The sequence below is a fragment of the Chlorocebus sabaeus genome, chromosome 8, assembly GCF_047675955.1.
Source record: "Chlorocebus sabaeus isolate Y175 chromosome 8, mChlSab1.0.hap1, whole genome shotgun sequence".
Taxonomy (NCBI): Eukaryota; Metazoa; Chordata; class Mammalia; order Primates; family Cercopithecidae; genus Chlorocebus; species Chlorocebus sabaeus.
The window spans coordinates 1-143,640 of NC_132911.1; the positions used below are offsets into that span (position 1 = coordinate 1).

The 143,640-nt window shown below is 45.2% G+C and overlaps 3 protein-coding genes, 2 long non-coding RNA genes and 1 pseudogene across 17 annotated transcripts in view; 3 read left to right on the forward strand and 3 right to left on the reverse strand.

Moving 5' to 3' along the window:
- The first annotated feature begins 106 nt into the window (after positions 1 to 106).
- LOC140712155 (uncharacterized) lies at positions 107 to 61,263 on the forward strand. Of its 4 annotated transcripts, none has more exons than XR_012093583.1 (7): positions 107 to 2,832; positions 3,078 to 3,209; positions 16,890 to 16,988; positions 17,143 to 17,208; positions 22,963 to 23,195; positions 24,855 to 24,960; positions 59,994 to 61,263. It is a non-coding gene; the product is annotated as an uncharacterized lncRNA (long non-coding RNA). The 4 variants fall into 4 exon arrangements; XR_012093584.1 differs by having other exon boundaries at positions 107 to 1,547; XR_012093582.1 differs by having other exon boundaries at positions 107 to 3,209.
- LOC140712154 (ubiquitin carboxyl-terminal hydrolase 17-like) lies at positions 19,729 to 23,070 on the reverse strand. Its single transcript, XM_073017865.1, has one exon. It carries the CDS (start codon positions 21,424 to 21,426, stop codon positions 19,741 to 19,743), a length of 1,686 nt encoding a protein of 561 aa, XP_072873966.1. The 5' UTR covers positions 21,427 to 23,070; the 3' UTR covers positions 19,729 to 19,740.
- Positions 61,264 to 73,815: 12,552 nt separating the features above from the next.
- On the reverse strand, positions 73,816 to 78,597 carry LOC140712156 (uncharacterized; annotated as a pseudogene).
- A 6,103-nt stretch (positions 78,598 to 84,700) lies between these two features.
- LOC119623523 (SH3 domain and tetratricopeptide repeat-containing protein 1-like) lies at positions 84,701 to 116,462 on the forward strand. Of its 7 annotated transcripts, none has more exons than XR_012093589.1 (5): positions 84,701 to 90,925; positions 92,475 to 92,639; positions 95,774 to 102,604; positions 113,390 to 113,570; positions 115,132 to 115,208. XR_012093589.1 is itself a non-coding variant. In XM_073017885.1 (4 exons), exons 2-4 carry the CDS (start codon positions 92,600 to 92,602, stop codon positions 115,653 to 115,655), a joined length of 606 nt encoding a protein of 201 aa, XP_072873986.1. In that variant the 5' UTR covers positions 89,227 to 90,925; positions 92,475 to 92,599; the 3' UTR covers positions 115,656 to 116,462. The 7 variants fall into 7 exon arrangements, 1 of the variants encoding a protein (XP_072873986.1); XR_012093590.1 differs by having other exon boundaries at positions 95,774 to 102,465; XR_012093593.1 differs by having other exon boundaries at positions 95,774 to 95,987.
- Positions 115,850 to 127,787, forward strand: LOC140712158 (SH3 domain and tetratricopeptide repeat-containing protein 1-like). 4 transcript variants are annotated; one of them, XR_012093588.1, is made up of 6 exons: positions 116,127 to 116,385; positions 119,666 to 119,846; positions 121,017 to 121,173; positions 122,717 to 122,822; positions 124,538 to 124,713; positions 127,390 to 127,498. XR_012093588.1 is itself a non-coding variant. In XM_073017881.1 (5 exons), the coding sequence occupies exons 1-5, from the start codon at positions 115,850 to 115,852 to the stop codon at positions 127,741 to 127,743; spliced, it is 978 nt and encodes a 325-aa protein (XP_072873982.1). In that variant the 3' UTR covers positions 127,744 to 127,787. The 4 variants fall into 4 exon arrangements, 3 of the variants coding, with proteins under 3 accessions (XP_072873982.1, XP_072873979.1, XP_072873981.1); XM_073017881.1 differs by lacking the exons at positions 116,127 to 116,385; positions 124,538 to 124,713 and adding an exon at positions 115,850 to 116,012 and having other exon boundaries at positions 122,717 to 122,839; positions 127,390 to 127,787; XM_073017878.1 differs by lacking the exon at positions 124,538 to 124,713 and having other exon boundaries at positions 122,717 to 122,839; positions 127,390 to 127,787.
- A 14,327-nt stretch (positions 127,788 to 142,114) lies between these two features.
- Positions 142,115 to 143,640, reverse strand: part of LOC140712167 (uncharacterized) — a 3,438-nt gene continuing 1,912 nt past the window's right edge. The window contains exon 2 of the long non-coding RNA XR_012093630.1: positions 142,115 to 143,640. This exon is cut by the window's right edge and continues 1,613 nt beyond it. This is a non-coding gene — a long non-coding RNA (uncharacterized lncRNA).

A 143,640-nucleotide genomic window follows, 5' to 3' on the forward strand; every position in this document is an offset into this window, starting at 1 on the left:
CTAGTTGGTGAAAGAAAGTGCATTCTAGGGCTCACAGGCCTACACATAGAGTTGCTAGCACATAAAGCATATGTATGAATTCTTTCTGAACCCATGGCAAGACCAGGGTGCACTTCATCCATCTCCTATGCTGATATGAATAGGTACTTGCCCAAAAAATAAAAGAATAACTCACGAAGCCCATTCTACAGGACACCAGGTGATACAGTAGGAGTCTTTGGGTTGCTGTGGTATGTATGTTTTAAGGTTGTCTTTTAATCATCTTCAGCAAATTCAACAGTCTTCAGAACATAAAAAAAAAATTATTCAACATTGCATAATAACTACCACAAATATATCCATGATAAAGAACTGTACCCACATAATAATAACATTAATAGCAATCATAATGGTGTGATATAAATGTCATTTTAATGAAGAGAATAATTAAAAAGCTGGTATTTAAGAGCATATTCCTGTAAGCCTGTGACATCGTTCCCATATGAGCCCTCATGCTGTTGATTACAGAGAGAGGCTTGGAGCTGCATCTTGGAATATCTTCTGTGATGGCAAAGAAGAGTGGCAGTAGGGAGAATAATTCTGAGCCACATGAGGACTTGGACAAAAGTGGAGATGCCTGTGCCGCGTGGAAATACATTACCAATGGACTATGGAAAAGGGTCTGGCCAGAGTCCGGCCTGACACAGGTCATACAAAAACTTTCAGTAGTTCACCCCAAGAAATGACTGGTCCAGGCTGTAGATGAGAAGCACTGGGCAGACAGATCCACACTCGCTTCCTGAGTCTCAGAAGTCTGGTGTGCATCGAACATTAAGCCCCCAAGCCTACTGAGACTTCACCTCCTGTCTGGTCTTCTACTATCTGATTCTTGAGCCCCATCACGTAAGTGCCATCTCCATACTGGAATTGCTGACAATGTCTGATGGAGGGTTTCACCCTGGGTAGTCAGTACCAGCAATGGATGAAATACCAGAAGGGAGGCTCCAGAGCTTCCATAGAAGACACATTCTAAAGTTGCTCGGGTGATGAAATGGTCATCTCATAGATTTTCAGCAGAACTGCAGCATTTTGTGAATACCTGAGTGAATGCAGAAAGTATCCAGACGCATGGGCATTCTAGGAAGCTCCCTGTGTAAATCAAATACAAGGAATATCTACTTCTGGGCTCAAAAGCTAACTTAGAAAATAAAAAAAGTGAGATGCTGGTAGAAGGCAAATAACTCCACTTCAGTTCCTGAGAGAAAAATGGTTCTGTAACCTCTGAGTTTATTTAGAAAAATTTGGAGCCTCAGAAAGACCAAGTATATCATTCCTGATGTTTCCAGGACAGATTGGACTGCTTAGGCCTCTGGGACTATTCTAAGTCCTCTCAGGTTTCCATGGGAAACCGTAACTCTACTCCTAGAGCTCACACCACCCCTGAGCAAACTCATTGTTTTCTAAATATTCCAAGAAAGTCCATCCAGGGTATGCCTGTATTGGTGAATTTCACCTTGGACTGGCAGGAGAACTCTGAGAATGATACATCCTGACTTCACTTGATAAAGGTAGGGGAGCCAAGAAGTCCAGATCTGGAGAGCACCTGAAACACCAGATGACAGAGGGACAGTAAGGAGGTGAAGTCAGCTATGGAGGTGGAGCTTCATGTTTAATGCATGTAGGATTCTGAGTTCCAGGACTGATGGGCTGGTGGGGATGAGATACATGTCTTCTTTGCAGGGAGCCAGGCCAAACCAGCCATCTGGTTGCACTACTGAAAGCTTTTGTGTGCCCAGTGGTAGGCAAGACACAAGCCAAACTCTCTTCACCTCTGGCTGGTAGTCCTTGACTAGAGAGGTTTGCACACAAGTGGTCCTATTAGCCCATGCTCTCCTGTGGCTTGCTTTCCTTTCACCTGTTTCTCATGTTTGCCATCATGGAACACATTTCATAGTGAAATTCTTTGACTCTGACTCCAAATTACACAAGGAGGACCCAATTTGTGAACTTTTCATATATTTAGGAGAATCTCCACATTGATTTTTGTATCCTTATGTTCATATTGTCACCAGTATTCAAATTCTTACTATTTAGGTCATTGCGTTCACTATCATAATTGTTAAATATTTTTCATTTATCATTTATTTTTATTGGTTAATTTTTGTGGCAGCTGTTATATAACAATCACTAGAGTTTCTCTATTCATGAAAGATGTCCATGTTAATGGAGGTAACTAGGAGTGTTACTTTACAGGTATGTAAACACAGATAATCTTGGCTGAACTGTGGCTATATTGTCTGGTGTCCCTTTGAAGGTGAAGCCTCTTGTGTTATTCTAAGTGACCTCTGGAGACAGAAACTGTCTCATAATTGCAGGGACGACTTGAGAAGGCATCCTGAGCCTATGCAGAAATGCAGAAGCACTTCCATGATCTAAGCAACCTATGTGAAGGCCTGAAAGCCAAAGCAAAGCTGTCCAACAAAACGTTTTCCTAGTAACACTGGAGGCCCATCAGTCACTCCTCCTGGTCTGGAAATGCCAGAAATGTCATCCGTGGTTCTTGTGAGGGTCCAGATCTTTTCAAAATCACCTCAGGAGCCACAGAACCACTCCATCCTACCTGAAATTGCAGAATGACTCTTCTTTTGACCAGAGTCTCAAAAATATATTCATTGATAGTTTTGGTTCCTGGGAGCCGCCATTGCTTGCAAAAGATGTGCCAGAGACTAGACATTTTCTGTTTCCTCACTTGTCCGGGGAAGACTGAAGTTTTTCTGGAACACAGAAATGGGAATCTGACCCTCTGAGCAGCCTCAGAATTTTCTAAGTCTTCCAAGCAGAGTGGAAGTTCTGGTGAGGACCCATTGTACCCCCGATGGTCTGGAATCACATAGGATGATGCGTTTAAACAACTCTAGGTGGAGATATATTTTCTGAGATATTCCAAGGAGGAGGGATACAACTGGACCAGATGTTAAAAGGGCAGCTGAGCATTAAGTGCCTATGTAGTGTTTGCAGCTTAATGTCCCATGCAGAAGGGGACTCTGGGCTCTTGTGTTAGAATTCAGTGTAATTCTGGGGTCCTGCTTTTCTTCCAGGAAATCCCACTTCCATCTGGATGTCTGGATGAACTACTGAAAGCCACTGAGTGTCCTGCAGCAGGTGAACTGTGGCCAGAACCCAAGGATGAAGGGGGCTCCTTCTGTCTGTGACTGAAGAGAAAGCCTGAGGTATAGCAGACCCAGGCCCCAGAAGGATGGAAAAAATGAGGTGGGGAGTGAGGGGACCTCAGAGGAAGACTGAGGTCTGCAGAATCCCAGGGTCAAGGAGACAGTGCGGTGTCCTGGTGGTGTCCTTGATGTTCCAAGAGGGGAGATAATCCATCTCCTGAGTAAAAACTCCATATGGGGTGAGGAGGGGAGAAGTAAACAGAGGGGAAGCAGGGAAGGCCAAGACAGTGACCAGCCTTAGAGCAATTTTAACCAGAAATGGACACAGACCCTGGACCCCATCGCGGGGTTGCAGGCCAAGGACCGTCTCTAGGAGATGCATGGCTCCCTTGTGGGGTTAGTGGGAGTAGGCATTGTGACGTCTGCAGGGGTGTGGAAGGCTGGGCGACGGGAGCAGCTTACTGGGCTGGACCAGAAATACTGAACTTCTTTTCCATCAGTGAAATCCACTTCCGGGTCAGAAAAAACTGCAAGTTCTGGAGGGGCAGGGCCTAGGAGGAGGTCAGGGCCTGAGCCTTCCTGGTTTGACCCCCCTACCCCCCATGTTTCTGGGTCTGTCCTCACTTCCACCCAGCGGATGTTGAGTATCCTCCTTTGAGTCCCCACGAGTGTGTTGTGTGCAGTGGGGCCAGGCTGCTTCATCCACTGCACGTTAAATGTTTCCAATACTTTCTGGCCAAAGTTTAGAGTTGCCAGACCACTGACTTTGAATGTTGACCTGGTTCCTTTTGAACAGAGTAAAATCTATTGAAGTTTAAGGTCACCTCTTTTCATGGATGGTGAAGAGGCAGGCTGTTCAGGCGCAACTGCCTCAGGTCTGGAGGGCGGCGGAGGTCACTGTGGGTGGTGGGTGAATCCGGAACCTCTGTGGTTCTAGACTTTCAAATATTTCAGTTTTTCTTTTGTAGTTTTTGTTTGTTGCTTGCTTTTTTCACAATGGGAACTGGAATGTAAGATGCAAAACTAGCCTGTGGGGGACATGTATTTTCACAACAGTAACCACAGAGTGTAGTTTCCATTTCTATTCCCTGTTCATGTGGGAGGCAGAGAAGGAAATCAAGTGCTCAGTTCTAGGGACATCACAGGACTAGGACATGTACAGTGAGGGTGGAAGGCAGAGGCATTGCTTTAGGAGAATAAAATTACTGCATGCACACACATATGTATGTATATGGATGTATGTACACAAATATGCATATTTATAGATTCTGTTCTCCCTCTCTATATATAATTTTCTTTATTTCACACTTGATATGATTTTTTTTATTATACTTTGTGTTCTAGGGCACATGTGCACAATGTGTAGGTTTGTTACATATGTATACATGTGCCATGTTGGTGTGCTGCACCCATTAGCTTGTCATTTACATTAGGTATACCTCCTAATGCTATACCTTCCCCCTCCCCCCACCCTACATCAGGCCCCAGTGTGTGATGTTCCCCTTACTGTGTCCAAGTGATCTCATTGTTCAGTTACCACCTATGAGTGAGAACATGCGGTGTTTGGTTTTTTGTTCTTGTGATAGTTTGCTGAGAATGATGGTTTCCAGCTACATCCATGTCCCTACAAAGGACTCAAACTCATCCTTTTTTATGGCTGCATAGTACTCCATGGTGTATATGTGCCACATTTTCTTAATCCAGTCTGTCATTATGGACATTTGGGTTGGTTCCAAGTCTTTGCTATTGTGAATAGTGCTGCAGTAAACATACATGAGCATGTGTCTTTATAGCAGCATGATTTATAATCCTTTGGGGATATACCCAGTAATAGGATGGCTGGGTCAAATGGTATTTCAAGTTCTACATCCTTGAGGAATCGCCACACTGTCTTCCACAGTGGTTGAATTAGTTTGCAGTCCCACCAACAGTGTAAAAGTGTTCCTATTTCTCCACATCCTCTCCAGCACCTGTTGTTTCCTGACTTTTTAATGATTGCCATTCTAACTGGTGTGAGGTGGTATCTTATTGTGGTTTTGATTTGCATTTCTCTGATGGCTAGTGATGATGAGCATTTTTTCATGTGTCTGTTGGCTGCATAAATGTCTTCTTTTGAGAAGTGTCCGTTCTTATCCTTTGCCCACTTTTGGATGGGGTTGTTTGTTTTTTTCTTGTAAATTTTGTTTGAGTTCTTTGTAGGTTCTGGATATTAGCCCTTTGTCAGACGAGTAGATTGCCACAATTTTCTCCCATTCTGTAGGTTGCCTGTTCACTCTGATGGTAGTTTCTTTTGCTGTGCAGAAGCTCTTTAGTTTAATTAGATCCCATTTGTCAATTTTGGCTTTTGTTGCCATTGCTTTTGGTGTTGTAGACATGAAGTCCTTGCCCATGCCTATGTCCTGAATGGTATTGCTTAGGTTTTCTTCTAGGGTTTTTATGGTTTTAGGTCTAACATTTAAGTCTCTAGTCCCTCTTGAATTAATTTTTGTGTAAGGAGTAAGGTAGGGATCCAGTTTCAGCTTTTTATTTATGGCTAGCCAGTTTTCCCAGCTGCATTTATTAAATAGGGAATACTTTCCCCATTTCTTATTTTTGTCAGGTTTGTCAAAGATCAGATGGTTTTAGAAGTGTCGTATTATTTCTGAGGGCTCTGTTCTGTTCCATTGGTCTATAGCTCTGTTTTCATAACAGTACCATGCTGTTTTGGTTACTGTAGCCTTGCTGTATAGTTTTAAGTCATGTAGTGTGATGCCCCCAGCTTCGTTCTTTTGACTTAGGATTGTCTTGACAATGCGGGCTCTTTTTTGGTTCCATATGAACTTTAAAGTAGTTTTTTTCCAATTCTGTAAAGGAAGTCATTGGTAGGTTAATGGGGATGGCATTGAATCTATAAATTACCTTGGGCAGTATGGCCATTTTCACAATATTGATTCTTCCTGTTCATGAGCATGGAATGTTCTTCCATTTATTTGTGTCCTCCTTTATTTCATTGAGCAGTGGTTTGTAGTTCTCCTTGAAGAGGTCCTTCACATCTGTTGTAAGTTGGATTCCTGGGTATTTTATTCTCTTTGAAGCAATTGTGAATGGGAGTTCATTCATGATTTGGCTCTCTGCTTGTCTGTTATTGGTGTATAAGAATGCTTGCGATTTTTGCACATTAATTTTGTATCCTGAGACTTTGCTAAAGTTGCTTATCAGTTTGAGGAGATTTTGGGCTGAGACGATGGGGTTTTCTAAATAGACAAGCATGTTATCTGCAAACAGGGACAGTTTGACTTCTTCGTTTCCTAATCAAATACACTTTATTTCTTTCTTTTGCCTGATTGCCATGGCCAGAACTTCCAACACTATGTTGAATAGGAGTGGTGAGAGAGGGCATCCCTGTCTTGTGCCAGTTTTTAAGGGGAATGCTTCCAGTTTTTGCCCAGTCAGTATGATACTGGCTGTGGGTTTGTCATGAATAGGTCTTATTATTTTGAGATACGTTCCATCAATACTGAATTTATTGAGAGTTTTTAGCATGAAGGGTTGTTGAATTTTGTCAAAGGCCTTTTCTGCATCTATTGAGATAATCATGTGGTTTTTGTCTTTGGTTCTGTTTATATGTTGGATTACGTTTATTGATTCGAGTATGTTGTACCAGCCTTGCATCCCAGGGATGAAGCGCACTTGATCATGGTGGATAAGCTTTTTGATGTGCTGCTGGATTCCGTTAGCCAGTATTTTATTGAGGATTTTTGTGTCAATGTTCATCAGGCATATTGGTCTAAAATTCTCTTGCTTTGGTGTGTCTCTGCCAGGCTTTGGTATCAGGATGATACTGGCCTCATAAAATGAGTTAGAGAGGATTCCCTCTTTTTCTATTGATCGGAATAGTTTCAGAAGGAATGGTACCAGCTCCTCTTTGTACCTCTGGTAGAATTCAGCTATGAATCTTTCTGGTCCTGGACTTTTTTTGGTTAGTAGGCTATTAATTATTACCTCAATTTCAGAGCCTGCTATTGGCCTATTCAGGGATTCAACTTCTTCCTGGTTTAGTCTTGGCAGAGTGTATGTGTCCAGGAATGTATCCATTTCTTCCAGGTTTTCTAGTTTATTTGCGTAGAGGTTTTTATAGTATTCTCTGATGGTAGTTTGTATTTCTGTGGGGTCGGTGGTGATATCCCCTTTATCATTTTTTATTGCATCTATTTGATTCTTCTCTCTTTTCTTCTTTATTAGTCTTGCTAGCTGCCTATCAATTTTGTTGATCTTTTCAAAAAACTAGCTTCTGGATTCATTGATTTTTTGAAGGGTTTTTTGTGTCTCTGTCTCCTTCAGTTCTGCTCTGATCTTAGTTATTTCTTGCCTTCTGCTAGCTTTTGAATGTGTTTGCTCTTGCTTCTCTAGTTCTTTTAATTGTGATGTTAGGGTGTCAATTTTAGATCTTTCCTGCTTTCTCTTGTGAGAATTTAGTGCTATAAATTTCCCTCTACACACTGCTTTAAATGTGTCCCAGAGATTCTGGTATGTTGTATCTTTGTTCTCATTGGTTTCAAAGAACATCTTTATTTCTGCCTTCATTTCGTTATGTACCCAGTAGTCATTCAAGAGCAAGTTGTTCAGTTTCCATGTAGTTGAGTGGTTTTGATTGAGTTTCTTAATCCTGAATTCTTGTTTGATTGCACTGTGGTCTGAGAGAGAGTTTGTTATAATTTCAGTTCTTTTACACTTGCTGAAGGGTGCTTTACTTCGAACTATGTGGTCAATTTTGGAATAAGTACAATGTGGTGCTGAGAAGAATGTGTATTCTGTTGATTTGGGGTGGAGAGTTCTGTAGAAGTCTATTAGGTCCGCTTGGTGCAGAGTTGAGTTCAATTCCTGGATATCCTTATTAACTTTCTGTCTCGTTGATCAGTCCAATGTTGACAGTGGGGTGGTAAATTTTCCCACTATTATTGTGTGGGAGTCTAACTGTCTTTTTAAGTCTCTAAGGCCTTGTTTTATGAATCTGGATGCTCGTGTATTTGGGTGCATATATATTTTGGATAGTTAACTCTTCTTGTTGAATTGATCCTTTTATCATTATGTAATGACCTTCTTTGTCTCTTTTGATCTTTGTGGTTTAATGTCTGTATTATCAGAGACTAGGATTGTAACCCCTGCCATTTTTTTGTTTTCCATTTGCTTGGTAGATCTTCTTCCATCCCTTTATTTTGAGCCTATGTGTGTCTCTGCACATGAGATGGGTCTCCTAAATACAGCAAACTGATGGGTCTTGACTCTTTATCCAACTTGCCAGTCTGTGTCTTTTAATTGGAGCATTTAACCCATTTACATTTAAAGTTAATATTGTTATGTGTGAACTTGATCCTGTCATTATGATGTTAGTTGGTTATTTTGCTCGTTAGTTGATGCAGTTTCTTCCTAGCATCGATGGTCTTTACATGTTGGCATGTTTTTGCAATGGCTAGTACTGTTTGTTCCTTTCCATGTTTAGTACTTCCTTCAGGAACCCTTGTAGGGCAGGCCTGGTGTTGTCAGAATCTCTCAGCATTTGCTTATCTGTAAAGGATTTTATTTCTCCTTCACTTATGAAACTTAGTTGACTGGATATGAAATTCTGGTTTGAAAATTCTTTAAGAATGTTGACAATCAGCCCCCACTCTCTTCTGGCTTGTAGAGTTTCTGCCAAGATATCTGCTGTTAGTCTGATGGGCTTCCCTTTGTGGGTAATGTAACCTTTCTCTCTGGCTGCCCTTAACATTTTTTCCTTCTTTTCATCTTTGGTGAATCTGACAATTATGTGTTTTGGAGTTGCTTTTCTTGAGGAGTATCTTTGTGGCATCCTCTGTATTTCCCGAATTTGAATGTTGGCCTGCCTTGCTGGGTTAGGGAAGTTCTCCTGGATGATATCCTGCAGAGTATCTTCCAACTTGGTTCCATTCTCCCCATCACTTTCAGGTACACCAATCAGATGTAGATTTGGTCTTTTCACATAATCCCATATTTCTTGAAGGCTTTGTTCATTTCTTTTTACTCTTTCTTCTCTAAATTTCTCTTCTTGCTTCATTTGATTCATTTGATCTTCAATCTCTGATACTCTTTCTTCCAGTTGATCAAGTCGGTTGCTGAAGCTTGTGCATTTGTCATGTACTTCCTGTGTCATGGTTTTCATTTCTATCAGGTCGTTTATGGACTTCTCTGCATTGGTTATTCTAGTTACCCATTCGTCAAATCTTTTTTCAAGGTTTTTAGTTTCTTTGTGCTGGGTTCGTAGTTCCTCCTTTAGTTCTGAGAAGTTTGATCAACTGAAGCCTTCCTCTCTCAACTTGTCAAAGTCATTCTCCATCCAGCTTTGTTCTGTTGCTGGTGAGGAGCTGCGTTCCTTTGGATGGGGAGAGGTGCTCTGATTTTTTGAATTTTGAGCTTTTCTGCACTGCTTTTTCCCCCTCTTTGTGGTTTTATCTACCTTTAGTCTTTGATGATGTTGATGTATGGATGAGGTTTTGGTGTGGGTGTCCTTTCTGTTTGTTAGTTTTCCTTCTAACAGTCAGGACCCTCAGCTTCAGGTCTGTTGGAGTTTGCTTGAGGTCCGCTCCAGGTAGGTTCCTCCCAGTTAGGCTCTCCAGTTAGGCTACTCGGGGGTCAGGGACCCACTTGAGCAGGTAGTCTGTCAGTTCTCAGATCCCAACCTCCATGCTGGGAGAATCACTACTCTCTTCGAAGCTGTCAGACAGGGACATTTACATCTGCAGAGGTTTCTGCTGCTTTTTGTTTAGCTATGCCCTGTCCCCAGAGGTGGAGTCTACAGAGGCAGGCAGGCCTCCTTGAGCTGCAGTGGGCTCCACCCAGTTCGAGCTTCCTGGCTGCTTTGTTTACCTACTTAAGCCTCAGCAATGGTGGGCACCCCTCCCCCAGCCTCACTGCCGCCTTGCAGTTAGATCTCAGACTGCTGTGCTAGCAATGACAGAGGCTCTGTGGGCTTGGGACCCTCCAAGCCAGGCATGGGATATAATCTTCTGGTGTGTTGTTTGTTAAGACCCTTGGTAAAGCACAGTATTGGGTGGGAGTGACCCAATTTTCCAGTGTTCTGTGTCACAGTTTCCCTTCACTAGGAAAAGAAATTCCCTTCCCCCTTGCACTTCTTAGGTGAGGCGATGCCTTGCCCTGCTTCGGCTCTCACTCTTTGGGCTGCGCCCACTGTCCTGCACCAACTGTCCAACATGCCCCAGTGAGATGAACCCGGTACCTCAATTGGAAATGCAGAAATCACCCATCTTCTGTGTTGCTCACGCTGGCAGCTGGTGGCTGGAGCTGTTCCTATTCGGCCATTGTAGCACCAACCTCACTTGATATGATTTCTAAATTTAAATACCTTTGGGACAAACGCGAATTGTGAAGGGATTTAAAAATGTCAGTGAAAAATGGAATTAAAAATAAAAATATAAATATCAACTTTATTTCTCAATATAATCTCTACTGAGGTCAAGACACTGCATTAAGGGATGATCCCAACCATTCAGTCCATTCCTAAAGAACTGAGGGTCATGGGAATTTAACCATGTCAATGCAGTCTTCTACTATTAACTAAAGAAAATTGGGTGCCCTTTACAGTTATTTCAAGATTAGGAAAAATAAGGTCAGAAGAAACCAAATCAGGACTGTAATGTTGATGCCTAATAATTTCCCATGAAAACTCTTTCAAAATTACTGGTGTTTGTCAAGAGGAAGGAACAGAAGTGTTGTTGTGGTGCAGAGGGACTCTCTAGTGAAGCTTTACAGGGCACTTTTCTGCAAAAGTGTTTGCTAATTTTCTCTAAGAACTCTCCTACTAAGCAAATATTATGGTATTTTGATCCTACAGAACGTCAACAAGCAAAATGCCTTGAGCATCCCCAAAACCTCTATGGCTTTTGCTTTTGAGAAGTTTGCTTTTACTTTGACTGGAGCACTTCTACCTCTTGGTAGCCATTGTTTTAATTGTGCTTTGCCTTCAGGATCCTATTGATAAAGTCAATTTCACTCCCTGTTATAATTCTTCAAAATAATGCTTCAGGATCTTGATTCTGCTTGTTCAAAATAGTCACTAATAGCTCTGCTTTTGTCCATAGCTGACCTAGGCACAAGGGTATTCAGGACTCATCAAATGTAAAGTTTCTCAACTTTCACGTTATAGTCAGTATTGTGTAAGCTGAACCAATTGAGATGTCTGTGGTGTTGGCTATATCTCTCGTTAATTGTCAGTTCTCCTCAATTAGGGCATAGAAACAATTTTTTTTTCTCTCAAAAATTGGAATGGATGCCCCTCCTCTGTGGGCTTCATTTTCAACATTGTCTTACCTCTTCTTAGAATCAGGTATCCGTTTGTAAATGACTGATCCTTCAGGTCATTTTTCCCATAGATTTTTCATAAAGAATAATTTATTTCACCGTTTTTTGTACCCCAGCTTCACCATAAATTTGATGTTTGTTCTTATTTCAGGTTTGGCAGAATTCAAGTTCGGCAGAATTCATGTGGCTCTTTTCAGACTGATGTTTTAAATCCTGTTCACATATGTTAAAACAGGTCCGGGCATGGTGGCTCACGCCTGTAATCCCTGCACTTTGGGAGGTTGGGCAACATGGCAAAACCCTGCCTCGACAGAAAATACAAAAATTAGCCTCTACAAAAAATACAAAAATTAACCAGACAAGGTCCCAACTACTTGGAAGGCTGAGGCAGGAGAATCGCTTCAGCTTGGGAAGCAGAGGTTACTTTGAGCCAAGATTGCTCCACTGCACTGCAACCTCGGTGAGAGGAGTGAAACCCTGTCTCAAAAATAAAAAAAAGTTAAAATAAACTAGCATATTTGTGTTTTGATGCAAAAGCTAAAAGTTCATGCATAGTTTTTTCATAATTGTTATTTTGCATGAACTTATTGAAGCCCCCTACTATTTGCCATAATTTTCTCATCTTATTAATTTCTATATACATACAGAATTTCCAATTTGTGTAAACCTTTCTTCCCAGTTACTGAACAATTATTTTAAATTTGAAAAATATGAGCTATTTTAATCTATATATTTTTTTCTACTTCTGAATATTTTAGAGAAAATATGGATAATGACACTTGTAAAATGGAGATGTTTGGAAGTTTCTGTTACCAATGACAAATTAATTTTTAAATAATTTCAGGAAAATTCAGGTGAATGTACTTTCATATGAACATTCATAGTAAAACAGATTTTTGCATTTCTACCCTTGATAAACTTTAATGTAAAATATGTGAGTAAATGTGTACTTTTCCGTTCCTCATGAACATTCTCAAGTTTATACTATCTGGATTTTCTCAGGACGAATTACAAGCTGTATATGCTGCTGAAGTGTCTCAAAGTTTAAGTCCCAAAGAGAGTGCCCTACTGTTTCTTTTTCTTTTTTTTTTTTGAGACGGAGTCTTGCTCTGTAGCCTGGACTGGAGTGCAGTGGCCGGATCTCAGCTCACTGCAAGCTCCGCCTCCCGGGTTTATGCCATTCTCCTGCCTCAGCCTCCGGAGTAGCTGGGACTACAGGCGCCCGCCACCTCGCCCGGCTAGTTTTTTGTATTTTTAGTAGAGACGGGGTTTCACCGTGTTAGCCAGGATGGTCTCGATCTCCTGACCTCGTGATCCAACCGTCTCGGCCTCCCAAAGTGCTGGGATTACAGGCTTGAGCCACCGCGCCCGGCCGAGAGTGCCCTACTGTTTTTCCAATATTAATTTCTAAGTTTTACCAAGTTACACGTTTTTTTTTTTCCATAAAATATAAAATGTTTTGCCTCCAGCAGAAATACATTTTGGAACATAACTTTCCTGTAGGTAAGGGGTATAAAGGAAGCTTGGATTTGTTCTGAGAAAGGGAGAGGGTACTTCTGCCCATTGCCATGCACATCTGATTTTAGAGCTGAATGTCTTTCTGAGCTTGGTTCACTCCTCTCAAACTTGCTGGTAAATGGACACAAATTAAAGAGAAATAATTGTACACCATTTGGGATCAAGGAATCCAGATATCTGAACCATTGTTTATTATTAGCCCCTCCCACCCTCTCACCCTTCCAGAGCTGTAGTGTCTATCATTCCGCTTCTATGTCCAGGTGTACAATTATTTAAATCACACTTACAAATGAGAACTTCATGTGTTCATTTGTACAGATTCTCTTCCACCTAGCTACCTCTGAGACTGCAAGAACAATCACTCCCCCCCTCCTCCTTCTCAGCCTACTCAAACAGAAGACCAGGAGCATTATCTATCTATCTATCTATCTATCTATCTATCTATCTATCTATCTGTCTGTCTATCTATCTATCTGCGCACACACGCACGTACACATATATATACACACACAAATATATATACACACATATGTGTACATATACACACACTCATAAAGAATTTGCATTTTAAAGAATGGCAGACCCATAGTTGTTCAAAAATCAACTATATAATTCTGTATATGATAAATGTTTACTAGAAAGTTCACATTGAAAATTGCAAACACGACTTAGAAAAAATAAAGTTTTTAAAAATTTTATTTTATTTCATTTTAAGTTCCAGGATACATGTGCAGGACGTGCAGGTTTGTTACATAGGTAAGTGTGTGCCATGGTGGTTTGCTGTACCTATCAACCCGTAACCTAGGTATTCAGCCCCACATGGATTAGCTATTTATTCTGACGCACTCCCTCCTCACTCACCCCCAGACAGGCTCCAGTGTATGTTGTTCCCCTCCCTGTGTCTATGTTTTCTCATTGTTCATCTGCCACTTATAAGTGAGAACATGTGTATTTGGTTTTCTGTTCCTGCATTAGTTTGCTGAGAATCATGGCTTCCAGCTTCATCCATGTCCTTGCAAAGGACATGATCTCATTCCTTTTTATGGCTGCATAGTATTCCATGGTGTATATGTATCACATTTTCTGTATCCAGTCTGTCACTGATGGGCATTTGGGTTGATTCCATGTCTTTGCTATTGTGAATAGTGTGGCAATGAACATATGCATGCAAGTATCTTTATAATACAAGAATTTATATTCCTTTGGGTATATACCCAGTAATGGCATTGCTGCATCAAATGGTATTTCTGATTCTAGGTCTTTGAAAAATCACCACACTGTCTTCCACAGCGTTTGAATTTACATTCGCTCCGACAGTGTAAAAGTGTTCCTGTTTCCCCACAGTCTTGCCAGCATCTGTTGTTTCTTGACTTTTTAATAATTGCCATTCTGACTGGCATGAGATGGCATCTCACTGTGGTTTTGATTTGTATTTCTCTAATGATCAGTAACGTTGGGCTTTTTTTTTCATATGTTTGTTGGCTGCATAAGTGTCTGTTTATATCCTTTGCCCACTTTTTAAAATATTTTTATTTTCGCTTTTTAAGACAGAGTCTTGCTGTGTCACCCAGGGTGGAGTTCAGTGGCACAATCTCGGGTCACTGCAACCTCTACCTCCCAGATTCAGGTGGTTCTTCTGTCTCAGCCTCCTGAGTAGTTGGGATTACAGGCACCTGCCACCACATCTGGCTAATTTATTGTATTTTGAGTAGAGACTGAGTTTTACCAGGTTGGCCAGGCTGATCTTGAACTCCTGGCCTCAAGTTATCTGCCCACCTCACCTTCCCAAACTTCTGGGATTACAGGCATGAGCTACTGCACCCAGTTTTTGCTCACTTTTATATGGGGTTGGATTTTTATAGTTTTGGGTTTTACATTTAAATCTTTAATCCATTTTCAGTTCATTTTTGTATAAGGTATATGGAAGGGTCCAGTTTTAGTTTTCTGCATATGTCTAGATAGTTTTTCCAGCACCATTTGTTATTAAATAGGGAATCCTTTCCCCATTGTTTGTTTTCATCCAAAATAAAATGGTTGTAGATGTACAGTCTTATTTCTGATATCTCTATTCCATTCCATTGGTCTATGTGTCTGTTTTGTACCACTACCATGCTGTTTGGGTTACTGTAGCCTTGTAATATGGTTTGAAGTCAGGTAGCAGGATGCCTCCAGCTTTGTTATTTTTACTTAGGATTGTCCTGGGTATATGGGCTCTTTTTTCATTTCATATGAATTCTGAAGTAGTTTTTTCTAATTTTGTAAAGAATGTCCATAGTAGTTTATGGGAATAGCACTGAATCTATGAATTACTTTGGGAAGTATGGCCATTTTCATGATATTGATTCTTCTTACCCATGAGCATGGAATGTTTTTCCATCTGTTTGTGTCCTCTCTTATTTCCTTGAGTAGTGGTTTGTAGTTCTCCTTGAAGAGGTCCTTCATTTGCCTTGCTAGTTGTATTCCTAGGTAGGTATTTTATACTCTTTGTAGCAATTGTAAATGTGAATTCATTTGTGATTTGGCTCTCTTCTTGTCTATTGTTGGCGTATAAGAATGCTTGAGATTTTTGCATACTGATTTTGTATCTTGAGACTTTGCTGAAGTTGCTTGTAGCTTAAGAATCTTTTGGGCTGAGGTGATGAGATTTTATAGATATAGGATCGTGCCATCTGCAAGAAAAGAAAGTCCAACTTCCTTTTTTCCTGTTTGAATATGCTTTATTCTTTCTCTTGCCTGATTGCCTTGGCCAGAACTTCCAACACTATATTGAATAGGAGTGGTGAGAGGGCATCCTTGCCTTGTGCCAAATTTCAAATGGAACACTTCCAGCTTTTGCCTGTTCAATATGATAATGACTGTGGGTTTGTCATAAATGGCGCTTATTATTTTGAGGCATGCTCCATCAATACCTAGTTTCATGAGAGTTTTTAGCATAAAGGAATGTTGGATTTTATCAAAGACCTTTTCTGAGTCAACTGAAATAATCATGGGTTTTTTGTCTTTAGTTCTGTTTATGTGGTGAATTACATTTGTTGATTTGCATATGTTGAACCAGCCTTGCACCCAAGGGATGAGGCCGATTTGATCTTGGTGGATAAGATTTTTGATGTATTGCTGGATTTGGTTTGCCACTATTATATTGAGAATTTTGCAACAAAGTTTATCAGAAATATTAAGCTAACGTGTAGTAAATACATTGAAAATAATAACAGACGGATTAAAAGACTAAATAACATGAATCCTAAGTGTTTTCACAACTGATTTCTAGAGTAAAAGCATTGCCAAACTAAATGAGCTTGGTCAAAAACTGTACAGGGTCTGAGATGTTGTCTCAACTTCCATTACTCATTGTGAGGTGGACCTGCAGCAACTATATTTGATGCAAAACTTCATGTTGATGGAAGCTGAGATGTCCTGCAGCCTCAGAGGGACAGAATTCTGGTGTGTCTCCCTTTGCCCTGTCAGGAATAAAGATCTAGACTCTACAGGTTTTGTCAAAATTTACAAGATGTAGGAAATGGGGCAGGATTTAGGCTATGAGGCAAAGCCTAGAGATATAAAGAAACAGCTTCTGACCCAGGGCTCATGAAGTCAGGATAGTTTCAGAGGGGATGGTGGAGTGAGCATAGTACAGTCTTTGGAACCATTCCTTCCCCTTTTTTGTTCATAGGCCAGATGTGCTTAACCAGGGGGCATCTCGGTTCTGATGAACAGAGTCCTGGAGAGACAAAGGGGCAATCCTGAGGAAGAGGCTCAACAGGGAGGAAGGAGCCAGCATTTTCTCTCCTGAGAAAAATCCTTCTCCCTAGGAAACCATAGGATTTTCCTTGGTCCCAGTGAGACTTTTCCTGAGTGAAGAGAGCAGAGAGAGCAAGGGACTGATGTGTTATCTGTTTCCACCTCCTGCAGTGATTCTGAAACCATGGGGGACAGAATTATCTTCAGAATCATGAGCAATCCAGATGCTATGGTTTCACACAAGACATTGGAAGTTCTTATCTCTAGGGGGTAGGTACTGGTCATTGATACTCTTTAAAGCTCATTCGCTGATTACAAAGTGAGCCAAATTAATAATCTACTGCAAGTTTTACTAAACTCAGTTTACTTGACACACAATTCACACAGACACATTGTTAATATACACATTTTGATGCTTGGACAGGGTTGGACCCAAGATTCTGTACTTCTATGGAGCCCTGTGTTCTGCCCAGGTGTCATTTACTCTCAGGTAAGTAAACTTATCACCATAACTAACAAGAGATTGATCTGTGATGATTAGAAATGAGAAGATCTGTTGGTTATGTTTTATTGGGATGGATTCTATTAACATTTAAATACAGTTTAAAAACGCAGATTTACAATGAAAAGTAACAAGCAAATATAAAACGTGAAGGGGCTATTCCCCAAACTAGTTTCCATTGAAATACCACCAGAGAGAAACAACTCTCAGGACAGGGATACTGCTTCAAAGACACAGATTTCACAGCTGGATGGTTGATCTCGAATTTCCGAAAATTCCGTCCTTTACTCATGAAATGCAGTTTATTTAAGAACTTTCTAATTTGACTGTAGTTTCATACTCACACACTTCAGTGTGTTGTGTATTATTCCATTGCTGATAAGTATAACTTATTTGAAAATGAATTACATACTGGTGAGAAAATTTTCCCTTTAAATTAAACTTAAACTCACACCATAAAATTAGCAGCATCTGTTTGTCTGTTCCAAGAATTACCTAGGTTCTACCCAGGGCACCTGAGATCAGTTGAAAACAAATGCAAAAAAAGTTGGAATAAAAAGTAAGAACACCCTTCCAATGTTACAAATGCATCCCAGTCTCAATTATTCACATTCACGAGAATGATTCACCTATATACCACTTTAGCAAAATTTCACCGACTCTCGCCTACCAATTGACTAATCAAAACAAACCAAGACAGAACAATAAATTCAAATTCATCCAGTAACCTGAGGGGAAAACCTACACCTCTGTAGTCTACAGATATTTACACAGGATGTCATCTACTGTGAAAACACATGCACAGAGACAGTCCCTTCACATGATCAGAATACTCACAACTCCACAACAACATATTAGATATGGGATCATCTTGAAATGCGGCCATCACTAACCAGTTGTCCCTTTCACATAGACAAAAACCTGAGGACCACATTATGTTGTGTAGAAATGACTGTACACCTGTGTGCATGTGTGTGTGTAGGGATCCGGGGAATCCAATAGACATTCCAGCCTCTTGATTTTTTCCATGTTCAGGCTCTTGATTCTATATCCGAGTGAAATGACTTGCCAGTGGGGAACAAGATAAGTCTTTGCAGGAAGCGCTCTGGTGGGAGCTAGATACTCAAATCATAAAGCATCGAGTGTTGGAAACATGCACTGAAGTTAGACGAAATACTCAATGCACAGTTTAGACGGTGAAAGACTTTCAGGTAATCATGCAATCACCGACCGGCTGATTGATGACATTCCCCGAATTTATGATTGCAAGAAGAGACAAATGCTCATAACATTCTATTTCCGGTGGTTGGGGACATACGATGGTAACATACTGTCTGCCAGTCATGCTCATCACACTGTACTTTGCACACACGTCACACAGAGACACTGTTAATACGCACATTTGTGTGCTTGAGCAGGGTTGCACCCAAGATTCTGTGGTTGTACGGAGCCCTGAGTTATGCCCTGGACATCTTTACTCTCGGGTTGGTCAACTTGGATCTCTGTACCGAACGAGAAACGGAGCCTGAAATCCAATCAGCGAATACACAAAAGGAAGGGGCCATTTCCCACAATCATTTCCACTGCAACACCACCTCGGATGAACAAGTCTCATTGCTGGTCAGGGACTGTGCTTCAGAGATGCACCTTTCGCAGCTGGACGATTGACCCAGAATCTCCCAAATGCCATTTTGATACACACCAAATGAGATTTATTTCAGTGCTTGCTGATTTTATTTTAGTTGAATACACACACGCTCCTGTGTTTGATTTCCTTTATTATAAATACGACTTACTTCCAAATGACTCACATACCAGTGGGATGATTTTCTGCTTCAATTCATTGGAAATGGACAGCATTCAATAGGCAAGTGTGTCTGTCTGTCTGTTTCCAGCATTCTGTGGGTTCCACCAAGGGCACAAGTCCTAGGGCGCCTGAGGTCCATTCAACAAGCAATGTAAAAACGGCGAGGCAGGTTCAAAAGAAAAACACCCTTCCTCTCTTCAAATGCGTTCCAGTTTCCACTACTCAAGGTAGGGAGAAGGATCCACAGAAGTCCCACGTTCGCAAAATTTCAACTTCTGGTGCTCACCAAGAACTGACGAATGAAACACACTCCAAGAGAAAATAGTCAACCCCGTCCCCTGCAATAACTTCACGTGCAACCCTACACCGCAATATGTCCTATTCAGAAATTCACACTGAATGTCATCTTCCATGAACACAAACACACAGACAATCCCCCCACAGGTTCAGAAGACTCACGACGGCAAAACTCGATGTTTCCCATGTCTGGGCTCATCCTGAAACGCAGCCGTCACTATCCAGTTGTCCCTCTTGTGTAGATAGAAACCTGGGCTCCTCATTACTTTATGTCGGATTGACTGAGTATGTGATGGTGTGTGTGTGTGTGCGTGCGTGAACCCCCTCGTGGGTGTGTGTGTGTGTACGTGTATGTGTGTGTGTGTCAGTTTGTGTGCGCATGCACTCCTGCGTTTGGGTGGAGACTTTTCCTGAGATCACTGGCACACAAACAGAGCCCTCTTGCTGTGTTTGTTCCTCCCTTTGGATCTCCTGGTCCTCCCTTGCAGAGAAGTGAGTGTGTCAGTGTTCATGGACTCCTGAGGTGTCAGTTTCCTTGAAGAGAGGTTCAGCAGGGAGCTTTGCTGTTCAGGATGATGGTTGTTCATCCCACTCTTGTATTTTGATGGATGAATCACAAGCACGTTGGGAGGCAGGGTACATTCGACTTTTCTGACGTTGAAGTCAGGCTTGGTTTTGTTTTGCTCTTGGAGGAACTTCCAGTGGTCTAAGGTGCTTTCCTGAGTGGCTCTTTCCACTAAGTGCTCCTCCAAGTCGGGTACCTGGAGGCAGGGTTCTCTCTGGAGCTCTCCTTGCGTTGCTCGCCTGTCTTTGTGTTCAGCGCCAGGGGCTCCTGGTTCCCTGCCTATTGACACACTCTCACTGCATCTTTCCAGTTCACTCTTCTGGATGTAAAAGAGGACATAGGCCTGTTGACTCAGGACAGAAGCGATGCTACAGGCAGTGACCTTGGTGTCATCCATTTTATACCACTGGCCTCCTGGAGCTTTGACATAAGAGAGGTAATGTCCGTTGTGACAACTCCACCCAGCGTGGACCAGCACAGCATAGAGGACATAGACTAGAGGTCCTGTGTTCTGCTGAGACATGTATGGCTGCATGTCAAGGCACTCAGGGTATTGCACATTCTTGGCAAGTTTGTTGCCTGTGACATCGGAGAATCTCTTCAATACAAGGATGAGGACCTTGGCAGAAGTGTGTAGAGTGAACGTCTTGGAGGCAGGTGCCTTCTGGAGACAAAGACCACAATGATAGGCATTCTCTCCATTGAGTTCTTCGGGCTTCACCACCTGTTCCAAAGCTTGCTTCACACTCTGAGCTGCCTGGATATCCAGGGCGATGTCCAGGTAAGGGTCAAAGGTGTCCGAAACGCCCTGGCAGTGGAGACACTTGATTTGAGATCTCCAGCAGCCTCCAAATATCTGGTGGATGAGGGTGGTGTCTTCAGAGTCATGATCTACCTGCTTGTGCCCGGGAAAGCATGCCTTTTTCATCGCATCCACAATAAACATCAGAAACTCATGGGCATCTTCCTGCTTGCCTCGATGGAAGCCAGCAGCCAATGCCTGTGAGGGCTGGATGACGTGGCCAGGACAGTGTAGGGCCCGTGTAATGTGAGCTTCCATCGTACACAGCATGCAGCACTTGTGACGCTGACAAAGTTGAGAGTGCTCCTGCGACAGCATGTAGTTGGCAAGGGGTGGTGTGTATGTCAGGCACTGCAGGGAAGCATTCAAGTAGCAAGTATTTCCCATATTCTGGAGCCCAGCCCCCACCGCAGCAGGTCTCCTACTACTGAGAGGAAGCTTCTTTCTGGGGGCAGGCTGTCTTGCCACAGGAGCCAAATCATCACAGAGGTTGACTTGGGTCTCAGATGACAGTGGTGACTTCTCAGGTAGAGAAGTCCGCTGAATTTCAGCAAAAGCTGCATCTGGCTGAGAAGATATGAGTTTTGAAAAGCGGTTGAACTGCCACTCACCTCCCAAGTGGAGTGAATCGGCCTCCATGTCGCCAGGAGCAAGGATCACAAGCTTTTTCTGCTGGGACCACACGTTGCAGAAAGACGCTATCTCTTCCGAGAGAGTCTTCAAATGACGCGCCATCTGGCTGCATCAGCCCTTATATAACTCACCCCCGCCTACCGCGAACACCCCACCCACCCATCAGGTACGCGGTCCACCAATCCAATATCAGCACTCAGTTAAAGAATGAGTCATAGGGTGTGTCCCCTTGTATTCCCCAGGGAGTTCACTTAAAACTCCTGGGGAATGCGTTAGTTTACTTAAAACAGTGGTAGGGAATAATTCTGTCCTTACAAAACAATGTGTGTGTTTGTGTGTATGTGTTTGCTTGCGTGAACTTGTGGGCATGCGGAATCATGCCCTGTGTTTGAGCTGCGATGTGCTTCTAACTATGTGCTCTTGGCAGATACGATCATCCTTTCAGGCATTGAAGGACAGGAAGTCAGACCTGTACTTTCTGACTTGAGAATCATCAATGAAGTACAGTTAATAACACAGTGTATTTGTTTCCTTAATATCAAAGAAGAAATCCGTGCAGTCTAATAAGTATTCTAGCGATAACCTTTCCATGTTCAGCCTATTGATTCTGTGTTCGAGTGAGATGACTTACCAGTGGGGACCAAGACATGTCTTTGCAGGAAATGCTCTTGTGGAAGCTATATACCGAAATCATAAAGCATCAAGTGTCGGAAACATGCACTGAACTTAGACGAAATATTCAGTGTCCAAATTAGACTGTGAAAGACTTTCAGGAAATCATGCAATCACCGACATACCAATTGATGACATTCCCCGTATTTATGATTGCAAGTAAAGAGAAATACTCATGACATTCTATTTCCAGTGATTGAGGTCATATGACCGCAATTTAAGAAATCATGAAATCAGAAAACTTGACTAATCACAATTTAATCCAACTAAAACCTTTGGTTCATTTAAGAAAGGATGAATATAAAACAACATATCACACAGCATGGGAGATAATATTTTAATACGTATGTGATAACGGATCAACATTTGAGAGAGATGAAATAAATAGTTGTAAATTTGAGAATAGCATATAACCAGAATTAAACACTGTAAATGCCTGGGTGATGGGAGTGAGTCCCTGTCTCAGGAGGAAACATAGAGATTTAAAAGCAGGGCGTCTAAAAGAGATTTGCATACCATTGTTAAAACTGGCGGTTGTTTTAGTAAGAAAGGGAAAAATAAACCATTTGTCTTAGGGATTGTTGCATGTATTTTTCATCGTCTGAGATGTTGCTTCCAATTCCAGTTAAGCATTGTGTGGTGGACTTGCAGTTACCACATTTGGTGGAAAATGTCATGCTGATGAAGGTAGACTTGTTTCCCAAACTAAGAGGGACAGAATTTGGGTGTTTCTTTGGGACTTTTGGCTTACTAGGAATAAAGATCCTGGCTCTAGGGATTTTCTTAAAATTTTTCAGATAATGAGAAAGAGAATAGAATTTAGGCCAGGTGCCAAGGCCTCGAGGTGTACAGAAGCATCCCCGGTCTCAGGGCCCATGAAATCAGGATGATTTTAGGGAGGATGGTGGAATGAGGAGAGTGTGACCTTTGGTCTCCTTTCTTTCCCTTTTCTTTTCATGGGTCAAGTGTGCTCTATCAGAAGGCTTCCCCTTTCTGTTGGACAGAGTCCTGGAAGAAGAAATGAGCGCTGCTGAGAAAGATGCTCCACAAGGAGGAAGGAGTCACTATTTTCAGGAGCATGATCCGCAGAAGCATGAGAAATCCAGATGCCATGGCTTTACACAGGATGCTGGAGTTTCTTTCCTCTGGATCCGGGAACTTGGCATCAGTGTTCTGTAATGCCCATAACTGATTTTGAGGTGAGTCCACTTGATAACCTGTCTGCGTGTCATGCTCATTACACTGCAATTCACACACACGTCACACTGAAACCCTCTGAATGAGCATATTTATGTGCTTGAACAGTGTTGCATCCAATATTCTGTGATTCTACAGAGTCCTGAGTTCTGTCCTGGACATCTCTGCTCTTGGGTATGTCAACTTTGATCACTATACCTAATGATAAATGTGCCATTAAATCTAATCAGCAAATACACTAAAGGAAGGGGCCATTCTCCATAATTGTTTCACTCTGGTAGGTCAACTTTAATAACTGTACCTAAGAAGAAATGGATCTGTGATGATTCCACATCAAAGAACCTGTTGATTTTTTGTCATTTGAATGAATTATGTTAACATTTAAATAGAGTTTAAAACCCCTGATTTCCCATGAAATCTAATCAGCCATGAAATCTAATCAGCAGATACACAAAAGGAAGGGGCCATTCTCCAAAATCGTTTCCACTGAAACACCACCACCAATAAACAAGTCTCACTGCAGGAAAGGGATCCTGCTTCCAAGATCCAGTTTGCACAGTTGGACGATTGACCCAGAATCTCCCCTAATGCCATTTTTTTACACCCCAAGTGAGATTTATTTCTGGGTTTTCTAATTTTAGTTCAACTGAATACACACACTCCTGTGTTTCAATTTCTTTCAAACACCTTTTAATAATGAAGTATCTTGCTGCTTCACCGCTTATATAACTAATGCCCACCCACTGGTTCCACTACATTTACCCATCAATTACCCAATTTACCAATGAAATATCAGCAGTCAATTAAGTTTTGTGTCTTAGGTTGTATCCTTTTGCATTCCTCTGGGAATTTAATGGACACAACTTAAATTGTGATTATGGAACAGTTGAATCAGATTTACTAATCAGTGTTATGGGCAAATATGATAGGAGTGGAACTGGGTTAGGACAGTGGCTACACATTTGCCTTATTTCATGTAAAACAATGCCAGTTAACAATTGTGTACATATTAAACAGTTTGTGTCTGTGTGTGTATTTGTATCTTTGTGTCTGGATGTGACTGTGTGTGTGTGTGTGTTGAGAAGTACTTCCAAGCATGTGCATCTGGGAGATAAGATCATTCTTTCCACGATTGAACGACAAGAAGTTGGAACTACATTTTCTGATTTGAGAATGTGTAGCGATGTTATGTAATTAACACAGCATATTGTGTCTTAATTAACATGGAGAGATCAATGGAGTCAAATTGACATTCCAGAGATAACCTTACCATTTTTGACCAATTGATTCTATATCACGTTGTAATGATCTGGCTGTGAGGACAAGACAAGTCTTTGCATGAAATGGTCTTGTGGAAGCAATATATGCAAATAATAAAGAATCAAAAAGGACTATGCCTTCAATTTGCAGAAATATTCACTTAAGTTTGATGAAATTCTCAATGCCCAAAATAGACTACAGAACACTTTCAAGAAAACATGCTATAACCCAGAGATTAATTGATGACATCCACCGAAGTGATGAGTGCAAGAAAAGAGAAATATTCATGGAATTTTATATCCAAGCGTTTCTTGTATATGACAGCATATTTTGAAAAGTCAAAATCAGAAAAACTTGACAAACAGGAAGATATCTAAGCTAAAACCTTTTGTTCATTAAAGGAGCGATGAGAGGCAGTTCCAAGATGGCCGAATAGGAACAGATCCAGCCTCCAGCTCCCAGCGTGAGTGACACAGGAGACGGCTGATTTCTGCATTTCCAACTGAGGTACCGGGTTCATCTCACTGGGGCTTGTTGGACAGTGGGGGCAGGACAGTGAATGCAGCACACAGAGCAACCGAAGCAGGGTGAGCCATCACCTTACCCAGAAAGTGCAAGGGGGAAGGGAATTCCCTTTCCTAGCCAAGGGAAACCGTGATACACAGCACCTGGAAAATTGGGTTACTCCCACCCTAACACTGTCCTTTATCAAGGGTCTCAGCAAACGTCACACCAGGAGATTATATCCCGCATCTGGCTTGGAGAGTCCCACGCCCACAGAGCCTCCCTCATTGCTAGCCCAGTAGTCCAAGATCTAACTGCAAGGAGGCTGCAAGGCTGGGGGAGGGGCGCTCGCCATTGCTGAGGCTTGAGTAGGTAAACAAAGTGGTGGGGAAGCTCGGACTGGGTGGAGCCCGCCACAGCTCAAAGAAGCCTGCCTGCCTCTGTAGACTCCACCTCTGGGGAGAGGGCATAGCCAAACAAAAGACAGCAGAAACCTCTGCAGATTTAAATGTCCCTGTCTGACAGCTTTGAAGAGAGTAGTGGTTCTCCCAGCATGGTGTTTGAGATCTGAGAACAGACAGACTGCCTGCTCAAGTGGGTCCCTGACCCTGGAGTAGCCTAACTGGGAGACACCCCCACTAGGGTCAGATTGACACCTCACATCTCACACAACCGGGTACCCCTCTGAGACGAAGCTTCCAGAGGAATAATCAGGCAGAAACATTTGCTGTTCAGCAATATTTACTCTTCTGCAGCCTCCACTGCTGCCACCTAGGCAAACAGGGTCTGGAGTGGACCTTGAGCAAACTCCAACAGACCTGAAACTGAGGGTCATGACTATTAGAAAGAAAGCTAACAAACAAACAGAAAGGACATCCACACCAAAACCCCATCTGTACATCAACATCATTAAAGACCAAAGGTAGATAAAACCACAAAGATGGGGAGAAAGAAGTGCAGAAAAACTGAAAATTCTAAAAATCTGAGCAACACTCCCCCTCCAAAGGAATGCAGCTCCTCTCCAGCAATGGAACAAAGCTGAACAGAGAATGACTTTGACGAGTTGAGAGAAGAAGGTTTCAGACGATCAAACTTCTCCGAGCTAAAGGAGGAAGTTCGAACCCATAGCAAAGAAGCTAAAAACCTTGGAAAAAGATTTCCTGAATGGCTAACTAGAATAACCAAAGTAAAGAAGTCCTTAGATGACCTGAGAGAGCTGAAAACCATGACACAAGAACTACATGACAAATGCACAAGCTTCAGTAACCGACTCGGTCAACTGGAAGAAAGGGCATCAGTGATTGAAGATCAAATGAATAAAATGAAGTGAGAAGAGAAGTTTAGAGAAAAAAGAGTAAAAAGAAATGAACAAAGCCTCCAAGAAATATGGGAATATGGGAAAAGGCAAAATCTACGTCTGATTTGTGTACCTGAAAGTGAGGGGGAGAATGGAACCAAGTTGGAAAACATTCTGCAGGATATCATCCAGGAGAACTCCCCCAACCTAGCACGGCAGGCTGACATTCAAATTCAGCAAATACAGAGAATGCCACAAAGATACTCCTCTAGAAGAGCAACTCCAAGACACATAATTGTCAGATTCACCAAAGTTGAAATGAAGGAAAAAATGTTAAGGGCAGCCAGAAAGAAAGGTCGGGTTACCCACAAAGGGAAGCCCATTAGGCTAACAGTGGATTTCTCGGCAGAAACTCTACAAGCCAGAAGGGAGGGGTGGGGCAATATTCAACATTCTTAAAGAAAAGAATTTTCAACCCAGAATTTCATATCCAGCCAAATTAAGTTTCATAAGTGAGGGAGAAATAAAATCCTTAAAGACAAGCAAGCGCTGAGAGATTTTGTCACCACCAGGCCTGCCCTACAAGAGCTCCTGAAGGAAGCACTAAACATGGAAATGAACAACCGGTACCAGCCACTGCCAAAACATGCCAAAATGTAAAGACCATCGATGCTAGGAAGAAACTGCATCAACTAATGAGCAAAATAACCAGCCAACATCATAATGACAGGATCAAGTTCACATGTGACAATATTAACCTAAATGTAAATGGGCTAAATGTTCCAATTAAAAGACACAGACTGGCAAGTTGGATAAAGAGTCAGGAGCTCTTATAGGGCAGGCCTGGTGGTGACAAGACCCAGCAGTTTGCTGTATTCAGGAGACCCATCTCACGTGCAGAGACACACATAGGCTTAAAATAAAGGGATGGAGGAAGATCTACCAAGCAAATGGAAAACAAAAAATGGCAGGGGTTGCAATCCTAGTCGCTGATAAAACAGAGTTTAAACCAAGAAAGATCAAAAGAGACAAAGAAGGCCATTACACAATCGTAAAGGGATCAATTCAACAGGAAGAACTAACTATCCAAAATATATATACACCCAATTCAGGAGCACCCAGATTCATAAAGCAAGTCCTTAGAGACTTACAAAGAGACTTAGACTCCCACACGATGATAATGGGAGACTTTAACACCCCACCGTCAACATTAGATCAATGAGACAGAAAGTTAAGGATATACAGGAATTGAACCCAACTCTGCACCAAGCAGACCTAATAGACATCTACAGAACTCTCCACCCCAAACCAACAGAATATACATTCTTCTCAACACCATATCGCACTTATTCCAAAATTGACCACATAGTTGGAAGTAAAGCACTCCTCAGGAAATATAAAAGAACAGAAACTATAACAAACTGTCTCTCAGACCACAGTGCAATCAAACAAGAACTCAGCATTAAGAAACTCAATCAAAACTGCTCAATTAAATGGAAACTAAACAACCTGCTCCTGAATGACTACTGGTTACATAACGAAATGAAGGCAGAAATAAAGATGTTCTTTGAAACCAATGAGAATAAAGATACATCATACCAGAATCTCTGGACACATTTAAAGCAGTGTGTAGAGGGAAATTTATAGCACTAAATTCTCAGAAGTGAAAGCAGGAAAGATCTAAAATTGACATCCTAATATCACAACTAAAAGAACTAGAGAAGCAAGAGCAAACACATTCAAAAGCTAGCAGAAGGTAAGAAATAACTAAGATCAGAGCAGAACTGAAGGAGACAGAGACACAAAAAACCCTTAAAAAAGTCAATGAATCCAGAAGCTGATTTCTTGAAAAGATTAACAAAATTGATAGGCAGCTAGCAAGACTAATAAAGAAGAAAAGAGAGAAGAATCAAATAGATGCAATAAAAAATGATAAAGGGGATATCACTACTGACCCCACAGAAATACAAAGTACCATCAGAGAATACTAAAAATACCTCTACATAAATAAGCTAGAAAACCTACAGTAAATGGATAGATTCCTGGACACACACATTCTCCCAAGACTAAACCAGGAAGAAGTTGAATCCCTGAATAGACCAATAACAGGCTCTGAAATTGAGGCAATAATTAATAGCCTATCAACCAAAAAAGTCCAGGACCAGAAAGATTCATAGCCGAATTCTACCAGAGGTACAAGGAGGAGCTGGTACCATTCCTTCTGAAACTATTCTAATCAATAGAAAAAGAGGGAATCCTCCATAACTCATTTTATAAGGCCAACACCATCCTGATACCAAAGCCTGACAGAGACACAACAAAAAAAAGAGAATTTTAGACCAATATCCCTGATGAACATCCACGCAAAAATCCTCAATAAAATACTGGTAAACCAAATCCACAGCACTTCAAAAAGCTTATCCACCATGATCAAGTGGGCTTCATCCCTGGGATGCAAGACTGGTTCAACATACACAAATCAAGAAACGTAATCCAGCATATAAACAGAACCAAAGACAAAAACCACATGATTATCTCAATAGATGCAGAAAAGGCCTTTGACAAAATTCAACAGCTCTTCATGCTAAAAACTTAATAAATTCAGAAATGATGGAACATATCTCAAAATAATAAGAGTTATTTATGACAAACCCACAGCCTATATCATATTGAATAGGCAAAAACTGGAAGCATTCCCCTTGAAAGCTAGCACAAGACAGGGATGCCCTCTTTCACCACTCCTATTCAACATAGTATTGAACTTCTGGCCAGGGCAACCAGGCAAGAGAAAGAAATAAAGGGTATTCAAATAGGAAAAGAGGAAGTCAAATTGTCCCTGTTTGCAGATGACATGATTGTATATTTAGAAAACCTCATCCTCTCAGCCCAAGATCTCCTTAAGCTGATAAGCAACTTCAGCAAAGTCTCAGGATACAAAATCAATTTGCAAAAATCACAAGCATTCTTATACACCAATGACAGACAAACAGAGAACCAAATCATAAGTGAACTCCCATTCACAATTGCTTCAAAGAGAATAAAATATCTAGGAATTTAACTTACAAGGGATGTGAAGGACCTCTTCAAGGAGAACTACAAACCACTGCTCAATGAAATAAAAGAGGACAGAAACAAGTGGGAGAACATTCCGTACTTTCCATGCTCATGGATAGGAAGAATCAAGAATCAATATAGTGAAAATGGCCATACTGTGCAAGGTAATTTATAGATTCAATGCCATCCCCATTAAGCTACCAGTGACTTTCTTCACAGAATTGGAAAAAACTACTTTAAAGTTCATATGGAACCAAAAAAGAGCCCGCATTGCCAAGACAATCCTAAGTCAAAAGAACAAAGCTGGAGTCATCACACTACCTGACTTCAAACTATACTACAAGGCTACAGTAACCAAAACAGCATGGTACTGGCACCAAAACAGAGCTATAGACCAATGGAACAGAACAGAGCCCTCAGAAATAATACCACACTTCTACAACTATCTGATCTTTGACAAACCTGACAAAAACAAGAAATGGAGAAAGGATTCCCTATTCAATAAATACTGCTGGGAAAAGTGGCTAGCCATAAGTAGAAAGCTGAAACTGTATCCTTTCCTTACACCTTATACAAAAATTAATTCAAGATGCATTAGAGACTTAAATGTTAGACCTAAAACCATAAAAACCCTAGAAGAAAACCTAGGCGATACCATTCAAGACACAAGAGTGGGCAAGGACTTCTTGTCTAAAACAACAAAAGCAATGGCAACAAAAGCCAAAATTGACAAATGGGATCTAATTAAACTAAAGAGCTTCTGCACAGCAGAAGAAACTACCATCAGAATAAACAGGCAACCTACAGAATGGGAGAAAATTTTTGCAATCTACTCATCTGACAAAGGGCTAATATCCAGAACCTACAAAGAACTCAAAGAAATTTACAAGAAAAAAAAAAAAACAAAACAATCCCATCAAAAAGTGGGCAAAGGATATGAACAGACACTTCTCAAAAGAAGACATTTATGGAGTCAACAGACACATGAAAAAATGCTCATCATCACTAGCCATCAAAGAAAGGCAAATCAAGACCACAATGAGATACCGTCTCACACCAGTTAGAATGGTGATCATTAAAAAGTCAGGAAACAACAGGTGCTGGAGAGGATGTGGAGAAATAGGAACACTTTTACACTGTTGGTGGAACTGTCAACTAGTTCAACCATTGTGGAAAACAGCATGGCGATTCCTTAAGGATCTAGAACTAGAAATACCATTTGACCCAGACATCCCATTACTGGCTATATCCCCAAAGGATTAGAAATCATGCTGCTATAAAGACATGCACACATATGTTTATTGCATCACTATTCACAACAGTAAAGACTTGGAACCAACCCAAATGTTCATCAATGATAGACTGGATTAAGAAAATGTGGCACATATACACCATGGAATACTATGTAGCCATAAAAGAGGATGAGTTCATGTCCTTTGTAGGGACATGGATGCAGCTGGAAACCATCATTCTCAGCAAACTACTGCAAGAACAGAAAACCAAACACCACATGTTTTCACTCATGGATGGGAATTGAACAATGAGAACACCTGGACACAGGAAGGGGAATATCACACACCAGGGCCTGTTGTGGGGTGGGGGGAGGAGAGAAGGATAGCATTAGGAGATACGCCTAATGTACATGACGAGTTAATGGGTGCAGCACACCAACATGGCACATGTATACATATGTAACAAACCTGCACTTTGTGCATATATTCCCTAGAATATAAACTATAATAAAATAAAATAATAAAATAAAAAAGGGACGATGAAAATAAATGAAATGTAACACACAGCATGTCAGATAATGTTTTAATACACATCTAAAAATGCCTTAAAATTCAATAGAAAGTAAATAAAATCTTCTAAAACTTGACAAAAGGAAAGAACAAAATTTACAGACTGGAAAAGCCTGGCTGACTGGAGTGATGTCCTGTCTCAAGAAAGAACAAACACACACACAAACAAGCAAAGGATTCTGAAAACAGAGAATCAAACAGATATTTGTACACCGTTCTTCCTTCTTCCTACTGGCACTCTTCATAGTAGGAAAAGGCAAAAACAACCCAAATGTGTCACGAATTGCTTCATCAGCTTTTTTGGATCTGAAATACTGCCTCAATTTTCAGTTACTCATTGTGGGGTGGACCTGCCGTTACCACATTTGGTCCAAAATTTTATGCTGATGAAGGTAGACCTGTCCTGCATTTTCAGAGGGACAGAATTCTGGTGTTTCTCCAGGTTCCTTGGCTTGCCAGGAATGAAGATCCGGGAAGAATGTATGTGTGTATGTATGTATGTACGTGTGTCCATAAGTATTTCCTGTTTTTAAATTTAAAAAATACGGGATACATGTGCAGAACGTACAGGTTTGTTGTATGGGTATCCTTTGCCATGATGGTTTGTTGCACCTATTGACTCATCCTCTAAGTTCTCTTCCCTCACCCCCAGTCCCCAGCGGACCGTGTTGTGCGTTGTTCCCCTCACTGTGTCCTTGTTTTCTCAAAGTTCAACTTTCACTTATTAGTGAGAACATGCGGTGTTTGATTTTTTTGTTACTGTGTTAGTTTGCTCAGTATGATGGCTTCATCCATGTGCCTGCAAAAGACATGATCTCATTCCTTTTTATGACTGCATAGTATTTTATGGTGTATATGTACCACATTTTCTTTATCCAGTCTAGCACTGAAGGGCATTTGGGTTGGTTTCATGTCTTTGCTATTGTATATAGTGCTGCAATAAACATACATGTGCATGTGTCTTTGTAGTGGAATGATTTATATTCCTTTGGGTATATAGCCAGTAATGGGATTACTAGGTCAAATGGTGTTTCTGGTTCTAGATCCTTGAGGAATCACCATACTGTCTTCCACAATGGTTGAACTAATTTACAGTTTCCCCAACAGTGTAAAAGCGTCCCTCTTTCTTCTCAGCCTCACCAGCATCTATTGTTTCTTAACTTTTTAATAATCACCATTCTGATGGGTGTGAGATGGTATCTCATTGTAGTTTTGATTTTCACTTCTCTGATGATCAGTATTGTTGAGCTTTTAAAAAATATATTTGTTGGTTAGATCAATGTCTTCTTTTGATAAGTTTCTGTTCATATCCTTTGCTCACTTTTGATGGGGTTGTTTGTTTTTTTGCTTGTAAATATGTTTAAGTTCCTTGTCAATTTTTGTTATTAGACCTTTGTCAGATGGGTAGGTTGCGATAATTTTCTCCCATCCTGTAGGTTGATTGCTCATGCTGATGATAGTTTCTTTGCTGTGCAGAAGGTCTTTAGTTTAATTAGATCCGATTTGTCAATTTTGGCTTTTGTTACAATTGCTTTTGACATTTTTGTCATGAAATCTTTGTCCTTGCCTGTGTCCTGAATGATATTGCCTAGGTTTTCTTCTAGGGTTTTTATGGTTTTGGATTTTACATTTAAATCTTTAATCCAGCTTGAGTTAATTATTGTATAAGGTATAAGGAAGGGGTCAAGTTTTGGTTTTCTGTATATGGCAAGCCAGTTTTCCCAGCATCATTTACTGAATAGGAGATCCTTTCTCCCTTGCTTGTTTTTGTCAGGTTTGTCAAACATCAGGTGGTCATAGATGTGTGGTGTTATTTCTGAGGTCTTTGCTCTTCTCCATTGGTCTATATGTCTGTTTTGGCAGCAGTAGCCTGCTGTTTTGGTACCGTAGCCTTCTAGTACAGTTTGAAGTAAGCGTAATGCCTCCAGCTTTGTTATTTTTGTTTATGATTTTCTTGGGTATATGGGGTATTCTTTGATTCCATATGACATTTAAAATAGTTCTTTCTAATTCTGTGAAAAATGTCAATGGTATTTTGATGGATATAGCATTGAATCTATAATGTTTGGGCAGTATGGCCATTTTTACAATATTGATTCTTCCTATTCATGAAGATGGAATTTTTTCCATTTGTCTGTGTCCTCTCTTATTACCTTGAGCAGTGGTTTGCAGTTGTCCTTGAAGAGGTCCTTCACATCCCTTGTACTCCTAGTTGTATTCCTAGCTGTTTTACTTTCTTTGTAGTAATTGTGAATGGGAGTTCACTCTTGATTTGGCTCTCTGCTTGACTATTGTTGGTGTAATGGAATGCTTGTGATTTTTGCACAATGATTTTGTATCTTGAGACCTTGGTGAAGTTGCTTATCAGTTCAAGAAGTTTTTCAGTTGAGATGATGGGTTTTCTAAATATGAAGTCGTGTCATCTGCAAACAGAGACAAGTTGACTTTCTCTCTTCCTATTTGAATACCCTTTATTTCTTTCTATTGCCTGATTGCCCTGGCGAGAACTTCCAATACTATGTTGAATAGAAGTGGTTACAGAGGGCTTCCTTGTCTTGTACCAGTTTTCAATTGAAATGCTTCCAGCTTTTGCCTATTCTTTATGATATTGGCTGTATGAAATAGCTCTTATTATTTTAAGATATGTTCCATCAATACCTAGTTTATTGAGAGTTTTTAACAGGAAGGGATGTTGAATTTTATCAGAGGCATTTTTGCGTGTATCAAAATAATTGTCTGGTGTTTGTCTTTGGTTCTGTTTAAGTGATCAATTACATTTATTGATTTGTGTATGTTGACTCAGTCTTTCACCCCAAAGATGCAGCCCACTTGATCGTGGTGGATAAGCTTTTTGATGTGCTGCTGGATTCGGTTTGCCAGTATTTTACTGAGAATTTTTGCATCGATGTTCATCAGGGATAATGGCCTGAATTGAGCAGGTGTGTGTGTGTGTGTGTGTGTGTGTGTGTGTGTTTTCCTCGGTTTGCCAGTAGGTTGATGTGTGTGTGTGACGCGCGCGCGCGTGTGTGTGTGTGTGTGTGAATGTGTGATAGAGAGCCAAATTAAGGCAGAGGAGGCTCCCTGGCCTGTCATGACATTGAATGTTCTGAATTCAAGATGCTCTAATGGACTGTGTCAGTTGGCCTTCAGCCAGGAGGTGGTGCTTGCAAAAGACTGCCAGCTGTGGTGGTAGTGGTGAGATTTGGACTTGCCTTATGTTACCCATGGGAGGTACTCTGGTGTCTCAGGGAACGGGTAGAGCGAAAGGGCTTCTAAAAGTTTCTTCTGTTATTTGTGTTAATCTACCAGGGTAGGTGGTTGAGCAAAACCAGGTGGGAACTAGGTCAGGTAAAGTGATGCTCTGGCTCTCTACGTGTGGGACAAGCAGTGGCTCCAGTGGGAATTGGAAGGCAGTTCTTGGGCTACTGGGGTAATTTTCCAGAGAGAAGTGAAGCTGCCTCTGCCTCTGTACAAGGAGAGTCCATATGAAGAATGGGGAGTAGCAGCTTGGCGGTAAGCCCCATCCAGCTCCCACACGCTTGGCAAGGCAGGTCTCACACCCACAGTGTTCCACTGGGAGTAGTTAGCTAAGTTTCAAGAAGTCTGAACTCAGAGCTCAAAACTGACCCATACCATAAGCCTCTCCTATTGAGACAGTAACTGCAGCCTTCAGGCCACACCCCTCCTGATCCACCTGCAGAACAGGGGCATCCAGCTCCTGTGCTTGCTGCTGTATCACACGTCCCACTCACCTCTCAGTTCTGGCCTGGGGAGTTTGTCCCCACAGGAAATTATATCAAACATTTCAGTTGGGAGGTTCTCTCAACCTGTGACCACCATTTGAGTTAGCTGGCAGACTTCTGGGAGGTCCTCTGTGAGGTAGAATCAGAAATGGCTTCCCTCCATCCTGCCAGAAACTGGGAACGTGCTGGAGACTCAAAGCACATCCCAATGCCACTCCTCATATAGTCGTCACTCTTCACTGAATCAACTCCAGCCCTGAGTACGATTAAGGCCTTCCCCTATGGCCCAGATTGATAGATTTCCCAATGGAAGTGTATATTTTACAGTCAGTTTATCCCCATCTCACACCCTGGAAACTCAAAATTTTCTGCCTAGCTTATGGTGTAAGCTGCATCCTGCTGATTCTTTCAAATGGTCTGTGGCTTATTTCAATTTTCCTGTTAAGTTCCTGTGTTGCTCCTTGAAAGAAAGTTCAGTGTGAATCTCTACACACCATTTTGTCTTTCCAAGTGCAAGAGGCAGGCTAACAATGCCTTCAATCCACCATCTTGGAAAACAAAAGTAACAGATTTCTCATTTTTAAAGGTTTTGTTAAGATCTGTTAATGACTCACAAAGAAATAGTATTGGGTATATTTGAAATTAGTATTTATTCATTTATGTTGATAAGTGAAAACACAAGATGGTTATCAAGATGGAAGTACTTAATATGTATATTTCTACATTCTTAGATGCAAATAACTTCACTTTTGATGTATTTTTATTTTACATCAGTTTCATTTCAACTTAGGTTTAAGGGGTTCTTGATAATCTGACATGATAAGTGGTGTTGGAATTGGCGTTAAAATCCACCATGCTCTACAGCACTTCATCCTTCTTCGGCAGGCACCAATTTGATCTTCTACTACTTTGCAGACATCTCTTCTGCAAACACCAGACAAATTGAGACTGTGACCTTCAGCAGCACCCAAACCACCTCTTACTGCAGGAAAGAAGATCCAGTGAGATAGTCCACAAATGGAATGTAAATCGATAAACACTCTTAAGTAACAGAATAAATTGAGTATGAGCATTTCTATGTGGGAGCTTTTGAAATGGTTGCTGCTCATATGTCAGAGACACATGCAGATTAAGAAAGGTAGTAGTTCCGATCCTGGTTTGGCACAACAGTCACGGTATTTTTGGTGGGGGAAAAGGGATGTGGGAGGGGATGGTACATCTTCATCTTTTCCTCTGGGTTTTCTCTCAGAAATGGCTGTTGCTTACTGCAGGGCAAAAATGCCAGTGTCTTCTGCCAGAGAGGGTTACTGAGGGCCATAGTGGTTCCACCTTGTGGCTGATACTGATACTCCCTTTCAGCTTTTTTCGTTCCTAGCCAAAAAAGATGTTTCTGCTGTCTCAGGTATGCTGATTTCAGGAGTTGTTTTTTCTATATGGCTATTCGTTTTTGTTTTTTTGTTTTTTTTTTTCTTTCACTCTCTCTCTCTCTCTCTCTTTTTTTTTTTTTTTTTTGGCTTCACTGTGTTGCTGTAGTTTCTTAAGTGGTCCCTTGAACCCTCCCAGCGCTATTTTGGTTTGTACATAGCTATCTATAAATTTTTTCTTGGGGGAAGTGTAGAGTTAAAGGCTGGTATATCCTGCTCTTGCTCCCCCGAGTGATTTTATTCCCCCAAGCTAATATTTCAGACTTTCAATTTATTCGTGCTTTCATCTGTTCAAACAAGTGGAAATTACTTTTTCTCTCCACATTTATATTTGCTCTATCTACTTTAATTGCTAATAGTGTCTTAGTCATAGGATAGATTAGTTAGAAAAAAGTATATTTTTGACATTATAAATGATCCTTTCAATTTGGGTCTAAAACTGGAAAATATTAGAAAGCTTGACATTTATTATTGTGTCCAGACCAGTATTTCCTCCAGATGACCTTTATTACAACAAAGATAATTTAATGAAGATCTCTCTAATGGTAAAGCTGGTGGCTTTGTGCTATTAGAATATCCTTAAAGTGACAGTCTGGTGGAAAGACCAACTAAAGCAAGGGTTAAGAGAAAAACAGTTATTACTTTCATTTTGGTCTCACTCTGCATTAAGAGTTTTCATTGTGTCAAAGATTTATTATTCATTAAGTAGCCTAATGTTCATTTAATAATAAATGGATCCTATTAAATATGATTTTTAAAATTATAATCACATTACTTTTATTCACATCTGTCTACTGATGCCATTCACAGATGAGAATGGTATAACGTTATTTTACTTTTTTCATTTTGCCACATCTTTATTTACTTAGGTTTATGCTGTATCGAACAATATATGTGTGGGAGTAATGGGTGATTCAGGAATGCATGAGGGGGAGGTTTAAGCTCTTTAACTTTGAACAATTAAAATTAGCAACATAATATTGAAATACATGCATAACACTCAAGTGGTACTTTCAAAATAGTGTATATTTCCTCTGTTTATTTGTAGCTTTTAAACCCAGCTAGAAGTATTCTATTTCTTTTAGGCACCATAAGTCTGAAAGTCTGTAGTGAAAGCTACAAGTAGTAAATGATGCTAATTCATGTGCTCCCACCTGTGGAAGAATTGAATGTCTTAGATAAAAAACGATGGTGCAATTGGTGTACCAAGTATCTTAGAATACAATTTGGTGGTGGTTTTTCTGTTTCTGTAGCAGAGTAACATATATAGTATATCCATGTCATCAAGTTATTTAAATATGGCTTTAAACAGGGAGAACTGAAAATAATACTGTGAATCCTGGTAAGCATTTAAAAATAATGAGGAGAATATTGGCTTTATAAAGTCAAAATTTATCTGAATACAACCCATATAGCAATTTCATAGCAAAACACTTCCTTCAATCCTATTAAAGTCAGAAGGAAAAGAAGAATGCCCACTGTCAATGCTGTATTAATATAGTTCTAAAAGTTTTGAACAGTGAAACATATTGTAAGAAGAGAAGTCAGAGGAGATTTGAGCCCATTGTTTTTCCTCTCCTTCTATACCTCCCAAGATACCATTGGAATGTTGTAACATTTTGAAGAATCTATAGTAGTGTCGCAAATCATAGAATACTATGAATGCATCTGAATCTGAGATATCCCTAAAAGATACAAACTAGGTGTGACTAGAATGAAAGAAAGATTTAGGCTTTTGGCCATGACTGCAAGTGAGCTGCTCTCAAGTGACTGCTGCTATAGAACATATGTATAGTAGAGGATCTCTTCGAAATATTTCTATCCCTGAAAATGGTTAGGCAAGTTCTTAAAATATCTCCTCTTTCAAACACAAAAATAGTCTGTGAACTGGAGCTTGAGCAGTGGGCACTTTGTATTGGATAGCTGATGGAGGGGGGTGAGGGTTTCCCAGATCTTCTGGGAAGATCTGCTATGATCAGTAATGCCAATGATGGTACTACTGACTCTTGGGCCATCAGAAATTCCAGTTTGTTAATGCTGAAACTTCTATATTGAGTTAAAGCATTGAGTCAGCTTCACGGAGGAAGTCTGGATAATAGCATTCTCATTTCAGACCATAAAATGATGTCAGGTTAAGGATGAACAATGAGTTCAGTATTAAAAATGATCAGGTAAGCAAGATACCATGAATAAAAGTTAATGAAATGAATAGCATATCTAGACCCTTTAAAACTAAATATATTGAAATCGTCAATGTGAAGAAATAATTAAGCAGGTATGTATCAATTGTTTAAAGAAGCAATCTACTATTACAAAGATGTAAAAACAATAGTAAAACAATATAGTTGATAGAAAAAATGGGCAGATCTGGCTGGGCATGGTGGCTCATACCTGTAATCCCAGCACGTTGGGAGGCCAAGATGGGTGGATCATGAGGTCAGGAGTTCAAGACCAGCAGGTCCAAGATGGTGAAACCTTGTGGCTACTAAAAAAATATATATATAAAAATTAGCCGAGCATGGTGGTGGGTGCCTGTAGTCCCAGCTACTCAGGTGGCTGAGATAGAAGAATAGCTTGAACCCGGGAGGTGGAGGTTGCAGTGAGCCAAGATTACACCACTGCACTCCAGCCTGGGCAACAGAGCGAGACTCCATCTCCAAAAAAAAAAAAAAAAAAAAAAAAAAGGCAGGTCTGAAACAAAAAATAATTTAAAAATAAATGCAAGTTATTAATGATATATTAGACACAGGTAAGAGGATAACTAGTGAAGAAAAAATGTTTAAATGATATACCCAGAATGTAGCATGGAAACACAAGGTCTAACATTTATTTAATTCGAATATGGGGGGAGAGAAGTGTAAAATGATTCACCATTTCAAGAGATTCTCAAAAAGAAATTAAGAAAAGGTATAAATCCATTGATTCAAAGAATATATTTCTAACAGATGATATAAAAATAAACTCACTTTAGTTAAATTATAAAACATTAAAACCAAACACCAGACCATACAAACATTGAAAAAAAGGATAATTTATAATGAAATAATATTTATCTGATTATTATAGTAAAGCAAAAACTAAAAATGAGTAAACTAGTATCAACAAATGTCGAGAGCAAATAACTGTTAATATACAATTGGGTACTCAGTAATGCTGTCTTTCAAGATCAAAAATCACAATATGAAATTGACAGATAAAAATGAAAATTGTTCACTACCAAGAGATCTGCAGCAAATAAAATTTCAAAGGCTACGTATCAGAAAGAAAGAATTTATACCAAAAGCTGATATAAGAGTCAACTTGGAATTCCATAAATATCACTGAACTGATGATAATAGTAACACTTTCTGACACGTGGGGATTCTGAAAAGAAGTGAACTTTTACTTTTGTTTAGAATTTAGAAAGTTATAGAAAAATGCTCTTGCCCTGACAAAGAGAATAAGCTGGATAATCTATAGATCCTAGATTTCATTTTAAAACACAGAACTGAGGTCTCAAAAAAAGCTAATTAACTTAAATTCAGAGTGATGAAGCCCTGCTGAAAAAAGAACAGATCCACAGATGCTTTGTGCCTAGCTGAGTTGCAGCAGCAGAAGCAGGAGGAAGCTGCCCTTGATGGAGATAACAAGGAAACAAGTGAATCTCCAACAAATGTTGAAAGGCTGAGTGTGGGCTTGTGATAGTTTAGCATCATCAGTAGGGACCCAAACACACTCACTCTCACTCACGATTGCTTCTTTCTTTCTTTCTTTCTTTCTTTCTTTCTTTCTTTCTTTCTTTCTTTCTTTCTTTCTTTCTTTCTTTCTTTCTTTCTTTCTTTCTTTTCTTTCTTTCTTTCTCTCTCCTTCCTTCCTTCCTTCCTTCCTCCCTCCCTCCCTCCCTCCCTTCCTTCTTTCCTTCCTTCCTTCCTTCCTTCCTTCCTTCCTTCCTTCCTTCCTTCCTTCCTTCCTTCCTTCCTTCCTTCCTTCCTTCCTTTCTCTCTCTCTCTCTGTCTCTCTCTCTCTCTCTTTCTCTCTCTCTTTATTTCTTTGGAGTCTCACTCTGTTGCCCAGGCTGGAGTGCAATGGCGTGATCTTGTCTCACTGCAACCTCCGCCTCCACTGCAACCTCCGCCTCCAGGGTTCAAGCGATTCTCCTGACTCAGCCTCCCGAGTAGCTGGGACTACAGGTTCATGCCACCATGCCCGGCTAATTTTTTGTATTTAGTAGGGACGGGGTTTCACCGTGTTAGCCACTGACCTCGTGATCTGCCCACCTCGGCCTCCCAAAGTGCTGGAATTACAAGCGTGAGCCACAGCGCCCGCCCCCACTAATGGTTTTTTCATGACCTATCTTGTGTGCTCCTAGGTAAGATCTGATGGAGAGCAGAATTACCTGAGACACTTTTGAGGGACAGGCATGTAGGAACTGCTGCAATTTGAAGTGAGAGTAAGGTAAAGGTCTTACTGTGAGAATCGGGTAAAATCCTCTGTTACTGGGGAGTGGGTGGGGGAGCAGAGACAATGCCCCCTTCACTCTCTTCTCTCACAGGTGCATAAGCAGAGGGGCCTGATGAGGTCTGAAGGCAGGGCAGGGCAGGTAGATGAGAGAAGCAGATTCTTGGTCTTTCACTGAGTGTGAGGCAGCTACTGCCCAAGGCTGGGCAAGGGATAGGAGCCCTGAGAGATTCTTGAGGTGCAGAGATAGAGGCTTGCTGAGGATGAAAGTGTACAGGAGAGCTAAGAGAGGCTCCAGTGCTGACCATGGCATTCAGCAAGAAGAGAAAATCTGTAGGTAGTGGTTTATGAGGGAAAATCATGAGTTCAATTTTGGATATCTATGACTTTTGAAATTAAGTGTCAAGTAGATATACCAGTTATGCAGTTGGATAATTTATTATAAGCCTGCAGTTCAAAAGGAGGTCCAAAAGGAGAATTGAAAAGGATGAGACTTGCTGAGCCCCTCCAGAGTGTGTGGTGAGGGAGAAGAGAAGAGAATCAGGAACTGAGCTCCGGAGCTCTCCAATAGGAAGTGTGATGGGAAAAGATGAGGAAGAAACAAAGGAAGCTGAAGTGGTAGCTCCAGTGAGATAGGCTGAGAATCAAGTGAATGTGCTGTCCTGGAAGCCAAGTGAAGAAAGTATACTATGAAGAAGGAAGTGATTATTTGTGTCAAATGCTGCTAATAGGCCAATTAAAGTTGTAGTAAAAAATGATCATTGGATCTAGCAATATGGAGATTATTGGTAACTTTGACAAGAGTGGTGTCAATAACATGATCGAAAAAAGGGGAGAGAGCCCAACTGGGATATATTTAAGAGACAATGAGAGGAGAGGAATTGAAGGCAGAGAGTATGGACAACGATTTTAAGATGTTTTGCTGAAAACTGGAGCAAAAAATAGGATGACAGCTGGCATCAGAAGAAAAGCAAGGACATACTTAACAGCATATTTGTATGCTGATGGTAATAATTTACTAGCATAAAAATTGATGACACAGTCACAATTGATGACACATGATATAGTGAACTGCAACAGGAAAATCCCCAAGTACACAGCAAAGAGGGAAGATAATATACAAATATATTTTTAAAAAAATTATTTGAATCTCTGAAACATCTGTTTTGACATTAACCTTTCATTCCTGCAATAGTTATTTTAAGCATGTTCTCGTTTGTCCAGTGTTGCCAGGTTATTATAAAGTATATTAGACTTTATGAAAAACATTTTTTAAAATATTAGTTTTTTTCTCATTTGTTTCATTAATTTATATTTTGTATTTATAACTTTCCCTTTATCTTCTTTAGGTGTATTATGCTGTTTTTTTTTCCCCAAAGCCCTCAAAATGCATGCTTAGACCATTAAATTTTAGCCCATTTAGTATTGAAAGTGATGTTACCCATTTCTGTGTGGTTACCTGTAATATACCATGAGCGGCACTTCTTGGTGTCTTTACTTATTATTAATTCACTTGTCTGAAGTTCCTTTAACTCTCCTTTCTAGTCCTAAGTTTCACTTTGTGAATCATTTTTTATTCATAGACACGTAAAATAGAATTTACTTTGAAGTCTCTGATATAATTTTCACTTATTCTAGGATTATGATTTTTCTGTTTGTCTCTTTGAATAAAACTTTCAGATTTGTCAGCATTCATTTAGCAGTAGCTCCTGTTGATAGAATTCCATCCATCTCCTTTGACCTAGTGAGCAAATATAATAATAAATGCTGCTGAAATTCAATCCTGTCAGATCTAACTGCCTGCATATAAATTTCCAGGTCCCACAAAGGCATCTCATTGAGGTCACATTCTGTTGTATCCTTACTTTGTATCTTGAGATGCCTTGGTGGGGCATGGAAATTTATATGTAGGCAGTTTGATCTGACAGCATTGAATTTCAGCAGCATCCATTATTATATCCACTCACTAGATCAAAAAACATGGATGGAATCTTATCAACAGGAGCTACTGCTAAATGAGTCTCTTTTCTATTTTTCCCTATTATAATCCTAGTGAAGCTGTAAATATTAGGTTCTTGAACCCACAGGACTGATTCTAGGATCTTGTCTGGCCAGGGATATAGCCTTCTAATCTGCAGAACCTTAGAGTAATCAGCTACCAACTTACCTGGGGATAAAAGAATTGAAAAAAGAAGGAGAATAAGAAGAAGCAAATGGAATCTCATGGCTGAAGGGCCAGCATCAATGTGGGTTGAGCCTGGAGTCTCTGGACATCATCGCTCTGGGCCTTTTTATGACGCTGTCTGAGTCTGATTTGTTCTTGGTTAGTAGAGCCTAACGAAAAGAGAATAACTAAATCTCCCACAAGAAACTTCCAGGGACACACAAGTACATAAATGTGGTGATATCTCAATGGATGAGAAAGCAGGTGAATGCTATTTATTTCCAAAAGACTCAGGATGTCTTATTGTCACCTGCTTTCTTTATTATTTTCAACATACACATGCAATAATCATTGCTCTTACTTCAAGTATAAAGTATTGTTTGCCAGGCAATATAGTAGGAACTGAAGTAAAATTGTTATACAAAAACTGTAGGTAATTAATGTATACAGTTTGGCAAATTTGCACATAGATATTACTCTTGTTACCGCAACAAATATCCAGGTAATAATATATCCATCACCTCCAAATGTTTCCTATGTCCCTTTATTGTTGTTGTTGTTGTTGTCAGAACCCCTAAGTTCGACCCTCTTAACAAATTGTTAAATACAAAATACCTCAGTAATAACTATACGTACTATGTTTTAGAGCCTATCTCTGTAATTGACTCATTTTGCATAGCTTTAACCCTTGAACAATAACTTCCCATATTGCTCTTTTCCACTCAATAAAATACAAAACTCTTTTAAAGCACATTCTATATAATCCACTTTATGAAGCTTTTTCTAACATTCTTTTGTCTGCTCCCCCTCAGTAAAGGGAACTACTAACATAACAATTACCTATTTTGGATTTTTGTGTCTCTTACATATATTCCTGCATGAACCCATTTAACACTTTATCTCCCATTATCTTAATATGAAGTAAAATAAAACTTGAAATGATTTTAAAAATGAAATCACAGAAGGGCTTTGTAAAAGTATGATGTACCATTGCTTAGTTGTAAGAATTCAAGTGACATTAGGGGTTTTAAAACATCTTTTGTTTTGATTTGTTCTTTGCTTGTAAACCTTGTGTCTTGCATATTGTGGGCACAGTGTCTTTCCCAGCTATTTGCTTGGGGAAGATCAGTTAGAGTTACAATGAACATCAAAGGCTATCTTGTCCAGTAACTTACCTTCCAGATGAGGAAATGAGCTGAGGGAAAGGAAGAAACTTGCCCAAGATCACCCAGTGATCAAGTGAGGAAGGTGATAGGGACGGCACTAACGCTTGGTATTCGGAGCCTCATTCTGTTTTCCACTCTTGCCCCTTCTCTGCTTCCTCCTCTCTTCCCCAGCCTTCTAAAGAAAACTTTGCAGTTCTGCTGCAATGTCTACCTAAGGACATCCTGAGGAGACCCCACTTTTCATTAGACTGCTTTTTTAAGCACTGTCCTGCATTTTCTTCTTCAGTCTTGTTGCATCCCATTTTTGGCGATAAGTAATGCTTCTGCTGTGCTGTTCTATCCAATTAGTTTTTTTCTATTTTCATTGAGTGAAAATTAAAACAACAAAAAACATGAGTTTATCTAAATTTGAAAGTTTTAAAAATTGATTAAAATTTCCTGGACATATGGATGTAAGACATATATTTTAAAATATTTTTCATTTTCAAAATTAAAAATCAAACCTATATATTTAGCCAGGGTGACTACTTGATAACTACTAATCAGATAGGTCTTCAGTAATGCCACAAGGTTAATACACTTATAAATCAATTCCCTGGTGTTTTGTGCTACTGAGTTAATACAATTTGATACGGTATCACCTTTAACCAGGCTTTGAGGAGTCACACAAAAGAACAGCACAACAGAACCATAGGGTGGGATGTGTGGGGAAACCGAGATGTAAAACACAGCCTTGACTCTGACATTTACTCCACTGCTGGGAAAAGTACTTCAATTCCCAGGGCCTTAATATTTTCCTGTATAAAACAGGAAAAATAGAGCCATCTTTAACGTTTTGTCAAATCTTGTTGCTGAGTGATTTTATAGTGTCTGCAGCTATCCTCTCTGCTAATCACAACAAGGTTAACTAACTGTTCTTTTGTTTAGGTAAAGATATTTCTGAATTTGTTTACAAATACTTATTCCTCCCTTCCCAAAAAAGGAAACATTTTAAAGATAATTTATAAGATGTTCAGAGTCTCTTACATATCAACTCTTCACAATGTGGTAGAGTAGCTTAACCCCGTCCCTAAGAGTATAGATTCAGATCAGCCTGTATGTAATTAACCCCCAAACCTATGTGGAGTGTGGTATAGATAATATATTTCATACACATGAAAAGGCGCATGTGCACACACGCACACACACGCACGCACGCACACACACAGTATTACCAAAGCAGAGGTGCAGATGAAAATATTGGATAGACAGCTCAAAACTCTTAGTACTAAAATAATCCTAATAATAACTTTCCTTCCAAAGTCACCACCAACAGTCAGATCTCTTAAAGGTTGGTGCCTTAGGTTTTTGAACTTTGTGTAACTTTTGACTTTCTTATTTGGTTGTATGCTATTGATCTCATAGAAAGAAACTTCTTCTTCATCCTATGCCAGTGCTGTATTGTAGGGGCTTGTGGACGTTTTTCTGCTCTATAGCAATCCAGGTTACTGGTCTCTAGCTTCTTAGGAGCAAGACCATCACATGCTTTTGTTCTTTGCTTGCTTCCTTGTAAGAGCCCGACATACAGTGGGTGCTTAACAAATATTTGATCAACTGAACTCATTTTCCACCTCCATTCTCTCCCACTTCAATCTCTCCCTTTTACTTCTTCCAGATTAGTTTTCCTACAGCAAAATGGGAATTGTCCAAAAACTGCCCTTCATCTTTACAACTTGAAGGATTCATTACCCTAAGCAGTCCTTCAAAATTGACTATCACAGACTAGATAAAAAGTCTGGGTTCACCAAGAATAGGCATGTGTGCCATTACATTTTCTGTTGAAAGCTTTGGAAAGTGTCTTTTAGCAAACAACATAAAGCATAGAATTTGACCGTTCCTGACAATGTAAAAGGATCATCTACATTCTCACATGTCCATGGCTACTTTCCCACTCCTTCCCCAACCTTGAAATCCTGAATTCAAAAGAAAACATAAGAAGATAGTATGCCTCATGTGAGGCAACAGGTTGCTTAATCTTTCTTGCCTCTACACATTCAAGAGCTCCAGAAAAATTTCTGAGCTACTTAGGATGTCTGATCCTCTTCTTGGGTAAAAGCAATAAGTCCTACATGTAGTCACCAAAACCATGTCTGTTCAAGGGGTCTTATACCTGTGATTCATGATTGCATGCTAAATGTAGAAGGATATGCTCTGTTGCAGGGCCATGTCTGGTCATTGTTTAAGTTCTACTTTGGAGGACTAGTTGCTGAGAAAGAAGAGGGAATGATAATATTAGAAATTGGAATAAAACTTAAGGGGAAAAATCAAGTACAAGGGACCAACAGTACTGAGGGGCAATAGGTTGAAGATTTCTTCGATTATTGTAATATTTTCAAGGAGACCCCCATGAATCCTTCCTGGCTGACTCCAACATAGCTTTGGCATAGCCCTTATGCCAAATGTCTTAGGCTAACTAGCTTTTCCTAAAGAAAATAGAGGAGTTATGGAGAACAATATTTAGTAGAGTAATGCCTGATTCTCTTGCTTTTGAGGTCTAGTAACTGCTAGTAAACTTGCCTAATTAATTCACATTTAGAGGTAGAGTAATGAGGGTTTCAAGCACTTGAACCACCACTGACTTCATTTCACGTGAGAGTTCTTATGGAGAGCTAATGAACTACGAGGCTACAGGTCTCTTGGCCAATAAGTCTTCTAGATGTCCTGTGACTCCCTTTTCTGGTCATAGATGATTTTGCTTTTGCTTTGAGTATTATAGCACCATACGGTGTCAGACACTCTGCTCTTACCAAGGCTTACACAAAGTTTATCTTGTTATTTGGTAGAGTTTTGCCCATTAAAAAAAAAGAGAGAGAGAGAGAAAGATAAAGAGGAGGACAGCAATCCTCACTGCTGAAGGAAGAAGAAAGCTTGGCTTTATTTCCAGTAGGCAGAAAAAACTTCTGTCTGTAGCTCTCTAGCACCAGTGGAATGTCTTTGTTTGGATAATAAGTGTTCTTCCATACCTCATTAGGCATATTCACAGACAGAGATGTACTATGCATGCAAAATCACCTTCATGGGATGACTGAAAGTCCACGTTTTATTGGACACTAAGTTCATTAGAAAGATGTGGGTGCACCGTTTTGACCAGAAAACCTTGTTAAATGGGAACATAAGCTACAAATATTTTGGCAAAAGGTTAAGGCTTATGAACAACCAACCATTTATATTAAGTTACAATTAATTAGGCCATGTTGAGAAACCATTTGGTTTAGTTAATGATTAGACATTTTGTTAACACTTCCCAGACTTTACTAGCCCTGCTAATCCCTGCTTTGCTCCTGGTCTGAACCCCCACAGTACCTTGTTTATGGTACAGTGCCTACTGCTTGTATGCTAGATTAGTGAATGTCTATTTGCCTCCTCTACTACTGTGTGAGCTTCTTGTTTGCCAGGACAGGGCTATATTCCTCAGAGCTGAGGAGAGAGTTGAATCATGTGGTCATTTGTTCTCAAATCCTCTTCAACAAGTGAAGCGAAACAGGACAGTGAAAGGCCACTGCACATGGAAGCAGGAGGTCTGGATTTGAGTTCTGAATCTCTAGATCTGTTAATAACTGTAGGTAGGGATAGAGTCAGGGAAATTTTCTTCCTTAAGTCTTGATAGCACCTATGTAGGTCCAGATCTGTTGGGATTCTCAATAATTATTGTGCATAAAATCAACTGAAAGTTATTTTGCAATGCAGATTCTTAGCCCCATTCTATGAAATGTTTACTGTTTTATAAATTGATAAATAATTTTTATTAGACAATGTAAATTTCCTTACTTGCACCAGCATACAAAAATATTGCATAATATTAGCAGCAGAATCTTTCAACAAAATAACTATGTATAGCTATTAAACCACTTTGTTTCACTGCTTTTTATTTTCTTTTATTTATCACTATTGTTTTATTTATAAACATTGTTTCTGCTCATAAGGAGTATGTATTCTCTACCTGTTTATAAAATTAATGCCTGAATGAAGTTGCTTAAACAAGACAGAGGTTGATTTCTTTGTCACTTAAAATTCACCTGTAGTTACACCATTCAGGGCTAGTACAGATACTTTCTAATATCATTAGGGATACAGGTCCCTTCCAGGTATCTGCTCTGCTATACTTTAGAAAATACCCTAGATTGGCTGCTAAATTCCCACCTATTATTTCTGAATTCTAGACAACAGGAAGAAAAAAGGTGTGAGAGAAGGGCAAAGGAACATCTACCCTTCCTTTTTAAATTTTTTAACCAACCTCCCTTAAAAACACTTTGTTGAGATATGATTACATTAAAAAAGCTGTACCTATTTAATGTGTATATCTCAGTGAGTTTGAAGATAAGGATACATTGTGAAAGCATCACTACCATCAAGATTATAAACATAATCATCACCTCCTGAAGTTCTCCCTCCCATTCTAATTATTATTTCTATTAGTAAGAACAATTAACATAAAATTCACCCTCCTATTATATTTTAAGTATGCAATACAGCATTCATAACTATAAGCACTATGCTGTAGATTAGACCTCCTGAACTTATTTATGTTTGTATATCTAAAACTTTGCACTATAATCACACCTACTCATTTACCTGCACCACAGCTCCTGGCAACCTCCAGTCTACTCTCTGCTTCTGAGTTTATTTGAGATTTCAAATACAAGTGAAATCATACAATATTTGTCATTCTGTGTTTGGTTTATTTCACATGACTTCATGCCCTTCAGATCCACCGATGCTGTCACAAATGACAGGGTTTCATTATTATATAATACTGAATAATATTCCATTGTGCATACATATATATATATAACGTTAATTCATCCGTCCGTGAATGAATGATAACATGTGTGTCTTCTTCATATATCTTGATTATTGTGAATAGAGCTGAAAGGAACATATGAGTGCAGATATCTCTTTCACATAATGATTTCAATGACTTCATATATATTTATATGTTTTATATATATATGTGTGTGTGTATATATATATATATAAAATAAGTGGGATTGCTGGAACAAAATGGTATTTTTATTGTTAATTTTTTGAGAAACCTCCATACTATTTTCCAAGATGGCCATACTAATTTACATTCCCACCACCAGTATACAAAGGCTCCCTTTTCTCCACATCCTTACCAACACTTGTTATCATCCATCTTTTTGATAATAGTTATTCTAACAGGTGTGAGGTGATATTTCATGGTAGTTTTCATTTGCATTCCCGTGATGACTAGAGAGGGTAAGAATTGTTTATATATATATCGTCCATTTGTATCTCCTCTTTTGAGAAATTCCTACTCATATCTGTTTGTTCATTTTAGTTTTTTAATTTTAATTTTATACACAGAGGATACATGTGCAGGTTTGTTCCATGGATGTCTTGTGTGACGCTGAGGTTTAGAGTATGAATGATCTCATCACACACATAGTGAACATAATACTCAATAGACAGTTTTTAAGGTCTTGTACCCAACCCTCCCTCCTCCCTCTAAGAATCTCCGGTGTCTATTGTTTCCATATAAGTGAGAGCTAAGCAATGTATAACCCAATGTTTAGCTCTCACTTATAACGGTGAATATGTAGTATTTGGTTTTCTGTTCCTGCACACAATACCACACTGGGCTAATTTTTGTATTTTTGGTAAAGATGGAGTAGCTTCAGCATGTTGGCCAGTCTGGTCTCAAAATCCTGAGCTCATGTGATCCACCCACCTCTCAAAGTGCTGGCATAACAGGCATGAGCCACTGTACCTGGCTTTTCTGAATTTTTTTAAGCTTATATTAGGTTTGTCTGTTCTAGAATTTTGTGCACATTTATTTATATTATAGGACACTTTTTAGCTTAGCTTTCCCCACTCAGGGTGAGAAAGATTATATTGTTCCAAGATGTTGATTAATAGAGTTGATCATCCGCCTTTATTGCCCAATATTACTCTATAATATGCGTATAATTTGTTTATCGATTTCCTCTCGATAGACATTTGAGTTGTTCCCAGGTTTTAGCTATTGTTAATAGAACTCAAGGACATTTTTTAAAATAAAAAAATTCAATCCAAAATGTCCTTTCCTTTTGACTCTCCAATATTGTGTCAGGGTTACATTTTTGTTGTCATGAAAATCCAATTACATTGAACAAGATGTGTTTCCAGAATCAAGATTCAGTATATGTGTGGTCTAGCTGTGTCCCTAGAATGTAGCCCTTTTTAGTTTTATTAAGCATTTTCCTATATAAATTGAAATGAAGTAGAAGATGCATTTTTCCACAGTAGGAGACATAGAACAGTTTTGGACTTTGGAGAGATAGCAACTTGCTGCTTGCCTGTGCAACCCACCTCAAAAGATACAACTCCTCCAACTTTTGGTTTCTGGTGACTTGTCCAAACAATTAGATGTGAACTGACCTTATTCCCTTACAATACTACAAGTCGGTCTTCTGCACCTGGCCAAATACAGTATAAAATTGATGGGCATATGTTTCTTTTGTTTTCATGCTTTCTATTTAAAGCTATTCTCTTTGGCTGGGCACTATGGCTCATGCTTATAATCCCAGCACTTTGGAAGGTCGAGGTGCAGGGATCACTTGAGACCAGGGGTTTGAGACGAACCTGGCCAAAATAATGAAAGCCGTCTTTCTGAAAAATACAAAAATTTTCTGGGCATGGTGGCACATGCCTGTAATCCCAGATACTCAGGAGGCTGAGGCAGGAGAATCGCTTGAACCCAGGAGGCAGAGGTTGCAGTGAGCTGAGATTGCGCCTCTGCATTCCACCCTGGGTGATAGAATTAACCTTCATCTCAAAAAAACAAAAAGCTAATCTATACTTTTCTTTTGGTGCATTATTAGAATGTAGGAGGTAATAAGGCAAAACTATTGTGGGTATGTGAATGTGTATCTGTAGCACCTAGAATAGTGCCTAGCCCATCACTTGTGTTGAAAATTGAGAAAACCATCTTAATATAACTTTTCCACACTCTAGTTCTGAATTTAAAGACAGAAAAAGATAGGTTAGCAAATATAGGTATCAGTTATTTGTATTGACAGATCATTTGGAGAACACGTTTTTGGATATGGGAGAATAAAGGTCCCTAACTCTCCACCCCAGAAATAATTTTGCTGATACAAAAATCAGTCAGACACGGTGGCACATGCTTATAAACCCAGCTACTTAGGAGGATGAGGTGGGAAAATCACTTGAACCCAGGAGGCAGAGATTGCAGTGAGCCAAGAGTGCCCCATTCCACTCCAGCCTAGGCAACAGAAAAAGACCCTGTCTGAAAGAAAAAAAAAGTTGTTACTATATAGGAGACAATTTTATTGTCATCTCATTTAAAATTGAAGAGTACATTTGAGTCGAATTCTTATGCCTGCAGAGACATTTGCCTCTGGCTTAAAATCACTGGCTCCAGGAGGAAACTCCACCAGAGGGCATCGTAAGGATTTCATAGTGTCTAAGTCATCTTGGTAATTCTTCAAATAATTCCTGGCAATTCTGTTAGGTCTTGAACTTCACTTACTTCTTATATGTTTAATAAAAAGAAGTTCAAAACGTTGCCATGGCTGTTGAATTCCCACAGGCTTGTCTTCCCCTTAAAATTCATTACATGGTTTGTACTCTTTTGCGAATATAATACATAAGTTTGGAGGTGGATGCTTTCAGCCATTAAGTTCAAAAGTACTGCTACATGGGCTGGGCATAGTGGCTCATACCTCTAATCCCAACCCTTTGGGAGGCCAAGGGGTGCAGATCACAAGATCAGGAGATGGAGACCATCCTAGCCAACATGGTGAAACCACATCTCTACTAAAAATACAAAAATTAGCTGAGTGTGGTGGTGCGCAAGTAGTCCCAGCTACTTGGGAGGCTGAGGCAGGACGATTTCTTGAACCAAGGAGGCGGAGGTTGCAGTGAGCTGAGATCACACTATTGCCCCCCAGCCTAGTTATAGATCAAGATTATGTCTAAAAAAAAAAAAAATACTGCTACATGGACATCCATCATTCCGGCATCTCTGCCATAACAGCTGAGTATCGAGAATGTCTGTTAGTTTCTTTAACTCCAAATTTGTGTTGTGTCCCTTGGTCTCCTGTCATACCATAAAGTGTATTATTTACAAAAAGGACAATTTATCTATAGTTATTTCCTCTCAGTATGCTACATTCTTTTAGAATTTAAACATAGTGTCTCCCAACCTGAAATTTGATTTTTAAAAAACCAGAAAAATGTTTTTGGACATCTTTTATTTCCAGCTGTTTTCATCTTCATCTCCTCTCCTGAACTCACCTGAGGGTAAAGTTCATTCATCAAAATTTCTCCTCAACTCACAACAACCTCATCCCACTCCAATATGATTTTTGTCCCCATGAATTGATGCACATAATTTTTGCTGGCAGTGGTAATGTCCTAATAAAAAAAATCATGAGATGGCATCAGACTTTACCTTATGTTCTAGCTCAGCAGAATTTGATCCCTGTCTGATAAGGAAACCATATTTTCCCTAGAAACTTTTCACTTTTGTCACAGGTTTTGTTCCCAGGGAGCTGGATATAGATGAAGTTTAGTGTGCAGGATGTTTATTAGGAAGTAATGTGAGGATCCACATCTGTGGAAAGGATTAGAGTGAAGCCTTATGTGCAAAGGGACAAGTCTAATGGCAACGCAGCCTGACTTTGTCAACTGGCCGCACAGACAGAGCTGTTCAGCTAAGAAGGCCTCCCCTATTTGTCCCAATTGAATCACATGGCAAAGTCTATGCATCCCTTGCCTCCATTAATAATTGTGTGCTTGCCACTTGTGGAGGGTGAGACTTTGAAGCAGGTGGCTTTCTGTGGCTGAAGAAAACCTTAAATGTGCTGGTAAAGTTTTCCAAAGAGACAGAGAATGGCATCTGCCGTGTATGTTGCCCTTTTTCAAAGAGGAAGCAAGAAGGATAACGTCCTCCAATGGCTCTGTATGCAGATGGGTGGACAGTAATGTCTGTCCCTCCTGTGACCTAAGAAGAACAGGTGGCAGACATGCAGCCAGGCAGTTAGAGGTGCCACAGTGTTAGGAGATAAACAGCTGTCATAAGCAGTGCTTCTTTGAATCAGGTGTGACACAAGTCTTGCATCCCTTGCATGGACTCCTTCCCCGTTATCCTGCTGTCCTACCTCATGAAGGTGAGTGGGGGCTGGGTGGTGGGCAGTCCCAAGACGAGGTACACTTTGCCTGCAGTGTTCCCACATGAGTTCCAAGGTAGCCCAGGAGGTCATCCATGAACTTTGTATTTTCCTTATGTTTCTTGTCTTTGCCTTTGAGGAACATGTTTCATTGGACTCTGAGTCCAAACAACTCATGTATCCCTATATCTTCACATTGTCCTTCACTTAAGGGAATCTCTAATCTCTAATGCCTTTGTTTTATTATTACTATCAATATTATAATAATTAACATTGTCGTTATTAACTTCATTGTTGATTTTCAGTTATTTTTATTCATGGAGTTAATATGAATTTTTCTTTTGTGGCTACTTACACCAAGATGAAGATAATTTATTAGTTCAGGAAGAATCTGCATTCTGAAGGTGAATAGAAGTTCATGCTACAGATGGGCAGACACATGCCCTCCCAATTCCTGATGGACCTCCTAGTGCCTCCTAGACCTAAGGGGTCTCCTGCAATGCTCCAAGATGCCACCAAGGCAGGGATGTGCTTGTGCATGCCTGAGAGCATCCAGGATGAAGTAAGGCTGTGGAAAAATGCACGAGTTTCCACATAATCCCCAAAAACCTTACAGGAGAACTGGATGCCACAGAAACAGGAGTGGTCATTGACACCACAAAGTCACCAAAATTGTTTTGAAGTCAATTAGGAAACCCAGGAATCACTCTTGCTGCCATTAAGTGGAAGAACAGGAGCCTGTGAATGGCATCCTTGTCCTGCCTGAAACTCCACAGATATTTCTGTGTGGCTTCAGGTACCAGGAATCTCCGTGATTTTCAGAAAGGCAGGGACAGCTTATGCCAGCCCATCCCTCTGCAGAATGTGCCCCAGCAGATCAGAGGCATGGAACCATCATGGACTGCACAAAGGCTCAAGGCCAGCTTCCCAGACCTGCCTGTGACTCTAGGTAAGTTCTGAGTCCACGTGGGTGCCAAGGAAAGGTTAATGATGATCTGGAAAGATGGGACAAGCAGATACCACCCCTAAACAATCTGCAGGATTCTAACTTCCGCAGGAAGCCAGAGACCAGCTCATGCCACACTAGTGCACCTTGAAAACCCCTGAATGCAATGCCGCTCTGCAGAGAGTTCAACAAAGAAGTGGCTGGGAATTTTGCATTCTAGGCTGCATTTTACAGTGCTTCTGGACACGTGATCAGAAATTGAACATTGGTATATCTAACTCTGACATTTTTCACAAAATGGTTTTTTTAAATAAGGTAATATAGACAAAATATAATATAACCATATGTATTATATGCCAAAATATGCTTCACTGGCATCAAGTAGACTCACCTTGAAATACAGTCTAGGACAACCTCCATTTTCAGAGTATTTTCTTTTCGAAAGTGAAACTCTCCCACCAAAAACCAACAACATCACAGGTTTTTGCCTCCAACAAACCGACAGAAAGCCAATACATTTATTCTACCACTGTAAAGTGGACTACGGTGCAACACATACGTGTGAAACCCCATATGTGGCATCACCGTGAGCCAAATGGGGACTCGTGGTGTAAGCAACACTCCCCACGTGTTAGCGTGCGTGAGATTCACTTGGCGGAATTTGACTAGGTGCGTGTTGGTAGAGTGGGGCTGAGGTTCTCTTGCCCCTGTGGATGCTTAAGAAGTCACAGGTCCTGCGAAGACCTGCGGTCCCCTCAATCAACTCTGTTTCAGAGACAAAATGACTTGGATTGCTGACCAGTCAAGAAATTTTCAAGCCCTTGGAAAATCAGTTACACACAAACACGGAATGAAAGTCAAAAGAGAGTACGTCATCTTTTTGAGAATTTTATTCACTTCAAAACAAATTAAACACACCTATTTCCAATGGCATTCCAGAGCCCAATTTTCGAGGCTGAGGAAACACCCCAAGAACGCTTTGCGCAGAACGCTTCACAGCGTCCAAAACACTGCTGTCAGGGCGGGGCGCAGCTGAAGGCCTGCATCTCTCAGGGTTCCCTAACTGTTCCCTGATTCAGTCATCTAGAGAGCAAATGCACAGTCATTCCCCAGTTTCCTACTGACATCACAGCGGAAGTCTGACTCCCACGCGTCACCACCAACCAGTTTCTGAGTCAACGAATCACTGGCACAGAAGCTTCTGGTGGTGGGTTTCCGGAGCGCCCTGCGAACTACAATGTCCCTCACAAGAATTCGATGAGGCAGAGTCTCTGCATGTGGTCCCTGCCTGGCCTGGGCTCCAACATCCCCAGAAGCACCACAGCTGGGGAGCTTGGGAGTCACCACACACAGTCTGCTCTCTGCTCTGTGCTCCTCAGTCCCACAGACCCCTCCAAATCACGGGAACTGGATGCAATGGAGCCCCGGCCATCTGTAGTCTCACTCCAGGTCAGAATCGCTGTCCTCTGAGGAGGAGGAAACCTGAAAGTCCTCATAGAGGACACTCAGGGGGACAGGAACACAGGGAGCCTCAGACTTCTCTGAGACATGACGGCTGTGAACGAGGAAGGCTCCCGGCTTCTCAGGAGAGAGAAACGAGGGAGCTGTCAGGAGGCTGGAGCTCCACCATCCGTTTTCCAGTCTCCGGAAGAGCATTCTGAGAGGCTGGGCCCCATCGTGGCTGGCCGCTGGGTGATGGGACATGGTGCAGGCCTGGGCAGTAGGCAGGCAAGGTCTGCTGTGCGGAGGCTGCCGGTCGCTGCTGGGCACCTGGGCGGGTGTCCCCCTGCTCATCTGGGGCGATGGACTTGGTCTGAGTTCGGTTGCAGCTGGCAGAGGTTGGAGAGTCTCCGGGGCCCCCAGCTCACCTCCCTGGATGGCATTTTCGGGCATCTGGAAGGAACCCATTCTCGGTTTCTTGGGGAAGTTCAGGCAAGCCTGAGTCAGAGCCTGGGCAGCTCTCTTGGCTCCTGGCCTGAAACTGAGATTGGAGCCGAGGCCCAAGCTGTGTGTGTCGGCTGGTGGGCAGGGCTGTGAGGTCACCGCAGCACGATTGTCTTGTGCCTGGGGGCTGATGACCCGAATCAGGCCGTGGGGCTTGGAGGCAGCCTGGGGAACTTCTCGACTGCCACCCTGAGGCCTGCTGTGTGTCGGCTTCACCACGACGAGAGGCTCCGGGCCCTGCTGCCTGACTCCAGGCTGAGGGATGTCGGCCACAGCCCCTGTCTGTCGTTCCTTTGGTCGGAGACTTGACGAGGAGCTCGGACTGGCTTTTCTGAGGGGAGACAGTGAAGCCAAGACGGATACCGTGTCAGACATTTTGGTAGCTGAGCCATCAGTGAGGGCAGTGTCCACGCGTGGCCTCTTATTAATTGTGTGGACCGGCATTGGCCTGCTTGCAACCTGAAAGAAAGGAGACCACACACGTTAGAGGTTCCTCGGCATCGAGCCAACATGGAAATCAATCACATTCAAAGACAAGGTGCACACAGCAGGAAATTCTTAATACGGTATGGACAGGCGGTCCTTGGAAGTAGGGACAGATCCTCAAGGTGAGTGCTGATCGGGACAAGACCCATGAAAAATGCACTCTCGAGCTATGATCTGAGAATACCATTTTTCTAAAGACTGTGTCTTGGGCATTCACTGGATCAAAGCGCCTCCACTCAGCCTTCCATGAAGTGGGACGGACTAATGTCCATCTGAAGGCAGGTCGGTGGCTCAAGGGTTCCCAGGACGTCTTTTCTGAAAACATGCATGTTCCTGGGGTGAGCCTCCTGAATGTTTGGCGCCCCAGAGGGACTAATTTCCTCACGCCGCTAGGAAGATGTTGTTGGCAGGCTTGCCATCATTGCACAGAAAGAAAGCAGCAGGAAATACGGCATCTTCAGATGCCTTCATCTGGAATCAAATGGACCTGGAAGGATCGTGGAGTCCCTGACCCCAAGAAGGCAGGGAAGAAGGGTTCCCCGATCCCCTCACACACACGGGAACCTGAAAGGAAATCAACCAGGGTGACCTAGAGGAGAAAAAGACCAGCGGCCCAGGGTGACACTCACCCTCAGATAATCACAAGATTCCATGGATTCTTTTCGATTTGGCGGCAGCTTCTCCGGAGGTGTCCCGGAAAAGATCTGGAGGAGAGCCTTCCTCTACAGGTCTTGTTGCCTGCAGAAGAGAAAAAGTTCAGGCCCTGCCCCCTGGTTCTCCCCAGGAGACAGGGAGAAGCCTGTCTGGGGCCCAGTCCCGTTCTGTGTTTTGTGATACATAAATGGAACTTTTGTGCCCTTTCCGCCTCTGCACCTTCCCTCATGTGCCAACCTTCCCATCCTGCTGGTGGCCCTCTAGGCTTCCCAAGTAAGGACTGTCATTTGCATTCCGTTGCTTTTCCCCCTGTCATGGAGAACCTGCACGAAGCGCCCCCGCCTCTCCACCATCCCTGAATCTCCCAGAGCCAAAGGAGCTCCCGGATGGGGAACCCGGTCTGTTTCTCTGCAGCATTCCTTCCCTGTCCCAGAGACGGAAAGGCACACGGTGTGCGGGTGCAGAGACACTGTGTCCTTAGGCGGCAGTACCCTAAGGGTGGTGAAAACCCCTTCCACTGCTCACCTTGGTCTGGCTTCCTTCTCTCCCTTTTCCTTGTTCAAGGGCCCAGGGTTCCTTCGAACCTGGGGCTTCCATGGTTTCCGGTTTTCCTTCCCTTCCTTTCTCCCAAAGGTCTGGGGAACCAGGGCTCCGTTCCAGCACTTCATGGGGCACCTGGTACTTCTGGCCGTGTGGCCAAAGGCCCCGCAGTTTTTGCACTTGACCTGTGGGTGGAAAGGAAGTGATGTCAGTGAATGAGCTGAAGCCACAGGCAGTGATCCAATGTCAACATTGAGACGGATTGTGATTTCAGAACTGAGTGAGGATTCCAAAGCGGGGACACCGGCATGGGGGCCCTTAAGTGGCGGGAGGGTTCGGTTATGATGTTCCCTCCCAAAGCCCATGTGAGGGAGGAACTCTCAAAGGAAGGACTCAGGGTTCTAGCGGGGACGATCGTGAACCCGATGTCCACAACACAGCCCAACCTGGCTACACAGGATTCTGAGTGGAAAGGGAGGTTGCTCCCAAGAGTCTCTCCAGGGACCTGTCGGACCGCGGAGGAGGTCCCAAGCCAGGCCCACCTTGGATGGGAAAAGCAACCCGGGTGGTGCTGGCAGAACTCTTTGGAAACCAACCCAGTCTCTGAGGACCGTGTGACACTCGCCCCCTCCTCCCCCCTCGATACCCAAAAGATTCCAGGGCTAGACATACCCTGGGATCTTCTTCATCGGGTGGGGGAGCCCTTGGCCCAACTGGGGCCCTCTGCTGCTTCTGGAGTGTCTGGGCTCTCACGAGTCTGTTTACCCCACTTTTGGGGTCATGACGTGCCATCATCTTCATCTCCTGGGCGTTTTATGGCCGACTTTTTCAGGGGTTGATGGTTGGGTCACCTGAATCACGCACAAACACACACAAAGCGATGGTTAGGCACATTGGATATTCACACACCCACAAGAAACCCTCAGCTAATTCCATGACGGTGTGGTCATGAGGAGACCTCACCACCCGTCGGTCAAATCTGTGGATCACAATGTGGTGTGTGCATCCTCAGATATTGTGTGTTCCTCTGCCGTGACTACCTGGTCCAAGAGTAAACTTCACCTGCCACATGGCCCACGGCCTAGGTATGCGGAGTTGGAGTTGAGATTTCAATCCCAACCAAACAACTGATTCTGGAGACTGGACTTAGGTCTATCACCACTCACTCCAGTAGAAGACACAATGATTCTCTCTCCCCTGAGGGACAAAAGAATAGAAGCTACAGGGCATGGCCGATGTCACCCCTTGGCAGGTCTGCTTGAAGTCAGGGATAAGGGATGCTTCCTATCAGAACTCAAATGGCTACTCTTGCCGTTTCATTAGGCAACTTCCAAACACAAATTCATCGAGAGAAGTTATCTCCCTCTCTACCACACTAGCAGGTGATGGTCTTTCCTGCTCTGTCTTTTTGGCTTTGGCTCCAGCCCCTCTTTATTTATTTTTCTGGTATTTTACACACGCCATACGAATTCATCTAAACAAACGCTGAACAAGTGGCATATGAATTTCTTACATGGCTAAAGGGCAAACCACCCCTTTTCCAAAGTTCTTTTTCCATTTACCCACCAATTCAGCATGCTGGAGTAAATTTCTTTTTGCATTTCCATCTGGCTCTTCTCCCAGGCACGGAGATGGAAATGTTTTCTCGCTTTCTGTTCCAAGAATTACGGGTAAGGAGAACACATCCTACCGCATCAGCGAGCCCCAGTGTGATCTGTTTCTTTCACTTTCCTTTGTCTCTTTTCCCCCAACCCCTCAGGGATTACGTGAAACAACCAGTCGTTCAGGGAAACTAACCTGAAATTACAGGTCTACTTTCTTTCCTCGGCTGGCGCTCAGATGGACAGGTGCACTGGCGCTCAGATGGGCAGGTGCTGGAGCAGCCCTGCTGGAAGCGGTGCAGCCTTCAGGAAGCCAGAGGAAGGGGCAGAGAGGGACCTTTGCTTTCCAGGTTGCCTTTTATACTGCCTCTGGACCCCTGACGCGAAACGGACCCTAACCTAATCAACTTAATCCAATTACATGACCTGGAAAGGTCTATTTGCCCAGCCCACTCTAAGACGATGTTCACTATGGACAGACATTCTAAAACCTACCTGTACAGCTGCAAGCTTTGAAGAATAGATGTTTCCCGTCAGGTATGTAGCACTGGTGCATGTACCCCTGTCTGGTTTTACATCTCTTTTTTTTTTTTTTTAACAAGGTGCTAAAATAGACACAGTGTAATTGGACCATATTTACTCTATTTCAACGTAGACCTCAGTGTCATCAAGGAGGTGCACCTTGACATGCAATCTCGGTCGTTATCCATCTTCAGAGCTTCTCCTTCTTCCCCACAGTAAGTGCGTCATCAGAAAACCCTGACCACACCCTCACGTGTTTTCTCCTCCAGGAAGCCCTTGGAAACCACCGTGAATTGGACTGCACTGGGAAACCCAGATGAAGAAAGTCAACACCTCTTTGTCCTTCGGTGCCTGGCTCCTTTTTCAGCTCATCCTGCGGCTCCAGGCATTATGCCTGAAGAGTCTCCAGGACACCGGTGGGGCTCTATTTCCTTGGGTCCTGTTGCCATTTCTCTGGATTTGCGAAGATCCAGCGGACTTTCTGTGGAACTCTCTTGTCGGGGAACTTGGGTGCCACGTCCCCTCATTCTGCCCTTCGTCATCTGCACCTGCACGAGTTAGGGTCCAAGTTCCCTGGATGGGAAGAGACAGGCAGGAGTCGGAATGGTGAACCAGCACACTGGGGGCATTTTCTCACTTGGTCCAAGTGGCCCCATGGTCTTCTAGAGCTTTGGAACCAGTCGCGTCCCACTTGACACTACACCCGACTCTCAGTTGCTGAATCTTGTTGGCCCTCTGGCCATCTCCTGTTGGATGAGTTGCACCTGCTGAAACTCGATTTCCCCTGGATTTGCGCTTCATTAATTATTCATGATTCAGGTGGGAACGCCTGCTTACATCCCCCTGTGGCCATTCTCTGAGCTTTCCGGTCACATCGTTTCCTGCCATGCTCTTTGGTTCATTTTGGTCATGCTCCTTCTGCTGTCAGAGGAGCAGAGAGTTGATCTTGTTGATTCTGGATACTGATAGTTTCTAGGTGATCTGGATAACCAAGGTAACGACCCTCAACGGCGGTGGAAAGGGAGCAGCCATTTGGCGTTGCTCAGAAAATCCCACTCAGTTCCCAGGCCTCCTAGATGTGCAATCCTGGTCAGAGTTGTTCCCAGGTCAGAGAACGGAGATAGCCTGTGCATGGTGGGATATCTTTACCTAGAGCTTTCAGTGAGTCTCGACCTCAGCTACTCTTAGGATCGGGGGAGAAGCACGGAAAGGCCCTGTGCTCAGGCATCTGGAAAGAAGACGGGATGAATATTCTACCTCTGAAGTACATCCCAAATCTGGGAGTTTACTTCCCAGATTAATAGTGTCATCGATAATTATTAAAATTGGTCATTAGTGTTTAATAATTAATCATATTATTACTCCTAATACCGCAGGGTGTGTACACCTACCTGTGATGTCATTCTTAATATCCAGGGAGGGAGAGCATGGTTTTAGTTTTAATATCGCAATAAGCGCACACTCACCCTGTGACACAAATCCTAATATCCAGTGTGGTAGAGTATGACATGACTCCCAACATAGCAATGAATAGACAGCCACCCGGTGATATGGCTCCTTATATTCACGGAAGATGAGTATGATATTAGTCCCAATATCGCAGGGAGGGTACAGGTCTTCTGTGTTATGATTTCTAATATCCAGAGGAGGAGAGGATGATAATAATTCCAGTGTCATAGGCTGTGTTCACCGGCCCTGTGACATTGTTGTTAATGTCTTCAAAGGGAGAGGATATTACTCCCAACGTGGCAGGGGGTGTACATCCACCCTGTGATATTGTTTATATTCCAAGGCTGAGAGGTTGATATTACTCCTAGTATCACAGACACTGTACACCCCCGTGTTTTTAATCCCTGCAATATTCGGAGTAGTATCATCCTCTCCTGGGTGGAAATTGGGAACAGTATCACCGGGGGCGTGTACACACCCTGCGATATTGAAAGTAATATCATCCTCTTCCCTCCTGGATCATGGAAACAACATCACTGTGGGGGTGTACACTTTCTGCGATATTGGGAGTAACATTATCTTCTGTGCCTTGGATTATTAAGGACAATATCACGGGGGCATGTGCACATCTTCTGCAATATTGGGAATAATATTATCCTCTCTCCCCCTGCATATTAGGAAAGATATCACAGAGTGGGTGTTCACCTCCTTCGATATGGGGATTAAAACCATCTTCTCCTGTTCCAGATATCAGGAGGAATATCACACGGGGATGTACAGTGTCTGTGATACTGGGAGTAATATCAACCTCTCGGCCTAGGAATATTAAGAAGAGTATCACAGGGTGGATGTATACCCCCTGTCATATTGGAAGTAATATTAGCCTCTCCCCCCGATGGATATTAGGAACAATATCCCAGACTGGGTGTATGCCTCCTGCTCTACGGGGCGTAATATCATCCTCTCCCTTCTATGATATAAATAACAATATCACAGGGCAGGTGAACACAGCCTGCGATACTGGAATTATTATCATCCTCGCCCCCTCTGGATACTAGGAACCATATCACAGATGAGTTGTACCCTCCCTGCGATATTGGGAGAGATATTATACGCTTCTTCCGTGAATATTAGGAGCCATATCACTGGGTGGCTGTCTATTCATTGCTATGTTGGGAGTCATGTCATACTCTACCCCCTAGATATTAGCATCACTGCACAGGGTGAGTGCACACCTACTGCGATATTAAAATTAAAATCATGCTCTCCGTCCCTGGATATTAGGAACACATCACAGGTAGGTGTACACCCCCTGCGGTATTAAGAGTAATAATAGGATTAATTATTAAACATCTATGGTCGATTTTGATAATTATCAATGACACAATTAATAAGATACCATTATTAACTATGGATAATTATTTTAAATATATGATTATGTACTCTTGAAAATAATTAGTAATATTAATGTCATTTAACAATATTATTAGTTCTTAATATTAATAATTATTTTATTACCAACATCACTTAGTATTGATTTAAGTAACATTAATTGCTGATATCATTATTTTATTAATAGTGATATTATGATTAATTGTTATACTAATCGTTAACATTTTTTACCAGTATTAATTTATACTATCTTTATTGTGATTATTATTGATGATTGCTATCAATTTTTATTATATTTATTAATATTAATAATTAACAGACTTGTTCCTGATATCCGACGGGGAGAGGATGATATTACTCCCAATATCGAAGAAAATGTACATCTCTCTATGATATTATTTCTAATAGTCAGGGGGTAGAGGATGACATTATTGAAACTATCGCAGTGGGTGTCCATCCCTTCGGTCATTTTGTTCCTTGTATCCTGAGTGGGAGAGGTTGATATGACTCCCAATATCACAAGAAGTGTACTACCGCCTGTAATATAGTTCCTAACATCTAGGTGGGGAGAGGATGATATTACTGCCCATATCGCACGAGTTGTAAAACCCCTTCGATATTTTGCTTACGATCCTGAGGGGAGAAGATGATATTACTCCCAATATCGAAGAAGATGTACAACCCCCTGTGACACTATGTTCAATATCCACTTTGGGAGACGATGACATTACACCCAATATCGCAGGGGATGTACATCCACCTTGGGATATTGTTCCTTATATCGAGAGGGGGAGAAGATGTTATTACTCCCAATAACGCAGGGGCTGTGGCTGTACACCCCTCCTGTGTAATTGTTTTTAATATCCTAGGCAAGAGAGGATGACACTACACCCAATATCGCAGGGGGTGTACATTCACCCGGTGATATTGTTCTTAATGTACTCCACCTCTGTCCGCCAGGGATATCGTTTCTAATATCCAGGGGAAGAGAGGATAACATTATGCCCAATATCGCAGAGGAGTATACACACCCTCTTAGATGTTGTTCCTAGTATCCAAAGATAGAGACGATGATGTTACTGGCCATATCGCAGCGGTGTACACCCTTCTGTGATACTGTTTTTGACATTCAGTGGGGGAGGGGATAACATTAATCCCAATATCACAGAAGGCGTACAGACCCCTGTGATGTAGTTCCTAATGTACAGAGGAAAGAGAAGAATATTGCTCTCAATATCGCAGGGGGTGAAACCACCCTGTCCCCTGTATATTGCTCCTAATACGCAGTGGCATGGAGGCTGATAGTACTCCCAATATCCCAGAAGGTGCACACACACCTGTGATGTAGTTCCTAATATCTAGCGGGAAAGAGGCTGATTTTACTTTCGATATTGCAGTGGGTGTACACCGCCCCCAACCCCAGGGTATCATTCCTAATATCCAGGCGGGAAGAAGATGACATGGCTGACAATATCGAAGGGGGTGGACACCTCTTCAGTGATATGGTTCCTCTTATCCAGGGGGTGAGAGGGTGATATTACTCCCAATAAAGTAGGAACCGTACAGCCACCCTGGGATTTTTTCCTTAATAACCACAGGGGATTGGTGACATTACTACCAATATTGCAAGGGGTGTACACCCCTCCTGTGATATTGCTTCTCATATCCAGGAAAGGAGAAGATGGTATTAGTACCAATATTGAAGGGATGGACAGCCCCCATGGGATATTGTTCTAAAGATACATGTGGAAAGAGGATGAGATTCCATCCAATATAACAAGAGGTGTACACCCCACCTGTGATATGAGTCGTAAAACCTAGGAGAAGAGAGAATGACATTGCTTCCAAAAACACACGGATTGTACACCCACCCTCTGATATTGTTCTTGTCATCTAAAGGAAGAGATGATGATACTACTCCCACTACTGGAGAAGGTACACATCCCCCTGTGATATTGTTCCTCATAACTTGTTGGGGAGAGCATATTACTTCCAATATGACAGTGGCTTGACACCCAGTCTGTGATATTGCTCCTAATTTCCAGTAGGTAAAATATGATGTTCCTGCCAAGAGAGTAGTGGGTGTACAGCCACCCTGTGATATTTCTCCGAATATTCAGGGAAACACAGGATGAAATTAACCCAAATATCCCAAAAAGTGTACACCCATTGTGTGATATGGTTCCTAATATCCGGAGGTGCAGAGGATGGTATTCGTTCTCCGATCGCAGGCTGTTTACACACAACATGGGAGATTGCTCCTAATATCCTGAACAAAAGACACTGCTAATAATGGACACACATTGCAGGGGGGAGTAATTGGCTATTACGATCCACATCGCAGGGCGTGAGACACTCCCCGCGATATGGGGAGTAATAGCAACCCCCTCTACCCCCTGGCTATTATGATCCACATCGCAGGGCACTTCAGGACACCAGTTCTGCCCCAACCTTGACTGAGACAGTGGGTGTCATGGGACCACCTCAGGGTGGGTGGCAGCTCAGCTCGAAGGTATCCCTGCTGCCAAAGACCAACTGTTCCTGCTAGTTTGAATCTGGCCACAGGGTCTCTGTTGGTGAGACAGATGACCATGAGTCAGATACCCTGAAATCTAGCACGACAGAGCTCAACGCCCCATGACAGGCACCATAGTACGCAAACTTTACAGACATACTAGCAAAGGCCACAGCAGGCGCTGAGTGAGGAACAAGCTGACCAAGATCCTGGGGTTCTGCCACACAGCCCTTAAACCAGGGACTGGAAACTGTTTCCCTAAAGAGCCAGGAGTCAGTATTTTCAGCTTTGCCAACTGATCTTTGCCTCTAGGATGCAACTCTGCCATGGCTGCATGACAGCAGCCTTCTGCAGGTGGCCTGTGAAGAGATGGACATGACTGCACCCCCAATCAAACTTTACTTATGGACATAGAAGCTTCTCAGTGTCATGAAGTGTTAGTTTTTTATTTGTTCAACCTTTTGGAAATGTAAAATCCGTTCTTGATTCATAGGCCACAAGAGCAGGCAGGGATAGGCTGTCCCTGGCCGACCTCTGGAATGAACTTAGAGAAGGAAAGGACAGGCTGGGCCAGCGCAGCCTCCTCACAGCGGATTCACTGCAGGAGGGTCCTTCTTAGCAACCACTTCTCATCCTTCAACTTGGCTTCAAGTGCAGCTCAGGTGGAGAAAGAGAGAACAGAACTGGCCTCGGCAACAAGAAGGAAGGAGACGCAGGGTCAAGCAGCCGTGTGGATCCATCACACTCAACATTCACACAAAGCGGAGCACAGGCAGGACCAGCCCGGGGGGTCGAAGTGGAGGCTCTCTGGGGTGCGGAACCTCTGGGGTGTGGAACCTCTGGGGTGCGGAACCTCTGGGGTGCGGAACCTCTGGGGTGCGGAACCTCTGGGTGGGCAAGATTCTCTACCTAAAACTCATATAGAAGATCTACACAGCAGTAGTTACAGAAAACACACACTAAGAAAAAGGCCAAAATAAAAATAGGACACTAAGTTTGGCCAACCGGGTCTCACAAGCCAGTAGGTAAAAAAGCCCACGAGGGCCCACCAGAGGAGCTGGGGGTGGGTTCCTGCCTGCAGGGAGCCTGGGACACCCCATTCCCACAGATGAGGACCCAAGTTTTAGGGAGGAAGCTGTCAGAGTCACCCAGTGAGCTCTTCAGAGCTGGAGCCACAGAGCAGGTGAGGAGTCCTGGCCATGTCCCTGTGTGTGCTGAGAAGCTGGGGTGGGGGCACACCCCCAGGGGCAGATGCAAACAGTGGACCTCGGGCCCTCCTCCTGCCCAGAGGATGCTCAGCTCCCAAGGGACCACCAAGGCCTGGAACCCAGGGACACACCACCTGACCATCATGCCCAGGCCTCCTGGATCAGGCAATGTCCAGTACAGGCAGGCAGACTGGGCTTGGGGCCAGGACAGGGGTGGATGGTCCTGCTAGGCAGGCCTCCTTCTCCCTACCAGCTGGGCTGGTTGCACTGTAGTTTTGGTTCTGGCAACATATTGCTGCCCACTTTGGCCACACCAGTCCCCGGTTCCCTGGCTAGGCCCAGTGCTGTCCAATCTACCTACACAGGCCCCACACACGCAGTGCCCACTAGGCTCTGTCAGCCAGGAGGACCCATGCTCATCCCCTGAAGTTTCCATGGGAGCCTGCGTCCCACAGGAACCCACAGCTCAGGGCCAACCTCCATGTGGGCCTCTTGGTCGTGGTGGTAGGGGCGGGGGGGAGTTGACCTCCAGCCCTCCCATCCTGGCCACTGTATTTTGTGGGGATCATTCAGTCCTGGGAGCTTCCTGGGGACCCCAGAAGGAAGACAACAGGGTGGTCATGGCAGCCTCAGCCCCAGGCTCTGGGCCGGAATTTGATAACAACCAATTGAGAGCAACCACTGAATTCGATCCTCTTACAGTTACACGAGAAGTTGGTGAAGAACTGAATGTAGACCATTCTATGGTCATCTGGCATTTGAAGCCAATTGGAAAGCTGAAAAATCTTGATAAGTGGGTGCCTCATGATCTGACCAAATATTTTAAAAATCATCCTTTTGAAGTGTCATCTTCTCTTATTCTATGAAACAACAATGAACCATTTCTTGATCAGATTGTGACATGCCACAAAAAGTGGATTTCATACAAGAGCCAGCTCACTGGTTGGACTGAGAAGAAGCTCCAAACCACTTCCCAAAGTCAAACTTGTACCAAAAAAAGGTCATGGTCACTGTTTGGTGGTCAGCTGCTGGTCTTCTGATCCACTACACTTTTTGAATCCTGGTGAAATCATTACATCTGAGAAGTATGCCACGCCATTCGATGAGGTGCACGGAAAACTGCAGCACCTGGAGCTGGCACTGGTCAACAGGAAGGGCCCAGTTCTCCACAACGCATGACCACATGTCATACAACCAGGACTTCAAAAGTTGAATAAACTGGGCTATGAAGTTTTGCCTCATCTGCCATATTCATCTGACCTCTCGCCAACCAACTACCACTTCTTTAAGCATCTTGACAACTTTTTGCAGGGAAAACACTTACACATCCAGCAGGATGCGGAAAATGCTTTCCAAGAGTTCGTCGAACCCTGAAAGCATGGAATAAACAAGTTTATTTCTCATTGGCAAAAATGTGTTCAATGTAATGGTTTCTTTTCTTTTCTTTTTTTTTTTTAAGACAGTCTCACTCTGTCGCCTAGGCCAGAGTGCAAAGGTGCAATCTCGGCTCACTCTACCCTCCGCCTCCTGGGTTCAAGAGATTCTCCTGCCTCAGCCTCTTGAGTAGCTGGGATTACAGGCACATGCCACCACACCCGGCTACTTTTTATACTTTTAGTAGAGATGGTATTTCACCATGTTGGTCAGGCTGGTCTCAAACTCCTGACATCCTGATTCACCTGCCGCAGCCTCCCAAAGTGCTGGGATTACAGGCGTAAGCCACTGTGCCCAGTCCATTGCAATGGATTCTATTTTGATTAATAAAGATGTGTTGCAGCCTAGTTATAAAAATTTAAAATTCATGGTCCAAAACCACAATTACTTTGACACCAACCTAATAATAGAAGAATTAAAAGAGGCCTTTACATTAGAGAGCCCATGGATGATAAAATAATAAAGAATATTACAATTTCCATAAGTCACAAACTTGGTAACTTAGACCAACTGGATGAATTAAAAGACACAATCTATTAATACTAAAACATAGGAGAAATAGGTAATCTGAATATATTGATATCTATTTTAAAAATGGAATCAATACCTAATAACCTTACAGAAAACCTATATATTCCAAAAATCTGATATTCTGTCATGTTATTCTAACTGGTGGGATTCGGGGATTTCCATTTTGATAAGAACATAGGTGAGTTGCACACACTTACTTTTAGTGCTCACTGGTCAGGAAACCTATGTCCACTATAGGATACTGCAGAGTGATGCGTTTTGGAGAATTTAGGCAAGATAATATGATTTTCAGAGTTAAAGGAAGACAACCTGTTTTATGCACAGTAATTCTTCATAATATCACAGGGGATACCATATTTAAACTTTGGGGTATCCCCAGGTATAATTCTTATTTGAGCCACATGTGAATTTCAGACACGGAGGCTGCCCAACTTTGGTGGCTTCCAGCAGATGTGGAAGTTAATTCACAACCTACTTTGTGGAGGCATAAAATTCAGTGAGCACTCACTTAACCTTTTACTTTAAATATTATTTTTGTAAACTTTGCATTTCCAATTAGGTGAAATTTTAAACCTGTTTCAGTTCTTATCCACCCTTTTTTTTTTTTTTTTTTTTTTTTTTTTTTCTTCCCTGAGACGGAGTCTTGCCCTGTAACCCAGGCTGGAGTGCAGTGGCATGGTCTTGACTCACTTAAATCTCCGCCTCCCAGGTTCAAGCAATTCTCCTGCCTCAGCCTCCCAAGTAGCTGGGATTACAGGTGACCACCACCACGCCTGGCTAATTTTTGTATTTTTAGTAGAGATGTGGCTTCCCCATGTTGGTCAGGCTGGTCTTGAACCCCTGACCTTGTGATCTGCCCACCTCGGCCTCCCAGAGTGATCGGATTACAGGCCTGAGCCACTGTGCCTGGCCTCTCCACTCTTTTTAAACGGAGGGGAGTAAGGGTTGCTTTAAGTTAGGAGGGACTCCTGCGTACCCAACCCATTTGTATAAATTTCTTCCTTCAGAGTTCTTCCAATCAGCATCACCATTGTTAAAGGCCTCCCACATGGTAATAATTGTGCTACAGGGTTTTATGAACATGAAGTTTATGTTTGGCTGAATTAACCTTCTTCCTGTCGCACAAGGGGGGCATAGGTGTTTTCACTAATTATGAAGCGGGTTCACTGTGCAATGGCTACCAACTTTTCTGAGTACAGTGAGACCAAACACATTCATACATAAATTCCATGAAGTGAATTTATTACTTACAAATAGCAAACAAAAGACAACAGAAGCCTAGGATTCAATATGAACCACTACCACAAGATCAGGAAGGCTACCCAGAGAAGATGGATGGAGTTTTGACTGTAAACCCTTCACTTGCACTACAACTGAGGGACCCCAGAAAGCAGCCCACCTTGGGTTTTCTCCCACGATGTGGTTGCTGGACACAAGCGTTAAAGGCCGTTCTGTTTCGAGCAGGGACTCTAATAGAGCCTGAGCTGTTCTGGTTAATGTCACCTGATTATCAGGATATTGCTTTCCCAGCATATCATACAGTTATCTTGAGAATTACCAGTAGGAAAGGGAGCAAAATGGCCCTGCACCCTTCAAACTGAAGGATCAGAATATTTGCTGTGAAAGAAGCCCAGACAGTAACAACAGAGTGTTCTTGTGAGTCATCTATTAGTTCTCTTGACCAGAGCGTGGCACCTGACTGCTTTTCTCTTTCCTTTCAATGGAAACTGTTTCGGAATATTTTGAATATTTTGAATTTCTACATCTACAGAGTTGAGGCACACGATCGCTGGCAGTGTAGACTCTCTGTATAGTTACAGGAAAGAGTTCAGGAGCCCATCAAGCCACATTGGAGGAGACCACCTAATCCTCCAGAGACTGTCACTCCATCTTCCTAGGGTTAGCTCCACATGCAGTAAGGCCATTATGTCTAAGGCCGGCAAGACTTTCAGTCCGAAGATTCGACTTTTGACATGCTGATAAGCAGCAGTGATAAGAAAAGCCCACACATTGGCTAGGAATTTTTCAATGCAAGCAGCTGAGATGCTTCTTCATATGCTTCGATAGGGGCTAATATCAAACTCTTTCTTCCCATTTTCATTACTCATCAGTGACTGAACCATGAGGCACCATGGATGTACTCCTCATCAGGAGGGTGTATGGGACAGCGGCAAGGGGAGAAGCAGCACAAGAAACAAACAAGGCCACTACTTCTGCCTACATAATAACTATTGTCTTGGAGTGTACAATAATTAATAATGTTTACATGGCTGCTCTTAGCATACAGAGATGGTGACCAGAGTAGATGCAGGGACCACAGAGATACAGCCTGATTCTTGCTAATTAGGACATAAGTGTCGGCTTATGTGCTGTGCTTCTGTGCATTAATAAGCCAGGACCTCAAAACTGCCTGCTAAGCACAGGCCAAATGTCATGCTGGGGTGCAATTAAACATTCATGTCCAGGAGATGAGAGCGTTTTAGTGTGGGAGAAGATGACAACACCTGAAGAAAACAAAACGCTGTGCAGACCAAACGGAAGGCCCATCATCAGCTCACGGTTCTGACTCAGGTGACTGCTGATGTGTTATGGAACCATCGGCCAACAGCAGGTAGGTCAAGTTGAGCAGGTGTCCTTCATGAGGGCTGGTCCATTCCATTTGTGTTGTCAATTGTTTCAATAGCGTCTCATGCACCCCACTGGTGAGGAAGGAATTTGTGCCCTACTTTTACTGGCACCGTTAAACACATAACATCTCTTACTAAACAGAAAAACCAGACATCAGTTATTAATTACATATAGAAGGATGGTGTAAGTTCCCACAGCCCCAAACAGGGATTAACTTGGGAGCAGAGAGTGGTATCACATTAAAAAAGTGAGGATTTTCCTTTTTTTTTTTTTTTTTTTTGAGACAGAATCTCGCTCTATCACCCTTGCTGGAGTGCAGTGGTGTGATCTCGGCTCACTGCAAGCTCTGTCTCCCGGGTTCATGCCCTTCTCCTGCCTCAGCCTCCCTAGAAACTGGGACTACAGGCACGCACCACCACGCGTGGCTAATTTTTTGTATTTTTAGTAGCGACGGGGTTTCACCGTTTTAGCCAGGATGGTCTCGATCTCCTGACCTCGTGATTCACTCGCCTCAGTCTCCCTAAGTGCTGGGATTACTGCCGTGAGCCACCACGCCCGGCCGAAGATGTTCCTTTGTTCCTACAGGAGTATGTGATTGGTTTGTCTGTTGGCTGGTAGGGAACTGAATCATGAGACACTGACTGGTAAGACTGTAATACTCTAAAATACAATATATAAACCATCATACCATAATGGTGTAATACGATCTACTACAATACCAAAGGCATCGATGAAAAGCCCAATGTTATCATATGTGACTGAGAGACTGAATGCTTCCTCCCTCAGATTGGTTACAATGTATCGTCCTATGACAGTCCACTCTCCTTCATTCAAAGTGAACGATCCAAATAACAGACAGAAATAATAAAGAATAAAGGGCAACAGATGCAAAGAACTCACGAGATGATACTCTATGGTAAACTTTATGTACTTAGGAATTAATACCAACTCATTATTAGCAAAAAATAAACATCTTTACATCAAGAGTAGTTTTTCCTTTAACAAGGAAAGGTGGAATGTGTATAATGAACAAGGGATAATCAAAATTTTCCAAATGAGGCTAGTAAGGCTATCCCAACAATTGCCAATCATTATTCACTGGTCCATTAATCACAGGGCAATACATACAAATGAAACTTACCTGGCCAGGTGTGGTGGCTCATGCCTGTAATCCCAGCATGTTGGGTGGCCGAGGAGGGCAAATCATGAGGTCAGGAGTTCAAGACCAGCCTAGCCAACATGGCGAAACCCTGTCTCCACTAAAAATACAAAGAATTAGCTGGACGTAGTGGTGGGCGCTTGTAGTCCCAGGTACTCAGGAGGCTGAGACAGGAGAATCGCTTAAACCCAGGAGGTGGAGGTTGCAGTGAGCTGAGATCGCACCACTGCACTCCAACCTGGGCAACAGAGTGAGACTCCATCTCAAAAAAAGTTAATAATGAAAGAAAAAAATTAAACTTACCTCCATGTTAGAAAAACATCAAAATTCAACCATGAATCCAGCACATTATCAAATCAATAGACAAGAATTCTACCAACAAACAATATCATTATCTATGAAACTCAAGTACTACTGCTTAAAGAGCATTTACAGAACTCTCACCTCAAGGGTTCCCTGCAAAACAAGGTGAAATACATACTCAAGACTCTTTAAGAATGAGCCACGGAAAAAACAATATACTTGTAACTTGTGTAACATTTCATACATTTTTTCAAGCACTACTCGATAACTAATTTGCATCAGGCTTTCCAAATTAGAAAAGCTTCACTTATAGAACTTCTTTCCTGTGGGAGTTTTCACATGACGTTTCAATTAAATGTGAAAACTGAAAATATTCTTGCAGTTTCTAAACTATTAGAGTCTTAATCCTGTGTACGTTCTTGTATTTACAAGGTCCAGCCAGCTACAGTGTGCATTTTCATAGGTCCTTGAGTGGGTATGAGAGAAATGAAACATTCCCACATTCTGGACATTCATAGGGTTTTTCTCAGGAATGAGCTGGTGTCTTCATATGGAACTAACACAACTGAAGGCCTTACCACAAATTTAGATTCAAAAGGCTTTTCTCCAGTCTGAGGCCTCCCAAATCTTCAAAAACAGGAAAATCTGAAGGCTTGGCCACATTTCCTACATTCTTAAGGTTCCTCTGCAGTGTGAGCCTTTTCATGTTTATGAGGGAATGGGAAAGAGTAAATGTTTTACCACATTTCTTACATTCAAGGGGCTTTATTTATTTGTTTGTTTATTTTGAGATGGATTCTCACTCTGTCGCCAGGCTGGAGTGCAGTGGCACAGTCTCGGCTCACTGAAACCTCCGCCTCCTGAGTTCAAGTGATTCTCCTGCCTCAGCCTCCTGAGTAGCTGGGATTACAACCATATGCTACCACATGCAGCTGCTTTTTGTATTTTTAGTAGAGACGAGGTTTCACCATGTTGTCCAGGATGGTTTCGATCTCCTGACCTCGTGATCCGCATGCACAGGGCTTTCCCCCAACCCCCCATTGCTTTTTATGTCCTTGAAAAAGAACTAAGACAACTGAAATGTGCCACCATGCCCAGCTAATTATTTTTATTTATTTGTTTTGAGACGGAGTCTTGCTCTGTCGCCCAAGCTGGTGTGCACTGGTGCGATCTGGGCTCACTGCAAGCTCTGCCTCCTAGGTTCACGCCATTCTCCTGCCTCAGTCTCCCGAGTAACTGGTGTTAGCCACCGTGCCCGGCATTATTTTATTTTTTCTAGAGACAGGGTTTCACCTTGATGCCCAGGTTGTTTCACGCTGTTTTAATCCGGGCTGGTTATGAACTCCTGGGCTCAAGCAATACACACTCCTTGGCCTCCCAAAGTGCTGGGATTATAGGCTGAGTCACTACACCCAGCCTCTATATCATGACTTCTTTCATGGCGAGTAAGATGACTGGAACGAATGTAGGCTTTACCGCATCTCTTACATTCATAGGGTTTTTCTCCAGTATGAATTCTTTCGTGGAGGTGAAGGGAACTGGGACGACTGAAGGCTTGGTCACATTGTTTACATTCATAGGCTTTCTCTCCCATATGAGTGCTTCTATGGTTACAAAGGGAACTCAAATGACTAAAGGCTTTGCCACATTGTTTACATTCATAAGGTCTCTCTCCAGTATGAATGCTTCCATGGTCACGAAGGGAAGTGGAACAGCTGAAGGCTTTATCACATTTGGTACATTTATAGGGTCTTTCTCCTGTGTGAGTCCTTTCACGCGTCTTAAAAGAACAAGAAAATCAGAATGTTTTTCCACATTCCTTACATTCGTAGGGTTTCTCTCTAGTGTGAGTTCGTTCATGTATTAGACAAGAACCGGAAACAGTGAACGCTTTACCACATTGTTTACATTTATAGGGTTTTTCTCCTGTGTGAGTTCTCTGATGTCTTTCAAATGAATTGAGAAAATAAAAAGCTTTCCCACATATCGTACATTTATAATTAGATTTCCACTGTGCATTATCTTGTGTCTTCTAACACCTGGAACAGAAACGAAGAGTTTCCCACACTGTTCACGTTTATATTGCTTCTCTCCATATGGTTTGTATCCTGAGTGAGCTAAGATGTGCCTGTTAAGGAGGGAATGACGTACAAAGACTTTTCCACAAATACTTCATTCACATTGTTTTAATCCAGCAGAAATGTTCTCATTCAGATCAAGCATTGGAATTTGGCTGACAACTGTCCATACTGACTACCGTCTTTGTTTTCACACAGTCTCTGTATCATATGATTTCTGTAAAAAAAATGTAAAGCACATAATTATTGCTTGGTTTAATAACTTTCTACTTACTAATAGGTCTTGGACTTACACTGCTACCAATACCAAGGAAAATGCTTTTTTTTTTTTTTTTTGCCATGACTGAATTATTGGAAAGTAAATGGGTTACTACTGAAAACACAGCTACCACCTGCATGGCTATGTCCAAATTAGTAACATTCATGTACACAGTTTTGTAGTACTATTTTCAAGTAAACTGTTTTCCAAACACTGACTGCTACACTGAAGTACATTGCATTTTGGGTGAAATTTTTCTAAAAAGAAATAAATTTCAAGTGACTCTCATTTGTTTTGATCGCTTGCTTTTAAGTTCATGACAAGCTAAGATTCCTTCAGAGGACTTTATTTCCTCTTCTCCGTGCAAATTATCTTATATCTTTCCAAGGTTTTTCGAAGTGATCTTCAATATTCTGGTCTTTCCGTTTGTTTCCTAAAATACAGACCCACAAAATTATCATGAATTATTACAAACTATAGAAACATTACTAGATTTAATGTTCATTGTACACAGTGCCCATGCCTGATTTCTTCACCAAATCATTCCCTTGCGCCATTCCAAATCACAAATAGCACTGATGATAGGGAAATACTTCTGTAATTAAGTGAAATGTTTTGTCATTCTCAGCTACAGAAACCAGGTTCCTGCAGGTTTCCTGCATCACTTCTCTGCAGAGATTCTTCTGAGAAGAATCTAGCAAAGCCCATTCCTCCTGGGTACAGTTCACAGCCACATCCTCAAAAGCCATGGAGTCCTAGAACATTCCACACATGTGGATAGAAGGATGGGTGAGACTGACAGCACTGGGAATCTGTACTCAATCCATAAGCTGTTTACATGATTCTAAAATTTCCAAGCATTTATTTTGTGCCTTGATTGTCAGAACTCTTACTCTGTTCACACATACTCCCTCCCACACAGCAGTACGAATGCTAGAATCGAACTATTCAAAAAGGCAACAGCAAAGTAGAAACACCCATCTTATTAGAGAATCCAGGGAGTAAGATGTGCTGCTAGGAGTTACCTTTTAACTTCACTTTGTACAATTCTAGTATCTGTCATAATAAAGTCCTACTTGATGTGCATAAGGGAGTTAATATTATCAGTCCTGAGACTACTTATTCTTAAAAACGTCTGCTCGCAAAGTTCCATCTTTGTATTAGTAACTTACATTTTGAAAGGGATTCCACCAACCCTAATAAGAATGACTCACTGCATGTAAATGGCTTATGCAATGTATTTGCCAAAACTTTTTCTGCTGAACGTCTATTATTTTGTGTCACTGCAGTGGTGCTTAGGGAACCAGACACCAAAACACTGTCTGAACACTAAGTGTTCAATGAGTTTCCCTGGTAGACAATATTTTACACGTGCTGTCACTTGTTAACTGGGGAGTTGAGCCCATTCCATGTGATTACACCAAGACAGAGTAGGCTCATTAAATTTAATTGAGTAGTAAATAAAACCAATAATTGATATTTGACAATACTAATAGAACAATTTAAAAAATTTCTATTGCACAATGTGAAGGCAGAAAAGAATAAGAGGAAATACGACACACGTTTTTTAAAATGACATTAATGTCATCACTTCCAGATGCTATTCCTATGAAATCACATAAATTCCCAAATCAGGTTGTTTTTAGGCAAGAAAAAGTACTTTTTCATACGTAGTAAAAATGACAAATGTCTAATGATTTTTAGTCATCTAAAAAAAGAGTGATGGCTTGTCTAACATACTTCTAAGATTTTCAGATGAAAATATTCAGGACAGCACAGTATTAGCAGAGAGATGAGCAAGCAGACCAAGGGAAAAGAAAGTCTTAATGACCCAGCATTTATATGGAGAGTTGAGGAATGATAGAGTAGGCACTGTAGAATAGAAAAAGAAATCACATGCACTTTAAAATATGAGGCAAACCAGGCTGGCATCTACTTGGGAAAATGCATTGCATTCTTCTCTATTCCGTGAGCCATAATCAACTTATTATACATTCAAATATGAGAGATAAAACCAGAACACTTTCAGAAGTTACAGGAAGATTTTTTTTATGAAGGATTAGGCAGAATTTCTTTTATGTAAGAAAAAAGTGATGAAGGAACAGACAAACTCAAACATATTAAAATTTAGGGAATAAAAAGAAAATACAATGGGCAGGGCATGGTGGCTCATGCCTGTAATCCCAGCAGCTTGGGAGGCTGAGGAGGGCGATCACCTGAGGTCAGGAGGTTGAGATCAGCCTGGCCAACTTATCAAAACCCTGTCTTTCTGTTGTTTGTTTGTTTGTTTGTTTGTTTGTTTGGTTTTTTGCGACGGAGTCTCCCATTGTCGCTTGGGCTGGGGTGCAATGGCAAGATCTTGGCTCACTGCAACCTCCACCTCCCCGATTCAAGCAATTCTCTTGCCTCAGCCTCCCGAGTAGCTGGGATTACAGGTGCCTGCCACCAGGCTCAGCTAATTTTTTTGTATATTTTGTAGAGACAGGGTTTCACCATGTTGGTCAGGCTGCTCTGGAACTCCTGACCTCATGATCGGCCCACCTTGGTCTCCCAAAGGGCTGGGATTACAGACCTGAGCCACTGTGTCAGGCCTAAAACCCCCTGTTTACTAAAAATACAAAAATTAGCTGGGTGTGGTAGTGGGTGCCTATAATCCCAGTTACTTGGGAAGCTGACATAGGAGAATCACTTGAACCCGGGAGGCGGCGGTTGCAGTAAGCAGAGATGGCGCCACTGCACTTCAGCCGGGCTACAGAGCAAGACAGTGTCTCCAAAAACAAAACAAAACAAAACAAAACAAAACAAAACAAAACAAAACCCTCGAATATCCAGATAAGAGGATACAGATGTGTCCACTGTCATAAATTCTTCACCATGCTACAAGAAGGAAACTGACATTTTGGTGAATCTTTGTAAATCATCAATTTATCTATCACACTTTTATTTCACCAGTAACGTTGATAAAGCTAAGTCCTACAATTCCATTTGAAATTACCCTTAAAAAGAACACACCTTTAAAACTTACTACACTCACTCTGGGGAAGAAATAAATATGAATTTTTAGCAAATAAAATACACCATTTTACCTTGCCTCTTTGGAAATAGTATGTTTATCTTTCAAGCTGTACTGATAAAATGTATCTTACAGCCAATGAAAAACTGGAACACAAATAAGCAGACAAGCCTTTTCAAGGTAACAAACTCAGGGAGAGGCAGTGCTGACTCCAACACAGACCTTTGTAAGTGTCACGGCAGGCCATTCTGTCCCTCGGGACACCCATCCTGTTCAGTAAAGTGCTCAGTGATCACCCAGGAGGCACTGGCACTGCTCTTTGTCCTCCTGTGCGCCTTCAGTGCATTTTAATGTTCAGGTTCTTGCACATCCTCTCTGGGGTGGGTTTTCCTTGTCCTTTGGGACAGTTTTTCTCTCTTCACAAGTCTGAGACAATCTAGAGAGCAGAAATCATTTCTACCTTTTCCTCTCAATATCAGTATCCCATTGGCAGACCATCATTGTGTCTCCAAGGAATAAAAGCTCTGGCTGGAGGAACAGTTTTAATGACCTAACTTTAATGACATTACGTTGAATTGTCCATTCATTTTAATGTCCTAAAATTTTAATAATCCTAAGGGGTCATCATTTTAGATAAAACTATACCAAGAGATTCCTCTAAGGCCAAGAGCATCCAGCTGCTCCCCTGAGCGACTCTACCCCCTACCTCAGGCTGTCCTTGGCGATGAGATGACCCCGGGGCTGATAGTCACTAGACCCTCCAATAGACATGGCCACGGTGGGTATCCTGGGTCATCCCCAGGCAGTTTTAAAATTCCAGGACTAGGGAAAGACAGGAGGGTGGCTGAGGACACAACACCCTGTAAAGTTTTCACGGAGGGACCTCAACCTAAAGACATTTTGGTAATATGTACACTTAGGAAAGATGAAAAGAAGGGAGGCACAAATATTTCTTTTACAGTAGAGTGTCAGATGATTTATTCTCCACTTTCCTCTCATGTAAAATGCTTGGAAACAGAAAAATATTTTGGCCAAGGTGGCCCACGCCTGTATTCCCAGCACTTTAGGAGGCTGAGGAGGGAGATCAATTAAGGTCAAGAGTTCAAAACCAACCTAGCCAACATGGCAAAACCCTGTCTCTACTAAAAATACAAAAATTAGCTGGACGTGGTAGTGGGTGCCTATAAGCCCAGCTACTTGGGAGGCTGAGGCAGGAGAATCGCTTGAACCCGGGAGTCAGAGGTTACAGTGATCTGAGACTGCACCATTGGACTCCAGCCTGGCGACAGGGCGAGACTCCGTCTCAAAAATATATATATATATATATATATATATATATATATATATATATATATATAAAATATACATTTAAAACTATTACATGTAGATAGTATTTGAAGTCATGGGACTGACTGTAGGTAGAAACAAGAGAAGGCAAGGAAGTTTTTATATTTATATATAATTATATAAAATTAATATACATAATTATAATATATAAATATATCATATAGACTGGGCACAGTGGCTTACACCTGTCGTTCCAGCAATTTGGGAGGCCGAGATAGGCAGATCACCTGAGGTCAGGAGTTTGAGACTAGCCTGAGAACATGGAGAAACCCCATCTCTACTAAAGATACAAAAATTAGCCAGGTGTGGTGGTGCGTGCCTGTAATCCCAGCTACTCAGGAGACTGAGGCAGGAAAATCACTTGAACCCCAGAGGTGGAGGTTACAGTGAGCCTAGATTGCGTCATTGCACTCCAGTCTGGGTGACAAGGGTTAAACTCCGTCTCAACATAAATAAATAAATAAATAAAGCAAGAAATATGTATTTATGTCTAAATATATAATTACAATACATAAATGTGTATATAAATATACATTTATTATAAATTTATTAATATATGAAATATGTTTATTTCTGAGATAGGGTCTGGCTCTGTCACCCAGGCTGGAGTGCAGTGGCACTATCATAGCTCATTGGAGCCTTGAACAGATGGCTCAAGGGATCCTCCCACGTCAGCCTCCTGAGTGGCTAGGATTGGATGCACACACCACCATGCCTAGCTAATTTTATCATTTTTTGTGGAGACAGGGTCTTCCTTTTTTGCCTAAGCTGGGCTTGAACTCCTGGGCTCAAGTGATCTTCCTGCCTCAGGCTTCCAATGTGTTAGACGTGGGCCACTGCATCTGGTCTAATGCATTTTTAAATTGCGAGTTCATATTATTTGATATTTTTAAGTACTGAATGTGTTGAACAATCAACTTGCAGAATTCCTGAACAATGGATGGTCAGCTCTCATGTCCTGGTTCAAATCGCCCCAGCACACCATGGCTAGAAACCTTTCAGCCAACTTCCAATTATGTCTCCCGGGGCAAGACAATGTCACTTGGCCGATCCCCACTAAGAGGGACTCTGGAAAGGCAAGAAACTATTCTGTTCTCTATAACGGAACCTCACCAGGGAGAAGGCAGCTGGGAGGGCCAGCTGGGCCCTTCAACCAGAAGCTTCCACCATCGACCCACTGCCCTAGAACTACACCGTGCTGGGCATTTGGGACACTGTTATGAGCAAAAGTTTCCACTTTTCTTCTCATGGGACCTTCATGCTAGTGGCAAGAGACAATTTTTTTTTTTTTTTTTTGAGACAGAGTTTTGTTCTTGTCACTCAGGCTGGAGTGCAATGGTGTCATCTCGGCTCACTGCAACCTCTGCCTTCTGGATTCAAGCAATTCTCCTGCCTCAGCCTTCCGAGTAGCTGGGATTACAGGATTGCACCACCACGTCTAGCTAATTTTTGTATTTTTAGTAGAGATGGGGTTTCACCATGTTGGCCCGGCTGGTCTGGAACTCCTGAGCCACTGCACCCAGTCAAGAGGGAGATTTTCAATCAATAAGTAGAATTATGATGAATGCCAGAAAGAAGAATGTGTGTGATGGGGAGGGGACCTAAGTTATTGTCTCACATTTTAACACTTTCGTAGGCAAAAACTAACAACTGAGAAGCTTAAAACAACACACACCTTTAAGCCAATTTTGGCAAGCTAGTAGTTGAGCATATTTTAGCGGATCCTGTGTTTGGGATCTCAGCCAAGCAGCTGGGCTGCATCCTCATCTGAGGCTCCACCAGGGCAGAATCCATTTCCAGGCCCGCTGAGGTTACTGGCAGAATTCATTTCCTCAGACCCGCTTGGCAAGGGCCCAGCTTTTTGCTTCCTTGCCTACGGGGCCCCTCCAAAGGTCCTTTCTCAGCACAGCATCTCCTTCCTGGAGCGCCTGCAGGTGGAACCTTCCTTTCTAGTGTGCGAAGGTGATGCACTGTGACAGTGACATCCCATTGCTTTTGCCAGGCTCTATGGGTTAGAAGCCAGTCACCGGTTTGCTCGTACCCAAGGTCAGGAAGACTATGCAAGGGCATAGGTTATTGGGGGGTCAGTCACTTTAGGGTGTGGCTGCCACCACTGAACTTGGTGAGAATTTAAGGGTTGGTAGGAGCTGGCCAGGTACAGGGGTGAGGGTGTGTCAGGCAGGGGTGAGGGCATGGAGGGGGATGCAGAGGCCTGCACCCTGGAATGTCCTTTCACTCCCTGAGGTTTTGTTCTCCTGATCCCTGAGTACATCCCAGAACACAGTGGGGCCCTAGCAGGGGAGAGGTAGGGAAGCATGTGTTGTTCATCTGGGGAGCTTGTTAGGCAAATCAGATTAGGGGCCAGGCTTTCAGTGGTGGGTGTGAGCGTGGGAGTGATGAGTGTACAGGTGTCTGTGGGAATAAGCGATGGGGATGGGGTTAGCCCCAGCCACCATGAAGACCTTAACTGTGCATCCACCCATCCCAGCAGCATCCCTGAGTGAGTGCCTTCATGGTGAAGGTCCTGCTTTGCACATAGAAGTGAATCAGAGTGGGACACTGCCTTGCCTTAGAGATGTCACACTTCTCCTTCTTCTTCATTTTTTGTATTTTTGTTTGTTTGTTTGTTTTTGTTTTTTTGTGTGTGTGTGTGTTTTTTTTTTTTGTTTGTTTTTTTTTTTTTTTTTTTTTTTTTTTTTTTTTTTTTTTTTTAAGCTTACAACAGAGTCTCACTCTGTTGCCCAGCCTGGAATGCAGTGGTGTGATGTTGGCTCACTGCAACCACTGCCTCCCAGGTTCTAGCAATTTTCCTGCCTCAGCCTCCTGGGTAGGGGAGCTGGGACGATGGGCACGCATTACCATGCCTGGCTAATTGTTGTATTTTAGTTTCACTGTATTGACCAGGCTGGTCCCAGTCTCCTGGCCTCAACCGATCTGCCCGCCACAGCCTCCCAAAGCGCTGTGACTATACGCGTAAGCCACCACACTGGGCGAGAGGTCACACTCCATGCCAAGTGGGTGGCAGCGACTCAGACAGCACCCCAGCTGGTGCTGGGAGTGAGGGGTGCTCAGTGTCCTAGGAAGGCAGAGGGCTGCATGAGAGGTTCAGGGAGGAAGGACTGGAGGAGGATTTGAGATTTTCACCTGAGCAGCTGGGTGGATGGAGGGGCTGTTTACAGAGAATCACAAGAATGTGGATGAGCAGGTTAGGGCACTAATAAAGCACTCTGTTTTGGAAAATTTGAGATGCTTCCCTCTGTCCAGCTGGGGCTTTGGGAAGGGTCAGGGCTGGGCATCTGACTGGGATGGATGTCTCTGGCTGGCAGCAGAGCATGTGGATGGTTTGTGAAGCCCGGAAGGGCATGAGATTTCCTGTGGCAGTGCGCACTGCAAATGGAAGGGCATTTGGCCTGAGCCCAGACATATACAAGTTGGGCAGAGCAGCTACGGAAGTACAGAAAAACCAACGGTGTGGGGGCACATGAAGCAGGAATCTCAAATAAGATGAGGAAAGAGGTTTTAAAGACGATCAGGGCTGGGGACAGTGGTTCATGCCTGTAATCCCAACACTTTGGGAGGATGAGACGAGAGGATAGCTTGAGGCCAGGAGTTTGAGACCACCCTGGGCAACATAGGGAGATCCCATTTCTATAAATAAATAAATACCATTGGTACTTGGCATTTCGGGTGGGGAACAGCAAACACATGAAAGCTCTGAGGCAGGAAAGGGAAGTGATTAGTGCTCGCTCCTGGTTCCTTTATCAGACCTTAAAGAGATGCAGAGACATTTCAGGTACTCCTTAGCCGAGCTCCTTCAGGGAAGGCCTAAGTTCACTTCTACTTCCCATCTATTAATTTTTTTTTTTTTTTTTTTTTTTTGGAGACAGAGTCTCACTCTGTGGCCCAGGCTGGAGCACATGCAGTGGCACGATCTAAGCTCACTGCAACCTCCACCTCCCGGGTTCAAACGATTCTCCTGCCTCAGCTTTCCCAGTAGCGGGACCACAGGTACGCGCCACCACGATCGGCTAAGTTTTTGTATTTTTAGCAGAGGTGGGGTTTCATCTTGTTGGCCAGGCTGGTTTCGAACTCCTGGCCTCAAGTGATCCACCTGCCTCCGCCCCACAAAGTACTGGGATTACAGGCGCGAGCCACAGCGCCCGGACCTTCTTCAGTCCTAACGCCCACCATACGTGCTTCCAAATGTTTGCTGAATGGCAAGGTGAACGAGTGAATGGGACTATGTGACTTCCGGCAGCAGGCAATCCTATTCCTTGGACCTCTGTTTCACTTTTTGTAAAGCAAGCCTGTCTCTCGCTCTCTGCCCTAAAAGCCTGAGTTCTGGGCTTGAGATGAGCGCGTCCTGTAGACCAGACTGCAGGTGGACGCTGAGCTGGGTCTTCTAGAAGGCAAGGATCCGGTCAGCTCTTGGGTCCAGTCCTCCCGCGGGACTCGGTATGCCCAGTCCCAGCGCCTTCCCGCCCAACCTCCATTTGTTCCCCCAGGCCCCGCCCTCTCCGTGCAGCTCGCTCTCCATTGGCCGGGGGGCGGGCCCTGGGCGCCTGCCTCCGCTGGGAGTGGGGCGGCGGGCGGGGCGGCGGGCGGCAGGCGGGGCCCTGTGCACCTGCACGGTGTGTGTCCAGGCCGCAGCCCCGCGCCAGCTGCAGCTCCTTGCTCCGAGCCGGATCCTGAGCGGAGAACACGCGCTGAAGCGGCAGCGGCGGCCCCGCCCCGGGACTCCATTGTTGAGGCTGCCTCCGCTCTGTAGGCTACTCAGCTGCGCTCCAGTCGGCACAGGCGCCGCGGCGAGGAGCAGGCGCTGTGAGCCGGTGGCCTGAGGTGAGACCGGGCGACGGGGTCTCCGGACCGGGCGGGGGTCTCTGCCCCGGGCGTGGCGGCTCCGAGTTGGATTCCGCAGGGTCCGAAGTCAGGATGCGAGGTCCTTGCGCCTGGGCTTTGTCTCGGCGTCGGGTGGCACCGGGGGCTTCGCGCCTACTGCGATACCGCGTGGGCCTGCGCGGGGGTCCCGGTCGCCCTGCGGGTGGGGGCCGGTCCCCACTGCTCCCCGGCTCCCCGCGTCTGCCGCGGAGGGGACTGCATGGACCCGGGCGCTGGCTTCTGAGCCGAGATGGCGTCACTGCACTCCAGCGTGGGCGACCGAGTGAAACTCCGTCTCGGAAAAAAAAAAACTTGGTAAAGTGTTTTACCCAGCCTAGGTATGTGTGGTAGAGCCGAATGAAAGCTTAGAAAAAGACGACTTGAGAACTAGCCCAGCAGAGGAATCAGGTGGGATGTGTTGTTACTGAGTAAGTGAAATTTGCACCTGTTTTCTCCCAGGCCTCGCTGAGTTGTGTACAACAGAGAGCTCAGGTGTTGGGGGCAGTTGACCGGTTGAAGAATGCATTGCTATTATGGGAGGAACATTGGGCTTTGAAAAAGCAGAACTGGATCCACGTTCTTGCCTGGTAACTCTAAGTATCATCTAGTTTGTAAAGGGGAATGCAGTTCACTGAAAAATTCTTATGACAGTGCGGAAAGGATTGGGGTGTCTGCATTGTTTTGTGTAATATAGGTCATATGAACGAGCATTTAGGCTGGAGGGAGGCTTTTCATCTCTATAACTTTACTTTCACAGGACAATTCCATCACGATTTGAAGATTTTGAGTCAAAACTACATTATTCTGCTATGTGTTTCGGGGCAAATGTATACATACAATTTGCTTAAATATTTCAGATGATACAAGAATATATGTGTGGGGTAAAAAGCTGAAATTTGCATTCTCCCTTCTCTAGAAGTAACCATTGTCAATAGTTAAGTCTGTTTTCCAGCTATTTTGTATACTATAAATACACTGTGAACATTTGAGTGTATATAGACCTGTATGTTACACACAGTTTTAGAGATGGAATATTGCTGTGTTGCCCATGCTAGTCTCAAAATCCTGGGCTCAAGTGACCGTCTTGCTTCAACCTCGCAAAGTTTTGGAATAACAGGCATGAGCCACCGCGCCTGGCCTGCATGAGTATATTTACTAATTGCTAAGTTACTCTGTTCAATACGTGGCTATTGAACTCCCCCATGTGCCAAGCATTGTTCTGAATACGTTATATGCACCAATTCACTTAATTTTTAGAGCAGCTCTATTATTGTGGCCCTTTTACAGTGAGGAAACGTACCACAGAGAGGCTGGGGACGTTGTCTAACATCACACAGCCGGTGGTGTTGGAATTGAGGTTTGAACCCAGACAGCTGGCTTCAGATCTCTTAGCTGTTATCATAGACGGCACACCCAAACCTTAGGGCCCTCCCAAGCCTTGCCTCCGATACGGGCTCGCCTGAGCTCTGCGAGCGCCGTGTATGTGAGGTTTCTTTCCTCTTTAAGAACAGAAGTCTTGGAATTGTCGCAGACCCTGGTAGGACCTCTTGAGGACCAAAAACAGGGATTCTTCAAGCCTGCCCCAAGGGCCAGATCTCTGATTTAGCTACTTGGAAGGTAGATGTGGAAGAGAGTAATTTTACCAGAACAAAAAGTCAGGATGGCTGGGCTGACTTGGCCAGACGCAGTGCCTCATGCCTGTAATCCCAGCACTTTGGGAGGCTGAGGCAGGTGGATCACCTGAGGTCGGGAGTTCAAGAGCAGCCTGGCCAAGAAGTTCAAATTCCGTCTCTACTAAAAATATAAAAATTAGCTGGGCGTGTTGGCGGGTGCCTGTAATCCCAGGTACTTGGGAGGCTGAGGCAGGAGAATTGCTTGAACCCGGGAGGCAGAGGTGGCAGTGAGCTAAGATTATGCCACTGCACTCCAGCTTGGGTGACAGAGCGAGACTCCGTCTCAAAAAACAAGAAGAAGAAGAAGGGGGAAGGGGAATGGCTGGGCTGACTCATAGGGAAGAGGCCCTGCAGCAGCCGTAGGACCTTGGCCACTTGGGTGGAAAAGAAGGAAGGAAGAGCTTCACCCATGGCGGTGACCTGGACTGCAGAAACCACATTAAACAGTCCACATCCTGGAGCCTGGCCACCCCATTTGCTTCTCTTCTCCTTGGGTAGAGGGTGTGGGGAGCTTTCTACCCTGGAGGTTGAGCAGCGCAGCTTCTAACCAGGGTAGGCATTTTTCTGTCCCTGGGAATACAGACAGCATTCTCATAAGCAGGCCAAATCCTCCTGAACAGCTTTTTGTAGGGTGGGGTGGGGTGGGGCAGAGGGTCATTTTGACTCATAGGTGCCTTTTCCACTTTCACTGCTGATAACTGTGTTACAGATGAAAGTTTTGTTTTTGACACTGAAGAGGGCTTAAAAGAGTGAGCTATTATGGCACATCTAAGTCTGCTAAAATAGAACCACGGGGGAGTGTAGGAAAATCTCTTCTAAATTATGGATCATATATGGTGAACGTTAAAAGCCACGTGTACCTAAGTTGAAAAATCAAAACATGTCTTGTATTTGGGTGACCCCGGTAATTCCGGATGCCACTGTGCCTTGTGTAAACCCAGGATGCTGAGGTGTAGGGATCAACAGGCTTTTTCAGGACATCTGTGCTTCTCCCTTGGGGTAAAGTGGGGCAGCAGTAGGAGCGCACAGCTGTTGGGCCCCTAATATTTGTCAGCTGTTTTACATGTGAGATTCCATTTAATACAATCTTGGAGGTAAAATTATGTTATTGAAGATGAAGATAGAGGCTTAGAGAAGTTAAGAAAATTGTTCAAGATCACGTCATTTGTTTTGTTTTGCTTTGTTTTGTTTTGTTTTGAGACAGAGTTTTGCTCTTCTTGCCCTGGCTGGAGTGCAATGGTGCAATCTCGGCTCACCACAACCTCTGCTTCCCAGGTTCAAGTGATTCTCCTGCCTCAGCCTCCCGAGTAGCTGAGATGACAGGCATGCGCCACGATGCCAGGCTGATTTTGTATTTTTTGTAGGGACGGAGTTTTTCTATATTGGTTAGGTTGGTCTTGAACTCCCAACCTCGGTTAATCTGCCCAACTCGGCCTCCCAAAGTGCTTGAATTACAGGTGCGAGCCACCACGCCTGACCAAGGCCATGTAATTTCTTAAGTGCAAAGATGAAGTACTTGATGAACCCAGAAGTTTCACTTCAAGGCCCTTGATATTTCCATAACACATGGTTCCTTCCCTGGTTGGTGGGAGTGACTGAAGAACTCAAGGAAGCTGTGTTTTGTGGAAAGAGGACCTGAGGGGTGTATGGTCTTTCCAGGCTTGGAATCTGCCATGCTGGGCTTCTGAATTGTATAGCTTGACCATATAGAGAAGCCCCTCATTTAAGACTTATTCTTCGGGGGAAATAAAGGAAAGCCGCCCACATGAGATAGGCAGAGGCGACTTTCTCAGAGCTGCTGTGGCAAGAAAGTCAGCACCAACACTTGCGTGTGGCAGAGACTGACATGCAAGTGAGTGGCGGATGAGGAGTGGGGAAGCTTCAGGATGGAAAGAACGGCTCCCAGTGGAGGCTGTTGTGGGGGCTGGAGGCGGCTGTGCAGAAGTGGGGTGTCCTATGTGATTGGTTAGGGGCATATTTGGCTTTCTCTGAATGATCCTAACTGGAAACAGGGGCCAAAATTAGGGTGGCTGTCAGTTTTGAGTCAAGTCCTGGCCACGTGGACAGAGTTGTGGTTTAGTCTCTGGGTTGTGGAGAGAGAGCAGTCTGGCTTCCTGTCTGATGTGCTAGCCTGGCTGGCCTCCTGGCTGTTGACTGTAGATAGGGGATTGGTTTCCTGGGTGGGCAGCTACAGGTTGTGATCTGAGTTCTGTCTTTCTACATATGATCAGGCATGGTCTGTTTGTATATTCAGCCCCTCATTTTTCTTGTCAGTAAAAATATCAAGTGACAAATTGGACACATTGGGAAGTTTTTAGATGTCTGTGTCCCCTGGAGGAAGTTTTGACGTTCACATTTAATCAGAATGAATGTAAACAATTGGGCCATTTATCTTGAAGATGTAAAATAGGAAATCTTCAACAATACTACCTCGGCGCCATTGCCTCTCTGTCCATCGTTAGGGAATGTGTTTTTATCCACCGCCGGCTCATCGTCCACCAGTTTGTGGTTGATCCACTTCTCTATACGTCTTGTCTTGTGTGCAACTCATTGTTTGCTAGTGTTAGCTTTCCCCTTCGTCAGTGTAGTTTATTTGTGTAGCCTCTGTTGGTAGGAAGTTATTTGTGGAATTTGTGAATGGAAGGGACCTTGGAGGTCTGCTAGGTCGACCCAGTGATTTTAGAGATAAACGGAAATACAGGGAAATGTTCCAGCTTTTTTGGTGACAAAACCAGGAATAGAAAGCAGTGTTCTTTGTGCCACAATGTCATTGGAAGACAGCTCAATGTGGGCCTAAAATGCAGAGTAACTAACTTTCATTTATCTCTGCTTCTGACTCTTGTTATCAGACATTTTAAATTGACCTAAATGTGTTAGCAGAAATATGAAAAGTCCTGACTTGTTTACATACAAGGTACTTTGTCACCTACTCATTTGGGTTTTTTTCCAACAACAACAAGGATTTCAAGGATTGAAAAGACATTGTTACAAACTGAATGTTTATGTCTCCCCCAGATTCTTGTACTGGAGCCCTAACTGCCAGTGTGATGGTATTAGGGGATAGGACCTTTGGGAGGTAATTAGGGTTAGATGAGGTCATGAGCATAGGCCCTGGTCTGACAGGATTGGTGCCCTTAGAAGAAGAGAAACTAGGCCAGGTGTGGTGGCTCACACCTGTAATCCCAGCACTTTGGGAGTCCGAGGTGGGCAGATCACGAGGTCAGGAGATTGAGACCATCCTGAAATCCTGTTTCTACTAAACATACGAAAATTAGTTGGGTGTGGTGGCACGTGCCTGTAATCCCAGCTACTCGGGAGGCTGAGGCAGGAGAGTTGCTTGAACCAGGGAGTCGGAGGTTGCAGTGAGTTGAGATTCTGCCACTGCACTCCAGCCTGGTGACAGAGCGAGAGTCTGTCTCCAAAAAAAAAAAAAAAAAAAAAAAAGAAGAAGAAGAGGAGAAAGCAGAGAGCTCGCACTGTCCTGGTGTGAGGAAACAAGAAGAAAGGTGGCTGTCTGCAAGCCAGGAAGAGGTCCCTGTCAGGGAACTGAGTCGGCCGACACTTTGATCTTGGACTTCCAGCCTCGAGAGCTGTGAGAAATAAACTAATGCTTAAACCACACAGCCTATGGTGTTTTTGATGGTATTTGCCTATGGTATTATGGCCATCTGATTTGACTGATACAGAGATGGTTCCAGAATACTGTAGCCTGTATCTGAGTTGGTGATGCCATGAAAATAAATGTGGTAGTTCATTCCTTTATATAAAGATAGTGCTGTGAGCCGAGTGCCTTTGCTCATGTCTTAGTTGAGTCTTGTTTTCTTATAATAGCTTCCTAATTTCTCTTTTCCCCCTCTAATTTATATTATATCGCTGGATTAAATCATATATGGTATGATTTTATACTTTATGTATATACAAACTTGTAGTGATTTTATTTCATTTGATTTGATTTTTGAGACATGCCCTTGCTCTGTTGCTCAGGCTGGAATGCAGGCGTGTCATGACAGCTCACTGTAACCCTAAATTCCTGGGCTCAAGTGATCCTCCCGCCTCAGCCTCCTGAGTAGCTGGGACTACAGGTGTGCTATCCTGCCTAGCTAATTTTTAAATTTTTTGTAAGGACAGTCTTGCTGTGTTGTCCAGAGTGGTTTCAAACTCCTGGCCTCAAGCAGTCCTCTCGCCTCAGCCTCTCAAAGCACTGGATTACAGGCATGAGCTGTCACACCCGGCCCAGTGATTTTTCATTGTTAAGATCGAGGACAGATTCTCTGGCTTGGCATTCAAGGCTCATGATCGGGGCGTGATATGCAAATTTGGGTTTCGTGTTTCCATTCACACCATCAGCCTTGCACTCCAGCTTGTTGTCTAAGCCCTCTTCTGAAGCCCAGACTGAGAGCTGCACTTAGAATTTATACCTTCTCATCTCTTCATCGTCTTCGCCTATGTTCTTATCTCCATCTGGGACATCGTCTCCACACTTCTGCCTCTTTAAATCTTCTCCATCCTTCAAGACTTGAAATACTTCTGTTACATGATCCCCGCTCTGACGTCCAAACTAGAATTAATCTTTCTTCCTTTGAACTCTGATAGTGCTTTATGTTTTTCATCCTTTAATTATACAGCAGTCCTGTGTGTTAGATATTATTATTCTCCCAGTTTTTCATAGTTACTTTGAAAATATTTGCTGTAGTCACATATTTGGAATAGGTAATATGAGCGACAATCAAAAGGTTCTGGAGAGTGAAAGGCAGTTCTACTCCCATCACTGCCCTGTGATCACTCTTGCCAGTTTTTGTTTGTTTGTTTGTTTTTCCAAGGCAGAGTCTTGCTCTGTCACCAGGCTGGTGTGATCTCCGCTCACTGCAGCCTCCGCCTCCCGGGTTCAAGCGGTTCTCCTGCCTCAACCTCCTGAGTAGCTGAGACTACAGGTGTGCACCACCATGCCCAGATAAGTTTTGTATTTTGAGTAGAGACGGTGTTTCGCCATGTTGGCCAGGATGGTCTGGATATCTTGACCTCGTAATCCACCTGCCTCAGCCTCTCAAAGTGCTGGGATTACACACGTGAGCCACTGCACCCAGCCTATGTGTCTTGTTTTTAAAAACACAGATGTTGGCATAAGATAAACACGGTTGTCCACCGGTAAGTATTTAGGTTGTTCCCAACCTTTTGCATTAATCAATGCTGAGATGTACATAATTCTTGCATATTTGCGTGAATATGTTCATAGGATGCATTGCTAGAAATGGAATTGTGGGATCCAGGGTTCTGTGCATTTTAAATATTGATGGGTGTTGCCGGATTCCCTTCCGTTAGGGCCATACCGTTATCTCACTGTCAATGTGTAAGGGCGCCTGTTTCTATTTCCTTGCCAACAGCTTCTTCTCAACTTTTTTGTTTGACATCACACACACACACACACACACACACAGATACACACACACACCCACACACACACACACACACAGATACACACACACACACACACACACATACACACACACACACACACACACACACAAATAGCCCGCTTGTTCCAAAAGCATGGACATTTTACATTTCTACTTACAGTGTGCGCACACTGACTGAAGCTCTGTGTTGCAGTGATATGTGTTGCTAGGATTGTGGCTCTGTTTCGAATTTGCTAGCCAGGCTATGGCTTTCCAGTCAGGTATTTCTTGTTTTGTTCATGCTGTTGCTGTCCTTGGGCTGTGTGAATTTCCCTCCACTGCCCAGCCAGATTTCCCTTCCGGTGGACGGGCTTAGTGTCTCATCCAGCAGCCCTGTGCCCTGGTGATCTGGGCCGAGTGTGTCATCCGATGGCCCTGTTTCCTGGTGACCTGGGCCGAGTGTCTCATCTGGCAGCCCTGTTTCCTGGTGACCTGGGCCGAGTGTCTCATCCGGCAGCCCTGTTTCCTGGTGATCTGGGCTGAGTGCCTCCATGAGAAGTTGCACCCATCTTCTCCAGTAGTGCATCATTTCACAGCAAGCAACACATTTTCACCACGTTTCTAGTGGGACATGTGCTAGCTCTTTTCTGGGCATCAGCAGACCTGGCTTTTTTCTGGTTCAAGCAACAGCTGGTGAGTTACCAAAGACAAGTCGCATCTGGCCCCTGGTCCTTTGCTTTATAAGTAGAATCACAGTCCGAGTGGGCATCACTGCCCTGGTCTCTCTGCGGTGCTGAGTGTTGTGGGGATGATGGCTAAGTGTCAGGGTGCATTTCCACCACTAGGGGATTACAGTCCAGCAAAGACACAGGAGGAAAGCTAACAGCCCCGGGCAGGTACACAGAACCAGAGGAGTTTGGAAGGGTGGTTCCAAGCTCCGTGGTGTGATTGATGTGATCACAATAAACATTTTATCTCTAAGTCTTGGGCCATTGGACCAAGAGAAGAGAGAGCTGGTGTTGAGTTGTAGTGAGAGGTGTGTGGTTCGTGTACCTGCTGAGCCTGGCTGGGACTCAATTCCATTTTACCTTCTGTTTCCACCTTTTTCATGCTCCTGCTTGTTTCTCCAGAAAAAATTGCAATAAATTCTTTTCAAAAATTTTACAAAAGCCATAGATGCTTATTGAAAATAGTTCAAATGATATAGAAGACAGAAAGATAGTGAATGTTTTTCTGTTGTGTGTTTGGATGAATGTGTCTTTGGGGTAGTCACTATTAACACTGGGTGTATTTCCTTCCAGATCTTTTCCAGTGTACCTACAAATATGTATGTACACTTTGTAAAGAACAAAATAGTACCTGATAAACACTGAGTCTCCCTACTCCCACTGCGCAGTCTACGTGGACATCCTTTCATGGTGATACGATGAGACCTGATCGACTCCTTTTGTTCGCTGGAGTGACAGGTAATAATAGCAACAGATAACTCACCTTCAGCGGGCATTTAGCATGTGGCAGGGTCTGTGCTCCAGGCAGGCTACATGAAGTGGGTCTTAAGGCTTTTTACAACAATGCTATGGGTGAACACAGTGATTGTTAACATTTTGCAAATGATAGAATTGCAGTAGAGAGAAGCAGAGCTGCTTGCTCAAACTCATGGCACGATTCCCGAGAGAGAGAACACTTTTAAAACAATTGTTGTTATAGCCAGGTGATTCACGATCATTTCAAGAAATAGTGCATTCAGTGAATAGATTTCAGGGTCTGGTACAGTCTGGGAGTTGTTCCTGAAAATGTACTGGGCTAGAGGTAAGGGAACGGTCCATTGGCCCTGGGACCCTAGTGCAAGGAGGGAGGTCCCGGGGAGAGGGGGCATGGAGAGGAGGTCTCTGAACAAACCTTGCAACATCCATTTCTGCCGAATCTGGCCCGAGGTCTGGTTCTTGACATGTACACTTTTCAGAGATACTTGGTTTTGATTTTTATCATGGCTCACCTGAGCAGCCATGGTTTCAAACTGCCTGGAGATGTGGTCTGGAAGGCCAGTGCTATGCCCATCCTTCCCGCTCCTGCAGGAGGGGAGTCATCCTGGGACTAGAGGGCTTCGCCTGTAATCAGCTATCTCATAATAAGTGGATTTGATGCTGGTTTCGCTAGGTCAGGAAATTTCCCATTTGGAAGGAAAACGGATACTTGTTTTTGGGTTTTGCTGAAGAGTCACAGGGTTTAGAGCAGGGACTGGAAGTTTGTTGAGACACATGTGAGTGCACTCAAACATCTTCCATGAAGCGGGGAAATAAACAGTGTTCCAGAGAGGTCCCTGGCTTTGGGATATAAATATTTCTGTAACAGAATGGTACTGGATGTCTGCTGTATTTTTTTCTCTACTATTTTGGCAAGTTTTATTTGGGTGTGTGTCTCCTGTACAGAAGGTATGACATCAGTTTTTGCCACCAAGTATTTACAGCCGTCGGTGCCTCCTATGTGGGTCACTTTTGTGCTGTGGTTTCTTTGCGGAAATTGTAGGTCTCCTACCCAAAGCACATTGCCCATTTCAAGATGCTCCTGGTTTCTGAACACCTGTGGCAGTGCCTTCCATGTGGGTGAAGCCAGCCGAGAAAGTATCCCTCCCCAGGAGGTGGGGATTGGTGATTGCCTGAGGGAGGAGGCCGGGGATGAGCCCTGGACTAGAACTTGTCACCGGCTGCTTTTCCTTCCCCTCCTCTCCCTCCTATTTTTCCACCACCCCCACTTTTTAAAAATTTCTTATAAAAAATTAAGCAATTATTTTGGTTTCGTTTATTCACTATTCCTTGCTAATTTTATGCAGAGTGAGCCTGGGACAATGGGAAGGAAAGTTGTACTTAGCTTCAGATGATCCTACCAGCCCAGCATTGAGGGGCTTCCACCAGGCGGCATTATCAAGTGGCATTGTGGAGGTTCTCCTTTCAGTCCTCAGCGTTAACCAGCAGAGGCAGGTGATACTTATTCCTGGTTAATGTTGAGGAAGTTGAGCTCAAAGTGGCTAAGGGAACTTCCCAAAGTCACATAGGAAGTAGCAGAGTAGAACCAAACACAGATTGTCTCTGAATCAGGCAGGTCATCAGATTCCAAAATGGGCTCTTACTTTTTGGAGGTCAAAAAGCTGAACAGACACAGATCTATCTATCTTTCTTTCTTTCTTTCTCTCTTTCTTTCTCTCTTTCTTTCTTTCTCTCTTTCTCTCTTTCTCTCTGTCTTTCTGTCTGTCTTTCTGTCTTTCTTTCTTTCTTTCATTTTCTTTCTCCTCCTCCTCTTCTTCTTCTTCTTCTTCTTTTTCCTCTCCTCCCTCTCCTCCCTCTCCTCCCCCTCCTCCCCCTCCTCCTCCTTCTTCTCCTCCTTCTACTCCTCCTCCTTCTCCTCCTTTCTCCTTTCTTCTTCTTACTTCTTCTTTCTTCTTCTTTCTTCTCCTTCTTTCTTCTCCTTCTTCTTTCTTCTCCTTCTCCTTCTTCTTTCTTCTTCTTCTTTCTTCTTCTTCTTCTTCTTCTTCTTCTTCTTCTTCTTCTTCTTCTTCTTCTTCTTCCTCCTCCTCCTCCTCCTCCTCCTCCTCCTCCTCCTCCTCCTCCTTCTTCTTCCTTCTTCTTCTTCTTTCTTCTTCCTTCTTCTTCTTCTTCTTCATTTTTTTCTTTTGAGCTAGGTTTTCAGTATGTTGCCTAGGCTGGTCTAGGCTCAAGCTGTTCTCCTGCCTTAGCGTTCTGAGTGCTGGGCTTACAGGTTTGTGTCACCACATCCAAGCGAACAGAGATTTCTTTAAAGAAGATTTACAAATGGCGAAAAAATATGTGAAAAAAATGCTCAGTATCACTTATAATCAGAGAAATGCAAGTCAAAACCACAGTGAGGTATCATCTCACCGGTTAGGATGGGTATTATCAAAAAGACAAAAAATAACAAGTGCTGGCGAGGATATGGATACAAGGGAGCTCTTACACACTGTAGGGGTGTGTAAACTAGAGCAGCTGGCTGGGCGCAGGGCGCACGCTGACATCCCAGCACTTTGGGAAGCCGAGGCCGGCAGATCACCTGAGGTCAGGAGTTTGAAACCAGTCTGGCCAACATGGTGAAACCCCGCCTCTACTAAAAACACAAAAATTAGCTGGGAGCGGTGGATCACACCTGTAATCCCGGTGCTGTTGGGCGGCTGAGGTGGGCGGGTCACTTGAGCCCACGAGTTCAAGACCAGCCTGGCCAACGTGGCGACACCCCATCTCTACTAAAAAATACAAAAATTTGCCAGGTGCAGTGGCGGGCGCCGGTAATCCCACCTACTCAGAAGGCTGAGGCATGAGAACCACTGGAACACGGGAGGCGGATGCTACAGTGAGCAAGCCGAGATTGCACCATTGTATTCCACCCTGGGCAACAGTGAGACTCTGTCGCAAAGAGAAAAAAGAGAAAGAGTAAGAGTAAGCTAGGGCACCCACTATGGCAAACAGTATGGAGGTTCCTCAGAAAACTGCAGATGAAATTACAGTGTGATCCAGTAGTCCCACTACAGTGTAGATACCCAAAGAAAAGGAAATCAGTGTCGGAGGGGCATCCACACCTCTGTTTCCTACAGCACTGTTCACCATAGCCAAGATATGGAATCAGCCTCGGTGTCCAACAGCAGATGATGGATAGAGAAAATGTGGTCTTTATACACAGTGGAGTACTATTCAGCCATAACACAGGATGAAGTCCTGTTATTCTCCGCAACGTGAATGGAACTGGAAGATATTACGAAGTAAGCCAGGAACAGAAAGTCACACAGCACATGTTCTCTTATGTGGAAGGTAAAAAAGAGTGGATCTCATGGAAGTTGAAAGTAGACAGAGGATCCTAGAGGGTGAGAAGGGTGGGGGGAGAGGGAGATAGGGAGAAATTTGTTAAAGGATACAAAATTATAGCTGGATAGGAATAAGTTCTAGTGTTCTATAACATAGGATGACTATAGTTAACAAGAATATATAGTTTCAGGCTGTGCGCGGTGGCTCATGCCTGTAATTCTAGCACTTTGGGAGGCTGAGGTGGGTGAAACACCTGAGGTCAGGAGTTTGAGACCAGCCTGGCCAACGTGGTGAAACCCCGTCTCTACTAAAAATACAAAAATTAACCGGGCATAGTGGTGGGTGCCTGTAACCCCAGTTACCAGGGAGGCCGAGGCAGGAGAGTAGCTTGAACCTGGGAAGCAGATGTTGCAGTGAGCTGAGATCACACCACTGCACTCTAGCCTGGGCAACAGAGCAAGACTTTGTCTCAAAAAAAAAAAAAAAAATGTAGTTTCAGATAATTGGAGGAAGGGTATTGAACGTTACCAACACAAAGAAATGATAAATGTTTGAGATGGTGGATATGCTAATTACACTGATCACATACATTACATGTATTATAACATCACTCTGTGTGCTCCATACATATGTACAGTACACAATTATGTGTCAATTAAAAAAGAAAAAGCTGAACTTAGATTGGAATGGCTATGAAGTAGCTAGCTTTTTCATATTTTTGGTATAGACCCTAGGCATTTATGTTAAGTAAACTACCGTTGGCTTTAGGAAATGTTTAGTATTTGAATTTTAGCCTTGCATTTTATAATACAGAGCAGTAAAACTGTAAGTTTACTTTAGATACAGTCACAGGGGTTGGCCGTGATGACTTTTTTATGTAATAAGGGGGAAATATACCTTAATTAATAGGCATACATGCTCATTTTTCTCCCTTGTACACATTTTCAGCTGTTGTACAGGCATTGTGATACTTATGTAAACAGTATACGATATCTTAGGTAGGAATCAGAATTTTAAGGTAAGAATACTTAGAGTTATATATTTTTCAAGCTTTCAAAGTGGACATTTTGCATGTCCATTTTATAACTGTAATTAAATTTTCAAAAAGACAATACCTGTCTTTAATATGGGTGATGCCCTAGCATTTTTTTTTTTTGGAGACAGGGTCTCACTTTCTCCCAGGCTGGAGTGTAGTGGTGCGATCATGGCTCACTGCAGCTTCAGCCTCATAGGCTCGAGAGATCCTCCCACCTCAGCCTCCCAAGTAGCTGGGACCACAGGTGTACAACACCATGCCCAGCTAATGTTTAAAATTTTTTTGCAGAGACAGGGCCTTCCTCTGTTGCTCAGGCTGGTCTGGAATTCCCGGGTTCAAGTGATTCTCCTGCTTCATCCTCCCAAAGTGCTGTGATTACCGTCCTGTGCCACTGCCTGGCCCCATATAAGTGGGATGATGACTTGAGCCTAGGGGTTCCACACCAGCCTGGGTAACATGGCACAAGATCCTGTCTCTACAAAAACTAAAAAAATTAACTGGTCATGGTGGCACCTGCCTGTGGTCCCAGCTACTCCAGGAGGCTGAAGCAGGAGGATAACTTGAGCCCAGGAGTCGAGGCTGCAGTGAGCTCTGATCTTGTCATTGCATTCCAGCGTGGGTGACAGAGTGATACGTTGTCTCTTAAGAAAAGTTACTGGCTACCTGATTATTCATAGGGAAAAAACCTGAACTCTGACCTAAACCTCATACCTCGTACAAAAATTAACTCAAAATGGATCGTGGACTAGAACGTAAAATGCAAAATAAAGATGAAAAGAGGAGCTAGAGACTGGGAGAAACTATTTGCAAACTACATGTCTGATAAAGGACTCATATCTATAATATATAAAGAACTATCCAAATTCAGCAGTGAAACCAAATCATCTACTTTGAAAATGAATAAGAGACCTTAAGAGACATTTCAGATAACATATAAGCACATGAAAAGATGTTCACCATCATGAGCCATCAGAAAAATGCACACTAAAGCTACATCACTATACACCTATCAGAATGCCTAAAATAAAAAGTAGTAACAAGACCAATGCTGGTGAGGATGCAGGCAAACGGGATCACTCACACTTGGCTGCTGGGAATGGAAGATGGTACAGCCAATCTGGAAAACAGCTTGACAGTTTCTTAAAAAACTCAATGTGCAATTGCCATAGGATGCAGCACTCACATTCATGGGCAGTTATCCCAGAGAAATGAAGACTTATGTTCACACAAAAGCCTATATGTATCTGTTCATAGCAGCATTATTTATAAAGGCTAGAAACTGGAAACAGCCTGGAGACTGCTCAGCAGGTGAATGGTTAAACAAACTGGTGCACCCAGGCCCCAGATACCACTCTGCAGTAGTTAATGACATCCTTGTTCATCAGTCTTTCAAACTAGAAACCACCATCGTGCTTACTCCCCTTTTTTCCATCCTGGTGGACTTCATTTTGTATTTCTTTCCAATGCATTTTCCCTCTGTCCTTTCTGGTTGCACCTCATGCCTCATTTGAACCGTTGTAAGAGCCCCCGAATTGTTTATCTGCCTCATCATGGAATCCTTTCTACACTTCATGTCCCGCATTGTCATTGGAACAATCTTTCCAAAACATGAACAAACTAACTTAAAAGAAATATCCCAGGTAGCCTTCCAAATAAGTATAAGCTTTCTGTTAGAAGTTTGACTTCTTGCCTATAGGGATCCCGAGGACTGTAGAGAGACAGATTTGCTGTCTGCATTTTAAGATCAGGCAGAAATCCCTGGAGGGGCCCATGTGGAACAGTGGCACAAATACTGGTTCTAGAATCAGAAGCCCTCATATCCTGGTTCTAACACTAGCTGGATGTTCTTGAGAAAGTTTTGGTTTCAAACCTCAGTATGAGGAAGCATACTCAAGGGATCACACAAGGCTGCTGGGAGGAGCAGATGAGGGGCATGGTGAACATGCTGTGTAATCCGTGAAGTACGTCTTATGTGTGAGAAGTGGAACTGTGTGGATAACGGTTCTGGAATCATTGTATGAAAACGATGGAAAGCACATTCGTAGTTCTGCCTGATGATACCACTGGGCACCTGTGTTGTACGTGACTGCAACATGGGTGAGGCCCGGGTCAGTACAGCTCACAGTTTGGTTTTCATGCAGTTAGAAAGGCCCGAGAGGACCCTTCCCCCCTCCAGCTGTAGGAAGGAGGCGGCTGTCTCCTGCCTCTATTTGGTGGGATTGTCTGTGGCTCCTTGGGGACAGGAATGCAGGGAGTGGGGGAAGAAAGCCGGCCTGACTGCTAACTAGTCACCCTTTCCCCAGGAAGGAGTGGAGGGGTCATTTCGTGGTAACTTGCCAAGTCTTTCTTAACTCATCTGCTCTTTGAAATGACCAGCATGACAAGTAAAAGACCCGTTAGAGACAGATGGGCTGTGTGTCCCGTGCGTTTATGGCTTTGTGGACTCAGAGCTGCCAGAACTCGATAGCTTTCTGGGGAACGGTGGGTTAGCCAAGGGGCTGAAAATAGTGAGAGGAAGAAAATCCACCCTCGTTGCTCTGGTCTGGGAGTGATTCCTGAGGAGAGCGGCATGGAGGGCTCAGCCGTGGGGTCCCTCTCAAGCACACCCTCACCGCAGTGGGAATGCGGGTCTCAACCTCCTTAGGCCTCCGTGATTTTCGTCTGTCACATACTCACCTCCAGCAGGGACGTCTATGGTGATGAGATGAGGGAGCATCATAGCACATGTGGCACTTAGTAGGCTTGCAGTGAGTGGACTCTGGCGTCAGTGGAACAGGAGACTGGGAGCTGCATGTGGACGCACTCACGTGCTGGTTGCATGAGTGGACAGAGGGGAGAGGGACGCTCTGCCGTTCTCCTTTTGGTCTGTCACTCCCGCTGTTGTGAACAGAATCCGTGAGTGTATTCTGTTGCCCCAGTCTACTTGGTAGGCTGATTGTTCAATTTTTTGCTTCCACTTTTGATTTCTTAAGAATGGGAAAAGGAATACTTCAGTTACTTTTCTGGTTGATGGCATACTTTCCTTGATATCACCTTAATGCTTTTTAATTTCTATGTATTTTGGATGCTGGAGCTTGCCTGACATCTGTGTTTTTATGCCTCACCCTCTCGCGTAACTGTTGGCCACACCAGGACCAGAGAGAAGTGACCAGATGGATTGGTAGCAGGGCTAGGACTGGAATTCTCCAGCCTTTTGATGCCCAGCAGAGCAGGCTCTGTTTTCTGTATTGCACTGCTCTTCCCTATTTCGACCCCTGTTAGGACAGTGGATGTGAAATGTAGCTGGACGCTTTTGGGGGTGTGCTAGGAGTGTGGCAGATGCCTCAAACTGGCAGGCAGATGCCTCAAACTGGCATTTTCCCCTGATTCTGAATTCTCATGGCTCAGAGTCAGTCTCTAGGCTACGGACCAGGAAGACGCAGGAAGTTGTTTTGTAGGAAAAACTATGCCAGGGCATTTTTTTCACCCGGTAATTTATTTGGTTTGGACTGGAATAAATCTCTGATATTGGTTTCTTTGCCAATATTATTAGGGAGTGGAGCCTGACTTGTTAACTTAATCCGATTCATAGTGCTTAGAATCTCAGTGAGTGTGTGTTGAACCGAGCGGAAGTGTGAGAGCATCTTGGACAGTGGTTTGCAAACCTAGCTGCATCTGGGGCGCTGTGAAAAACACAGGCGTGCTTACTCCAGACCAGTTGAAATAGAATCTGCAGGAATGGAGCCTGGGCAGCTATAATGCCGTTAAAAACCCCCAGGTGGTTCTGATATACCCTAAAGGTTGAGTAAAGGTTGAGATCCACTGATCCACAGTGAATTGGAGTCCTGGATCATAGACATGCCTTATGCTTTCACCAGCTTAGAATGGTTCTTGTGCTTTAGAACTGTGAAAAAGTGTTATGCAAACAAGTGTGGAAATAGCCTAAATGCCACATCCTGTTACTACCTGTCATGAAGTACATTGACCAGTTATTCACTCTATTCTGATCTCTACCCATTCCACCTTTTCTTCATGGAACAATGATTTGACAGTTGGTTATGCAGAACCATTGTAAGTCCAGTTTGATTGGCAGGAAACGATTTTGGGTATGAAGTACCTTTTAGGCATTTATTGAACTCTTGTTTGTACCACCGCTGTGCTGGACAGATTATAAATATTACTTCTTTAAACAAGGCCTATGGAGTCAGGCTGCCTGGGATTTGCTAACTAGCTGTGTCATTTGGGACAAGTTTTTAAGCATATATAAACCTGACTTTCATCTATGAAATGGAATGACAAGGGGTAATTATCATCTCACATGATCGTGCAAATGTGTGTGTAAAGTGCCTAGTTTGGTGCCTAACACATAGTAACTACTCAGTAAAGTTATTATTACACCATCATCATCATATTTAAATGTAAATATTAAGAGCTAATAAATTTGTAAAAGGTACTATACCTTTACCCCTTGAATCAAAGACTACTTTAGTTTTAAGCGGTTGGGTGAATTTATCACTTAAATATTGGCCTCTTGAATACCTTGAATTTCAATTGAACGTAGCCAGAGGATTTCATAATTGGACCGTTTCCTCTGGAACTTGGAGCTTTGTTTGTTTGTTTGGTTTCACTTCCTACTCTAAGCTTGGGGCTGTGCACACCTTTATGGTGACTTCTGGTACTGGGGAATCAAAGCTTCATTCGCTGATTTGGAGGAGATGATCTTATGCTATATGAAGCACTCAGACTTTGTTAACTGTGTACCATCCAGACAAGACCAGGTGCTTCCCATGGCAGCCTGTCCTTTTCTTAGCTCTCTCATCAATCTAGCCTGTTCCTTCTATTCCTCTTTATACTAGAACTTGCCTTTGAACAAGGAATGTTGTTTTGTCACTACTAGGTCCCCAGCAATTAGTAATGCCTAGCATATACTAGGTGCCTCCTGAATGTTAATAGGTGATAATCTAGCAGAACACAAGATAAATCCGCAGGTTGAGATTTAAGCTGAGTGGTATGAGCGCTGCATTGGCAAACTTATTAAATCAATTTTGTTAATACAAGTTTAACATATCTTAGTAACTGACTTAGTTCAGGAATCATTTACTGAGTGTCTTCTAGGCCAGACATTGGGGACAGAAAGGTAATAATATATGATCCCTGCCTCATGCGCAGGAAGTCTAGTGTGATGGACAGACACGTGCCAATGGCTGCCATGGAATATGGTGAGCATTAAGATAAAGGGGCACCCTGTGTGCCCTTGGAGCATAGAGCAGGGCTTGTGTTCTGGGAACATGGGCTCCATGTGAAAACACAATTTAAATTTTCTTTCTTTCTTTTTTTTTTTTTTGAGATAGAGTCTTGCTCTGTGGTCCAGGTTGGAGTACAGTGGTGTGATCTCGGCTCACTGCAACGTGCTCCCCCCAGGTTCAAGCGATTCTCGTGCCTCAGCCTCCCGAGTAGCTGGCATAACAGGTGTGCGCCACCATGCCCGGCTAATTTTTGCATTTATAGTAGAGATGGAGTTTCACCATGCTGGCCGGGTTGGTCTTGGACTCCTGACATCAGGTGATCCTCCCGCCTCGGCCTTCCAAAGTTCTGAGATTATAGGCATGTAAGTATTCATCCTTTTAAATATCTGCGGGTAGCACTTAACTTTAAATGGGTACTAATTAAACTATTGAATGACTTTAGTATGGATTGAATGACTTTGCTCGGGCCTCGTTTTTAATTTCCTTCATTAGAGAAAAAAAAAAAATGCAGGTTGAATATCCCTCATCCAAACTGCTTGGAACCAGAAGTGTCTCAGATTTTTTTATATTTTTGGATTTTTGAATATTTGTACTATACTTGCTGGTTGAGCCTCCTGAATTCAAAAATCCAGAGTCTGAGCTGTTCCAATGAACATTTCGTTGAGTGTCACGTCGGCACTCAAAAGTTGTGGATTTTGGAGTTTCTGGTTAGGGAGACTCATCCTGTATGGGCGGTGGATTGTCGCAGGAGTTCCGGACCAGAGGTTGGGTGACTAGGGTTTAGTTTTCACTTTGTTACTAAACAGGCTGTTTTCTTCCATAAGCTCAGCTTTAGATCCCCCGGTTGTCAAAGAAGGGAATGGGCCATCTGATGTTTAAGGCCTCTGTTAGTTCTGACTTGGAGACACCTGGCTTCAGTTCATCTTCCTTAGGAGTGGACAAAGAATATGGGAATTTTGAAATTGTTAGTCAACATCTACAGGGTCGTTGCAGCCTGGTTTTGGGTAAAGGTCATCTTTAGTGAGCCCAGGGAGAAACAGTGGTTTAGCTGTCAGCTGAGAGGGGTAAGCGGTTCTATTAATTTTCCTCTGTGGTAGTGGAAGCATTGTTAAGGGTCACAGCGTTAGTGGAGCTGACTGGAAAGAGGAGGGGAACTCACTGTTGCAGGTTATATTGAATGTCTTTTCAGTCACTAAATGCTTTTTATGATATGTTTTTCAGGATTTCAGTGTTGTATGATTTCTCTGTGTTAAGCACAGGAAATTTAACATCAGCAAAAAAGAATGCTCTTTTTTTCTTTTTTTTTTTTTTGAGATGGGGTTTCCCTCTTGTCATCCAGTCTAGAGTGCAGTGGCGTGACCTCAGCTCACTGCTACCTCGGCCTCCTGAGTTCAAGCGATTTTCCTGCCTCAGCCTCCCGAGTAGCTGGGATTACAGGTGCCCGCCAGCATGCCCGGCTAATTTTTGTAGTTTTAGTACACATGGGGCTTTGCCATATTGGCCAGGCTGTTCTTGAACTTCTGACCTCAGGTGATCCTCCTGCCTCGGCTTCCCAAATTGCTGGGATTACAGGCATGAGCTGCCACGCCTGGCCTTGAATGTTCTTTCTGTGGGAATCTACAAAAGCCAGGTTTTGAGTCTAGTGGCAGAAAACCTCTTCTTCATTGTTTAGCTGTGCTGTGAACTTGGAGGGCTTCAAGCCCAGCTGAAAAAGCTGTAGTATTTTCTGTCAGTTGGCTGTCTTGGAGAACTTAATGAGCACTGGGCTGGAGTGATACTGTCAGAGTTCATGAGCGATGTGAGGCTCTCAAAGCCTAGATACTGGGGTTGCCCAAATACATCGGCTGGTCTCACTATTTCTCTTGGGAGTCGGGGGGTGGAAAATGCAGTGGTCTTAACTCTGCTCTTAATTTGATAGTGCTGTTATTAATGGTAGGAATGATTTCGTATGTTTGCATTTTGCTTTGTAATTCACAGAGAATTTTAAAATCCATTATCTGATTTCATTCCCTCAGCAGTTCTGTGAAAAAGGCAGAGCAGTTTTCATATCTTCTGTTTTCCTGTGATTCTCTTGTGGTTCACAGAAGCTAAGAGCCTTCACCAAGGTCATAGGGTGAATGAGTCGCAGAGCTGCGAGTAGAGGCTCAGGCTTCTAGTGACCCTGTTTCTTCCTTGATAGCTCACTCTCGTGGCGCTATGATCAGGTAACTGCGCATGCTCGGTTTGGTCTTTTGTAAATCCCTGCCCCATTTCGGGGGAGGTTCTTGGGAGGCTTCTATTCATTTTGGAGCATTTAAGTATCTTGTCCTCTCTCCCTCTTCCCAGATGCATGGGCATTTCTGCAGGCCCTCAGGCTGGTCCTTGTGCGTGGGGGCGTCTCCTGCCTCCACGTTGCTTGCACGCCCCCTTCTGAAGGTGCTCTTCCCCGCATGGAGCCCCCTCGTGCTGCCTCCACACTGTAGGCTGTTCGGTAAATGTTCCTAAGTCAGCATCGTTGTTTTCTAGAAATGGGACGGGGTACGGATGCCAAGTTCTTTTCTGTGTGAAGTCTTCGATTGTATCATCTTGCCTTCCCCGTGTGTGCTCCTTGAGGTTGTCGCTGTGCTGCGGTCATCTGTGTTCCCTAGGGTGCCTCCCTTGGAGTCCTGGCCATAGTAGACATGCAGTCAGTGTTCACGGCCTAAATGAGAGAAAGGCCAACAGAGTCATTAAATCTGGAAAATGACAAGTGAGGGAAAGGAATTTTTATTGAAGGCATGTGAAAAAGAAATCTTTTTAGAAAAGTTGACCTGTTTCTCAACTGGAGTTGAATTTCAGCTCAGAAAAAGCAGCTGTGTGCCCAGATGGCTTTGGGATTTCAGTTTGTGACAGATGAATTGAATTTGTTGTTGTATGAATGTGTTATCCTTTTGTGGTTTTATTAGGCCTTTCTCCCAAATGGAATCGATTTTTCTATAAAACTCACACTTCCTTTTTGAGAAGTGTAACACTAATTGTATAGAATGGTCTCCCAAAAGATTACCTGCCACGAACCGAACACACTGCCTCAGACTCACGGCCCCTGGTTTCTGCCTGTGCAGCTGCAGGGCAGAGAGGCACGCTCGAGCTGAAATCAAGACGCGTGTCTGCATCTTCTCTTTCTTGACTGCTGTTTCGTCTCTGAGCTGACCTGCCTTCAACGTCTAGGAGCTTGGTGGGTGTAGACACATTACGGTATGGAGGAGGGATATGGCGTTGCCACAGCCAGGAGACTCGCTGAAGTCTCTGTTCTCTTCCTGCTCATTGCTCCGACTTTGTATAAGTCACATGTGTAGGGCTGTGCACAGTGGCTTACACCTGGAATCCCAGCACTTTGGGAGGCCAACCTGGGAGGATCTCTTGAGCCCAGAGTTTGGAACCAGTCTGGGCAACATGGTGAAAGCCCATCCCTACAAAAAATAAAAATTAAAATATTAGCCAGGTGTGGTGGCTCATGCCTGTAATCCCAGCTACTGGAGAGGCTGAGGTGCGAGAATCACTTGAGCCCAGGAAGTCGAGGCTGCAGTGAACCATCATCACGCCACTGCACTCCAGCCTGGTCAGAGCAAGACGTTGTCTCAAAACAGACAAAAACAAACAAACAAAAACCCATGTGTAATAGTGGCAGTAGTTAACTTTTGAAAGTTTGAAGAAAAGTTTCTAAATCACCTGTGACCATGGACAATTTACTTAGCCTTTCTATGCCTCAGTTTCCTCATCTATGAAAAATGAGAGAATATGGTACTGATCTTACAGGATCATTAAACCATTGCCCAGATTGCTTATAGAGCTAGAGCTTTTTCCTTGAAGTACATGAGTATGGCTGTCAGACATCTGAAACCCGAAGCCATCTTACAACATCATTTGGATGCTACCCCCTCTTCGCCCTCTTTTTCCATTTGTAAGGGACAAGGATCCAGGAAGGAAAGAATCAGCTTACAAAGGCTTTCGTTACAATTAATCGTTCATGTTCTTTCTTTTGGTATCTTATTCTCTGTTTACATTTTTTTTTTATTACATTTTTTGAGACAGAGTCTTGCTCTGTCACCCAGGCTGGAGTGCAGTGGCACGATCTCGGTTCACTCCAACCTCTGCCTCCCAGGTTCAAGTGATTCTTGTGCCTCAGCTTCCTGAGTAACTGAGATTACAGGTGTGTGCCACCACGTCCAGCTAATTTTTATGTTTTTAGTGGAGACAAGGTTTCGTCATGTTGGTCAGGCTGATCTTGAACTCCTGAACTCAGGTGATCTGCCTGCCTCAGTCTCCCAAAGAACTGAGAGTACAGGTGTGAGCCACCGCCCCCGGCCGCTGTTTCCATTTTGTAACACTAGCGTCACCCCAGTGTAGGGTGGCTAGGGGTATTCTTCTTTCCTGTTTCCTGGTGTATTTTCCTCTACAGTATTGATCACTCTTTAACATACTTTTTGGTTGTCTGTCGCTACCTACAAAAATATATGTTCGCTGTTATATCACCAGTGCCTGGCACATAGATAGTCAATATTTGTTGAATGAATGAATGAATGAATGAATGGGCTGAAAGAACCTTATTCTTCTTTCTTCTGTCAGTTCACACCAAATGCTTTTGGAAAATGCTATATGAACAGGGATCATAAGCAGCAGAGGTTACACACATGGCTGTGGGATAGCCCATCATCCTCAGATAATTGTCTGGAAGGAGGTGGAGTACTTGAGTAGAAATGATACAAGATAACTTCTTCAGGAAATCAGCCAAGTGTCACAGCTTTTCACACAGGCGTGTGATGTTTGCGTATGTGTGTATGAAGAGCTGTCATGGCCTAGAATCACGGGCCTTTAGATCCCTTGTACAGATAGAAAAGTAAAGTCGGAGGCCCAGGAATGCTGTAGGCCACCAAGGTAGAGTCCCTGTCTGTCCTTCTCAGTGTCCGGTCACTTCTCACTGCACTCCCCTCTTTACTCCTAAAGCCACTTTCCCTGACTCTGAATGTGTAACCACGAGGGAGAAAATGTACTCCAGGCTCACAATTTGTGTAGAAAAAGCCCAGCACCTAAAAATAATGTTCACAAAGTTTGTACCTAGAAAACGTGGCCATTTCTATCATGTCTTTGAATTTCCCTGTTTCTCATACATTTTATAAACAAGACAGTAGAAGGAGATTCGTGAACAGCAACTTTAGAACAAGGGGGAAAAAATCAAACCTAGAGCATTCCAGTTTCTGTTTTCTTCTCAGTTTAGGGCTGAGGCACTTTAGCTTCCTGTCTAAGGGACTACTCAAATCTGATTAGAAGCCATTGTGGGCTGGTAATTATCCATAATTTTAGGAAGACAGATGTAGCACCAACTCTGTTCTCTAATAGCAGGCTTATTAATTTTAAATTTGCATGGCAGGAGAATCAGATGGCGAGGTGAGATAAGCATTCAGATGCTTGGTCAATGATAGCTGTTTACTTCCACGTGTCACATGGGGATTTGGGACCCGGGAAGTCCACTGAGAACTGATGATTGTCTGTCCCCTAACCAGCTGGGTTCTTTTTCATCCTGAGCTCAGAAAGATTGCCCCTACTGCAGCCAGGGAAGACAGGTTGTTGACTGGTTAGAAATCATGGTAGGTTATTTTCTCCACTCGCAGTTCGCAGTTGGAAAGCAGAGCTATCAAAAAGTTGTCTCTGTTGTATTTCAAATCTGGGTGTTTAAAAAATTATGTAAGCAATTTAATCATTTCTTTAACAGTAGTTGTGTGTGTTCTTGATGCGAATGAGAGGTGCATTCCCTTGTAAAATCCCTGGGACTTAATAGGAAGATGTGAGCCTTAGAACAGAAGTTGGTTTTATAGATGATCATGTAGATATGATGCTGAGCACTAGACAAAGATGTTGATTGAAGCGATTTAAAAAAATTTTGTCTGAGTTCAGATTTTACACCAATATTTAGAAAATCAGCAAAAGAACTTGGAGGAATGTTCTCAGGCATCCAGTTCAGCCCCCTGCGCACATTGTCATAAAATCCGAGTGTGTGTACAGGGAGACGCATTCCTTTCTGTTCTCATCACTGGTCCTTCCCTGGCTCTGCACCTGCCTGTCATGCGCGTCCCTGTGAAGAGACCACCAAACAGGCTTTGTTTGAGCAATAAAGCTTTTTAATCACCTGGGTGCAGGCGGGCTGAGTCTGAAAAAGAGAGTCAGCGAAGGGAGATAAGGGTGGGGGCGTTTTATAGGATTTGGGTAGGTAAAGGAAAATTACAGTCAAAGGGGGGTTGTTCTCTGGTGGGCAGGAGTGGGGGTCACAAGGTGCTCAGTGTGGGAGGTTTTTGAGCCAGGAAAAGGAATTTCACAAGATAATATAATCGCTTAAGGCAAGGACCGGTCATTTTCACTTCTTTTGTGGTAGAATGTCATCAGTTAAGGTGGGACAGGGCATTTGCACTTCTTTCATGATTCTTCAGTTACTTCAGGTCATCTGGGCATATAAGTGCAAGTCACAGGGGATGCGATTCCTTGGCTTGGGCTCAGAAGCATGACATTGCCCTCTTCCCTACCTTTTCCCTCCTGTGCGGTTCTCTCACAAAGTGAATGGCCTCAGCCACAGCTTCTCTGCAGCTGCATCAGACTGTGGCGACAGGAGTGGTGGCTCCTGCAGGGCCTGCTGTCCCCACTGAGCCCAGTCTTGCTTGCCGCTGGAACCTGGTCACCATTTTGCACCGAAAGTATGTAATTCTACGGAATGAAAGCCAACATGCTGGGAATGGAGGTGTCTTTATCACGGTGCTCTGCATATTTTAATCTTGGGTGGAAAGTATGGAAAAGTATGTGATACCTGTGGTTTGATGTCAGAAGGACGTTGTGAACTTGACGTGGACTGAGGATGTTCAGGTGCAACAGGAACATTAAATGAGACTTCCCCATCTCCCTGTCAGGCATGCACAGGTGTATGGCCACATCTTATGTGTTATCCTTATCTAGAGTGCGCCTTGTCGTCACGTTTAAAGTTACATGATGATATTCTGCCTCATAGAGTAGGTCCCAAACCGCATTCAACACAGAAATGCACTCTTGCTTTTATACATAGAAAGTGCTTTCATATACCAAGTGGGAGAGCAGTCCTAAAATCTGGGCTGGAATCACAGAAGGAAGACTTGGGGAAGCAATAGATTCCCTAATCCAAAGCTGGTTTTTGATGAACCTAGACACAGGACCAAGAGAAGTGAATTTGCCTAAGGCCCTGACAGTGTCTCACGGTAGCATTTGAACCTAGCAGTTTCTTGACCTATTTCTTTAAATGATTAGTCATGCTTCCTCTGATTCCTATATAAACGTATTCCTCATTCATTCTTTTGTTTCAGTGAATTATTGCGGTGCTACCACGTAGCAGTATTTGAGTCAAAATGTGGCAGTGTTTATCCCTTTCCAAGGTTTTTAGTTGTACAGTTTGTCAAAGTTGTGCTAACAGTTTCTTGTTGGTTGCAAGGTGTCCTTTCAGAAGCCAATTGTGTGGTGTATTTATATTGCTTGTTGGAGGTAGTTTGGTTAGAACCTACTTTGAGTGGCTGGCGTGGGCCTGGGGGACAATAACAGCTGCCTGCTTCATGGGCAGAGATGAAGTAATTGCTTCCTGGGAAGTACCATCCTCCTGGCCACACTCTCCAGCCCATTTCCTTTGTGGTGGTTTCCTTGCATCTGCATGGTTCTGACTTCATGTGAGTCTCTTTTATTTTAGCATATGACTTCAGGCTGTGGGGAAGAATGGCCATTTTAGCACAGAGATGCACACAAAGGAACAACTGGCTAAATGTGAGTGAAGACATTCTTGGGGGGGGATTCATTTCTTTTATTCTGTAACAGGCAATCTGGGAAACATTCTGGACATGTGGCCTGTGGCCTGCACTGTCACAGCTCCTCCCTGCAGGATCGCAGATGTTTGGAGATTGTAGTGATAACTGTTATCATTGAGAATGCCATTCTCACAGGCTCTAATAAGTCAGGATTTATTCAGTGTGAATTTGTTAAAGACAACTGTATTTCTAGCCAAATCCATGGGAGACGTTTCTCCTGGCAGTGTTGCTGGGGGTATTCCCATGGCTTAGTCTTAGGGGAGCACACGCCTTTGAATACTGCTGAAGCTGTAAGTACCCAAAGCGCACCGGAGTACTTTTGCCATACGGGGTGTTAGTCACTGATACACGTCTCAGTCAGACCTGATGGATTCTTGACCCCTTCCTTTCTTAATTTTTTAATTTTTATTTTTTATTTTTGTTTTTTAAGAGCACAACCCCTCAGGTGGCCACCATGAATCTCTGGTGTTTTCAGTTGGCTGCAGCCTATTTGCTATCTCTGGTTCAAACATATTCGAAGTCTGATGATGCTTCCCTCTGTTGTTCTTCTGCTGTGTGACCTCCACGCATGCAGGGTTCAAGACTGTCAGAGCTGGGAGCCACCTTCACAACTACCAGGGTTTCCGGAACTTCCTTTATCTAGCCCTGGGGATGGAAGAGATGTCATCAGAGACGGAGGCTTATTAGGTTTACATGCCATTGATAACGAATGAGGAGGTTTTCTTTAATATAAGGGGAGCTTCTTATAATGTGCTTTAGTAGGGTAAAGAAGCTTTTGAGGTTTGCTTTCTCTGGAAAGATAATTTGTGATCCTGCTGTTGCTTTCAACAAAAATATCATTTGCATACCAGTGCATGTTGTATTACTGAGCACTGGCTGACAAACGGTTCTTAACTCGTCATTCACTCCGCCACTGATTTTTGAATGGCATATGTGTGCCAGCTGTAGTAGGAACTTGCTAGACTCTAGAACTAACCCTTATGAAATAGGGGTCCTGGCGGAAGCAAATGCATATAACTATAAACGTTTGAGGGGATATCAGAGGGGGTGCCTATAGGTGCAAACTTCGTTCATTCATTGTCCCATCTAGGAGGTTTTGTGTCTTAGCAGCGTGTTCCATAGCAACACATCCCTCTATCAAAATATTCATCGTATTATTTTGAAATTCTGTGCTTAGATGTGTGTTTTTCGGACTAAGTTTAGAACTGGTTAAGGACAGGCTATGGGGTACGTATTATATATATCTACACACACACATATATTTATATATATATACATTACCATTGTAAATATAGTATATATTTATATATATACTCATATATATATTTCTCCCTCTCTATATATACATACACACCACACACATACACACACACACTTCTACTGACAAGCACAGAAAGTCAAAACTCGGCAAGGGTTCTTTTAGTGTTCATGAAAAAATAGATGTGTTAGTTGAGAGTGTCCTTAAGTTGCCAGGGGAAAGACAGGATGGATTCACAAAGGGAGATAATGTTTTTTTTTTTTCTTTGTTTAACTCTTGAATTCGAAATAATTCAGACTTATGGAAAAGTTGCAAAAATAGTACAGACAATTCCCATATACTCTTCCCTCAGATTCCCCAAACATTTCACCCCATTTGTACTTTCCCTCTCTGTGGATATAATTTTTTTTTTTCTGAAATGTTTGAGAGAGGAAGGTAGAATGCAGGGCAGGGTGAAAGGTGGAAGGAGAGAGGTGGGTTGGGAGGCTTTTTTTTTTTTTTTTTTTTTAAACCTTCTAAGATGGAGTTTCGCTCTTGTCACCCAGGCTGGAGTGCAATGGCACAATCTCGGCTCACTCTAACCTCTGCCTTCTGAGTTCAAGTGATTCTCCTGCTTCAGTCTCCCGGATAGCTGGGATTACAGGCGCCCACCACCATGCTCGGCTAATTTTTTATATTTTTAGTAGAGGGGTTTCACCATGTTGGTCAGGCTGGTCTTGAACTCCTGACCTCTGATGATTCACCTGCCTTGGCCTACCAAAGTGCTGGGATTACAGGCGTGAGCCACTGTGCCTGGCGATTGGGAGGCTTTTGCCGTAACCCAGAGCGCTATGATGAGGGCTGGACCTGGTTGGAAATGATGAGGAAGGTGAGAAGTGGTTAGGTCTGGCACATATTTTGAAAGGAGAGTTTAAATGGGTTGGATGACAAGAGAGAGAAAAAGAAGTTTTAAGGATGATGTCAAGGATTTTGGCCTGAGTAACTGGAAGACTAGAGATGCTGTTATTGGGATCGGGAAGACTATGGGAGGAGTGGGTTATAGTAGGGGGAATCAAAAGTGTGTTTTCCGCATGCTAAATTTGAGGTCAAAAAAGGGATGTCAAGTAGTGTTGGCTGGGTGCCGTGGCTCACGCCTGTAATTCCAGCACTTTGGGAGGCTGAGGCGGGCAGATCACCTGAGGTCAAGAGTTCGAGACTAGCCTGATAATTATTAAAATCGATGATTGATGTTTGCTAATTAATCATATTATTGCTTCTAATACTGCAGGGGGTGAACACCTACCTGTGATGTTGTTCCTAATATCTAGGGACAGAGAGCATGATTTTAGTTTTAATACCACAGTAGGTATACACTCACCCTGTGACACTGATCCTAATATTGAGAGGGGTAGAATATGACATGACTCCCAACATAACAATGAATGAACAGCCACCCGGTGATATTGCTCCTGATATTCATGGAAGAAGCGTATGATATTACTCCCAATATCCCAGGGAGGGTACAGCTCTTCTGTGATATGGTTCCTAGTATCTGGAGGGGGAGAGGATGATAATAATTCCAGTATCGCAGGCTGTGTTCACCCACCCTGTGATATTATTATTAATATCCTGGGAGAGGAAGATATGATTCCCCATAGAGCAGGAGGCGTACACCCAGCCTGGGATATTGTTCCTAATATCCATGGAGAGGAGAGGCTGATGTTACTCCCAATATGGCAGGGGGTGTACATCCACCCTGTGATATTCTTCTTAATATTCCAAGGCTGAGAGGTTGATATTACTCCTAGTATCTCAGACACCGTACACCCCCGTGTGATACTCTTCCTGATATCTGGAAGGGGAGAAGATGGTATCAATCCCCATATCGCAGGAGGTGAACACGTACTCTGTGATATCTTTCTTAGTATGCAGGGAGAGAGAGGATAATATTATTCCCAATATTGCAGAAGATGTACACGTCCCCCCGTGATATTGTCCTTAATATTCCAAGGCACAGAAGACAATGTTACTCCCAATATCGCAGAAAGTGTACACCACACAGTGATGTTGTTCCCATGATCCAGGAGGGAAGAGGACGATATGACTTTCAACCCTTGCACCCTGCAATGCTCTCATCCTGCAACACCGACACCAGCTCAACCTGACATGGGACCAGAGGTGCTGGCTGGGGGTGTTCATTGCTTCTCTGTTCTCCCTTGCCAGACTCAGTAGAGGAAGCTGAGACCGAGCAGCCGCAGGAACAAGGTAGGTTTTGTCCGTGGCTCAGGCTTCTCTGGTTATGAGCTGGGCTTTGGAGTAATGGCAGGGGAGGGGACAGAGGTGAGTACGGTGGGCATTGGATGCGGCTGTCACCCCTCTGTGGTGTGGGCCGGGGACTTGAGAGACATCGCCTGAGGTGGGCCTGAACCTCCCGTCTACTCTGACACTGGAGGCCCTGAGGTTCCACATTTCTTCCAATGAACATGCTGACCCCCGCCTGGTCCCCAACCGAGATGGGGCATCCTTTCCACTGCTGGGACCCACATGTAGCTGTGGGTTCCTTTTTCATGACCTGGAGAAGCTGCAGTTCACCCTGTGCTCTGCCTCAGAGATGGGAGGCCACACTGCCCTCAGCGGGTAGCAGAATTCAGAGCCTTAGGTTGCAGGGGCCTCAACTGAGGTCCCTGAAGGGTCTTCTCCTTCCTGAGGGGAGCCAGGGGGGAAGGGAAGGCTGTTGTAGGTTTGCCTCAGGGAGGGGGTGGTTCCACCCTCTGCCAAAGTCACTGGAGCAAAGGCACGTGGCTCTCCAGCTGCCCCGGAGGCCAGGGTAGTGGCTGGGAGGGGCTGTGTGCCTCTGCTGGGTGGGGGCGATTTCTTAGCTAATCTAGTGTAGTCAAGTCAGACATTTGCCTCTAAATCATATTTATTTATTTATTTAATTCTAAGGCTTTACAGATGAATAAGGAGGCAGTTTGTATTGAACATATTTTTTGCATGTGAGCTTGAAACAGAGGGTCGGTTTAAATCTAGGTTTTTCTCTTCCCAGTAATGCCTCCTTTCATCCCAGGTTTTCCAACAGGAAATGCGCTTGTTTGCTCACCTCTGGGAGGGGGCTTTGGCTAGGAATCCACCAAAGCCAGCAGACACCAGTGGGCTGCTGGAGCAGTCTGGCCTTTGTTAACCCTTTAGGAACCGTGGGCTTCAGGTTTTCAGACCATCCACGGTGAAGGTGGCCACAGGGGCCTGGAAGCTTTCCCATCCTTCCTGCAGGGATGGTCCGTTTCCCTGCACGGAGCTGGGCACATGGGTACAACACCCCTGTCCTGTGCCGTCGGTGGCTTTACCAATTTTGCATAGCAGCTTTTGAGCTGATCCATAGCTCTGATTGGCTGTTGAGGATTTCATGGATTCCTGTACCCCACCGGGGGGCCCAATATGCTGACAGAAGTTACATTTGTAGTTGTGGTGCTGCATATTCATGGGTCCAGTTAGAAGGCTTTGATTCTTTCTAAAGGGAAAGGCATCTCTGAGGGGTCACTGTTCTGACACAGTCTCCTAAAACCTTGCTGTCAGGTGGGCGACAAAACAGGACAGGAGGGTGATTTTGTAGGAGAGTCGGGCCACGGGCCTGCGTGTTCTCTCTGTCCCCGTAGTGCCGGAGTTCGTACGTGCTCCAGGCCCCGAGTTTGCGTTGCACATAATTCTAAAGGGCTCATGGCAAGCTGCGCCGGGGACACAGAGGGCAGGGATGGGGGGACCCTGCCCCCAGTGGACCAAGGACTCACTGCCGGACTCTAATATGTCTAGGTGTTTTTGTGACTTGCAGAAATACCTCCATCTTGTCTGGGCCTGGATCCACAGGAGACCCTGTCGAAGGTGAAGAATGTTCTGGAACAATGCAAGACCTGCCCAGGCTGCCCCCTGGAGCCAGCGTCCTGGGGTCTCTGTGCGGCATCCAGCAACGTGAGCTTGCAGGACCCCGAGGACCCCTCCTTCTTCTTGGAAGCTGAGGACGACTGGGAGGACCCAGAGGCCCTGAGCTCACTGCTGCTGTTCCTGAACGCCCCCGGGTACAAGGCCAGCTTCTGTGGCCTGTACGACGTGGCACTGCCATGGCTGAGCAGCATGTTCTGCAGCTTTAGCTACGAGGAGGAGCTGACTGAGTGCCTGGCACATGCCCGAGGGGCGGCCAAGAAAGCTGGCCTCTTCATGACCAGAGTCCGTGCCATCGTGGACTGCCTGGTGGCCCTGGCCTGGCTTCACGTGCTTCATGGACAGAGCCTGGTGACCCTGAACATCCTGCAGTCTGTCCAGGATGCAGTGGTGGCCAGAGAGGACCAGAGGGTGTAATGGCCAACATGCTGGCCGTGGCTGTGAAGAGGACAGGCCGGACGAGGCAGGCAGCTGAGGGCTACTACTGCGCCTTATGAGCGGCTTGGGACCTGGGCCATTGGAGGAACCAGGCAGTGGTGCTGGCCAATTTCGGGACCCTGTGCCTGCATGCAAGTGCCAGCAGGCTGGCCCAGCACTACCTCCTGGGGGCCATGCAGCTGTTCTCGAGGCTGCCCTGCAGGGAGTGTGGCCGAGACTTCACCCACGTACTCCTGCAGCTGGGCCACCTCTGCACCCGCCAGGGCCCAGCCCAGCAGGGCAAGGGCTACTATGAGTGGGCCCTTCTGGTCACCGTAGAAATAGGCCATGTGGAGAGTGAGTGCCCTAGTTCCTCCTGTGAGCCTTCTGGGGCCACTCGGGTCAGGGCTCACCTGGGGTTTATGATTCAGAAACAAGTGGTGGTTTTTGCACCATCGAAAGTGCTGAGCCATGTCCAGCAGCAGATGTTGGCAAGCGCCCTGGAGACAGGCGGTTCCCATGCAGGGCCAGGCCCTCTGTGGCCTACTGAGGCAGCCAGCTCTTCCTGGTTTGCCCAGGGACCATCCTGCCTTGGGCACTGAAAGTCCTGCATGCTGGGAATTCCTAGACATAACCCTGGGATCAAGGCAGGCTCGGCTGCGCTGGGACTTCGGGCCCCACCATGAGCCAGGCCCTGAACACCAGTTCTTGTGCCCGTGTTATCTGCTTGGTATGTTGGCAGCCTGCGCACCTGTCATCCCACTTCACAGAGGACACGGGGGCGGGTGATTGCCCAAAGCCGCAGAGCAGTTCATGCAAAAGCAGCTCGTTGTGCAGTGTGCCAGGCCCCACCCACAAATGGGGCTTGTGGGGTCCTCGGGTGGCAGAGACTGAGCGTGGGAATGTGAGCTTCAGGCCACAGAAGCCACAAAAGGGTGAATGGCGTGATGGCGGGGCAGCACTTGGCCCTGGGTTAGGGAAGCCTCTTTAGTCTAGAACCAGAGGGTTGAGAGCATTTAGTCAAGTAATAGTTGGTGGAGGAGAGGCTGGTGGTGTAGCCTGTGTGAAGGCCTAGGGGTGAGAGAGTGGGGGTGAGTGGTGGTGAGTGAGTGGAGGTGTGATGGAGTGAGTGGGGATGAGTGGGGGGGTGTGAGCGGGGATGAGTGGGGTGTGATGGGGTGAGTGAGCGGGTTGAGTGGGGTGTGAGTGGGGGTGAGTGAGCGGGAGTGGTAGCGGGGATGAGTGGGGTGGGAGCGGGGATGAGTGGGGTGTGATGGGGTGAGTGAGCGGGAGAGTGAGCGGGGTGAGTGGGGTGTGAATGGGGGTGAGTGAGCGGGAGTGGTAGCGGGGTTGAGTGGGGTGTGAGCGGGGATGAGTGAACAGGGCTTATGCAGGGAGGTGCAGAGTTGGGAGGGAGTGGGTTGGGTGCTGGATGGTGAGAAGCTCTTCTGGAGAGCTAAGCAGGGCCTGGGGCCTCAGGCTGTGGCTTGGCCTTTTCCGCAAGAGCACTGGGGAGCCATGGAGTGCTATCGAACAGTCACTGCAGACTGAGCAGTGAACGGACAGTAGGTGGGCAGGGCTGTCCGAAATCTAGGCCACAGAGAATAGATGAGGAAGTTGAGTCCAGGGAAATGGCTGAGACAAGGGATACTGTTGTGGGACCCTCTGTCTTGCAGCGCTTTGTCATGGCATAGTGAGACCACTCAGAGGTGCCTCCTGTGACCTGGACCAGAGCCCCAGGGGCTGTGACCAAAGCTGCCCATTTCCAGCACAGGCCTGGCACCCACTCCTGGCCCTAGGAGGGATAAGATTTTGGAAAGGACCGTGTGAAGGGGCCCCGGTCCCACACATCTGCCCAAGGAGGGTTGGGGGGTTCAGACCCAGGCTTCTTCCCCAGGGACATTCTCTTACTGGAAGGAGACCTTCCAGGAACCCAGTGCCCCAGCTCCCACTGCAGCCTCCAGTGGCTCTTGGCACAATAGCCTGTGGTACCTCCTCCTACGAGGCCCTCCCCGGGGTGCTGGGGGATTCAGACTTGGAAATGCAGGCCAGGGAACGGGGATCATGCTTCCCTGTCTCCCCACCCTGCGCTGAACGATCGAGGAGACCAAGGGCGGGGCTGATACCCCACATGCTTCCTTGGGGTCATTTTTGAGTCACTTTCGGTAGTTTGTGTCCTTCTAAGAATTTGGCTGTTGTGTCTAGATGGTCTGGTTTGTTGGTGTACAATTGTTCGTAGTGTTTTCGTGGAATCCTTTTATTTCTGTCAGGTCGGCAATAATGTTTCCTTTTCATTTCTGATTTTAGAAACTTGGGTTTGTAATTTTTTATTTCTTCATTTTTATTAGAGATGGGGTCTCATCATGTTCCCCCGGGCTGGTCTTGAATGCTGGCCTCACGATCCTTCCACCTCAGCCTCACAAAGTGCTGGGATGACAGGCGTCAGCCATGGTGCTCAGTCTCTGATTTTAGTCATTTGTGTCCCGTCTTTCTTTCCTCGGTCAGTCTAGTGAACAATTTGTCAATTGTGTTATTTTCAAAAAACCCACCTTCGGTTCTGTTATCTCTTTTGTTTTTCCATTCTCTGTATTTTTACTTTCCATTTCCACTCTCACGTTTATTATTTTCTTCCTTTTATTCACTTTGGGTTTAGTTCTTTTTCTAGTTTCTCAAGGTGGAAGGTTAGGTTTTTGATTTGAGATTTTTCTTCTTTCTTTGAATGTAGACATTTACAGTTATAAATTTCCCTTTCAGCACTGCCTTAGCTGCATCTTGGAATTTTTGATACGTTGTGCTATTTTTATTTTTAAAGACAGAGTTTTGCTCTATTGCCCAGGCTGGGGTGCAGTGGTGCAATCTTGGCCCACTGCAACTTCTACTCAGGTTAGAGCCATTCTTATGCCTCAGCCTCCCGAGTAGCTGGAATTACAGATGTGCACCACTCCACCCGGCTAATTTTTGTATTTTTTTTAAATATAGAGACGGGATTTCACCATGTTTCCCAGGCTGATCTCAAACTCCGGGACTCAAGCGATGCTCCTGCCTCGGCCTCCCACAGTGCTGGGATGAGAGGCGTGAGCCACCGCACTGGCCGGGGCTGTGCGTTTGTTTGCATTCTTCTCAAATTAGTTTTTGGTTTCCCTGCTGGTCTCTTTGACTCACTGGTTGTTTAGGAGTGTGTAGTTTTCACATATTTTTTGAATTTCCCACATTTCCTTCACTGTCGATTTCCAGTTTTGTGCCAGTACAGCTGAAGAACACCTCTGCTTTGGTCTCAGTCCTTCTCCATTCACTGAGGCTCGTTTTGTGGCCTGGCACATGGTCTGTCATGGGGAATGTCCCATGGGTGCTCGAGAGGACTGTGTATTCGGCTGTTGTTGGGTGGCGTGTGTGACAGATGTCCATTCGGCGTACCTGGTTTCCTATGTTAATCTCCGGAATGTTTCTGACACTAGAAAATCAGGCTTTGGGAGAGGCCAGTGAGCCTGTGGCTAGGGAGCCTGGTTGCATGAGAGAAGCATGTGTGGGAACGCCAGGGGCCAGCTTTGAATCCCATTCCCCCAACATGATGCCATGTGTGGCAGACGTGATGCTTGGCTTTGCTCTCTCAGGGTTCCATCTGTGACAGGGGCCACTTGTGCCCCTGGCCTCATCAGCTCAGGCTGAAGGCAGCCCTGATCCTGGCCAGAGGGTCTTTGTGAAGCAGAAATAGATGGCCTGGTGCAGGTGCCAAGCCCCTGCTGTTCACTCTGTGTCCATCCACAACCTCGGCCCTGGGAGTTGTAAAGAAGGCCGGCCTGTACCATGAGCATCTACACCAAGATGTGCCCATGTCACAGTGTGCTTGGCGTCTGCCCTGGCACAGGTGCATGGCCTGTCTGCGCTCAGGCGCCCCGCCTATGGGGTCCAGGCTCACAGAGGTGTGAAGGAGGCAAGCAGGGGCCTCCGAGCCCAGCCAGCCTCGCTTCGATGCTGGGAGACTAACGTCTTCCATTTTGTCTTCTGCCCAGACCAGCTGCGGGCCGTCCAGTGGCTGTGCTACTTCTACAGCGCCGTCATGCCCAGCGAGGCCCAGTATGTCATCTACCACGATCTCCAGCTCTCCCTGGCCCGCAAGGTGGCCGACAAGGTGCTGGAGGGGCAGCTCCTGGAGACCATCAGTCAGCTGTACCTGTCCCTGGGCACGGAGCGGTAAGGGCTGGTTTTGCAGTGGTGGAGGTGGGGGCGGGCAGGGAGAAGGGCACAGGGAAGCTGGCCCAGGGCCCAGCAGCCCCTCTCCTTTTGATCATTTGGTGCTTTGGCATCAGATGCTTTGAGCTGGCCGGCCTGGGGTCATCCCAGGGCTGCTGCTGGCCCATGAGTCCCAGCTTGAGCCTCCCTTGTTGGGGCAAAGGTCACCTCAACCCCAGCAGAGGCAGTAGGTGCACTCTGGGCTGTTCTTCCTACTATGGTGGCTTTTGTCATCTTACCTGTGCCTGCCCCGAATCTTCACTCCTGGCCTTCGTCTGTCCCCTTAAATGTGACCACAGCAGCCACCTGTGGCTTCTCTCCCACAGAAGACAGATCCAGTTGTGTCACCTGCTTCCCTGGGGCAGGGTTTCAAGGTCTCACATCCCATATTTGGCCTAGTCAGCTTCCCCCAAGCATCCTGACCTGGTGGGGTAACCATGGCCCTGACCACCCCACCCATAGGGCCCAGTGACATTGCTGCAGTCCCAGCCCCTTGAGTGTTGGACTTACTGAGAGAGCAGAGAAGGAGCCAGATTCCATAGGGACCTGGGAGACTGACTGTAGTCTTGGCCTCAAGTTCACAGAAGGAAAATGGGCTAGTGTGCTAGAGCCATGCTTCTCAAAGTGTAGTCCCTGGACCAGTAGAGCAGCATCCATGTCACCTAGGAGCTTGTGGCAAGTGGGAGTTCTAGGGCCTGCCCCAGGCCTGTGGAGTTGGAAGCTCTGGGGGCAGGGCCAGCAAGCTATAAGGACAGGCCTCCGGGTGACTGTGATGCCTGCACACCTTGAGAACCATCGGCCTAGATAGCCTCTGAACACTAACGGCTCCTGGTGCGTCTGGAAGAGACACAGGCCATGACTGGGAGGCAGGGGAGATGGACTAGCACACTCCTCCTGCCACAGGGCAGCATGATGCTCGATTCCCTCAGAAGGATGTCCTTCATCTTTTCCATGCCGTGTGTGTTCACTCTGGCCATCCCAGCAGCCTGGGAAGGGCAGAACACTGCACACACAAGAGGGCCGTTCCCAGTCCCCACATGCCAGATTCATCTGTCACCAGACCCACGGGAGGAGGCAGACTGGTTCCAGGAGGATGAGAGCCCTTGTTCTGACACCTGTGTCTGATTCCAGTGATTCCAGGGCCTACAAATCCTCTCTGGACTACACCAAACGAAGTCTGGGGATTTTCATTGACCTCCAGAGGAGAGAGGAGGCACATGCCTGGCTGCAAGCAGGGAAGATCTATTACCTCCTGCGGCAGAGCGAGCTGGTGGACCTGTACATCCAGGTGAGTGGCAAGGGATGCAGGAGGACTCCTGTGCTGTTCACTCTCTGTCCATCCACCCATCCATTCACCCTTCCATCATCTATTTACCTGTCCATCCTTCCATCCATCCATCATCCATCCATCATTCATCCATCCTTTTATCATCCATCTATTCACCCGTCTATCCATCCATTCACCTGTCCATCCACCCATCCGTTCATCCTTCCATCACCTATTTACCTGTTCATTCTTCTATCCATCCATCATCCATCATCCATCCACTCGCCTGCTCATCCTTCCATCCATCCATCCATTCACCTGTTCATCCATCCGTCCCTTTATCATCCATTCATTCAGCCACCATCCATCCATCTGTTCGTCCGTTCATCCTTCCATCATCCATCCATTCACCTGTTCATCCATCCATCATCCATCCATCATTCATCCACCTACCAATTGATCCTTCCATTCATCCATCCTCTCACCCATCCATCCATTCACCGTTCGTCCATCCACCCACCCACCAATCTACCTATTAATGCATCCCTCCATTCATCTATCTGTCCATTTGTTTATCCATACATTCGTCTGTCCACCATCTATCCATCCACATGTACATACATCATCTACCCTCCACCCATCCATACATTATCTACCCACCCATACATACACACATCATTCCACCCACCCACCCATCCATCCATTCATCCATCCATCCATCCAAGCATTCATCTATCCACACACCCTTCCATCCATCCATGTGTCTTCATCTCGTCATCCATTCATCCATCCATCCACTCATTCCTAAGCCACTGCTGAGCACCTGTTGTGTGCCTTTTCCCTCCCTCCAACTGGTTCCCTCACATCCTCCTCCAGTGGCCAGCATCTTCTCCCTGAGGGCAGAGGCACGGCCCCTCACAGTGCACAGCACTTGCTGGTATACAGCACATCCTCAAATAATGTGACCACTCAGTTAACACACAGAAGAACTTGCTCCAAGCGACATGTGGCACACCTCCTTACAAAATGAATCTATCATAGTGGCTGTTTTCAGAGGCTTTCCGAAACACTGTGTGATCTGGTACAAATTGTGAAGCCCAGGAGCCTGGTGAAGCTTTCATTATTGAGCACCTGCTGTATACCTCCTTGAGCTGAGGAGAGGGATCAAGAGCTCATGGCCAAGAGGGGACCAGGCCCACCCACAAACACTGAAACACTGCTGATGTGGCAGGGATGTGACAACGCAGAAAGGAGACAGGGGCTGGGCTCCCAGCAATTTAGGGGCCACGGAGACTGGTTTGAGTGCAGGGGGAGTGGGCTAGGGCTACCCCTGGTGGTAGGATTCACAGGTGTCGGGCTCCTGGGCTGCAGCTGCTCAGTCACCTCCTGGCACTCAGGTGCATCAGTTCATTGTCCTCATGCCAGTGGTGGGGGCAGCCTCCATGCACAGGGTCTGAAAAATGCTCAGGTGTACCTGTAGTGTGTGGGAGAAAAGAGGCTGGCAAAGGTGCGCGTAGCCACGTTGCTAGGTGTGGGTCTGGAGCGAACTTCTGTCTCCTTTCAGGTGGCACAGAATGTGGACGTGCACACAGGCGACCCCAACCTGGGGCTGGAGCTGTTTGAGGCAGTTGGAGACATCTTCTTCAATGGGCCCTGGGAGCAGGAGGAAGGCATGTCCTTCTACCGAGTGAGCTGGCCTGTGGGCTGATGTGGGTGGGCCTCAGTGGGGCACCTGGTGGTCTGAGGCATATGACCATGCCGCTGCCCGGGAAAAACGCTCGGAGCCTGGACGTGACAATTGCTCTACCCTTGTACCTGATGACCTCAAGCAACCATGAGTGGGAAGTCCTGTCCCCATCTTCCAGATGAGGAAACTGAGGCTCAGAGAGGCACAGGGACATGTCAAAGGACACACAGCATATCAGTGGGAGGCCCAGGTCTGCATGTACCCCGAAGTGGGACGACTTCTCCTTTCCTCTGAGCTCACAGTGTGGCTCAGCCCTGGGCACAGATCAGTGTGGTGTTTCTAGAGCAGAGAGGAGGTTGGCTCCCCCCAGTCAGACCCCCAGTGCTCAGGTGGGAGAGGCTGGTTTGAGGCTGTCGGGAGTAGCTGGATGGGCCTCAGGTGACTCTTCAGCCCCCAACTTGGGTGTCTGAACTATGTGTTATCCCACAGCACAGAGCTGTGTCGAGGTGCAGGAGTAGCTGGGGTGTGGGAAGCTCCAAGCACATGTTTGAGCTCTGACGAGGACTCTGCGCAAGGTGGGTGCTGTGGGAAACCTGACCCCACCTGCCTGTGTGGTAGGACCAGGCCCTGCCCCTGGCAGTGACTACGGACAACCGCAGGGTGGAGCCGCAGCTACAGCTGTGCAGCAAGCTGGTGGCACTCCTGGTCACAATGGAGAAGCCACAGGAGGGCTTGGAGGTTGCCCACATGGTCCTAGCACTCAGCATCACTCTGGGTACGTCCCCTGAGCCCCCACCCTGCCAGGACCCACACTTTGCCAGAGCCCAGCCTCTGGGTCTGCAGGCCAGGAGCTAAAACAGCTGCTGGATTTTCCTGGTCTCCTGTCCAGGCAGGCAGATCTGCCCAACTGGCTTCCCCGTCCGGCTGTGAGGAACAGCCCGAGGTCTCTCACGCAGTGCAGAGTTCCCTGCCTGACTGAGCTCTGCTTCCTCTGCCTGTTCCCGCTGCTGACCACAAGGGCCGCCCAGTGTGCCCTCTGCCTTCTAGACATGCCAGGCATCTCGTTGGTCCCTGTATGTGCCAGGCTGAGTGGCATATTCCCTTTGTCTTGTGCCTTTCCCACCGTCATCAACCACACGGCTCTCTGGCTGATAAAATCCCAGTTCCCCTTCCAGCAGTCTGCCCCTTAAGGCCGGGCATCCCCTGGTGCTGTGCCAGGGTCGTCTGTCCCCCTCCAGAGACAGCGAACCCTAGGCAGGCCACATGTGCCAGTGCCTTGTGTCCTGTGGACCAGTACACAGTAGGTGTGCAGCTGACTTCCCAAGGTAGGGGGATCTGATCGTGACACACCCAGGAGGAGTCAGATGTCACATCTGTGGGTTGCCTGCAGCTGGGGTACCCGGGAGCACCTGAACTGCATGGGCTCCCCTGGTTAAAACCAGTGAGCAGAGGCAGGTGGCTATGTGTAGACACAGAGCTGGGCCATCCAGGTCCGACTTTGCCAAAGCCTCACAGTAGACAGGGGCAGGCCTTATTAATTCTGCTTTCCAGACGGGAAAGTGAGTCTGGTGACCACAGGTGCCTGGAGGCAAGCCACGAGTGCTGCCTGGGGTCTGTATACCTGCTCCTGAGGGGCCTGTGCCCTGCCTGCCCCAGGGAGCCACGTCCTCACACCTGCCCCTTTGGCCTGCACCCCAGGGGACCGGCTGAATGAGCGCATGGCCTACCACCGGCTGGGCCATGACAAGCTGGCGGAGCACTTCTACCTCAAGACCCTGTAGCTCTGCAACTTGCCACTGGGGTTCGACGAGGAGACCCTCTACTACGTGAAGGTGTACCTGATGCTCCGTGACATCATCTTCTACGACCTGAAGGTGGGAGGGAGGGGCAGGGCTCGGGGTGTTCCCAGTCCCCTTGGAGTGGGATCTCCACCCAGACCCGAGGCCTGGGTTCCAGCCTTCCTTAGAAATGGCCCAGTGGCCGCCCTGGAGCTCTATGCCCGGCTGGAGGAGCCAGCAAGGTTAGCAGATACAATTCAGCTCCCAAGATGGCCAGGCCCCACCCTCAGGAACTCAGTCTCAGCCAGGGAGGCTGACACATGAGTGGGCAATGGTGGCCTCTGGGTTAAGAAGGAGGATTGTAGTCAGGGAGGCCCTCCTGGAGGAGGTGACATCAAAGCTGAGTCTTGACAGTCAAGTGTCAAGGTGCATTTAACAAAGAAAATAGGGTCGGGAGAAGGACATTTCGGAGGACAGCATCATCCTCACATTGAATCCACGTTGCAAGATCCAACCCAAATCCTGGCACCTCCTCTAGGAAGCCTGCGCAGGGTGCCAGCCTGCACGGAGCAACTCCTTCCTGGAGTCCCGAGACACCTTGAATCTTCACATCACCCAGGAAGGGTGGGGTGGGACCAGTATCTTACCATTGGGTTCACAAACAGGGAAACCCCAGCTCAGGGCAGGTGCAGTGGGGCGGGGCCCCAGCCAGCCAGGCTGAGGCCTTGCTGGGTCGGGTGTGTCTGGAGGGGACGTGCTGTGCTCTGTCTGCCCCAGCCTTGCAGGGCTGGAGAGCTAGGACTGGCAGACTCAGACCTGGGCTGTCTCCACCCCTCTGCCCCGCAGGCACCGCCCTTCCTTAGCATCACACCGGCACCGCGTCAGTACTCGTTATGGGCTGAGGGGCCAGGGCACTCCAGTCCAGGGGCCGAGATCTTGGAGGCCTTAGAACAACTTGAGGAGTGGGGCAGCCCTAAGACCCTGCCCTGTATCCCCCACTGCAGGCCTACGGAGGCCCGACATGCCTCAGCCCAGTGCTGGCGACACCTGGTGGTCAGATGTGGTCCCTGTGGCCTCCCAAGTCCCAGCCAGACATGGAGGTGCCAGGTGTCAGGCCCAGGGGGACGCTGCTCACTGCTCAGGGGCTTGCCTGGGACCCAGGGGGACGGGCCTCCCAGAAGAGGCCTTTCTCTCTCTTGGTCAAGCCTGCCGCCCACTCCGCCTGTCCAGGAGAAAGGAAAGCGCCAAGTAGTACCTGAGAGGCCAAAGTCCATGGTTGGGGTCGGGGGACAGTGGCCTCCTTCACCTCCTTCCCATGCACAGCCCTCTGGGCCTCATCGTGAGTATGCTGTCAGCGCAGGCCAGCTTCCCACAGGGAGGCCCCCTTGGAATTCCCCAAGGGCGGCTGTCTTTCCAAGGCTACACCCTCCTCCTTGTATAGGAGGCTCTGGACCCAGGGCCCAGAGGAGTGGGAGAAAAAGCCGGGCTGGATGGGACCTGGAAGGCTGGCAGAGAAGCAGGGGTAAATGGGCATCTTTGCCAACTGCCTCTAAAATGGTGTCCCCTTTAGTCTACACATGAGAGTGAGCCCTGGAATAGGGTGGATTAGGTGTGTCCTGGCTCAGCCTGCCACTCAGTAGCTGCTGTACACACTACAGGCAGATGAAAATGCACACAGGCACAGGCACACACAGGTGCGCGCACACACACAGGGACACGTACACACAGGCACATGTAGAGACATATGCTTTGGCTGGCTCCTTCCTGTTTAGTTGGGAAGTCCCCACCCCTTCAGGAAGCCTTTGCCTTTCACTCCTGGCTGAGTCTGGGACCTCCTGGGCTTCCCTCTGCCACAGCCCGGACCACCCTGTGTGGTCAGTGTTCACTCCCAAGGCCCTCAGACTGGGAGCAAGGACGTTAGGCTCAGCCACGCACCCAGCACAGAGTCCAGTGTTCGGCTGGGCTGGGGGCATTGGATGAGCAGTGGCGGTGACTTGGGGCCTTCTCACGCCCCTGCTGTGTGTGTGGGGTGGGACAGTGAGGGAATGGACTGCTGCATCTTGGACTTTGTCATTGGGAGCCATCTTGAGATGGTAAAGAGGGACAGGCCAGGCATGGGTCTTAGAGAGGTCCCTTAGGTGACCCCCATGTGGAGGAGGAGCCTGGGGAGAAGCCGGGTGGGGGATGGGAGGGTCAAGGAGGAGGTCTGGGAGATGGCATCCCATCCCAGCGATGGTGAGTTTGAGCCAAAGATGCATTGACAATGAGAGTGGATGTCTGGGGAGTCACACTCCGTCAATATTTCAGGGAACATTGCCAGAGTGGACACCTGTGAGATGGTTTTCTACCTGGCCTGGCCCCTGGAGGGCCTGGAAATGGTCAGCATGGACAGGGGCCAGAAGGGAGCCTGGGTCACTCAACACTGTGCCCCTGCTGTGGCTTGGAGCCACGGGTCCTGCATGGAACTCTCAGAGCAGGCACGATCTGCCCTGACCTCAGCCCATGGGGAAAGCAGCCACTGCCTGCAGAGAGGGTGGCACTGGGGCAGGAGGCTTGGGGTGAGTGGGGTGTAGGGACAGTCAGGAAGGCTTCCAGGGGTATCAGGGTCGTCCCCACCTCCTGCAGCTGAGACCACAGCAGTGTCACAGGCTTCGGGGTTCATGGGGTGAGCCAGCATTGGCTGGACATGTGGAATGACCTGGAGACAGGAATGGCCTCTGGGAAGATGGGCTCCGAGTCCCCCTTTTGCTGAGCATGGCCTGTCCCCTTCAGAACCCATTTGATGCAGCCGGGTACTACCAGCTGGCACTGGCAGCTGCCGTGGACCTGGGCAACAAGAAGGCACAGCTGAAGATCTATACGCAGCTGGCCACCATCTCCCACAACTTCCTCCTGGACCGCGAGAAGTCGCTCTTCTTCTACCAGAAGGCCAGGACCTTTGCCACCGAGCTCAACGTCCACAGGGTCAACCTACCTCCTCTGCCACACTGCGGGTGGGCCCCTTGGTTGACCCCAGCCACCCTCGCTGAGGACAGCATCCAAGGGAGTGGGTATTGTGCAAGGAGGATGGTCTCCTGCCTCTCCTGGTGTCTCCCATGGCTCATTTTCTGGGAAATGGAGGAATGAAAGCAGGGTTCATATAGCAATAAATTTTTTTTTGCAATAACATACCGAAGTCCCCAGGGCATCCTTCCCTGTGTGCTTCCTGGGCTGGGTCTAGGGGCCAGCTCCTTCCCTTGTGGCAGCCCTCTGATCTTGGGGATGAGAAGGACCCTGAGTCCAACAGACCTGGGCCAGGTCACCATGAGCCTCGGTTTCCTCGGCGGCCAGAGGGGAGATGGTGGTGGAACTCCCTGGGCAGCTCCCTGCTCTCCCTGCTCAGAGCTTTTACTGCAGGTCTCGTACTGCCCTTGCCTTTAACCTTCAGGCCACTATGCCCAAATGTGGGGGCTCCATTGAAGAAATAGAGGCACAGAGAGGTTAGGTGTCTGGCCCACCGTCACACAGCAGGTAGGGGTGGAAACGAAGAGCCCAGTACACTGACCACCACACCACCCTGCCAGCCTGCAGCGAGGAAGGTGTCCCCCATTAGGACCCAAGGTCAGCTCCTGGAGCTCTCTTGTGGTGTCAGGAGAGCCACAGGCCAGTGAGGGTGGCGACGGGGATCCCTCACTTAGTCTCCTCTGCTCCCAGACTTGGTTGGGCCGAGCCTGGCCAGTCCCACCTCTGGCCACTGGTCAGCCCTGCGGGAAGTGAGATGCAGGGATTTCCACCTGTGTAGACGCTGCTACCCAGTATTGAAAGCCTTATCTGGGCTGACCCCAGCCATCCCCACATGCCCCTCCCCTTCTGGCCCCCGGACCTCATCCCAGAGCCAGGAATCCCAGGTTTTCCTTCTTGGAATCTCTTGGCCCCAGGGAATACAGTTCACACGGTCTATTTGCCAGTTTACACAAGAAAACAGAGGTTCAGAGACTATGGGTGTCCCACGTGATTCTCACGTACACTGCACTCTCCCAGGCCCCTCTTTTAAACACTTCAAATGAGGTGACTTTCACATCGCATGCAACTATTTCAACGCGAATAATGTGGTGGCATTTGTGCATTCACAGTCCTGTGCAACCACTCACGCCATCTAGTTTCAAAATGTATTCATCTCCCCAGAAGAAACCTCCCATCCTCAGTAAGTAGTTACCCCTCCTTGGTATCCCCCAAGCCCCTCGTTTAATGGAAGGGGAAACTGAGGCCCCGAGAGAGACTTGCCAGTGGGCGGAGCTCTGATAATAAGGAATCAGGCACCCATCTGCTGGTTCAATCCTGGGTTGGTTTTCCACCCAGCAGAGGTGACAGAGCCAGGAGGTTCTGGGACCCCATGCTTGCAGCCAGAGCCCTACCCTGAGCCTCCCCAGCAGGGGGCAGCAGAGAGCTTTCCAGAACCGGCCGCGGGGCTGGTGGGAAGCAGCGGGTCAGAGCTGCTGACAAACCTCACGAAGACCCCAGATCGCTGTCTCTGTGGGTTGGGTTTGGGAATTGGAGAGGAGGCCGCATGATTGGAAACTTGAAGACAGCACGGCCTGGCTGGAGCAGCCGGAAGCGTCGTCACGTTGAGTGAGGACACAGACCTCCTGCCCGCTGGGCCGGGCCTGCAGCCATTCTTCTCGGGGTGGGGCCCGTAGGTCCGGGTTGCTCTTGGTCCCCGACCTGCCTCAGAGTCCGGGGGGCTTTGGAACTCTGCCTCCCCATCTCCACCCACCCTGGCTGGTGCCATGAGGGGCCTGGATCCTGGGATCCTGTTCCTCTTGGGCAGAAGAGACTGGGGGACCAGAGGAGATGATGGGTCTTCAAGCCCCACATTCAAACCCCAGCCCACCACTGACAGTCTGGGGGTCGGGATGAGGGAGTTGATGTCTCTGAGCCCCAGTTTTGTCACCACTAAAATGAGGCCGACATACTGGTGCAGAGTGCCAGCCCCCGGGCTAACAGAGACCTGTTTCCTACTGGCAATACCTCTTACTCCTAGGAACAGCTCCAACAACCACACACTAGGGAACACTCAACCCAGGCCAACTTGTCAGAGGCACGTGAACCAGAGCGACTCCATCTTGAATGGGGGCTGGGTAAAGGGAGGCTGAGACCTGCTGGGTCGCATTCCCAGGAGGCTAGGCATTCTTAGTCACAGGATGAGATAGGAGGTCGGCACAAGATACAGGTCATAAAGACCTTGCTGATAAAGCACGTTGCAGTAAAGTCCGCCAAAGCTCACCAAACCCAAGATGGCCACGAGAGTGACCTCTGATTCTCCTCACGGCTCATTATATGCTAATTATAATGCATTAGCTGCTATAAGACACTCCCACCAGCGCTGCGACAGTTTACAGATGCCATGGCAACATCTGGAGGTTACCCTACGTGGTCTCAGAAGGGAGGGCATAAATTCTCAGTTCTGCGAATTGCCCACCCCTTTCCTGGAACACTCATGAATAGTCCAACCCTTGTTTAGCGTATGATCAAGAAATAACCATGAAAATGGGCAACCAGCAGCCTTTGGGGCCACTCTGCCTATGGAGCAGCCATTCTTTTTTTCTTTCTTTTCTTTTTTTTTTTTTTTTTTTTTTGAGATGGAGTCCCGCTCTATTGGCTGAACTGGAATGCAGTGGCGTGATCTTGGCTCACTACAACCTCCACCTCCTGGGTTCAAGTGATTCTCCTGCCTCAGCCTTCCTAGTAGCTGGGATTACAGGCACCTGCCACCACGCCCAGTTAATGTTTTGTATTTTAGTGGCGACAGGGTTTTGCCATGTTGGAACAGGCTGGTCTCGAACTTCTCACCTCAGGTGATCCACCTGCCTCGGCATCCCAAAGTTATAGGATTACAGGAGTGAGCCACTACGCCTGGCCAGAGTAGCCATTCTTCTATTCCTTTTCTTTCCTAATAAACTTGCTTTCACTTTATGGACTCGCCCGGAATTCTTTCTTACGTGAGATCCAAGAAACCTCTCTTGGGGTCTGGATCGGAACTGCTTTCCAGTAACAAACTTGCTTAACCTCTCAGACCCTTCGTCTCTTCATCTGTAACCAAAGACAAAGCCTCCCCCGAGGTTCCAAAAGTGTGGAGAGAATGCATGGGAAATGAGGGGCACAGATTTGGTGTGCAGAACCAATATCACAGACTGGGTGTCAAGCCACTGTCGTACTGGAAATAATATCATGCTCTCCCCCACAAGTTATGAGGAACAATATCCCAGAGGGGTGTGTACCTTCTCCAGTAGTGGGACTAGTATCATCATCTCTTCCTTTAGATGACAGGAACGAAGTCACAGGGTGGGTGTACACCCCGTGTGTTTTTGGAAGCAATGTCATTCTCTCCTAGGTTTTACGATTCACATCACAGGAGGTGTGTACACCCCTTGTTATATTGGATGGAGTCTCATCCTCTTTCAACCTGTATCTTTAGAACAATATCCCATAGGGGTTGTATATCTCTTCAATATTGGTAGTAATACCATCTTCTTTCCTGGATATAAGAAACAGTATCACAGGAGGGGGGTACACCCCTTGCAATGTTGGTAGTAATATCCTCTCTCCGCTGTGGTTATTAAGAACAAAATCCCAGGGTGGCTGTACGGTTCTTACGTTATTGGGAGTCATATCATCCATTCACCCCCCGGATATCAGGAACCATATCACAGTAGAGGTGTCCACCCCCTTCGATATTGTCAGCCATGTCATCCTCTTCCCGCCTGGATATTAGGAAAGATACCCCGGGGTTGGGGGCGGTGTAAACCCACTGCGATATCGAAAGTAAAATCAGCCTCTTTCCCGCTGAATATTAGGAACTATATCACAGGTGTGTGTGCACCTTCTGGGATATTGGGAGTACTATCAGCCTCCACCCCACTGCATATCAGGAACAACATACAGGGGGCAGGGTGGTTACACCCCCGGTGATATTGAGAGCAATATTCTTGTCTCATCCCTGTACATTAGAAACTACAGCACAGGGGTCTGTACACCTTCAGCGATATTGGGATTCATGTTATCCTCTCCCCCACTGAATGTCAAAAATGATATCACAGAAGGGTGTACACCCCCTGCGATATGGCCAGTAACATCATTGTCTCTACCTTTGGATACTAGGAACAACATCAGAGAGGGTGTGCACACTCCCCTGCAATATTGGGCATAATGTTATCCTCTCTTCCCCTGGATATTAGAAACGATATCCCTGGAGGTGGGAGGTTGAGTACATTAAGAACAACATCACGGGGTGGGTTTACTCCCCCTGCGATATTGGGTGTAGTATCATCCTCTCTTGCCTAGGATATTAAGAATAATATCACAGGAAGGGTGCACAGCCACAGTCCCTGTGTTATTGGAAGTAATAGTGTCTTCTCCCACTCTAGATATAAGGAACAATATCCCAGGGTTTGTGTACATCCCTTGCGATATTGGGCATATTGTCATCGTCACCCAACGTGGATATTGGGTGCAGTGTCTCAAGGGGGTGTATACCTCCTTTGATATTGGGAGTAATATCATCCCCTCCCCACAGGATCGTAGACTAAATATCGAAGGGGTTTTATAACTCGCGCGATTTGGGCAGTAATACCATCCTATCCCCACCTGGATGTTAGGAACTATATCACAGGCGGATGTACACTTCTTGGCCTATTGGGAGTCTTATCATCCTCTCCCATCTTGGATATTATGAAAAATATTACAAACGAGGTGTACACCCGCTGAGATATTGAGAGTAATATTATGCTCTCCTCTTCGGGATATTAGGAACAATGTCGCAGGAGGTGTGTGCAACCCCTGCGATATTGGGAGTAATATCATTCTCTCCCCTTGAATATAAGAAACAATATCACAGGAGGATGTACCCCTCCTGTGATACTGGGAGTCATACCATGTTGTTCGGAACAATAGCATAGTGGGTGTGTAAAACCCCTGCGATATTGCCATTAGTATTATCTTCTCCATCCCAGGATATACAGAACAACATCACAAGGTGATGTACACCCCTGTGATATGAGGGGTAATATCTTCCTCTCCCCGGCTGGATGTGAGGGAAAATATCACAGTGGAGGTCCAGGTCCCTTGCGATATTGGGAGTAATATCATCCTCTCGTACCCTGGATAGAAGGAACAAGATGATCGAAAGGATGTACACACACTGCGGTAGTTTCAATAATATCATCTTCTATCCCCTGGTTATTAGGAAAAACATCATAGAGGAATGTACACTTTCTGCGATATTGGGAGGAATATCATCTTCTACCCACCGCATATGAGGAACAAGTCTATTATTAATATTAATAAATATAATACAAATTAATGTTAATCATCGAGATTAATAATGACAATAAAGATACTAAATATTAATACTGATTAAAAATATTAACGATGAGTATTAATATTAACACTATTAATAAAATAAAGATATCAACAATTAATCTTAAATCAATACTGAGTGATGCTGGCAAAAAACGATAATATTAAAAATTAGTAACATTAATAAATGATATAATTATTAAACGGTAATTTGACATCATCTATTTAAAATAATTATCCATATTAATGGTAAAATTTTAATTGATAGTATTACTGATAATTATTACAATCGATTCTTGACGTTTAATAATTAATTATATCACTGTTCCCTGAGCAATACACTGAAGGTGTACACCCGTCTGTGAAAGAGTTCATTATTTCCAGAGGGGGAGACGATATTACTCACAATATCTTAAACAGGCTATGAGTCCACCATGGCTCCCAATAGCCAAGGAGGGGAGAGGGGATGGCTATTGGACCCCACCTCGCGGGGCCTCTACCTGTGCCTCAGCTCCCACCCCGGCACCCTCCAATCTGTTCACACAGACTGGAGACCCATCTATAAAAAACATAAATCTGATCCAGTCATTCAAAACCCTTTGCTCACTTCTAGTACACGTCAAGCCTTTCTCGAGAATCCCTGCTTCGCCTGGTTCTGACACCAGGTCCCACTGTAGCTCCAGCCACCCCAGGTCCTCCTGGGGCCTCTGGATACGCTGGCCGCCGTGTGCGTCACATTCAGGCACAGTGGTGGGCGAGAGCGCGACCCCCAAAGGAATCCCGGTCCCAATCCCTGCAACCTGGGACTGTTCCCTCATGCGGTGATAAAGGTGAATTCTGATGACTACCCAGGTGGGCCCTAAGTGCCACGACCTGCATCGGCAGATGAGGGGTGCAGAGGCTGAAGGCCCTGGAGCAGGATGCTGCACACCCACATGGGAGGAGGCGGCGCCAGGGAACAAGGCGTGCAAGGCCCGCAGCTCTGGGCACCTGAATGGGCCACGAGGGACTCTCCTGGAGCAAACACTCCGGTCTCAGTCCATGGCTCCTGCCCTCCAGAGCTGTGGGAGAGGGAGTATTATTTTCCAGCCCCAGGTGTATGGTCAGGGTCACAGCGGCCATGGGACACACACAGGCACCTTCCTCAGCTCTGACCCAGAGGGAAATGCCATTTCCTCAGGAAAACACCGCCTGGTTTCTAGGACCACAAAGTTCCCTCTGTCATGGGCTCTCGGGGCACCCCATGTTCTCTCTTCATAGAAATCACCCCGGTGTCTCTCCCTGCAGTTACCTCGTGGTTATTTGACTTGCAGTCCTCACTAGGCTGCAAATTCCATGAGGGCAGGAACGGTGGGCTGGGCTCACACCACTGCACCATCAGCAGGACCCGGCCGAGCCCAAACAGCAGGCGCTCAAGAAATACTTGTCACTGAATGACATAAGCACAGTATTCCCCAGCCAGTCGTCTGTCCATCCGTCCGTCCAGGTCAAGGGCTGATCCTGCAGGATTCCCTAACCGGCCTCCATGGGACTCAGCCAAGAGTAAAAGCATGAAGTGGGGGTGTGGACTTGAGACTGGGAGCCATATGAGAGTCTGTGCACGAAAGTTTAACACCCACTGGGAAATGTTCACTTGAGTGCCTCGGATGAAATTTAAAAGCGCACTTTGTTGAATAAACACAGGCTTGATTAAACCATTCCAACCTATACTTCGTTTGACAGATTCTTTTCCTCCCAAAATAATTGGTTGATGTATTCAAAACTGAACACGGGCTCTAGTTAGCGGGCCACTTTGCATTGTGTAGAAGCCGAGGTGGGGAGAGAAACAGGCAATGGGAAGAATTCCTGTCTTTGTGCTTAGGAAGGACAGAGGACAGAAGCCCGTCAAGGGTCCAAAGAGCCCACAACTGCCTTCTTGAAGGGCCAGTGCAGAATTCTGAGGGTGTCACTGTTCCACCTGTACCGGCTCTCTCTCTAATTGCGATCTAAGACTTAAGATGCCATAAGGCTTTAAGACTTGCCCTTGGTGTTAGAGAATCCTGGGCATGGGAAGGAAAATGTGGGTGGGGTGTCAGGACCCCCAGAGGCACAAAGCCTCATGGGTTATTTTTCCTACTGAATCTCCCCCGCAGCCCACCCTGAGGTGGGGAATTACTGTCACTCATTCAAAGAATGACATCAACCACTTAATGGCAAAAGAATTCCGCAGGCAAAACAGCTCTCCCAAGAGGCTGATTTGTGCCCGAGAGTGTCTGAGTTCTGCTCCCGCCAGGCTGCTGCTGTGGGTGCGTGGAACAGCGCAGCCCTGACACCTGAGCCACGTCCCCGACCGTTTGCTCCTCTCAGTGTAAACGCAGTGAAAGCTGGGATGGAAGAACCCGCCTTTGCTGGAGCTTAGATACAGCTTTCCTGAACTCTCTCCTCATTACCTAGATGGCATCTGAAGCCTGAATTAGCCTCTAAAAATAGCAAGTCACTCCAGCCGTGCCTCAGGCAATTAGTCAAAGTAGCACTGACAAGAAAAAAGCCGATCCCAAGCGTGGCCCTGCGTGGACAGCAGCTGTGAGCCGCACTCGTCAGGCAGAGCCTGTGACCTCAGCCATTCTTGCCACACAATGGGATGTGCCTGGCAGACACAACCCCCTGCAAGGGCACACACACGATCCTGCTAGGAAATTCCCTAAGGAGTCCCATGGGAGCGAGAGCCCAGGCTACAGTTCAAACATCACCAGCACGTTGCTCCGTGGGTGTAAAGAACTATAAATTGGTGGTGAAAGATAAGGTGGCGTTTGCTACAGCGTTAAGGTAGAAAAAAGCCACTGACTTCTCTGTGAGAACCACTTTGCTCTGTGAATCTGCAGGGAGGCCAGTTTTCCCATGACTGCTATCCCTCACGGCAGCCGAGCCTCTACTGAAGTCGGTGGCCAGACAGGGCAGGGGGTGGGGGTCCCGTCCCTGCTACAGCAAGGGACCCGCAGCAAAGCACAGCCGCTGGCCGGGGTTGTGCTGCGCCACGTGTGGGGTGCGAGGGTGGAAGCGTGTGTGGACATCTACAAGGTGCTAAAGGAGAGCTAAGCCAGCGATGGCCCGAACCTAACGGCATTCAATGAACAGGGGACAAGCACGGGGCCCAAGAAAGTCCAGGGAACGAGCCTGGGCCAGCCTCTGCAAGGCCAGCACAGCACCAGGGAACACGACAAGGAGAAGCCCAGGAGAGAGATGGCCCTCAGCTCGAGTGGGAGGCACAGGAGGCTGAACCCGGAACAGAACTGCTGTTTTCCGAGGTTCTGTGCCAAGCTGAACTAAGGAGTCTCCAACAGGGCTGGGAGTTTTCACCGCAAACTCCGGAGGTGGTTTGGACGTGAAGATCTAAGGTAAAGGACAGCGGCTGCTCTTCAGAAGGCACAAGGCGGACAAGCCACTGATGTGACCCTACTTGCCAAGGTGGCCACCGTCCCGTCTGCAGCTGAGTGAGGACCCTCTCCGCAGCAAAGGCCTGTGAAACTCCCACAGGTCCTCATGTCCAGCTCATGACCATAGAGGTGGGTCAGCTTATCAGGGACCTGAGGGGCCACCATGTGGCTGTCAGCACCACGCCCATCACCAGCAGGATCCACTCCTCCCATAGCACATGTTGGTGAAGCTGCCTGCCCAGGAGGACTTGATTTCAGCTCTCTCAGGAACCTCTCATCTCACCAGGAAGGCTGTGGTTCCAGGCAGCGGCCCCCAGTGGACACGGCTGTGTCCCAGAGCTCTTACGTACCACGCACTCAAACCCCTTCCTGCAGGCTCCCACAGCTGGCCCTGCAGCCTCGCTAGTCAATGCAGGCAGGAGAGGCAGGCTCCAGAGAAATGGTGCTCACCGCTCCCCTAGTCTAGGTGGGATAGAAACATGACCCCTAGAACTGAATATATCATCTCACTTTTAGTCAGTAAAGACAGATTCTCCCTAAGGCAGAGAAGCTAAAAAATTTACCCTGTTCTGGCCAGTGTGATCGACATAAAGTCAAGCTAATAAAGAGTGGGGGTGGGTGGAGAAGAGTAATAATAAATCTGGCTCATTCTTAGCACAGAAAAAACAAATTGCTAAAATAAATGAAAGAAAGCAATGGGAGGAAACTGGGTTCTCTTACCTGGACAACAGCATTCAGGCCAGTGTCAGCGCCCAGGCTTATTTCTGTGCCCGGGACATTGTTGCTAATCGTGGCCGGCACCACACACAGGTGGATGCAAAGCTCCTGGTGGCGGCCTCACGCCTCGGCCATGTCGCACGCGCTCTCGTAAGCCTGAAGCAGCAGGGCCAAGCAGTTAGCGGGGGGTGCTGGGTGCTCACCTGCCAGCCCCAGGGCCTGCGCTGAGGTCCAGGAAGGGACAGAAGGGGCCTGAATCACCAGCGGAAGCCGGTTCATGCGGGTCAAGGGGCCGAGGGGAGCTCTGGAGGCCGTGCGGTAGCAGGACAGGCCTCAGCGACACAGGGGACTGCCTGGGCACAGCCCAGGTCCTCGTGAAAGGGGAGGCCTGCAGGCAGCACAGCAGGGTGGGGGTGAGGCAGGCAGCAGAGCAGGTTGCAGGCAGTGGCGAGTTAGTCACGAGCGGGACAGCTCAGCTCTCGGCATCTCATCGTGGGTAAGGGAGGCCGGGGCGGTCAGCAGGTTTAAAGGCAAAGCCATTCCTGTAGCTTCCTGCAGGCAGGCCACGATCAGTGGGATGGGCACACAGCTGTAAGGACCACACCAAGTGACAGCCTTCATCGTGCAGAGGCAGCCTCCACGCTCAGGCAGGGAAGGAGGCAGGCAGCTGGATTACCGGCGGGCCACACTCAGCCCCACGCCACATCTCTGCTCACCGGCAGGAAGCCGCACACAAAGCCACACAGGCGAGCAAGAGCCCGAGTTGCTGCTCTGGGGTTCCACTGGGAAATGGGCTCTGGTGTCAGAAAGGGGAGCGGTTCTGGAGCCCATGTGCACCGGGGTTTCCCAGACTCCACCTCAAGGTGTTAACCAAGGTAACAGCAGGACAGGTCTACACGCTCACTGTTCCCACCTCCAAGCGGCCCCACACAGCAAGGTATTTTTGTCATCCACTTGGCGGCAAAACCAACTGTTTATGGACTTGGACTTGTCCCTCTTCCTGTGAATATCCCCACATCTGCTGCAGAAATGCTACTGCTGGGACGCAGGGCGGGGCCCACATCGCCCCAGGAGAGTTGGACAGTGAGCGACCCAGGCTCTGCAGCCCTGGTGCAACCCAAAGCATCCCAAGGCCAGGAGTCCGTGTGGGCCGAGGGCTTCCGACAGTGGGTAGAGATCTGTGGCAGATGAGTTCACAGAGTGGTGGGTAGGAGGGTAAGGTGGATGGGTCAGTGCTGGGCGACCACGAGGTGAGCTGTGAGCAGGGTCCCCCACGCCCCATGGCATGGCCTCCACGTCCACCCAGGCCCAGCACATGCCCAGCTCTTGGGCTGCTCTGTACAGGCTCTGCCTTGCAGGCTCTGGCCATGGCAGTTTGTGCAGGACTTCAATCCAAATGCCAGCCTGCTTGCCAGCCAGAAACACTTATCTGGAGATACTCGCTGGCCTGGTGCCCAGGATGTGGCCCCGTCAGCACCATCACGTGGGGGGCTCCTTATGCTTTTCAGACAGGTGATGTCACTCCTTTACTGTGGAATGCCCTAGCTCAGGACTGACCAAGACTGGCTGCGGGGAGCTGGTTGCTTCTCCAAGAAGCCCTCACTGGAAGCCAGAGGGTGTGTGTAACCTGGTGCCTGAGGCACACAAGAGGGCAGGTGGGGGAGGTCTCGGCTCCTTAACTCCACATTGAAATCTGTGGGAATGGACCCATTGCTGCAAATCCTCTCTCCCCTCCTTCCCTATCGCTCCTCTTCTCCTTCCTTCAGTCTCCAAAAAAGGGGAGGGAAGCTTCAAGACGGGGGAGACCCTGCCCAGAAAAGCATAAAACTCTCAAGACCGAACACAGCCGGGCCCCTGGGTACGTGGGGTGGGGGGGGCCACTATGACAAGGAATTACTCTCAATGCTGTGGTCACCGCCACCTTCGCGACACCTGACGGCAGCGTGGCACCCACCTACTGTGTTTCTGATGTGACCTGATCAAGCTTACAGGACAGAGTAATGCACCAGCCAGCGCTAGGGAATGAAAGGAGTCCAACCGAAACTCCCTGCAGCCATATCCTGAGAATGTGTAGCACCTGCTCTGAGGTATTTCTTTCATTCTGTTCTGCCCAGAAGACCCACTCACCAGCACTGCATAGATTCTGAGGGGCTGTGGCGTCAGCTAAGCATCAATGCTGGCAAGAAGGAAATCACGAGTGAGGATGAGGACACACGTGTCCAAAGAAAATGACGACTTCACCGTATCAGATCCGCCCAGGGCTTCTGAAGCACAACACGGCCACGTCCTGAGCCAGACTCCTACTATGGAGCCCGCCCTGTGCTTGGAGGGACTTTCCACAGTGTCCCTTGTCTCCAGCACCAGAAGCTGGGAGCATCCCTTCTCCCAGTTCTAACCAGAAACCTCCCTGGACGGTGCAAACATCCCCTGGGGCACAATCATCCCAATGAGAATCACCGAATATACTGAACAACTGGAGCCATCCACAGACCCCAAACATAAATGCTGCCCAGGACCAGGCCATGAGTCATGGGGGCACAGAGGGTGTGGCCGGACAGGGAAGAGACGCTCACTCCCACACATCCTCAGCCTCCGACGGCTGCAGGACAGTGGCTGGAGCGACCCGGAGCCATCCACATCAAGTCGCCTCACACCCTCATATCCTGAGTTCGTCACCAGCTCCTGTTCTATGGCCAGACGAGCCCAGTTCAGACCCAAATCCAAACCTTCTCAGGCTTCATCCTGTTTGGCCGTCAGTAAACAGGACTCTGGAGAACACAGCTGCCATGTTCACATCTCCGTCCCTCTCCCATCAGGCGTCCACAGAGGGACCCTCAGCAGCTTTTTCATCCCTGTCCCGGCTCCTGAGCAGCTGCTGCATTTGCCAGGGTGACCTCGATCGGCCGGCATCACTCACCCATCACGAGACTAGAAGCACAGCACTCCCAAGACAGCCTCATTCCTCGGAGCTCAGGATCAGAAGGGCAATGAGGACACACACATACCCTTACCAAGGTGGCTGTGCCTGGCCAACGGAAGCCTCAACTAACTACACGCTCCAGTTCTTTCTCTATTGTAATCAGTTAACTTCAGGCCCAGCGCGGTAGCTCATCCATGTAACCCCCATGCTTTGAGAGGCCAAGACAAGGGGACTGCTTGAGCCCAGAAGTTTCAGACCAGCCTGGGCAACACAGGGAGACCACGTTTCTGTAGAAATAAAAAAAATTATTTTATTTCTACAGAATTAAAATTTTGTAATTCTACAAAATTATTCTATTTCTACAGGCATGCACATGTAGTCCCAACTACTCAGGAGGCTGAGGTGGGAGGATCGCTTAAGCCTAGGAAGTGGAGGCTGCAGTGAATCGTGATTGCATCACTTCATTCCAGCCTGGGAAACAGAGTGAGGACCTGTCTCAAAAAAAAAAAAAAAAAAAAAAAAAAAAAGAAAAGAAAAACAAAACAAAAAAAAAAGAAAGAAAATGAAATTGTTTAACCTAGCTTTGAGTAACTCGAATGAATGAAAAACTGAATTTAAAACAATCACGTAATAAATCACACAGTCCCTCCAAGGGAAGTCAAAGCGGGTGGAACTGATCATTTGTGGGGTGTTTGCCTCACGTATTTCGGTTTTCAAATTTTGACCCTACACATTTGTTAATATTTACAAACTGAAAAACAACAAATAGAAAGTTATTTATAGCAGAGGACCCTGGAATTAAAGAGAGATTTTTTTCAAGACTGGAAGTGTACATCACATACCACAAGGACCTCTACTTTGTGTGGAAACTTGAAAATAAAAAAGTCACAGGGAGCGCAACACCAGCTTTGTCCCACATCTTTCAGATGCTCAACTAACTGCAGTGATTGTTCTCAAATTCACCCATTCTCTCTGGGTAAGATTCAATTAGGTAACAATTAGGAGAAAAAAAAAAGAAGCTTCAATCCCTCCCATTGCACACCCAACTTTCACAGACCCAAAAATCCAGCTAAAGCTGGAGAAAGAGCAGCGAAAGCCATGCTGGAATCCCCTCTTTGAAACAAGACACTCATGTCCATGTTCCCAGCGTGAAGGTCAGCCCAGAGCCGGGCCGGCCCCGCAGCAGCAAAGCCGTGACACCCATCACCAGGAGAACAGAAGCAACGTCTAGGTCAGAGATTAGTGACTGCCAAAAATAAGGTGAAAGTTGCCCCCAAAGCCAGTGAACACGGGAAAACCTGGGCAGATTTCCTTCGCAAAGAAAGTGAAGAGAGTTTAAGACGCTCAGAAAAGCAAGAAACGAGTGCTAAACGTTACTTACTACAGGTGCTGTATGTTAAATGCTTTTTTTTATTTACCAGTGCTAGAAATAAGTTTCATGCTAAGGGTTTACAAAAAAAAAAAAAAAAAAAAAAAAGGCAAAGAAAAACTGAAAAATATTCGTGAGAACTAAGTTGGACAAGAAAAATTAAAACTTGAGAATTAGCGAAAAATTTTAGACATTAAAATTTAAAAAAAAAATGAAATGCTTCCATGCTTCCTGCATTAGGTACGGATCTTCAGACTCCCACGTGAATAGCTGGGAATGGTGGCACGTGCCTGTGGTCCCAGGTACTCAGGAGGCTGAGGTGGGAGGATCACCTGAGTCCAGGAGGTTGAAGCTGCAGTGAGCCGAGATCACAACACTGCACTCAAGCCTGGGTGACAGAGTAAGACCTTGTCTCACAAAGAAACAAAACAAAACAAAACGAAACAAAAAAACCAGAAGAATATATTTCTATGTTTTATTATTGTCTCTTGGCAAAATACTCAACTAGCCCCAATATTGCCTTAGATGTAATTTAACATCCCCGGTTTACACAGGGGAAAATGAGGTCAACAGCCAAGACCGAAGAAATAACAAATGCAATGGTGCGTTCAGGACAATGACTACAATTATAAAATATTCAGTTCAATTTCTACCCTCAGCATCAAGGCAGGGGTTCATCATAATGGGTATTGGAGGTTTAAAGAAAATTTAGGCTCAGCATTTACAAAAAAAAAAGCAGATTTTAATGCTGGTGCAATCACAGGAGACTGCGGCCCAGCCCTCCTCAGCACTGCAGGTACTCACGGGCACTCCCGGGGTATTGGCCATGCTACGTCCCCGCTGGTGGCCACACAGAAGAAGAGGCGGTAAAAGTTTTTTGAGAATGAGATAAAAAATGCTCAGAGTCTAAAAACATTTTCTAGCGGAGGAGGAATAACGAGAAGCTCTCATTCATGGTATTTGTAAAAGGCTGTTTCTAGCGCACTGGTAGATAAAAAGGGCCGGGGCCCTCGGGTTAGCGTCAGCCGGCGCCCGTCTGTTGAGGCACACACGGACTTACGTCGGTGATAGCGTTCAGGGCTGTGTCTGCCCCGATGCTGAAATCGGAACCTGGCACATTGTTGGACACAGTAGCGGGAACCATGATCGTGGGCACACAGAACTACTCGTATTTCTCCCGGGTGGCTGACAGTTCCAGGAGTCCCATCTAAATTGACCCAGTATCTGCAATGCTGGCTGCTCAGAGGCCGTGGTGTGGAAGGGCCAGGTCATCGCTTAGTCATACGGGGCACAAGCATGTCACTTGCCACTCCTGTCTTTCTATTTCATCAAACCCTATTTTCTCCTGAATATTGATCATAGCAAAGTCATTAGCCTTCGAAACATCAACTTGCTTTGTTCAAGAAGTTGAAACACACGTAAGTCTTTCTCGCCATGCTCAACACACACGACTGGCCATTTCCGAAGTCAGTGTTTCTGGAACAAAAGCCTTGACCTGCCCCGTGAACGTTCACGCTGAGCACACTGTCGCGAGGCTGCTTGGCCAGCCAACAGGGGCAGGAGAGAACCGCAGGTGCGGTGTGGGGGGCCCTGCAAAGGCGCCTCACTCCCTCAATCAAGGGCGGTGCCTCCTGCCAAGCCAGTGGCTTCCTCCAAGGGGAAGCGGCGTTTTCAGCTGCCACCGCACCGACTTCAGATGGCTCAGCCAATGGGGCAACAGATTCAACAGAGTTCCATGTTGTTAAAGGAAAACTTCTGTTACCAGACAACCTTAATATCAGATTCAACGTAAAATAACCAACAAGGTTGTTTCCAAGCCAACATGCTAGTAGTGCCTTATCCTTCAATGCTGCTTAAACACGGAGAAGTATGAGGAAAAAAGAGCATGGCACTTACTTCTTAAAAAATAACACCTCTTCCAGGTTCATCTTACCCATATCAGAAAGACTTAGAACTGTGGATTTCCTACAGGAACGTGGAGTGGGGGTGGATCCCCACGCTGACCCAGCCTCCCCACAGGTCAGTCAACCCCCATCACGGGGTTCACACCTCTCCAGGCCCCGTCATCTCAACAAGAAAACGTGGCATCTCTGAGCTCTCTTCGCAGGGAGCACCCGAACGGGAGCTAGAGAGAAACACAGACACATCCACCACTGCTTTAAAATCCTGAAATGCAATACATATTTAAGGACTTCATTAGTAGCTTTTTAAAACAGTAAGAACAGAGTGAGCCTGGTTTTAACCTCTCTGCCACAATAACACCGTGTACA

What these genes read in the sequence shown, in the direction of transcription:
- LOC140712154 (XM_073017865.1), bottom strand. Translation starts at nt 21,426, where the DNA reads ATGGCGCGTCATTTGAAGACTCTCTCGGAAGAGATAGCGTCTTTCTGC.
- LOC140712158 (XM_073017878.1), top strand. Translation starts at nt 116,127, where the DNA reads ATGTCCAGCAGCAGATGTTGGCAAGCGCCCTGGAGACAGGCGGTTCCC. An exon ending in GTGCCCGTGTTATCTGCTTG is followed by an intron (nt 116,386 to 119,665) that starts GTATGTTGGCAG and finishes TCTTCTGCCCAG; the next exon opens with ACCAGCTGCGGGCCGTCCAG. An exon ending in CTGTCCCTGGGCACGGAGCG is followed by an intron (nt 119,847 to 121,016) that starts GTAAGGGCTGGT and finishes GTCTGATTCCAG; the next exon opens with TGATTCCAGGGCCTACAAAT.
- LOC119623523 (XM_073017885.1), top strand. Translation starts at nt 92,600, where the DNA reads ATGAGACCTGATCGACTCCTTTTGTTCGCTGGAGTGACAG. An exon ending in TTTGTTCGCTGGAGTGACAG is followed by an intron (nt 92,640 to 113,528) that starts GTAATAATAGCA and finishes CTCCCTTGCCAG; the next exon opens with ACTCAGTAGAGGAAGCTGAG. An exon ending in CGAGCAGCCGCAGGAACAAG is followed by an intron (nt 113,571 to 115,131) that starts GTAGGTTTTGTC and finishes TGTGACTTGCAG; the next exon opens with AAATACCTCCATCTTGTCTG.